This window comes from Liolophura sinensis, chromosome 9, assembly GCF_032854445.1.
Source record: "Liolophura sinensis isolate JHLJ2023 chromosome 9, CUHK_Ljap_v2, whole genome shotgun sequence".
Lineage (NCBI taxonomy): Eukaryota > Metazoa > Mollusca > Polyplacophora > Chitonida > Chitonidae > Liolophura > Liolophura sinensis.
The window spans coordinates 14,320,519-14,464,697 of NC_088303.1; the positions used below are offsets into that span (position 1 = coordinate 14,320,519).

At 38.1% G+C, this 144,179-nt stretch overlaps 10 protein-coding genes across 12 annotated transcripts; 4 read left to right on the top strand and 6 right to left on the bottom strand.

Annotated features, from left to right (window-relative positions):
• Positions 1-3,278: 3,278 nt before the first annotated feature.
• LOC135474724 (coatomer subunit beta'-like) lies at positions 3,279-23,279 on the bottom strand. Its single transcript, XM_064754290.1, has 21 exons — positions 23,160-23,279; positions 20,666-20,803; positions 19,953-20,039; positions 19,079-19,205; positions 18,493-18,641; positions 18,145-18,291; positions 17,642-17,741; positions 16,909-17,051; positions 16,135-16,334; positions 14,926-15,125; positions 14,461-14,570; positions 13,856-13,999; positions 13,054-13,184; positions 12,148-12,355; positions 11,579-11,689; positions 10,701-10,915; positions 10,003-10,095; positions 6,794-6,974; positions 5,992-6,147; positions 5,224-5,388; positions 3,279-4,410 (listed from the first exon to the last, which is right to left on the bottom strand). The coding sequence occupies exons 1-21, from the start codon at positions 23,160-23,162 to the stop codon at positions 4,375-4,377; spliced, it is 2,844 nt and encodes a 947-aa protein (XP_064610360.1). The 5' UTR covers positions 23,163-23,279; the 3' UTR covers positions 3,279-4,374.
• A 192-nt stretch (positions 23,280-23,471) lies between these two features.
• LOC135475382 (transmembrane protein 107-like) lies at positions 23,472-27,717 on the top strand. Its single transcript, XM_064755254.1, has 4 exons — positions 23,472-23,995; positions 24,915-24,982; positions 25,557-25,657; positions 26,548-27,717. The coding sequence occupies exons 1-4, from the start codon at positions 23,906-23,908 to the stop codon at positions 26,709-26,711; spliced, it is 423 nt and encodes a 140-aa protein (XP_064611324.1). The 5' UTR covers positions 23,472-23,905; the 3' UTR covers positions 26,712-27,717.
• A 2,884-nt stretch (positions 27,718-30,601) lies between these two features.
• Positions 30,602-34,023, bottom strand: LOC135475622 (uncharacterized). The gene is made up of 4 exons (XM_064755552.1): positions 33,906-34,023; positions 31,749-32,704; positions 31,181-31,375; positions 30,602-30,799 (listed from the first exon to the last, which is right to left on the bottom strand). The coding sequence occupies exons 2-4, from the start codon at positions 32,694-32,696 to the stop codon at positions 30,602-30,604; spliced, it is 1,341 nt and encodes a 446-aa protein (XP_064611622.1). The 5' UTR covers positions 32,697-32,704; positions 33,906-34,023.
• A 92-nt stretch (positions 34,024-34,115) lies between these two features.
• Positions 34,116-40,169, top strand: LOC135475076 (succinate dehydrogenase [ubiquinone] iron-sulfur subunit, mitochondrial-like). Its single transcript, XM_064754820.1, has 8 exons — positions 34,116-34,240; positions 35,568-35,645; positions 35,989-36,191; positions 36,607-36,682; positions 36,972-37,094; positions 37,309-37,418; positions 38,684-38,798; positions 39,375-40,169. Exons 1-8 carry the CDS (start codon positions 34,172-34,174, stop codon positions 39,450-39,452), a joined length of 852 nt encoding a protein of 283 aa, XP_064610890.1. The 5' UTR covers positions 34,116-34,171; the 3' UTR covers positions 39,453-40,169.
• Positions 40,170-40,537: 368 nt separating this feature from the next.
• LOC135474927 (uncharacterized) lies at positions 40,538-47,795 on the top strand. The gene is made up of 2 exons (XM_064754619.1): positions 40,538-40,917; positions 42,836-47,795. The coding sequence occupies exon 2, from the start codon at positions 42,865-42,867 to the stop codon at positions 45,904-45,906; it is 3,042 nt and encodes a 1,013-aa protein (XP_064610689.1). The 5' UTR covers positions 40,538-40,917; positions 42,836-42,864; the 3' UTR covers positions 45,907-47,795.
• Positions 47,796-48,116: 321 nt separating this feature from the next.
• On the bottom strand, positions 48,117-67,335 carry LOC135474926 (uncharacterized). Of its 3 annotated transcripts, none has more exons than XM_064754615.1 (21): positions 67,240-67,335; positions 64,792-65,676; positions 64,296-64,422; positions 63,686-63,765; positions 63,001-63,226; positions 62,119-62,204; positions 61,759-61,875; positions 60,425-60,511; positions 60,001-60,090; positions 59,119-59,310; positions 58,380-58,598; positions 57,569-57,666; positions 57,144-57,333; positions 56,276-56,380; positions 55,430-55,646; positions 54,721-54,864; positions 54,355-54,554; positions 53,654-53,738; positions 52,674-52,887; positions 50,508-50,652; positions 48,117-49,751 (listed from the first exon to the last, which is right to left on the bottom strand). In XM_064754615.1, the coding sequence occupies exons 2-21, from the start codon at positions 65,637-65,639 to the stop codon at positions 49,427-49,429; spliced, it is 3,795 nt and encodes a 1,264-aa protein (XP_064610685.1). In that variant the 5' UTR covers positions 65,640-65,676; positions 67,240-67,335; the 3' UTR covers positions 48,117-49,426. The 3 variants fall into 3 exon arrangements, with proteins under 3 accessions (XP_064610685.1, XP_064610686.1, XP_064610687.1); XM_064754616.1 differs by having other exon boundaries at positions 67,277-67,331; XM_064754617.1 differs by lacking the exon at positions 67,240-67,335 and adding an exon at positions 66,458-66,578.
• Positions 67,336-69,286: 1,951 nt separating this feature from the next.
• Positions 69,287-86,197, bottom strand: LOC135474716 (peroxisomal targeting signal 1 receptor-like). Its single transcript, XM_064754280.1, has 17 exons — positions 86,091-86,197; positions 83,770-83,917; positions 82,825-82,863; positions 82,440-82,475; positions 81,930-82,053; positions 81,063-81,246; positions 80,633-80,765; positions 79,539-79,646; positions 78,471-78,592; positions 78,199-78,259; positions 77,082-77,225; positions 76,347-76,417; positions 75,127-75,318; positions 73,880-73,958; positions 73,087-73,173; positions 71,296-71,453; positions 69,287-70,930 (listed from the first exon to the last, which is right to left on the bottom strand). Exons 2-17 carry the CDS (start codon positions 83,863-83,865, stop codon positions 70,729-70,731), a joined length of 1,836 nt encoding a protein of 611 aa, XP_064610350.1. The 5' UTR covers positions 83,866-83,917; positions 86,091-86,197; the 3' UTR covers positions 69,287-70,728.
• A 228-nt stretch (positions 86,198-86,425) lies between these two features.
• On the top strand, positions 86,426-97,833 carry LOC135474699 (retinal rod rhodopsin-sensitive cGMP 3',5'-cyclic phosphodiesterase subunit delta-like). The gene is made up of 6 exons (XM_064754259.1): positions 86,426-86,536; positions 87,998-88,060; positions 90,560-90,585; positions 91,807-91,932; positions 92,282-92,387; positions 92,934-97,833. The coding sequence occupies exons 1-6, from the start codon at positions 86,496-86,498 to the stop codon at positions 93,013-93,015; spliced, it is 444 nt and encodes a 147-aa protein (XP_064610329.1). The 5' UTR covers positions 86,426-86,495; the 3' UTR covers positions 93,016-97,833.
• Positions 97,834-114,259: 16,426 nt separating this feature from the next.
• LOC135475623 (sodium-dependent glucose transporter 1A-like) lies at positions 114,260-121,012 on the bottom strand. The gene is made up of 4 exons (XM_064755553.1): positions 120,891-121,012; positions 117,242-117,402; positions 115,594-115,882; positions 114,260-115,335 (listed from the first exon to the last, which is right to left on the bottom strand). Exons 1-4 carry the CDS (start codon positions 120,925-120,927, stop codon positions 114,260-114,262), a joined length of 1,563 nt encoding a protein of 520 aa, XP_064611623.1. The 5' UTR covers positions 120,928-121,012.
• A 14,606-nt stretch (positions 121,013-135,618) lies between these two features.
• On the bottom strand, positions 135,619-140,459 carry LOC135475837 (sarcoplasmic calcium-binding protein-like). Its single transcript, XM_064755777.1, has 2 exons — positions 140,308-140,459; positions 135,619-136,945 (listed from the first exon to the last, which is right to left on the bottom strand). The coding sequence occupies exon 2, from the start codon at positions 136,906-136,908 to the stop codon at positions 136,354-136,356; it is 555 nt and encodes a 184-aa protein (XP_064611847.1). The 5' UTR covers positions 136,909-136,945; positions 140,308-140,459; the 3' UTR covers positions 135,619-136,353.
• Between the last annotated feature and the right edge of the window lie 3,720 nt (positions 140,460-144,179).

Below are 144,179 nucleotides of genomic sequence, written 5' to 3' on the forward strand. Positions count from 1 at the left end.
GTTTAAACGGCAGAAAAATCTGTACAAATTTAATAAACAAATATTGAATGGTATCTAAATGACAAAGGTGACGGAGCGATACCACCGACGCTCCACATTTCCAGCGTAGGGTTTTGTTTATCCAGTCACCCTAATGCTGGCCGCCGTCGGAGAAGTGACACATTCTTGAGTTCGGCGTAAAACACAAAACAAATAATTAAAAGAAATAATATAACGTTTACGTTTTACATATGAAGACAAACATTGAAGGTGAAGAAAGCATAACAGTTACATAAAGTTCAGATGAAAAGTGTGAAAAGTTGTTTGTAAAAGTGAGCTTCAGTACCTTTTTCTGTTTTTCTTTAAAGACAAAAATACACTTCTATAACAATAACAATAAAATAACTCTTGTATGGTTGGAATTTGGGACCACCTCTTGTTATATTTTGTCTTTTGTAAAAATGCTATGAATGTCACAAATGTTAAATAAATATTTTTTTCACTTGAATTTGGTCTTTTCGGTTAACAAATGTGCTCAACCTTGATTTGTTTCACATTTATAGATTTAATATATTCATATTATCATGATTCAGGTTAAATGCCCCTTTTATTTATTTTTTGAAAATATTTTTCTGGTCATCGATCTTCATGTATAGTCACTTAAAAGCATAGCGACTTATTTTCACCAAAAAAAGGGATTTTGAAACATACTCATCCTTATCGTTGGGCCGTGTAGCTGTCGGCAGTATAAAGATATAGATATTAAGTGTCTTTCACAATGAAGGTGGTTATAAATCACTCTCATCACAAACTATTTCTTATACATGTATATTTTTTGAATAGACTACCTACTGTAGTATCGAATAGAACATTATCGTTTATTTTATTAGACCTCACGCTTGATTGAAAAACTGTACAAGTTTCACATGAGACTTCGTGCGTTAATGATGCTTCAGGTAGAAGGTAACCGGCTGTCAGCGACTTAGTCAGCTGTGTTATTTTTATATATAAAGCTGGTCATTTAACGAAAAATGGAATCAAGATTTTTTTCTTGCCAGGTTTAGGCCGTTCACGCCAGGAACTTCAAATGCATGTATCAGGAGGGCATAAAAAATGGGCCGTACTTTAACGCTGCATTGCCCCATTATCCTTTGTTCAAACCTTTCAAACTTTGGACATTCAAATGCCATGATTTTGTTAATATACTGACCAATTTTCAAGGACATAGCTTGAATTGTCTGTACACAGGGTTAAAATGAAAAGATTTTTCAAAAACGCACGTTCCGGTGACTCACATTGCATCACCTGTCAGGTGTCATGAGTAGAGCGCGCGCTGCACCTGTGTGACACGCGTCAATCATGTGTCTGGAAAAATTGCCTGGCTCTAGCGTCAGGAAAACCCTTCTGCCAGATAGGCACAAGTTTTGCTGAATCAAGACGGTTTGTCTGCGCCGGACAAGGAATTTATCGCAACATGTTTCACTGAAAAGGGTTGGAGAGAGGCAAAAATTGAAAGAATTCCCGGTGAAAAACTGGAATAAAAGTTCCATTAACAATGTGATCAGAAAGCTAGAAAGGACAGGTTCTCCAGAAAGGAAGGGCAGTGGACGACCAAAAACTGTTTGCTCGGAAGAAAATCTTCAGTATGTGGAAGAGGCACTTTATTCCCAGGAAGACCATCCCGGCACTCACAAATCGCAGAGACAGATTGCAAGGAACCTCGGAGTGTCTCAGACTTCTGTGAGAAATATGACAAAAGAAGGATTAAAATCGTACAGGAGTGAGTGAGTGAAAGTTTTAACGTCGCTTTCAACAATATTTCAGTTTTATTTTTTTTGATTTTTTTTTTTTTTGATTGGTGTTTTACGCCGTACTCAAGAATATTTCACTTATACGACGGCGGCCAGCACTATGGTGGGTGGAAACCGGGCAGAGCCCGGGGGAAACCCACGACCATCCGCAGGTTGCTGACAGACCTTCTCACGTACGGCCGCCAGCATGAGCTGGACTTGAACTCACAGCGACCGCATTGGTGAGAGACTCCTGGGTCATTACGCTGCGCTAGCGCTTTAACCGACTGAGCCACGGAGGCCCCTATTTCAGTTTTATCGCGACAATAAAATCGTACAAGCGAATACAGACTTTATGAAGGGATGAAACGGTTCGACAGAAAAGAAAATAGCGCTGCAGAAACCTTGATGATAAGTTCTCGACGGAGGTGAAGAAAATTGGCTTCACGGATGAAAAAGACTTTCCATTTGAGATTGCACGCAGTAGACAGAACGATCGCGTTTATGGCAAACGAAAGCAGGGCACTCATGTTAAGAGGATGTACCGTGAATCAAGTAAGTTTACAAAGAAATTGTTGGCACGGGAAAACCAGCATACATTTTACTGATACCGAAAAGGCTGGGGTGAATTCCGAAAATTACATGAAATTTCTCGATCGTGGCCTTCTCCCTGATTTTCGCCCGATGTACCCAGAAAATGACTTTGTCTTCCAGCAAGACAGCGAATCATCCCATGCCAGCCGTGCAACACAGCAGCATCTTGAGGAAGTGACTCCTTCATTCGTAACTAAGGACGAGTGGCCAATGCAGAGCCCCTACTGCAATCTCATGGACTACTCTGAGTGGAATTCTCGGAGCGAGTAGGTTTGAGGGTCGCACGGAAAAATTCACTGAGGATGAACTAAAAGCACGCATCAAGGACTGCCGGAAAAAATTACTCTAAAGGAGATTCGAGACTCAGATCATTTCATGGAAGAAACGTTAAAGGATGAAATTGAAATTTGGTTTGTATACTTAAAACATAATGGCTGTGAGTGTGTAAATTTTTAGAAGCTGACGTAAGAGGGTTTGGGAGATATTGAGTGTCAGAGTACGGCCAATTTTTTTATGCCCACCCGATATATACAGTTTTCGGTGGTTATCGGTACATGTGACCAGAATCTTGTTTTTTTTTTTTTTTTGGTGTTGGATTTGGTTTTGCGCGCGTTCCAAGTACAAGTGGGACGTTGTCCGCTAGGCATGGATGAGATGTGACGGGACGAGATGTGGAATGGCACTTCATAAAATTCTGGAAGTTATGCTTTTGGAAAACGTCTACCACTGATTTGAGTCATCGGAATAATAGCTACGTGTACATAAAAAGTCCATAACAGGAGAAATTAACTCAGAATTTCATTAGAAATGGACTGAACGGCAAGAAAACAAACTTGTCATGGTGAATACTGGCACCAAGATTCAATTAAATACGATGAACGGAACGGGTTGGCTGAGAGACGGGCTGGCTGAGCGACGAGGTGTAAACTTAACCCTCTCACCCACTACCACAACTGGGTATATAAAAGGATTACTACTCAGGAGGATTATCTATCAAGCGGAATAGGATTTTTCTCCTGTTACATGTATATCACTGCAAATTGGTTGGCATGTTAAATTAGTTATTTTGCCATCATAGATGTTGTGAACAGCTTGGAACTAGAGTGTTTCTCAGTATTTTTAAGGGGGAAAAAAGTTTTGCATTGTTCAGATGTTAAGTGTCAATCTACGCACAACGGTTGCAGCTTACGCGAATGGTTGACGCCCCACATTAGTTTTACTGTTCAACATTACAGAAAGTGTATTTAGACAAACACATTTCAACAAACAAAATCATTTGTACAAGGTGATAATTTATTCGCCACGATAGCAGATAACAAATAAATATGTCGGAAGAGGAAACAAAACAAGCACTGCTTTCTGACGAATGGTCCCGTGTAATGAATCATAAAGCATCTTGGTAATACACGTTCAGCGATGATGCTATTGTTTTTGGTGTATATGAACCAGATATCAATGGGGTCTACAACATTAGTTGTCATATAACTACATGTATGAACTTTATATAACTGATGGCTGCTTCACAGGTCTCAGACATGTAAATAACCGATGACGATATTTTCTATTTTCAAGCAGAATACGCAGCCATAAGTATTTTCCACGCCAAAACTAGTCAGGTAATCAAATTCAACTGTGGAATCACATTCAATATATATTTCTCTTGAAATGTCTTTTGCAAAATTGCGTAGAGAATCTTTAATAAATTCTTCTGTACATTTGTTAAAGTGTACATATATATTTAAAATTCATTCAAACATTTTGGTTTTTATCTTAAACCCCCTTTCTAATGCACTATTTATGAAACACATTCTCCGCCAATGAACAGTACACAGAATAATGTTTTCGATCACTGTGTGAAAACATGGATACATATTTACAATGAAAGTCAGTATGTTGACAACACGCGCATAATCTGGAACTACTGAATAAGATACAATTTACAAAATTTCAGGTGTGTTGAAGACTTGAGTCACTTAACTTCTCATCACCAGCATTCCCACCGTTAGGGCAGCTAATCATCCAACAGATCATCATCTAAGTCAACATCCTGTAAAACACAAGATGAAAATATGCGTTGTGCTGAAGAATAAAGTCATTTCGATCTCTAAGATACAGAGGCAGGCATGTTTACAGGTGCTTTATACGCTTTCACAAGTGTTCATTAAAAGCATTCATCCCCCTGACACCAGAGATGCAGTTAGTGACAATTTAACACTCATAAATCATAGCCAGAAAACCAATTCAATTTTTCTTAAATATTACCTGATTTTTTTTTTTTTTTTTTACATTTTGGTGTATACCATTTTCAAAGTTATTTAAGAAAAATATGTCAGGTGTGTATCATTATCAGTTTTCAAGTTACATCATCATCAGTGATATGCTGCGTGAAATGACATTGTTGCTTTGCTTGATATTTTCATGGGCTACTTGCCTATCTCTTAACATGGCAGTATTCATGTTTATATAGTCTTACCAGCAGGTGATCATATATATATACTTTTTGTAATATTCGATACCCACACCTGCCCAAGAATATATTTCAGAAGAGTAATCTAATCCTCTTGAATTAGTTTTCGATATTCCGTACACCACCTGGTGTTAAAATTGGAAAATTCACCATATCAAGCAATAGATGACAGCACATTACTAAGAGATGTCACACTGTGCTTGTAATATGACATCTCGAACATGCATGCTGTATTCACATCAGTGCAGATAGCTACTTGGAATGGTGCATCAGTACCCAGTAATGGAGGACAATGTTTTGAAAAGAAAACTCATCATGATAATTTGTGTCTCCAAAATATCACTTACATATTTTCATGAGTAAATATTTTAAAAAGTAATGTCAGATACTTACAGCTGTGTCAATATTGTCATCAACATTCAAGTTCTCTAAATCCAGTTCCAGTTCTTGTTCTATTTCACTAACAGTTTTGCCACCAGAGGGCACTGGAGTCGGCGTGGCAGCAGGTTGTGGTTCTGATTTTGCAACAGGTTGAGGCTTTATGGGGTCAGGCAAACTCTGGGGATACAACCACAAGACAGCACTGGAGTGATGGTCGCTCAATCATAAATCATTAATTGTGGTTCACACTTGAGTATCCTGCAGCACACCAGTTAACGCCATGATCTCATGATAAGGCACTCATTAATACAAAGAGCAGATGACTGAATTACAGATTTTTGGTCAAAACATAATGCTTACATGTATTATGAAGTTGTATCACTAAGTTGATCTCAGTGGTTGCTTTGCTGTGTTTTTTTTTGGGGGGGGGGGGTGGAGGGCAGGTCTCTCTGTACATATACAGGATCACTGTCAGGCCATCATTAACCATATATTTGTTTGGATTTTGTTTGTTTGATCTTTTAGAAAATGGGCCTACTCTTAACCTTTTATTCGGATTTTGATGAAACTTTTTTTCTCTCTCACAAATGCTAATTTCTCTAAAATCTCATTAGCCAGAACCAATAAAATCTCATTAGCCAGAACCAAAAAAAAAAAAACCTCTACCAACTTATCTTTTTTGTTTCTGATAGAATTGGGATGCATCCAACAAAGGATTTTTTAAGAATGGCCTCATCACTTCCCTACAGCTTTTGGCCCCCAAACAGAAGTGATATGTACCTGTTGTTGCTGCTGCTGTACTGGAGGTGTTACTGGGACAGGTGTGGTAGATGATGGGGGCTCCTGGGTATCATCTTCACCCTCAGGAAGGTAAATGAATGCCCCTGAGGCCTCCGCCTCCTCCATCTCTTCTATAGGATTCCTATCCTGGTTAGCCTGCAGTCGCAAAGATACACAAACTTAAGACATATACAACACAACAAAACGCCATCAGGCAAACTAACAAACTGATGCATGTTTGGAAATTAGTACAGGTATTGTGGGAAATTACAATTTCATTTTAAGACTGTGAAGGAATGGCAACAAATGATTATGATAAAAATTATTTGATTTCGATTTTTGTTTGAAGGTTGTGCATGTAAAGGCAATTGATATTGCTCTTTTATATGTTTTACATACAAGGCAGGGTCACTGCCTGTGGAGTCAATGACCCATGAGCAGTGTGTACATTTGCCACCTCCTGTGGCTTCTGCCTTGATTTTTGTCACTAAGACTCCTAGGTATTTGCTATTTCCTGTTCTGATCCATATTCAAATTCATCAAGATAAAAAAAATCTGTGTCTTCCGCACAAGTATTACCGGTAGTACATGAATGGCATGAAACGAAAGATTCAACCACTACACTGTTTACATATAAAGGACAACATTACCGGTAGTACATGAATGGTATGAGATGAAAGATTCAACCACTACACTGTTTACACATAAAGGACAAACAGCATAAAAAGAACTATTAAAATCAAAAGGAATTCAGTTTTAACTCACATTACATGTTAGTAAAAACAAAAAACAATGGACTTACTGTTACACTGGGGTAGTCACTAGCAGGTATCACACGTTTCCTCTCAGGTTTAAGGAACTGTTCTGTTTTGATGGCTTCCTTGAGTCCTGGGAACAAATTCTCGTATTCTGCAGGATCTGCCAAGGACTGGGCAGCTTTCTGGTTGATCTTCGCCAAACTATCCCGCCACATTTCCACCACTCTGCCACAACACAAGAGGATACACAATACACTTAGTCACAGTCTCAGTTTAACATCACCCACAATACATTCCATATGGATTTCATTTAGATATCTAGCAGTTACTGTCATGATTAACTTTACATAAAAATAGATTAATATGATAAGACTCCTGATAAGACTCCTGATGCCATGCACAAAAAATTTCAGCCAGGGTCATAGGTGGAGAACACCAGAGTGCCGTAACTCTTCCAAAATTTCGGGCAGGGACTGAGGTTTTAGCACAGGGCGGCGTCCACATGAGCATTGGGTGTTTTAAATGGGGGAATGGATAATCCTTTTCAGGACTAACTCAACATCAAAGCCTCACTTCCACATGTGGAAAGCTGACACTTGGCTCGGGCAGAGAGGTGCACATCTGGGGGCGCCCAAATACTTGCCATAGACTTAACAGATCAAATAACTGGAAGCCCTTTACAGTGGAAACATCCAATAAATAGTCAATCTTAAGCGATTTTCAAACGATCGCTGAGGTCTGCATGTTTGTGAATACGCAGCCAAAAACCAATCAAAAAGTTTATATTGTCGGAATCGCACAGGAATAAAAACATTTCCCTCTTGTCTAAAAATCTGCTCATCGTCTGAAAACAGGTCTCATTTGTTTTGGCTCACAAAAAGAAAAACAAAAGAATCATAATCTGAAAGATACCTATTTGGTCTTTACTCACGATTAAACCAGAAATGTCGCCTAAAACACGGCTGGGTACATCTGAGGAGATCCTTATAAGAGGGTGACCGGGCAGGAAGAAAGAGGGGAGGGAGCATCTTAAGGCAATCATGAAATTGTTGTTTTTTACAAAACATTGTCTAACATGAACATTGTACTGCTCTGACTTACCCAGTTTCACCCAGTTTGTTTGCATCAGAACATACCTACATCTTCACACCTCACGAATGTAGGCTCTAATGATCTAACAATAGCATTCATTGTGTGGAAATTTTGGTGAGGAAATGTCAGTCTAGAACTGATTAAGTGTATTCAAATATAAACAGCCAAGTTGTATTGATATCCAAATCGCAACTTCGCACTGCACTGGGTATAGCCTTTGAAGTTCCAACATTGTTTGTGGGACCCGACAATCACAGCAGAGACTCGATCGGACCACGTGTTATTTTGGTAATTGTTTTCAATTGTTACTTGGTAAACAGATTAAATGTGTCGAAAACATTACTGTAATAAATTGGCATGACCATACATATGATGGCTTTACATATGATGATTTTGTAATAAGGTCAAAAGCAAAGTCTCCAGAAAATGCGCAGACTCATCTCTGTGCACATGACAGTGTGTCAAATCAACTCCCGTCGCCTAGTATAGATTTGGCGAGAGATTTCACAACAGTGACGACTCATTATTCCAAGGGACGGGTCAATCAAAATAAGTTCACATTGTTGGTTACTGTTGAATTGTGTACGATGTCAGTCACCTGTAAGACATTTATGCACAAGTGACTGCAAGCTCTCAGAAGATCAAGTGGAATGGAAGTAGCCTTGCACAAATACAATGTTTAAAAAATAGATGTAACATGAAGCTTGTAATGGGCATATTGTGAAGGTATCCAGTTCCACACATGCGAGCACAGTGTTCAACTGATGCACACTGGGTCTAAGATTGCCTTTTTATGAAACAAGAATTGAAACTGTCTGGACTATCTTGTAACGAAACAACTCCTGCGAGAGGCTTGGAAAACATTCCCCTGCATTTTAGGGAGACTGACGACAGATACTTGTCAATCAGATCTTTATCACAGAAAATCATTTAATGATTTAATTGTTACATACATTTCTGGGTCTGTAAACGAACAACACTGTTCCCAATATAACACATTCGCAGGAGCAGTGTAGCCAGTAAACTTAAGACAAATGAGTAAAGCAGTCATTAGCTTGCCTGTTTGACAGGATCATGACTTGAGACAGTTTTGGAATTTACTTTTTGGATTTTAATTCATAAATAAAAATAAAGGTGTGAATGGTCCATGGCCCATTCAGCATTTCAACACGTGCTGGGAACTTATTAAAAAAATGGCAGGATTATAAAGTTGAATTAAAATGCAGACAATTTCAAGCCAAGAGCTTTACAACAATTTCCAACATTGTTTCAATGTATTAAAGCCTCACACCATGGTAGCATACACGTAGGTACAGTGTTGGGGTGTGGAAATTGGACAGTAATTCATTCGCAATTCCAGTAATAGATCAGCAGTTACTCATAAAATATTACGGAGAACTTAGCAGGATTATAACCACCATGGATTTTAATGAAACTGGAATCATGGTCCACTTCCTTTTCTAAGTGTTTTCTGGTACAGTAAGCATTTGTGACAAGGACTGAACAAAAAGGTTCGCACCAGTATGGAATAAGCTTCTTTGTGAAAGCTTTTAGTAGAGTTTAAACTACAGCCATAGTACCTATAGTATACGTATACTAGGCCGATAATGAACGGTGCTGGTCTGCTAAAAGTCAGCTCCTTCGTCCAGTTTTTGTTTTGTTTTTTTGTTGTTGCACTGGTACTTCAGCAAACATTGATTAATGACTGATCACAGAGGAGAAAAGGCTAGCCCTTTGGGCAGTCATGCGTGACGGGTAGCAGGCACAGCTATACAGCCGGTAGGTTGGGTAAGGGAGCTTAGTTTGTGTAAAAACCAATCAGCCTCCCCTTTTGGCGGCATTCTCAGATGTTTAAATACCTTGACATTGGGGGTGGGAAGTGTCCGAATTTCTAGTGTGCCCAAAATTCTAGAGGAATTACAGTAAACCATCAGCTGTCACAAGCAACTGACAAACTTTCCCACATGTGACCCACAGGAATTTTCACTGCAAGAGTGAGCTCAATATGCAAGTGATCTTAACCATTAGTCTTCCCATCAAAAATCAAACCATGGGAAGTCGATATATCACTGACAAGGGTTGAGAAAACAGACTTCTGGCATGTTGTTCCCTGGGCCAGGATTGATTTCTCTGCCCTTGGGAATGATTTCATATAACCTACCTGGTCACCTGACTGGGAAGATATGTCCTAGCAAAGAAAGCAGCCTCTGGTAGTCTGCCTGTGTTAATAAGGACCTCTAAACACTCCTCCAGCCTAAAACAGCAACAACAGATTAGCCCTAATAATCCTTTCTTTCCTCCTGGTCATTGTAATGCAGTTAATTTACATACTTCTGAAGTTGTCAGAAGTTGAACTGAAGACTATTTCACTTACATATATCAGTTTGGTGCTTCATGGAAACCAGGAAAACTGAATCACCTGATAATAAATCCAGTATTAACTTTTGTCTCTAATTTCAGTTTATCTTACAATTTTATTCAATACAGAATTTCCCCTTTAATATGCAATAGAGTGCTAGGGTGGTATAATGCACTTTTTGTCCTTAATGAAACAAGGTCAATAAACTGTTTGAAACTAAAGAGAATATTAATTAAAAAGAGTCATGATATAGGTTTGATAAGTATACAAAAGTGGAATATTAAAGTTTTAGTAGCAGTAAAATTACAAGGGAAAATTGTAAAACAACCTTCCCTGAGAAATGTTAAATTAGCCTATGCAACACAAAAGCTACACTGGTTGCCCAGTGATGCTGATGATGATGTTAACTATTTGAGTTTAAATATGGTGACAGTCTGAAGCTTCATTTCTCATATCACATGTAACATTTATAGCCAGAGCAACTACCACTAACAACTTACCTTCCCAGAGAGAAATACGAGGCAAAAGCTACGTTATTTTGTCCTGCCTTCTCGGCTGTGACTCCCAGCTTGTGGACCATCTCGGCATTAGCAGCTGAGCTGGCAAGTAGTAGGAGACCACCAAAGTCCTGGGCCTGATGTAAACACTCCTGAGCCAGTCCCATCTCACACTTACTTATGGCTAACTCAGCCAGTAACTTCCACTTCTGTTCAGACTGCCACAACAACAACGCATATGTTACGGTTTGCTCATTTAATAGATTTCTGCCTTCACATCTCACACAACTTAAATTACCATGAAAACAATGCAGACTGGGTGTTTTTTTTACACATGTATTTATAAGTTTGTGAAGTCATTTACCAATACATCACCGGTCACCATTACACCGATCAATTAACATAAACGTTTTTTACTATGAATATATACACGAGTCAAGTACAGGTATGTCACAAGCCTTTATGTGATGATAAAAATAATCTTGGAAATAAATTCATTCCCACTACAATGCAAATAATATATTGGGCACAAATGCAGTTGTAGCTGACGTTTGGAAGCAGATTGAAACTCAAATACTGTCAACATCACAGCCTACACAGACTTACCGTAAATCTTCAACTTTTTTAACCACTAAAGCATTTAAGTGGAATTTATGCATACCATTATTACGAAAATGACACTAAAAATAATTTACTAGTGTCACTTAAGATGCAAGCTTCATAAAACTTCGGCAAATTAATGCTCTATATCCCATAATTTTCTCAGAATGTTTCAAAATATTGGTTGCAATGGTGGTTGAAAAGGGTGAAGAATTAGGTAGCCATAAATGGTAATTTTAGAATACTTCCTAAAAGAAAACCTTAACCTTATCTAATCTTACCTCAGCTTCCTGGGCCAGGGTATAGCAAGTCTTCAGATCGCCCAACTGTAAGGACAACTCAAACTTGTGCTCTGGATCACACGTCACTGCCAATGCCTGCGACCTGAAACCCTGCAAAGAACACACATTCAGTTATAGGAAGAGACAATTTTTTTTTCACTGTCAATTTGCACAGCTGTTAGTTGTTGTACTGCAGGGAATAAATCACAATTAAAGCTGGATGGAGTTAGTTGTACAGAAACCAAGCCAAAGGCTTGATTCCCGCCAACAAAAATTTTAATGTCATTTCTGCATCTTAATTATCTGATTTTGGAGATGAACATATAATGGCAAATCAGTAGGAATCAGCCATAATATAATTTTACTACCATGTTTTATGAGTAATCAAGGAGATGTATTAGCCACGAGTTGATATACACAACCAGGAATGGATTTTTTTTCTGTGAAGTGTAGAAATTTGATTTTTAAACTTTCTAATCAGGCCATCAAGAGAAGTAAGCTCTACCATGTATATCAATAGCCAAGGCACTGAGAAATGCTGCATGTCTTAATATGAATACATCACTAACCTGTTTTTCAAGGAAATGAGCAACTCTTGTTCGCTGCTCCCTGGGGATTGTGGGAAGGACTTTGTCTGCTGTTTCAAAGTCTCGCCTCATGACAGCTGTCTGATATTCGAGTACGGAGAGCAGAAGAGAGAAGCTGACCACATTCAACTCTTTATCTCCTAAATACAATCGATTTTCTTTGGGAATATAGCCTAGTAAATACATCACTCTGTAGGAGAGAAGAATGATAATGAATTGTCAGTACATGCATATCACTTGCATATGCATAATACATACAGCATGTAGGCAGGGCCTAATGTCTGGTGTCTTCAGCAGTGCATTTCAATAAGGCAGTATTAGAAATGTCGGTGCTGAGAAAGATCTACAAGGTGTGAAATGTTGAAGGCAATTGTGCAATACTAAAAGCAAAGAAATTAACAAACAAAACCAACCTGGTAAGATTATTAAATTATATCTGTTGGTCCAGATGTGCAGTACTTAAAATTTTATGGGAAATCAAACTGAAATAACATAACTGCAGAAAAATTTACTAGTAACTGATTATCCTACAAATTTTCCTTTTTATTCATTTATTTAACAGGGGCCTCCGTGGCTCAGTCGGTTAGCGCTCTAGCACAGCATAATGACCCAGGAGCCTCTCACCAATGCGGTCGCTGTGAGTTCAAGTCCAGCTCATGTTGGCTTCCTCTCTGGCTGTACATGGGAAGGTCTGTCAGCAACTTGCATATGGTTGTGGGTTTCTCCCGGGCTGTGCCCGGTTTCCTCCCACCATAATGCTGGCCGTCGTCGTATAAGTGAAATATTCTTGAGTACGGCGTAAAACACCAATCAAATAAATAAATAACTTATTTAACAGCTGAGTTTTTTTTTTAATTTAGCCATGGCATAGTAAGAGCAAATTCTGACCTGTCTAAATGAGCTATGGTGACAATCTCCCCACCCACATAGTAATTCAGCCTGTTAACAGAGTTGGTGTAGATGAAGCAATCTCCCACCCAGATCCCGGTCTTCACTGACTCCTCAATTTCACCAACCGCCTAGAAAACAAGAAAAAATTTACCAGATGTTACTTAGATGCATCTCAGGTACAAAATTTGTAACTTTGTCATTTTAAATTATTTATCTGATTGGTGCTAAAAAGCCATGAATAAGAATTTTTCACTTTTATAAAACTAGACTTCCTGGAGTAACCCACCAACCTTTGCCAGGTACCTGATAACTCTCAACTAAAGTGAGAGCTGGTTTTGAACATGTGACCTCACTGGTGTTGATAGTCACAGCATTCCAGTTCTTTAATCATCTAAGCCAACAAAGGCAGCCTTTATTATCTGAGCTACAACATTTAAAACTATAATAAAAAGTACAAATCAAAACTCGAAAACTATATGTGTATAGTCAGAGCAACCTGAGGGATAATGGACTGATCCCACACGCCTGATGTTCCATCACCCCTTCTTTTAACAATGTTAATTTTCATTCCATTCTCAGTGAAAATAACCATCACGCCATAGGATCCAATATTGGTCAAATGTGTGTTCTTGACTGACAGTAAGGAAAGGTCTATGGAATCCTGGAAACAATGAAGACTAACTCAATCAGGCTCAGTCATACATTTCTCCTCTGAATTTCGATAGCCTTTGTGAACTGCAACTGTGAATATGAAAAATGCAAAGGGGAACAATGTGTGAACAAGCTCAACCAATCTTACCTCAAAGGCCTCCTCAATGCCATCTTCCGTCACTTCAGTTCGTGTCTCCTTTGCTCGCTCCACAGCCTCTGCGTTGTATTTCAATATGAAGAATGACTCGTCTGTTGTTATACACACCAGTTCACCACTCTCACTCCAGAATATCTACACAAGGGAGACAACCCATCGTTAGCTTATTCAGTACTAAAATCCCACTGAAAAGTGCAGTGTTAAAAAAAATAATAATTCAAGGTTTCATGGATCTAGACCCTTGCTATAGATCTATCTTCATGCCCAAGTTCTTTGCGTCTTTACATGAACATACCACAAGAGGGTTGATTAAAGTTCATATAATGTCACATAGTGATTTCAACTATGAATGAGATTCGTTTTTAACCAAGGATTTGAGCCAAACTTAAAACATTCATGTTTAGCTCAAAACCTCCTGTTTATATGAAAACTATTAAGGTTTTAGGGGTGTGTTTTCAACAATGTTGAGCAAAACCCCATAAATTTAAAGAGTGATTTTAACGCTAATCAGTGTGTTTTCCATCCAGGAAGTACAGTGACCTTTTCTCAAACCTGATCATTAGCTCACAACCTGAGGCTGGAGTCAAAGCCCTTACGTTTTTGGGTGTGATTTCAATCCGTCTGATAAGATCTGTTGTGTCCCATTCATAGAAGGCCAGGCCACTCACTCCAGACCTCACACCCAACATACAGCCTCCATAGATGCCTGAAAAGAGGAAAAAGCCATCATAGATTTTGAACAACTTAAATGCTCAAGAAACAAGCATATTACCATTTATCTATAGCTGAAAGGGAAAGAAAAAAAAGCATTTCCTTAAGACTGCAATTCAGAGAAAATAATGTATGTACATCTACCCATCTTGATGCGAACACAACCTGCAAAATCAAACGTGAACACCAAAATGAAAACCTTTAAGGCAGTAACACTTACATGTATGTTATATCTTGACATGGTATAGGATTTGCATGTTCAAATATCATGTTCTTCATCTGAACCAAGGTACATGTGTGTGTTTCTACCAGCATTAAATCTGCTAGACACAAAAAGGGTGAATTATTACCTTCAGCTCCAAAATCTGGTTTGAATGATTTCTGCTCTTTAAAGTTTTTGAAGATTTTCACGACACTGCTGCTTTCTCTAATAGCATAGACAGAGGCGTCGGTGCTCCAGACAAACTCCTGAGCAGAGCCGAAGCTCTTGTTCCTGAGGGCCATGGCTGTGTAGATGATGTACTCTCCATCTCCACACACTACTACAAACCTGAAACACAGGGGAGAGAACTCTACAGCACAGACACGTGCAACAGGAACATCAGATATCACTATGGGTTTTACCGTTTTGTAATATTTCAAAGATTTTATTGTGTGCTACAAAGTGAGAAATATGTATACATGTAGCTTAACAGAGGGACAAACTATATGCTGCCACATATGCCTCATATGCTGTTAGGGTTCTCGGCCCAGTTGTTCTGAAGGGCATTAGCAGTTAAAACCAGTACTAACTTTAGTCTGAACTGAAGATCAATTAGTTTTGCATTAGGATGTATGTCGTATTATAATTTAAGTCTCACTCAACTCTAATGCACTTTTGACACAGCCTTGCAGGGTTGTGTATTAGGTCTGATGACAGACCTGAAGATTGTATGCTATGACCCTTGTGCTACCTGCATTGTAACACTTTTATCACAAGGCACCGTACAGTTTTTCAGAAGATGGGGCTTAAAAGCAAAGAAATATTAGAGTAAAGTAAGCATCAGAAAAAAGATCATTAAATGTTTATTTTCAGATATGCTTTTCGCTGAATTAAATTTAGTCAATTGTTAAAGATTGTAAGATGGACTTTCAGTATTGTATAGATAATACATGTACATGTCATCTATTATGTCACACTGAGTTTCTCCATCCCTGAAACAGGAATTTAATGCCAGCTTTATACCAGTCAATTTCACTTTATTTGGACCTGAACAAATAGGTATACTGAAAGTTGTGTGACATCACAGATCAAAATACATTTGCCTGCATGTAAATAAGTTAAAAAAAAAAAAGGAAAAAAAATTTGAGGAGTCTTTTGGTAGATACTTCGTATTTAATGTCTCCTTCCGGCACATCAGTCATGTAAAGCGAAATCATGCTTTACAGCAGGATTTGCAGGTTACCGGACAGACACGTGTTCATGTGCCAGTCCTATCATTTTGAATTAAATTCACGTTGAGAATTACATGAAATATATCCCTGTCTTTCTCTTTACACATCAGCCATAGCTTTCTCACCTGCCATTTGGGTTGTGGGCTATGGTTTGAGGATATATCTCACAACTCCCCATGTCTTTGATGGCCAGAGGTAGACGTTCTCCATCCTTCACCTCTTGATCACCGATAGCTTTGATATTTGCCTGTTGGATTTCAGCGTGCTTTGCCCAGATAATCTTGCCACTCATGTCCATGGACATTGCAGGTTCCTCACGACCAAGCTGGGATGAAGAATGTGGAACATATCATTACTTCAATGTAACTTCCATTTTGGGAACTATAAATTGCATACAGATACACACATACACAAAACCTCCAGGTAAAATTTCACTTCAGCATTTATTCCCCATTACACTGGTACTGGTTAAATAAATTTACAGTATTTAAATTTTTACTTGCTAAATATTCCATATTCCCCTGGCTGTACCATCTATTATTTATTTGTTTATTTGATTGGTGTCCTGCGACACACTCAAGAATATTTCACATATACGGCGACAGACAACTTAATGGTGGGGTTCTAAGTCACATGCACATGTTTTAAACAAGTTCTAACTGGTTCAGCTCTGCAGCTCTTAAACTATAGTGTAAAACACCAATAAAATATTTATTGTTTGATTTATGTCTAACACAGAGCTCAATAATTTTTACTTAAATGATGGCTGCCCAGGTCATAGGTGGATAAAACCAGAGTTCCTGAATTAAGCCACTGACTTTTGCCATCAACAAAATGAATAATCAGGTAAATATTAAATACTCTCATGTAAAGGTCTGCTATCATCGACTTTCCCTTACCTTTACAATAATGCTGCCCTCATCATAGCCCAAGGCCACATTGTTGGAACCTTTCTGACAAGCAATTGCCCAGACTCTCTCCAGCCCGTAGTTCAGAGTACTTTCCAACCTGTATGTGTTGGCATGCCATATCCTCACGGTTCCTGAAAGTGGAAAAGCCACAGCATGGTTTATATATGTACAGTCTTGAAACCGGAGCTGACCAGATACCTTGAAAATTTGGTGTGATAACAAACCCCAGAAAATGTACAACTTAATATTGATTAATGGTGTGGAGGTTAGCAATATGTTAAAACAAATATTCAAATATCAGCTGCAAAAAAGGTAGAATAGGGTACCAGTAGATTTTCCTCTCACAAAAGGTGGCGCTAGTGTCAATTAGAACATGCACGTCACAAGTCTTTTGTTACGCTTTTGTTGTTGCGGTTTTTTCTGTAACTTATTTGGTCTTATCAATATTGCTGCTGTGTATAAAACCACATGGCCTTTGAAATATTTACTTTTCATCACAATGTGATGTACAATATTTATTTAGCTTGAAATCTGTCCAACAAAATGCATTTTTGGATGCAAACAAAGCTCATAAAATATCACTTTTGGCACTGAAGCTTTCATTCTCCCACTAGGATACAACCCGGACTTCTAAACAAACCTCAAAACACTTTATGATATCAACAGATCATTTTGTCATGGATGAAATGTTTGGTCAAATACAATGACCCTACTAACTTACCATCCTCTGATCCAGTCATAATGATGGGCAACTCTGGGTGAAATGACACAGCTGAGACGTTCTGAGCATGACCCTCTAGAGTCTGTACACAAGTTTTATTCTGGGAAGAAAGAACAAGAGATGACAATAAAGCCAATGCTACCGTGTACTGCTGAACTACATACCTGCAAGAAGCAAAGGCCTTATAATCAGACCGAGGCACAGAGAACCTTCTAATACATGTACCATAATATGTAGATACAGATAATATAGATACAGATAACATTTATTTAATTATAAAACAGACAAACTTTCAACTTTCATTTTTAATTTCAAGTGAGTGAAGCTGTAAACCATTTGAATCATGAAAAGGCCTAACGTTTTAACAATCCAAAACAATTAACGAGACACAGAGGAAACATCAATTTCACTAGCTGCTTGGAGATCCAAAATTCTTGTGTGCAGATATCAGGTACTGACATTTGAGCTCATTAGTGTTGACTTGTTTTATCTGCAAGGTTTACCTGATAATCCCATATCTTCACCAATCGGTCATCAGCTCCAGAGATCAGGTACGGCTTATCTCCACCAGTGTAATAATCCACACAGTTCACTCCTTTTTCGTGTCCCTCTAGTGTGAAATTTGGTGTTGGAGAGCCTAGCTGCCAAACCTGTGCATAAAAGTAAAGGTAACACAATTTTAAAGCAGACTGCTCAAACAATATTCAGTTTCAGTAAGACATATTTCATTCGCAAATCTGTTGAGTGTGCACCTCTTATGATATGTTTTCAATGTGATGTGAAATCACTGCAAAGATGGTTTCTATATCACCTACAATTAGAATAGGCATATTGGGATCTAGGGCACTTACTTTGACTGTTCTGTCCAAGGAGGCACTAGCAAATGTATTGTTATCTTTAGGGTTGATGACGATCTGCATAACGTAATGGGCGTGGCCTTCAAACACTTGAGTACACGACCATTTCTTGTCCCAATCCCACAATTTGATTAACATATCATCTGGAAACAGACACGAAAATAAAAGTAAAATAATGTAGACAACCCTAACATAGCCATGTTAGATTAAAATCTCAGCCACAATGTGAAGGCTTAGAAGATTCTCTCTTTCCTTTCTTCATCAAAATCAGTAGAGGGGTAAAACTGGTACAGTTAATTTAACACGAATCTTTTCATAATAAGAGAAAATTATTTTTCTCAAGTTTCTCCTTCCCGTTACACGTATTCACAAAACTTGACATCAGCATGCGCATGGACTGGGCTAATTCTACTCTTCATAGTACAGAACTTAGTATGAACTTGACATAGTGTAACCATTGCAACAACTTTGTAATCTCCCTCATGTCAATGGGCAGGAATTCATCAACAGAACCGGCATGACCGTGGCAGTCTACACATCTCGTAAATCAAGGGCAGGGTGAAGTCAGTATAGTACTCACCACTGCTGGTCAAAATGAAAGGTTGTGTTGGGTGAACAGCAATACATCTCAGGTAGTCTGAGTGAGCCTCGAACTGATGTACCCTCTCCAAGGTATTGTAATTGAAAATCCTAATTTGCATATCATCCTGAAAACATACAGAATATGCTTGTACTTAATCTGTCTTCAGAAATATCTATCTCCGTCTTAACCCCTAATCCTACCAGCCATGATCAGTGTATGCTTTAAGTAAGGTTGCAGAAACAACAAGGGTTATAGAAGACACCATGCAAAGCTTAGTATTTATGTTCATGTAATTATGGTGTCAGCTCAAAGTGGTATAGCTTAATCTTGATATGACACTTATGGTATGGTAGGTTTCTTTTTTTCATTTTAACCCAAGTTTCCAGTCATGTATCCTACATGTATGTAAAAGATTTCAATATTCTTTGGAATTTTCGTTTTTTATCTTTAACTTTAGATGATCACTCAAAAAGATCTAAGATGAATATTTACCCTGTAAGACTTTTTTCTTTAGTTTCAATAGTAAATTATACACCTAGACAATACAACTTTGAAAATGCTCTGATTTTACTTTAGAATTTTAAGACAAAGTTTGACAGTATTTTTGAAAGCAGCAGTTTTTTAGCTTTCAAAAAATATATATATGCACAAGTAACTGTACCATCAATTTGGGTTACACAAGGCAAAATGAAGAATTTTGATCAAGAGGGGTTCTAGCAGCCTGAAACAGAAAACTGGTTCAATGTTCAGTCATATGTGTATAAATATTTCATATTTGGTGTAATCTGTAGGGGATGTTTACACATGTCGATGACACTTACAACGAACAAAAACTCACACAAAAAATGTGTAACCAACATGATTAACTTACTGATCCAGTTATCACCCAGTTTTTGCGGGCCACAAATTTGGCAGCTCTGACAGGCAGATCACACACTTCAAAGGACTTGATGAGTTGCTGTGATAACAAACATGACATTGAATGACATTAGATTCTTAAGAAAAATAGAGCATTCATTTACATTTACAGATTGAATCAAACATTATAGGCCACTAAAAAGGCAGTTTAACACAGTCACAGTTTGAGATCTCTATACCACTATCAGCACTGTGTGACAGTATATACTTCAGTACTGACAATCTCACCCAATCCTCAGCAAATCTGTCTTCTAGTATTGCCGCTCTCTACCTTGTCTGCAATAAAACTTATCTCAGGCACTGCCTATCTCAGTCTAGATGTCCCCAAATGCTCTAGATGCTGGCAAATGTGTTCAACATACTGCGGGTCAAGGCAAAGACATGGTACTGGCAAACATATCCCTAAATACTCAAGAAATTGCTAAATGTGTTCCCAAATGCTGTGAGTTTCAGTTTATGTATAATCAGTCACAACCAATGGGTTCCGAAGCATTACCAGATAAATCCCTTAGAATGACACATATACCAAGGACTGGCACCCCAGTCCCCATGACACATATACCAAGGACTGGCACCCCCAGCCATCCAAATTGTCAATGTACACAACAGACGTCATTAAAAACAATAGCAAATACATCCAGACATTGTACACTATTCAGCCATTACCTGAGACTCATGATTCCATATGTGAACATTTCCATTGTACAAGCTGGCCAGCATCCATTGCTCTGTTGGGTGAAGGTCCACACATTTCACTCTGTCTGAGCGGGCAGACAGCTTTCGTTTTATGTCCAGTCTTAAAGGCTGAAAGGGAAGGCAACATATTCATGATCGAAAGCCACCATTTCAGTAAGCTATAAAGTAACTAAACTAATAATCCATTATTCATAAGAGACAACTTTACCATGTACAGTATGATAGGCTGATTTTGTGTCTAAATGTGACAATTAAGTTGGGTTACAAACACAAAATATCACAAAATATCTCATGGCCTTCACAAGTTTAATGAATGTTACCCAGTGGTACAATACTTGTGAATATAAATATGCCAGCAAAGCCAAAAATATGCTGTCAGCTGAAAAATGTCTGCCTTCAAGAAACCCTGCTTTTTTATTATTATTTTCTTTTTTTGGCAAAGACTTAAACAAGAATAGCAAAGACTACTACTTGAAACAAAAAAAAAACATGGGCTTAATTTGACACTAACAATCATGTTCTGTTTGTCTCGCTGGTTTCATTTGTGCAGAAAGCTACACATCCTATGTGGTGAGTTTGAATGTAACTAAGCTGGGAATTTCACTGTTAATTCAAAAAAGCTATGGCAAGCAGAAGTTAAATCTGTGTTGAATCCCATTTCCTTTACACACTTTCTTGATGGTAAATTATGAAGATATCATCACGTCAGCAATTTCAAAACAATTCAAGAATACTGAAGGTTTGATGAATCCATTGCTATAGAATCGCAATCGTGTGAGATTAACAGGGTTATTATTTTCGGCACTGAAGATTTAATCTGTGTGCACTCAAGTGTGTCCAAAGTTAACTTAGACAACGTAACTCTGGGTCATCCATCTCTACTGTCACCCATAAAACACTGTATCCCTTAAAGAAATAAAGCATAGCTTCCAAAGCATACTCATTGATATTGTAACTCTAATAATTTGCTGAAAAATGCACTCTCGACTAGAGGTGAAAACTGATAACACACGATATGGGACAGAGGTGTTAGGTGGCAGAACACTGCAAGAAATGTACAAAAATGATGGGCAGTTATTAACACACATGTAAGACAACATAGCTGTCACAGGGCAGAGTCAACTCATGGAAGAATCTCCTTTTGGGCGGCCTTAAAGACGGCCCACCTGACAGCCTGACGGCCTGTCAATTTAGGGTATAAGAACGCAGCAAATCGATATAAAACCACTTCCTGCATGCGTAGATTGACTTAGCCTGTCTATACATGCCTTATATGTTAAAATTGGTGGATAATATTAAAAACAGATCGTTCACAGAGGAAAACAGACTTAAATGGCCTAGATATTAAGCAGGAATAATATGGCAATTACATATTTGATTTCAGGTATAATAATAAATATTAAATAATAGGCATGTATATCATGCAATACCCATCAAATAGTAAATTACAGTTATTAAATATATTCATTATGAACGTTTCCTTATTTTCGCAATCAAAATTTTACTGACATATATATATATATATATATATATATATATATATATATATATATATATGTATGTATATGCATCAAATAGTAATTACTGGCACACTATTTCTGATCAGTCATATAATCAAGAAGACATTGAAGACAAAAACAAAAACCATGCATACAGCTTTTAAGATTAATTAATTAATACATTTATTTTAGTTGAAAAGAGAGACTTTGACTTGAGCCTCAAAGTGACACCTTCATTTTGTTAACTCTTTATATATCCATATTTAACATTTTCAAACAGATATTAAATGACCAGTTATATATTTTGTATGCGTTAAAATCAAATGTAACCTTGTAGCCTAGGCCTAATATATAATATTATACCAAAATCAGATACTAGTATGTAAATGCCACATTATCCTGACTTAATATATAGGTTGTTTATGTCCGTTTCTATCTTCGTGAACTATCCGATCCTATTTTTTGTATTCACCAATGGCTGTGGGCCGGCAATAGCGGCCGTCAGATTAAGTCAATCTACGCACCGTCCTTATACCTTAAAATGACAGGCTATGAACAGGCTGTCAGGCCGGACGTTTTTCAGGCAGTCCCTCACCTTTTTCACAATTAATATCTGGGAAGTAGGTCAGTTACCAAGAAATGCATCACCCTTGTCTTTACAACTGCCAAGGATGTGCATGTACGAAATTTATGAGCGAAGGTGGAGTTGCATGGCAGAATAGGCGGCCATTCCAGAAAATGCCAGGAATGGCTTTATGCACATACAATTTAGTATCACGATGAAACAACTGTATATATGACGAAGGTTTAACAGCTCTAGACGATTAACTGTTGGCCCTTCGGCGTGTCGCAAGGATGTTAGCTGTCAGCAGAAGTTGTTGTTGTTGTTGCACGTTAATTGGTTGGGTTAAGACATTGTAGATCTTTAGCTACCAAGATATATAGCAATAATTCTAGTTTCTCACCATTTTGACAGCTCCTCCCCTGTGATCAGTAGCAGGTTTTACCAAATCGGTTGCCTGGAACACCTTTTAAAGACCGTCTGTTATCTCCTCGTCTTACCCAGTGTGTTGGACTAAAATACGTGGCTCAATCCACAGCACATGCGCTGCGCTTATTCCGGAAAATGTGTAATACCTTGTTCTCAGCGGAAGTGCAATTACGGCCTAAGTGATAAAACCGCCATACTAAACCGACTGGGAAGTTCAGTTGTCTTTCCAATGGGAACAGGGTAAACAAGTTCGTACATTTACAAGCAAGTTACGCGTGCAGAGAACTAACATGGCGGCGGAAACAAATATTTCCCGCTACGTTAGTTGAACTTTGGCTTAGTTTATCTATGTCAGGTGGTAAGAGCTGCTTATTGTGCACCAAAGGAAAGGTTAACAACCACCTATTCATTGGAACCGATTTAAGGGTCCGATATTGTGATTGCTTTTTCGGTTTAGCTAAAAATGAAACGGTAGTTAGGGAAGCTCATCTCAACAACATCAACAACGTGTTCCAGCATGAACTGACTGTCCGTTCATCTGATGCAACGGACGAAAACTGTTTGTGGATTTTACTCTCTAACATCAGTTGATAACTCGGCATTGACGATTTTCTCCAAACTTTTAAGCATTCGCCTGTGTGGGAGAAATGTGCTTTCCATTTCGATTGACAGTTTAATGAACAGCTTTTGCGTGTAATTTTGGGAGATCCAACGGCAAACATGACTCGTGGAATCACTGGCCTAGTGCCCGCACGCTTCTTGACAATAATTGCTCACTTAGTTATTGTCATTATGATATTTTGGTCAAGGGTAAGTAAACCGAACTCTCGTCAAGCAAAATGAACAGTTTAGTGAAAATTTAATAATTCTGACACAAAGAGTATAAATGAATGTTTTTTGCTAAGATTAGAACTCGACGTCAGTTATTCTCCAGTCTGTCTCTTTCCCTAGCAAAAAGATACTTTTTTCTGCTTGAATAAGAAATCAAGCAATGTTGAAGTATCTTTCAAAGGTAATCACGTAAATGATTCACAACTGTATGTCTGTGGAATCATGTGCTGTTGACGTGGAACTAAAACCACAAAATGTCATGGTATGCTGATGGCAAATACAAAAATGTCATAGTAAAAAATCATGTGATGTTAAGTCACATATGAACAAGTTGTCATGACTCACATCTTACTGCATGTGTAGTAATTTTCATGATTCAGTTGTTATGTTCATTTATTTATTTGTTTGGTGTTTGACACCTTACTCAAGAATATTTCACTCATGACGGTGGCCATCATGGTGGGAGAAAACGTAATGTCCATCTGCAATATGATCACATATGGTCAGAGAGGAAGCCAGCATGAACTGGACGAACTCTAGTGATCACATTGGAGAGAGGCTCCTGTGTCATTGTGCCAAACTGGCACGCTAACCACTCGTGTTATTGGGGGACAGTTATGTTAACAGGATTGTGTTATTTTGTTATATTTCACTGATACAAATTTCGATGCACACCTAATGGCTCCCCATTGTTAAATTGTTAAGTACGACGTGAAATCCTAAGTATGCATGCATGCATACATACATACATACATACATACATACATACACATTTCAGTGGACTAACCAATTTACGAAACATTTTTTCCAGGAATAATTAAGTTATATTTGATATATTTCTCTTTATTAATTTACTGAAAACTATGGATACTAGTAATTATTCCTCCATTTCTTCCAGGATGAAAACATAAAGATGTGTTTGCCAGAAAGTTACACATCAGAACAGTACAGACTGAAAGATACGCAGTAAGGAAATACATATGCTTTCTTTCTATTCAGTTTTAATTACTTGTCTTAAATGTTGACAGATTCATGATGATATATGTATGTTATTACTATATGGTATTTCATTGTGTCTGTCTATTACCATAATAACTCAAAATGAAATGACGTAGATTGTTTGTTTAGGATTGAAATATGATGTATTAGTGAATTATGGAAAGTATAATGGAATGTAGAATGTAACCTTGAGACTTTCTAATTGTGGTTAACAGTATGACCCTTTTAACCCTGGTTTTACATGCTGGTACTCTTGTTGTAAGGAACTGTGTAAAGTTGGTAAAATGAAATGAGAGGCAAATAAAACACATCAAGGATAGTGTGCATTTTTCAAATGTTTCACATCAATGATATACACCATTTCATTGATGTAAAGCTAAACTGGTGAAGAGAGATTGATACATGTCCATTTTCTCGCTACCATAAAGATCCAGTATATGTGAACACTGTATGATGTACAGGTACCATAAGTTTTGTTTTATTTTTACACTTGCATTTACTTCAGTTTGATTTGGCTGGTATGCTTTGCTTTGTGTTTCAGGTTAATTGTGGGGTTGTCAGTATCACTTGGGTTCTTTGCCCTGGAGTTAATTGGCTTTTTGGGCGGAATCACAATGTTCATGCCTTTCCAGAGCCTACTCTGTATCCTTTGTCAGTGGGGCGTTAAGTTTACCAATTAAGTGTATTGCAAGAGTATATGTCCGTGTTCTTCTGTGTATAGATGTATATCTTAATACATTTCTTCCCACCATAATGCTGGCCGCTACCTTATAAGTGAAATATTCTTGAGTATGGTGCAAACAACAATAAAATAAATATTATATCTTAATACATGTATAATAAAACTGCGCTGTTAGTGTTCGTCTGGAAAATAATGTCCTGCATAGTAGCAATGGTGCTGTTGCATGTTCATAGTACTGTACCAGGAAATTCCCTCACCTCATTACCCCCCCCCCCCCCACTCCTTTTATTTTAAAGGGGTGGGAAGCTTTTATTGTGTATGGCTAGGAAAAATCATTCAAGGTATAAATAGACAACACTGTAATTGATTACATAGAAATGCACTCCATGTAGGAATGACCAGTACAAAGGTAAGAAATAAGTCCAGCTTCAGAGATGATACAATGAAGATCACACGCACAAGTCAACTTGAAAGTGTCAGTTGCAGCATTAGTGAGTTTCAGAGGCTTCATTTGCTTTTTGTAGAAGTTGACCGCACAAAGGCAGCCCATATCAGAATAACATGTTGAAGTAAAGATAAATAAGAAATCATTTGGGATGCAAATCAGACAACTGGAAAGTGTGCACCTGAAGGCTGGTCATGCGTAGATCTATTGCTTGAGATTGTTTTTCTTGTAGTAAAAGTCTTTCCTTGTGTTAAAAGACTTTGCTTGAATATTTTACCATAACCAGTGGGGGATCGCATTATGTATTCATATATTATAATCCTCTATTAAATTTACATTTAATAAGCTGATTCAATCTCATCATATATTTATAATGTCACTGTTGACCTTGACCTTGATGTCCAGCGACCTGCGTGCACTGCGGAGCGGCTGTCGCGCTCTCCTACTACCTATTTGATGCTTGGCCGTGTGACTCCTACTGGTATATCTTTGGATTTTGTAACGCCTTCCCAGCCTTCACAGAGATTATCACCATGGTGGGCGTGTTGTGGTTGAAGAAAGGATTATAAGATTGTATACACATCTACTCAGAAAAGTGAACTGTTGTAAAACATGTAAAATTGAAAGTTGGTTTGAAATTTTAAACCAGCTTTTGTTTAAGCCATCGCAAGTACATGGCTGCTATCAGGAGAAAAAAGTCATCATTCTGCACTTTTCTGTCAGATCAAGGTTCACATAAAATAGATGCACATAGTACGGCCTAAAAGGTGTCTGGGGACATAAGGAACATGACACAGGATGGCTGTAGGTATATCAGTTTAGTTTTGCAGGTAGTGCTCAGCATTTATTATAGCTACGTAGTCATGTTGCAGGTGATACCATTGTCTTTGGCTTGAAGATGTGTTTTATCTTCAACATTGTCATATGCACAAAGATTTACCAGAACCAGCTACAGTCAGAACTTTTGGTCATAAATATTATACTGTGGTCTGTGGCTAATACATTGTAGCATTTATATTAATTGTACGTTCTCAGCTTTTTTGACTCTCAACAGACATCTTTGAAAGCATCTTCATTAATGCTGTATTTGACCTAACATTTCAGCACTAAAAGTAATAGTTTATTACCTAATATCTAAAGGTGCACTTTTTGTGGTCAAGTACAGTAGGCTTTTATAGGCACTTTAAAACCGTGAATGTGTGGCAGAGTTACAGATTTGCAGTATAGGGGTATAAGTGCTTTATTCAGTGTCAGCAATGTGGTCATCACATTAAAAAAACTTGCATGCTTTGCATAATAGTAGAGCCTACATGCATGCATGCATTATGGAAATGACTTAGACTTTTTGGTCTGTTTTGACTCGGTTGGTGTACATGAACCCACCCTCATGCTTGGTTTGCCTGTAACTGTTTCTTGTGAACTCTCCATTAACCCAGTAGTATTGTAGAAATGATTACACAAACATGTACATTTGTTTTGTGGGAGAGAACATAAATATGAAATTTGAAATTTCACTGTCATATAAGATATGTTGTAAATATTATTTGTATAGATTTTTATAATAAAATATTTATACGTGTCACATGAATATCATCTTCATTGTTAAATAGTAACTAGAAGATATATAGTCATTGTTCTTGCTGCATTGATTTACAAGATGAGTACAACTGCAGCTCTGATAAAAAAAAAAAAAAAAATGGCGGATTTAGATGGACATGGTATAACGGGCCATCAGTGGTTTACGTAATGTCACACAGGAACAGCCAGGCCTTAGGCCCATAAGGTTACGCGTTTGAATACAGCTTGGGCTGCTTCATCAGTAGTGATTTTGGCAGTATGTGGAATGTCTCACAGTAACTGCTTCTTCAGTAGTTTTATGTTGGGAGGGGTGAAGGGAAGAGGTTTCCTATTGGCTCTCCTTTTTTCTCCTGCCATAACCCTGATTTTCGTCATCTATGTAAGTGGAAAATTCTTAAATTTGACATTAAACAATCAATCAAAAAAGTGTACATGTAATATACATATCATGCTCTTTTTCAGGAGCGGGATTTGAACAAGTAGTTTAGGCACCCGCTTTTTTAATCTCTAGGTCCCACAAGATGCGTGTTCCATTCCGTTCATGGAAATGGTATTTTCCAAATTCCCACGCTTGTGTTGTTCTAATGGACATTGTTTGATTGCTCTGGAAGATCTTGCTAGTAACATTAATCATTCAAAACATGCTTGTGAATGTAATAAGATGGTGGGGAAGTTGACTGAGTGTAAGCATTGCCCACACTTTTTATTGCATTTTCCTGTGCTCTGACAGTAAGGTCATGTGTCATTTCTAGTCACTTGTGAGGCAGCTACCGCCACCCATAAACGGGAGTAAAATATAAATACAAGCGAAATGTTCCCAAGTATGGTGTTAATCCCTAATTGAATGAAATGAATAAATCCTCTGTCAGTGCAATAATATTCCAGATCAACGAATTCTGATGGTCATCTATCATTAAACAGAGCTTTGACAAAACGTATGTCATGCCTCATTGTCAAGATTAAAACATGTTCTCCTGAGGTACTAACACGGCTGGCCAAAACTTAAATACACTGATCAACAGCACTACAGGTATGTGGGATTCAGGCATAATGCCTAGGATCCACTCTTTAAAATCCACACTTTAGCTTAGGTACATGTAGGCCTATGTCGGGTAGCAGAGTGTTTCGAGATTGGAAATTGTTTCTTACTCTGTCGGGATTGGTGAATTTGATGAAGGGTTACATGTTAAATTCTTCCTAAAAGTGAAATTGTCACGCTTTTCTGACCCAAGCAATATAAATGTGTATCTTTTATTTTGCAACAAAAACACTTGTGTGCACTGGAGAAAACATAAATTGGCCACATGTGCAACTCTTATGGGGACAGTTGTGTGATGTATACATGTATGACAACTTTAAAGTGATTGTGTAAAGATTAACACTAATTTTCACTTGGTTTCTGTCTTTGCACAAAGATAACTAGCCACTCCCTATGCTGACTTGTCGCTTTCTAGATCTAAAGTAAAATCTGCTTCCAGCTTATCTGATGAGAGAAAGGATTGAAATGTAATGATTCAATTCACTAAAAGTAAGAAATATGCTGGCATTGAGTGTTACTTCTGCTGTAGTATTAAGCGACAAGTCTAAAGTGAGCTGCAAGCCTGCGTCTTCTTGTAGATCTGATGCACCAGATGTCTTTACATACCTAAATTTTGGTTAGCTTCATTATCGGAAGACCTGGGATCAAACCCCCGACTTGACTTCAAAAATGGTGCATCTTGTTGCCTTGCTTGGTGCTCAGCACTGAGAGGTTAAAGCAAAGAAACATGACTGGTTGGCCAGGTGTCAGTATAAATGTGAATGGGTGAGGTGTCGTGTCTGGTGTCTTCAGCATGATACTTCACTGGCTGCAGCAGTCACCCTTTCACACACACAAACACCAAATAACTTCTCGTGGTCATATGACTAAAATAACATTTTCTACCATAAGGCAAATGGAAATTTTCATTGACAGCATTGTAGATAGCCAGTACATTCCACACTTCAATGAAATAAGGACAAAACAACATATGGGAGATTCCATTTGTTCAGTTTTCATTACATAATAACTCCCCATATTTTAGCAATGATTCTTCATTTCCTACCATATCCATGTACGATAACAAAGTATGAAGTAACACATGATCTGGGCTTAATATGCAGTTTATACATCAAGAACAACTTGCCGTAAACTATTTGGCAAATGTTCATTAAAAATCAGGATAATGAATATTTCATACGCAAGATTATTACATGAGTATATGAAGTATCAATTTAAATATGCAAACTAAACATGACTGATTGTAAGTGTGTGTACTTACATGTAAAACACAGTATACATGTACTTGTATATGGCTTGGAGTAAAAAAGGCAGGCTACTTTTATTACTGTAATTCTTCAACCTTTGTGCATGTTTGCAATGTGTCTATTCAAGCATATTCTGAAGGCATTTGTCTGTGTACTGATAATATTATACTTTTCGTGAAGCCCTGAAATTGGACCATCCAACCAATGTAGTTTGTCTACAAAATCAAATGAAAAATGTGCATAACTTGTACTGAAAGTTGCTCTTTCATATAAGAAAAGGGTGAGGAATTAGGGCAAACTGTGGAAAAAGGGAGAGCAGGATTTGTCCTCAGACTGCCAGTGACAATGTCAAGCCAAAAATGTGATTTCTACCTGTTTGAAAGTAAGGTACACAGTTGTGACAAAAAGTTCAAAAACCATTAACCTGCTTACTGCACCTGTGATCCATCCAACAAACCATGTTGTCTTCTGAAATTTATTTTGGAAACTAAATTACACGAAAGTCAATACTACTTGCCTTTACACTGATAATTTTTTTAGTAGCAAACCAATGTTTTTTATGCACATGTACATGCATTATAAAACTATAAGTCCTTTAGTCAAACTCTTCCCATGCTAGATTATGTTTGTACATTTCAAAGGCTTTGTCGTGTGGGGCTAATGACAAAGCATCCTTAGGGAAACTAACACCTGTCACACTAAGGTCAACATGTTCTCTCTGGAGATCAAGCGTGAAAAATTCCATCAGATCTGGCTCTTCTAAGTCCTGAAAACAGATAAAACGCAAATGTCTGTAAAACATGTTAAATGTACAAAATCAATTATCCATGCCATTTTACATAGTGCAAGGTATCTAAACCTGTCTTTAATTTCGTATATATGTATCTAGAGTATTGGTAATGTTGGGGCATTGTTTCTACCATTCTATCTGGCATTGCTTCACAGCTATTTGACATAAAGCCTTAAACTTGATATACATATCATCAAATGGCCTGCATGAACTGTTGTACTAGCATCGTCAAATCTCATGAACCTAACACCATCAGGACATACAAGCAAAAATGCAAGTTAAATCTTCTACAAGAAATTGAAGCCAGATAATGAGGTAAGAGTGCACCAGCCATATCTTGATTTATGAAAAAATACGCCAGCTATCAAAACAATTATTACATACATTTTTTTCATCTGATGTGTATTTGCTGACACTTTCTTGTACCTTCGATTTGGTGTCCCTTTTGTTTTTTCCACCACTATGCTTAACCTTTGACCTTTGGTCCCGTTCCACTTGAGATATGATGTCACTAATGGGAACCTCTAAAGGAGCAAGTCCCTGGAAGACATCGCCTTGAGTGTTCACACGCAAAGCTGCCTGTAGAATATAGCACAGCTTTTAATTAATTATAAGTCTCTACAAGAAAACCTTCTGATTAAGAGAAGTGGGGTTGTTTGTTTTCAGATGACAACGTTTACAAATATCTTATTTCAGAAAGCTCCTGTTGGGGGCTATTTCACCAAAAGAAAACCTTCATTTTACTCTGAAAGCTGTGTCTGAACCACTACTTCGGGTTGCTTTTGGTACAAGTCACAGTGCTCATCCAGAAGTGAATGAACTTCAAACAGAAAAAAAATTATCAGTGCATCACAAGATAAATGTAAACGAAAGAGAGTTCATTAACAACAAAATTAACAGAAATGTTGCTCTTGGGCAAATAATTGCAGCACACAGGACATGCAATGGTTACCTTCTCATTAATTCCAGTTCTCAAGGCTTCTGACTTCTCTAAGGTTTCCCTTACAGCTTTGGCTACATCAGGTCTTTGAGATGCTAAATCTTTCATTTCATTTCCAAGCCTCAAGGTACTATTATATTCTGGACGTTCAAAAGCACTAGAAAGTAAAATATCACTGTCCTGTTCCTCATTGTCTTTAAACGGAAAGTTGTACTCTGTAACTACTGGGCTTTCTTCTTGTTCCCTCCTAACAGGGGAATCATCACACAGCTGTTTTTGTATTAAAGTTTCATCTCCCTTGGAAAATTTCAGGGGCTTATCTTTTAACTTTGCCTTTTTCTTTTTGCCATCAGTTGAGCAAGTAGTTTTAATGTCAGTGATTTGTGTATCTTTCAAAGCAGGATAAGAGTTTAGAGAGTATGCGTAGACCTGAGGAATTTCTTTATGCTGTTTACTATTGTGTAAAGGTGGCCCAACAGAGTCTCCGAGGCATTCACAAGAAGTTTTATCAGGTGTATCTGATTTGCCTTTAATACAGGCATCAGGGGACTTTTCAAGTTCAGATTCACTACTTGATGCCACATCAAAACGAACTTTGCGTTCAGTTTTGTCTTTTACATCCGTTTTGAAATTGCTCCTGGCAAAGGGTACTCTTTTCTCTGGGGTGAGGCCAAGGTCCGGATCAGGAGCGCATAGCTCTGGTGTGTGAACTGACTGCCACTGGTGAAATGAAGGGGGCAGCTGAGAACTAGGCGTTGTATCAGTGTCTAAATCCTCATGGAACTCTGAAAACTGAGAAATTTCCAGATCATCTGTTCCAGATGTGTAGTCAGTGTACTTGTTTAACATTGATGGTACTCCGTTAAGGATTCCCTTGTCCCAGAAATGTGTTTGGGTCAATGATGCTGGCAACTGATGAGGTACTGACTCATTGCCATGGAAACCCAAGTAAGAAGCCATCTTACGTTCTGTGGATATAATTAATGAAAGTTATTATTAAATACCTTTTGTTCAAAAAAGTAAATATAACACACCATGAAGATAATTAACAATATAATGAATTTATATATTTATTTCATTGTTGTTAGGTGCTACACCCAAGAAGTTTTAACTTTATATATGAAGATACTTTTCTCAGGCAATTTTATGAGTGGATGAAGCCATAGTGCACACATTAACCCGTTTGGCAAGTTACTGAAAAAAACTTAACATGTATGACATGCAGACTTGCATGTCATCTTTGCACAAGACAACTTATCCCCATGGGTGTAGTTTCCCGCGTATAGTCACCAAGGTCTCACAAACAATGAAAGTGGTTAGAAGTTAACAACTGTCTCTCCAAGGGTGGGATAGAACATACATGTATGTGGTATAGGCCATCAAGTATAAATTAGCACCCAGTTCCTATGTACTGCAAGGTCTAGCAGCATTTCAACTAGTCCAAGTTTGATATGGTGTTTGGCTTCACAAAATTTTGTTCCGCCAAGGAGGCCCTAAACCAACATCAGGGCGCTCCATATAAAAACTTTTAAATGGAGCCTGTTCTGAGGTTGGTTTTGGGTCATCCATGGCCGAACAAAATTTTGTCAAACCAGCTAATGTCAGAGCAATCTCAGACTACATTTCAACTAAACAACATGGAGATTCTTTGATATGTGAATGTGGACGATTGTGTGTTCACTAAAAGGTACTAGTCTGGAGTAAAATGACATTAATAAAAAGGTTTACCAAGCACTTGGACACACACTGACAGATGGAAAGGAAACATGCTATATCTGTCCACCCATTATATTGGAAAGGGAATAATAAAAAACATCCTCTATGAGAGTGAAAATTTATGACTTTTTGACATTAATTTTTGTGATCATGTTACTCAACTGTTTTATGATGTATACAATGTTGCTGTCATTATGTGGGAGACAATTCAGTTTTTGGTTAAAAATCTGAAACAAAACCTGAATCACCGAAAACTGTACATAGTATATTGTATTGTAGTTACTCTGTACACGCAGGCTTACATGTCTGTACCTGCTCACTGAGCCAAGTCGAGTTGTGGAACTTGAGTCTTTGGAGCCAGTTATGGCTTGATTACGAGCACTAAACACCGGTGAAAATAGCATGCACTCCTTGTGTTTCAACATTAATAGTTTTTCCAGTGATGTAACTTACCTTAGCTTAGCATTCTGGAATGCATGTTTGAAATTTAGAGGCGCAGTAAAGCAAAGGCAATTTCATCTACTGTGACACACGCTCAAGAATTCATTTTCACCGCCATATTTGTTTTCAGTTGACAACGGAAATGACCGGCAAGAACCGAAGAATCATGGATAAACTCGTACATTTCTGGATTTATATAATATGTCCTTTTATAAAGCAAGGTGCGCAAGTTCCGGTCAAAGCAACACAGCAGCCGAACTTTTACGTAAATCAACACGATGGCTTCTTCGTTGAGGGGCTTGACGAAAGTTCTACCGGGAAAACAAGCTATAGTATCGCTTGTTCAGGTAATTAATGATTTCTGTCGTCGCCTAATTGTTACTCTGGTGGAAACAGCACGACCTTGGGTTGACTGAAATGGGCAGATGTGATTATTTTGACAGCTCTTGGTCTTCACCATGAAATGACCTTGCTGTGAAAATATCATGTTTGTAGGAAATACTGAGTTGTGGTCGTGTTTTTTTTTTCTACCCACAAAAGTATTTCTCTAGATTAAACAATGATTTTCTCTAGATTTTGCACTGAATACTGTTTAAAAACAGACCGCCCTTACTTCCAGTTATAGGAATACTCGCATGTAAACAACGAGATAAACTGAACAAATACCGAACCAGTCAAATTGTTATTGTCCCTTTGAGTATCTGAAACAACAGTGTTTCTGAATATGCTTGGTGGTTCAGAGCTTGAAGTTCATGTTACATGAATACAGAGGTTATGTAAACTGAGTGTTAGATAATCATAATATTGATCAAAAAATCGCATACATGCATGGGTGAGAGAGTCAATAGGGTATGTTTACATGTATGATAATATTATGCATCTACAATGCTTTTCAACTTATTATATTTGCTGTTTTCAATACTTTGGGGTACGTTTCGTAACACTAATAATGTTAACAGTCCAAAGCACATAATTCTTCCCAAAATGTACCATGGTATGCAGTATGTAATAGGGTGAAAACTTTGATTGTATATACCTTCTTGTTCCTCCTCTTGTTACAAGTTTGCCGGGCCTTGTCTTCCCCAGGTGGGACCTCCGTGGCTCAGTTGGTTAGTGTGCTAGCGCAGCGTAATGACCCAGGAGTCTCTCACCCATGCGGTCGCTGTGAGTTCAAGTCCAGTTCATGCTGGCTTCCTATGCCGTACGTGGGAAGGTCTGCCAGCAACCTGCGGATGGTCGTGGGTTTCCCCCGGGCTGTGCCCGGTTTCCACCCACCAAAATGCTGGCCGCCGTCGTATAAGTGAAATATTCTTGAGTATGGCGTAAAACACCAGTCAAATAAATAAATAAATCTTCCCCAGGTGATCAGCAGTGGGTGATCTGTCCCTCTTGGGAGTCCATGTATTTTATGATTTTGTTGTTTATATCTCTGACTCTGAGTCAAGCTGAATAGACTATAGACTCAATCACCTAAATAATATGACAGATATTTTTGGTTGAAGAAACAGTTTGGATATGGCATGTAGTCAAGTTTTGTGTAATGGCCTAACTGACTCCAATAGCAGACCTATAGCAGTCTGATAATATGAGGTGGGACTTGAATGGATAGAGATGTTTTGTGCTTCAAATATGGATGGCTTCAAATATTTAACAGTGAATTCTCTGATTTTACAGACAAGATGTGCCCAGACTGCAGCCTCTGCAAACCCTGACATCCAGCCCAGGATGAAGCAGTTCTCCATTTACAGATGGGTAAGGATAAATATAAAGAACTATAACCCATAGGTCTATAATGTATAATAGCCACATGTATGTGATTATGAAATTTCGCTTTCTTATTCAAGAAGTGGACTGAAATGTAAAGGTTTTCACAGGCTGTCAACAAGAAGGTTTTTACTTTGTGGGGACAGCTATCAGATATTTCAAACCACTTTTCATAAGTTTTCTGTTCTTTGGTTACAAATTCATCAAATGTCATGGCTTGATGTATCCTTCTATCTGCCTACAACTGCCAGGTGCCAACTAAATAGCATCTATTCCCATCATTTTGTTACTTGTGTAGTGTTCTGTTTTAACTTGGTTTTCTCCTGCACAGGACCCTGACAAGCCTGGTGACAAGCCCCACATGCAGACCTATGATGTGGACCTGAACAGCTGTGGGCCCATGATCCTTGATGCTCTTATCAAAATCAAGAATGAGATTGACCCTACACTGTCCTTCCGCAGATCGTGCCGCGAGGGAATATGTGGATCATGTGCCATGAATATTGGTGGAACCAACACCCTTGCCTGTATTTGGTAGGTGCAATACTCAGGAGTCAACCAGAATTTATATATTTGTTTATTTAACATTTTTTGCGAAATATGATGGACCGGTTGATAGATGGAGAAAATCAAAATACCGCTGCCCTTTGCCAGGTATCTGAGAAACGTCCTGACTTAAAATCCATATCTGAAGTAGAGAGAGATTGAATTAAGTCTGCAATCCCAGTCCTAGACACTTCTGTGGAATGACCAAGTGGGTGCGCCACCCTTCCAAATGTTCACATCGTATATGTATTGCAAATGCCATAGCATGGATAGTAAGTATGCAGTGTAGTTTCCTTTTTGTTGTTCTGAAGAATGGAAGTTTTTCTTTGTCTGAAATACTAATGTTATAGTTCAACAAATGATTTATTCAAATTGTTATCTTATTGACTTTCTATTTTCACAGCAAAATTGATGAAAGCAGTAAAGCTACCAAGGTGTACCCCCTACCCCACATGTATGTGATCAAAGATCTGGTTCCTGTGAGTATTTTTAGCATAGAATTGTAGTCTTCAATCATGTCAATGATCTTCTCAGTTTTGACGTTAAGATCTGGAGATCAAATCTAGATTTCATCACATTATGTTTTGTCTTTTGTCCAGTATATCCTTTGGGCTTCACCCAGTTTACATACATTTTCTTTTGAGAGATACATACCAAATAAGTTCATAACTGTTATAATTGTTAGCAATATTTTATACATATATGTGATGATATATACTTGTCAGTGTTATAAATATGTTTTTCTTTTGTTTTTTCATTTTGTTTCAGGACATGAATAACTTTTATGCTCAGTATGCTTCCATAGAACCCTATTTAAAGAAGAAGGATAGCAATGATGCTGACATTGGGAAGGAGTCTTATCTACAGAGTGTGGAGGACAGAGCCAAGCTGGTTAGTTTTAATGTGCAGATCAACCATCCTGTAACTAGTTTGTTATTTGTATATTGAAATGAATGCATGGTCAGCATGTTTCTAATAGAATCGGATGGTATATCATCGTAATAAGAAAAACATTATATTGTGTTTTAGGGGAAATCTTGTATGAGGGTATTCTGTATGTAGTACTCTCTCCGCCTCACCTGTACATCCTTATCGTGTGTTTTAGGATGGCCTGTATGAGTGTATTCTTTGCGCCTGCTGTAGCACCTCCTGCCCTAGTTACTGGTGGAACAGTGACAAATACCTTGGACCAGCTGTTTTACTTCAGGCCTACAGGTAAACTTGTGTGCCAGTAGCCTGGAATCCATCAGAGGTCATAGGAATGTTGCTGTAGATTTGGTGTATTCTCCAATGACAGCTACTTGTATGAATGTCGATGTCAAAAGGAGCTTTTAGCACTGCAGGTAAAAATATGGGTATTAGGCACATCATCCTTTTCAAGGAATCTGTTTACTGCCTTCCACATTAAGTAGCATGATGACTCTATTCCAGTGAAGGGATTCAACCATAGGAAAAAAAAACACATGCAGGGCCATTGAGGCTGAATTCATCTAAACTTTGTAAATACCTGCCACTTGCTTGTGTTGACCATACCAGAAAAGAGTAGTCACATGGAGTCAGAGGAGAACCAGGTTCAAAGTAACCGCCTCACTAGATTTCCCAGCACTGTTTGTTTAGGAAAGAATCTCGGAATCCTATACATGAATCTCTCCCATGCCATATGTAGTTGACACACTGTACTACTTCTCCACTTTCATGTATTTGTGTGTGTTGTGCATAGAGATACATGTATGCTTGACTGGCAAGAATACTTCTTTGTTGTTCAAATCCTGCTAGATTGGGTGCATCTTTTCATCAAGAGGTTTGATTTGTATTGGGTGAGGTATGATGGATTTTCCTTTGCTATGTCTGTTTTTTCCACCCATTAATATGGCCATGTTTTCTTTCTACACTAAAGTGAAGTATTCTTCAGTTCAGTGTTAAAGCTAATTAAATAAATTGACTGGTCAGTGTGGTGTTCACATGGGTCGGGCATGTTACCTACTGTATTGGGCATGGTACCAGTTAGAGAGGAATGTATTTACCGTGTGAGAATGTCTGCCTTTTACAGAATGTGATATGTGTAATATGGATGAAAAAATGCTGACATTCAGCGACATTAACTGTGAACTGAAACACTTTCAGTTTTCACAATGATCGATGGCAACAGGCTTTTTCTGTTATTCTTTAGATTTTGGAGTATTACTTAAGACATTCTTGGTCAGATGAAGGAACCAAGGCAAATCTGACATCATAACATTCCAAAATCCAAGGGAAGCTAGTCATGTCATTTTGAAGAAATTAAAGACCTTTAAGATTGGTGTGGTTTATTTCTTGCCAGTGTTAGCTGCTAATTGCATGCATGTGTACAAAATAGTAGAAAAGTGTGACGCAATCTTGGCCTTTAACTTTTACAAAGAAAACCTTTCACCTTTAAACACCAAGGAAAGTGCAGTCCATATATTCAGTGCTGTTTGTTGTGGATTTTGTCTTTTCATCAGATGGATGATTGACTCTCGAGATGATTACACGGCTGAGCGTCTGTCCATCATGAATGACAAATTCTCAGTGTTTCGTTGTCACACCATTATGAACTGTACCAAAACTTGCCCCAAGGTAAGATGAATGTTAATTACACATTAGCATAATTCTGATCATAGCTTTACTATTGATATTTGGGTTTTTCAGATGGATTATTATCATACAGTGTATGTGGCTTTTATTTTTAGTCAGTGTTTTGGATAAGATGGCGAGCTTATTACATTTTTGATCTCGAGAGAACTGAAGTGTGCAACTGCCCTGGTCAGGGGTTCAATTTACTGCCTGTCTTGGTATGACTAACATTCCTGAAGTGGTGTTCAGGCATAATCATTCATTCATTCATCCATTCATTTGGCTCCTGGAAGATCAAAGGCATAGCTGAATGAATCTGTGTAGGCCAAGCCGCCGAAGGCGGACATGATGATACATGTATTTCCTCTACAGTTTCTGCAACTTCTGAAAGGCATACGTGGCGTAAGCCCCACTGTGAGGAGTATGGAATTGGTCCAACAATTACTCTGTGCATTGGACTAAAGAAAGTGTATCCAAAACTCAGCAGCTTTGGAAGGTTGAACATGGAAAGGAGAAAAAAAATAATCATCAGAATATTGGCACATTTTGTGTAACTAAATTATGTTTTCTTCATTTCAGGGACTAAACCCTGGGTTGGCTATAGCTGAAGTCAAGAAGCTTTTGGTGTCCTACAATAAGACCGTTGCTCATGCTTAGTAGAAAATGTGAAATAAGACTATGACTTTCGAGAAGAGTTTTTCAAAAGCCTTTGAAAGCCAGTTGATTAATGTTTTTCAAATTATGATGAACCAAAAGAGAAAGATAAAAAGACTGAAATAATGGCTAAATGTTTGTTAAAGGCTAATATATTGTTATAGTAATAACTGTTTACATGTTTATGTATATGTTGCAGCACTCTGTACAAACTTTTAATGTTTTGTTGTGGACTTGTAAGCACATGTATTATTCTCCTTTTAACATTTCTGTTAAGCGAACTCAAACACTTCATATTAGAAACCTATCTCCCCTTAAGCAATTAGCATGCTGGCCTGCCATGTATTTTTGAATTGTCTGAACATGTGGTAAAGTTCTCCAGATCTTTTGAATACATCTTCTTTGTCACACCATTTAAATGTTGAACAAGGAAGAAGATTCATGGGGTTGTAAAGCTATGAAGGGTGATGGATATTTAAAGAAAGGGTGATTGTTCAGAAAAGAAGAGGTGAAAAAGTGAGGGTGTTACAAGAACAGTTCAACATGTTCAAGGTAGAAATTCCATGTACATTGTTCAACCTGAGACAATATCCCTAAAAAAATGTAGATGTGACATTTCGTGTATTTACTGTTGTACAGAAATGACGGTGATGTACATTACAGGAATGCACCATGTCCAGAATTTATTATGCAATGTAGAGACATAATAAAATTTATATGGCATCTATGTTTTGTTTTTTATGTGTACATCTCATTGGCTATTCAGCTCACTTTGTATGTTCCCCATGCACTCTCTGTGATAGAGCCTCGGTGACAATAAGTACCTGTTTAGGCAGTATAATGTTCATTGAAGTCAATTGTTATCCACGAATATGGTGTGCATGAACACCTGTACACCATACATGCAAAAGTTTGTTGATAACTTGCAAAATGTCGGGTTGGGGCACTCTGATTTCCTCCAACTGACTGCCATTCTGTAAGTCCTTAAACAGAGCGCTCTGGTAACTCTGAGATGGTATTTGAGACAGAAGTTCCTTAATTTTATGGATTTACTTTAAGCATCTCCTACAAGCCATCAAACAGAAAATGGGCTAATGCTGTACCATTTGCCATAGAAACATCCTGGAAGAGATCATAAACCTGACCAAAAATATTAAAGAATACGACTATATGGGGTCCAATAGTTGTGGCTAAAATGATCCAACAAGTTCATCTGAGCTAAGATCAAATAACTTGCAATTTGACAGCCACTTGTATATATGATTGCAGACTTCGTGTAGTTTGACTAGTTGACGTCCCCAATCGAGTTATCTCCCCTCTTTTACCAGTCTTTAGCGTCGCGCGTGGGAGACCGACGGTTTTAGCAGACGATTCTGGGGAAGACGCTGTAAGTGTGTCGAACGCTACTCAACTTCTGTCTTTCAGACCGAAATCATATACTTGTGACAGTTGCTGGAAATTAACCAACGTAAGTATACATTCTTTAGAATGTTAAAGACAAGTGCTTACGTAATATTTAGTCATATAAAATAATGATGGCGGCGTTTGTTAGATCACTAAGAATGTGGCGTTGCCGTGTTTATGAAAAGGTAATTTTTTTAAGTATAACCCGCAGAAAAGAAATGTGAGCATATTTTTGTTTGACCCAGTTGAACTTAACCTCTGATTCGGCATCATTTTCTCTTTAGTGAACTATGTTGATGAGACTTTTGACACCTTAACTTACACGTTTTGTCTGGAGTTCCCGAAACTCTGCACAGTGTGCACGGCGCTAACATTTTGTGACAGTTACATACATGGCGTACTTGGCAATGATTGCTAACGCAGCTCTTTGCCTATAAAAGTTTTTGAGTGTAAGAGAGAAAATATATTATCAGAAAGATCAGATTGTTTTAAGGGCAGAAAATGTGATGCTAACTACGCTAGCATGACAAGTTTATGTCATAAAGTGTACGTTATAAAACGTTGGATAGTACTATGTATACTGTTTCTTGTGTTTTAGTATACACCATGTCACCAACTCTGAACTTGAGTATGCTTGAATGCTTTGTGACTTGAACATAGGTTCATTAGTATTTGACTTACAGAAGTTCTCATCTTTATGTAGCACAAATGTTCTAACACTAACTATCTACATAAATCAATATCACAGATAATGTAGGCCTAACCCTAAAATAAGCAAAATGTATTACATGTAAAGTAAGTGTGATAAATTTTATCATCCACCTGAAGTGATGTATGTATTTTGCAATGTCTTTTATGAATGCAATCATATATCCTAATTTCTTAAAAGCTAGACTTTGTCAACAGAAAAAGGTGAGGTTATGACAGCTTTCGTCCAAAATAAGGGAGCCCATAGAAATGCGCACACACACAACCACTAAAGACATTGATAATAATAAAATTGAATGACAAGAATGGGTTGTGGCATAGTTTATTTACCTCAATTTGTAACCTAAAATGCCATAAAGCATTTAGAGTTCTCTTACACTACTTGACTATCTTATTTTCATTAGTGCAAAGTAATTTTTTCAGTTAAACTGAAAAGTAACTTAAAGGTGAGAATTACATTCATGATAACTGATGGTGGATGATACAAGACAACCCTTCAGTGTAAGGAATATTTTTGGCTGATTCAAGACAACCATTCAATGTAATGAATACTTCTATCACAGGTTTTGATATATAATGGTATTACACGTCATTGAGGTGAATTAAAGGTCCTAATAACAGCATGGCATTCCAATTCCATGTATCATTTTACACCAACAGTGCAAGTTTTGTTCAGTCTTTTCAGTCAATTTAAAAAAAGCCAACTGCTTAAAAGTAGTTATTTTATGAAGTATCATGGGGTATTTACACAATAGTTTGCAGAAGTTTTTCTCTTATTCTTGAATGCCTGAGTCTGACAAAAGTTATGGAAAGATATTTGTCAGGGATGACTTGAAAAGTCCTGAGTGTGTCATGTATTACATTCCTACTAAGTTAATCTTTTTTTTTTTTCAAGTGACACATTTTGGTTCATTCTGACTGATTAATCCATCTTATACCACCCCTTAAATGTTGGTATCTGATCAAAAGTATCATTTTAATTTGTCTATTTGCTTCTGAAAGTGCATTTTTACAGGCCAAAATTTAGGTGAAATACAGCACTCATTTGTAAGAAGAAAAACAAATTATATTTTTTACATTATGTATTACAACATATGATGTTTATTTCATTACTAATTTAGTAAGGAATGGAAGGAGTGTATTGAACATTCAGTAACTTAATAAATCAAAAAGTTGAAACTTGACACCACTAGTGTTGTATACAGTTGATGAAAGTCAAGGAAAAATCATTACGATCTGTTGAATGATCGTACAAAGTTTTTCTTTACTCCCAGGTGCCCTGTTGCTGAGGAATTCATACACCATGGCAATGAAAAGAACAGCATCAGACATCCTGGCTGATCAGCACTGGAAGCGGAGAATACTGAGTAATGAAACATCCTACTTGCGTCAAACCGAACCATCTGTTGATGCAAGCGCAAACAGACACAATAGATTGGATAGCGGAAAAATGTCCGTGCCAGAAGGCTCTGACCTATATTCATGCCAAACAGATCAAGTGAGCTCTGCTGAACACAATAGTCAAACTACGAGCAAGTGTCATGAGGTCATTTTTGAAATTCAGGATGTTCCCCTAGCAGAGGTGACAGGCACCAGTGTTGAAAATGGTTCAGGGAAAGACCAGTTACATACTGAGAAATGGGACCAAACCTCCATGGACTTTGAGAACAATCAACAAGCTGTCTCCCCGTCCTTATTAGGACTGTCAGAGAATCCAAAAAGGGTTGTTCCCTTGGAATCTGAGACATTGGACAGCACCACATGTACGTCAGGGAACATCTTGTTTGTGAAAGAAGATCCGGTGTGTGAGACACTGATCATTGTCCCTGCAGGGTCTGAAGACTGCAAGGGAGAGGTGTCACCCCTAGAAAACGAAGACTCAATCACAGAAGATGCTGACCAGGATTGTCTCTCTCTGCAAGCACAAGACAGTCAGGTAATAGGTGAAGTCAGCACCAGTTGTCCAGCGCCGATATCCAATAACATTGAAACGGATGACACTGCCATGAATCAGTCAGAAGATAAGTGTTTAGCAAATTCAGTTCCGCAAGCTGATCGAAACCCAGATTTACAGAATCTCGCTCTAGATTCTGTGAGTGGTTCTGTTAGTGAGCAAAATGCTGAAAACATTCTTGTAACTAATGGTGCTGCTTCTAACCAGCTTATCCATGAAGCCAGCCTTGATGCACAGTCAGCCAACGATTTGCAAGCCAACATCCATAGTGTACAATATATGCATGATGCCCAAAATGCGAGTAAGAATGCACAGGAAAATCCCGTGGTTTCCTGCAAAGCTCCTCCTGAAGAGCCGAGTGTCACAACTTCCAAACTGCAACCAAATGTCACAGTAGAGGCCTTTGTTCCTGTGTCACAGACAACTTTTGTGAATGGTGTAGCAGAATCTGTGAAAAGATTTCAAGACACAGCACAGCCTGCCATGGCGGAGCAATGTTGCCAGGTTTTCCAGACACCAGAAGTGCCCCAAGCTTCCAACTCTGACCAACCTGTAACTTCCGCTGCAGAGTACGCCAACTCAAGCTCAGAAATTAATACTGAAATGCATGAAGTGCCACCAGGAGCAAGAACTGTTCCAGTGATGCCTCCCCAAATTCCCTGGCAAATGAACCCGACCTCCCAGCTTTCAAGTGCATGTAATAGCACAGAAGGAATTCCCGTTCATATTTCAAATACAATGAACTATTGTGCTTCTGAGCAACACCCGATGGCCAAGAGTGGTTTTGTATCTCATGCCAATCACTGTGCAGGTTATCCAGGAACTCCTCGACCTCAGTTTATTGAACAAGGCAATGCAATGAACTACCAGCATTTCATGACTCATGAACAGCAAGTGCACACTCAACTAAACACTAACGGCCAACTGCAAATTAGCCAGCCACAAGTTGGAAGTACTGTGCCTCCAATGCAGAATCCAGCAAGCCAACAGTACACAAGTCAACCTGTCGCTCAACCAAATCCTACAAATGTTCATGCTTACAGAAAAAATGAAGGATCATTCGTCTCACAGCAGAGGTCTCCCCATGCCTCTCACGTATCGGAGGGACTTGATCACTGCGCTACTAGTCTTTTCCATCCTGGAGATTTCATGCAGAACACCAATGGTAACTCTTCCACTGGATTCCACAGGCAGCTGCCAGAGTTAATGCTTCACAACAGTGACCTGGGTGGATATGAGGCAACTAAAGACAACTTTTATGGGATGAATCAAAATATTGCTCCAAATAATGGCAACTTCCACCCTCGACAGGCTTTGACCCAAATGAATGTACCACACCAGTACTGGTCTGCGCAACGCCATGGAACTCCCATATGCTCCACCAAGCCATATGGACCACCACGACACTACAGGCCAGCACCATACACATTCCCTGCTTGCATCTGCACTGGCTCGCCTGTAAATATGCCAGCTTGCAGAAACTGCCGCATGGGACATAGTAATCTACCCTCTGCAACCAGACATCCAAGAAGCTTTAACAGTTCTTACACTGAATATACATGCAGAGGAGATCATAAAGTCTTCCCCCGGAGGAGTGCATCCTGCTTCCACATTGGCCAACAGACACCTGATTGTTCCCTACATGCTGATAATGAGATGTCTCCAATAACCCCATCCTTCACCCCAAAAAGCAGGCAAAGGCAGATGGGTGATTTTAGCGCTGAAGGAGTCAGATTTCATAACAAAGATTTTCAAAGTAACAGCTGGCACTCTGCCTTCTCTCATTCCTCTGATTTCTCCAGCGATTCTGACAGCCCAATGATAATGTCTCGTGCTCAGCCTGGGCTAGGATGCACAGGTGATATGAACTCGCTTGGAGAGAGACAGGTACCAGAGAACTCTTTGTCCAATCCAAATAACCCCGTCTTTAAAAACCTACCTCCCCCTGGACTCCAAAGAACAAAGTTCCTCGTGTCCACCTACATAGATTACCTGGTTGAGGAGAATGAGCGGATCACTGACATGTCCAAAGCGTTCACTCCACCCACCTACCTGTTTCTGGAGGAGGAGCAGTATGTACTGCAGGCTCACAAAGAGGAGGTGCCATTCCCTTCCAATCGCTTCTCCAGGTGGATAAAACAGTACTTCCCTCAGGTTGATGCCATTTCTGTCCCAGAGGGAAAGTCAAAAGAAAACAGCACCAACATTAGCAGGCTTAACCTGTCGGAGAAGAGCTTTGATGAGTTTGCTCACACTGTCTTTTTTGGTTGTCAGGATATGCAGGACAAAGGAAAAGCTGTGCCAGTGCATGCTCCAGTTCAGAAAATTGCAGAAAATCCAGCAATCATGACAGTTGCTCAACCACAACCTCAAGCTGCAACAGGAAATTAGCATTGCATGTATCGTATGATGAACATCTGTTAGTTACATTCTGCTTTGCAATGACTTGAGTAAAAAGGATCAGGGTATGCACACTTCCATATTATCTGTAAATCTCAAGCAACACCAAACACCACCCCTAAAATTAGCATTGGGCCATTTTTGCAGATTTCTGCTTTTGTTGAATAAGCATGGGATGCTTTGTTGTTCTTTTAGACTGCTGGTTGTTATTTGAATTTTCAACTCTTTTTTTCCACTGTTAAAGTTATAATGTTCATGTTTGATACTGGGTTTTCTTTATACTTTCTGGTGTCAAGTGCACTGAATGTGTTGAATTTTAATGTGATGGAAACACATACATACATACATACATAACTACATGTAGAACACGAGGAAAAAAGAAAGCAGGACAAGTGCTCTCACCATATATTCAAGAAAATATATGTGTACGTTTATACAGAGGTAAATGTAATGTTTTCTTCTGAAGCCAAAATAACTTGTTAATGTGAAATTGTGCAGACTGGTGCACACTATCTAGTACAGTTAATATCTACATGCTATCACAGCTGGGCATGATACACAAAGTGTCTGAGAGTTTTTCTTTATATTAATTTGATATAAACTTTGAGAAAAAGCAATGTACATGTATATGAAATTCCAAGATGCATGCCATTCATCTGCGTGTCATTTTTCTTTTTAAATATATTCAGTATGGTATTTCTATTTTCTAAGAGGAATGAGACATTTGTTATTTATATCAAGGTGGTCATAATAAGGTTTTGTTTTGCTACTTTTTTGGAATGATGACTAGCTTCCAATATGCTGTAGCAGTTTAAAATGTGTTGTTTGGTTTTACCAATGGACTGAATATCGTCAAAACTTAGTACTTGTTGACTACAAGTATACCATGTAATGCGAAGCTAGAATGTTGTCTGCCACTGTGCAAGTGAAGGGGAGACTATGGGAATGTTGTACCGAACCGTTATCCGACGTAATATACATATTACATTGTACAGCAAGAGGTAAATTGGCGCGAATTTCACGACAGGTTTAAGACAGTCATGACCAAATGCAAAATCGTTATGATCAATGACGTCATGTTTACGACATTCTTTGAAGTTTTTAAGAACTTTTAAAGAATGATAACGATTTTTCGCACACTGTTTACGACAGACTTATAAATAATTTTGAGTGCCTTATAACACTGTGCGAATCTACATGAACCATTACAATCATTTTTACGAATGAGCATGACATGAATCTTCACTTCACAAAGTTGTTGTGACTTTTGTCTGTAATCTGATTGGCAAGCTTCTGGACATTTCCTTCGCTTTACATCCGAGAAGCTTTGTATCCATTCGTAATGATGTGTTGTTGTCAAGACCATTCTTAATTCTACTGTAAGTATATCATCAATTTATATTCATTCGCAAGTATTTTGTGTCTATTCTGCATTAATCGGCTGATTTTGAGAATCGTTATGACATAGCAATGCTTCCAGAATAATTACGTTACCTTGACGATTGCTGCCGACAGATTCGCAAATATTTACATAGCTGTTAAGAATGTTTATAAAAATACATCCAGTTACAAAATTTTGGAAATTGTAGAAAAATTGTAGAAAAATAGAACATGAATTCATTATAAACACTTGCAAATCAATATGAAAAACCACAAATGCGAAACACGACAACATTGTCAATTCATAACGGTTCGGCAGAACATTTGTCTAGGTGGGAATGGGGCTTAATACATGCTGTAGCCTTCAAGACCTAAAGGTACATACATGTGGGAGAATGGTACACAAGAGTGAAGTGTTTTGCTTTTATTTAGACTATTCATGACCTGTTTGTCATACATTTAGTTAACAAGCATGGCAAGGTTTGAATAAAGTTTGATTTGATACATATAATTGGATATGAAGTACTGGTATTAATTGGTTGAGAAATAGTTCATTGAGCCATTGATTGATCCAGAATTCATGAAATAACAGATCATTGCAGTGATTGTTTAAGGTTCCTACAGTGATGGATACATGTACTTTTACAGATGTCCCTATGAAATAATGCCTGCCGTTTAAAGGTGGTTTCCTTCTGTGATGTGTACTTTGAACGATTGCTTCCTACAATGTACTCATACAGACAACTGCCTCGAATAATGTGAACCTGCACTTGTAATGGCCGTTTACATACATTGATGTTTTTGCTACAATGATTTTACAAATGGCTGGCTGCTTCACATGTAACACTGGTATGTGTTTGGGAGCTTGCCAATAAAATTCAAGTTTGTGATGGTAAAACCAGCAGTAGCTTTACCACTTCTGCATAAACTTGAAGGTTATTCCGTAATTCTGTCATCCTTTCCCCACCCTTCAATGATCCTCCTGCACATATATGGCTTACTTCCAATCATCTTGTGCTCATTATCCTCCAGCAACACCATGTTTTGTGCAGCGTAGGTGTTTTGACAAAGTGAAACCTCAATACGCTGCCATAGAACCAAACTTTCAGACACCTTTATTTCACACATGATACATATATGTTCCAGAACAGAATTTTTGAGAACATTTTGCACAACTTTCTGCTGATGTTGCATTCACTAAGATCTTCGTACATAGTTTTTTTATTCTCCAACACAACCACGCTTAAATATCAGTAACGTGCTGAAATATGTAAATGTATATATTTATAGTTTACCACTACGACATAAATTTTTTGGGCACCAGATAATACTAGTACATGTACTAATTACTAGTTTATAAACAATTATAATTATAAAAAGATGAACAAAAATAACTATAACATTAACACAACAATAATGCAACAAATAACCATTAACATTCATTAACAAATACTACTTTGCAACTTCACACTGAGAAAGCTGGCAAACATATGCAAGATATATCTAATATCATGCCCTTGAAAATCATTAAGTTAGGATATGATGACAACCCATGCTAACCACATCTATCAATCCCCCAACACACGACTGCATCTTGTAAGGAGTCAATACACACCTATCCCTCTGCGCTAGATTCTGCACACATTCAGTTCATTAAGTTCATTAAACAGGTTTCTCGCCAGTACCTGGTTTAAAATGAATTAGTTTAAAACAAAAAGTATAGGGTAGTGCCCACTTTGAAACTTTAATAAATCTGCTTTTCTCAGCATTTTTTTTTCTATATGATTTGTCATTCTTTAGGTGCATTCTACCCTAGACAACACCATATACAGATACAAAACAGAAAAGAGTCAAGTTAACAGTGGAAAGTGGCACCATATGTACTTTCTTACAAATATGAGGCAATTCACTATTTCATCTACAAACTGAAAAATCCAATGACAATAAATTATTTTCAACATAACAATCCTTACAGTTGTACAACATGTGTTTGTTTCCTGACTAAAAAAGAAAATTGAAAGAATAATTATGAAGAGACACAAAAGACAAAGCAGTCTTTACTCCTTGAAATTTAACCCAAGAACCAACTGATGACAAGACATGTATCTGTAGTCTGAATGCATCAAAAGTGTCAATATTTAGACCTTGTAGAGTCCATGTGAGATTTCCATTTGTTAAAATACCTCTTGATCTGTGCAGCATTGTTGTGGTTGCCAGCTATAACTAACAGCCATTTCTGTTTCCACCTGAGGAAGATTGCTCTCTTCATGTGAATCTTTGTCTGGTGTTCCATGAGCCATCTTGACTGGGATAGAATCTGATTCCGGTGCAGGCTGTCCCTCCAGATCATGAGGGTCTTCCAGGTCAGGGTTTTACCCTGTGTGCTCACAAACATGCTTGACAAGCGCTCCAGGAGGTTCAGGTGGGCCACCATGTCATTCCAGGTATTGAACGATCTGCAAAAAAAAAAATATCTCCATGTCTTTATTTCTTATTTCTACACAGTTTGAGATTTTCAATTCATCTAACCACACATACAAGTGGGTTTCCAAAGTACATGCACACCCATTTACCAGTGATCAATAGACAAGGATATTTAAGCAACCCCACATGAAAGGTTTTAATGGTACTATAACCAGGCTAGTATGCCGACAGCAGTTTGCTTTATACATAATGATGAATAGAAAGTCACAACTGACACACAGATGTTTGGTTGTCTGCTCATATTCCAGCACATCATCGATGTACTAAATTACATGGTACACACTGGAAAAGCTCTTCTCAGCTCTTTCAGGATTTTGATGATGAGACTGTGGCATTTATCCTTTACTTTTTCACAACCCCTGCCACATTTTTAATTCCCTGCTGACTTATCATTCAAGAAACTGGCCAGTGGTTATTACATTTGATCCTCAACCTTTCAGAGCTGTGTTATGTGATGTTAAACAGGAAATATGGCAGATTTAGCCAAACTACTTTTATTGTGTTTTCTGACTTGTTAAAGACAGTTTGGAAGCATGGCTCACAATCAGTCAACTACATACATCTCTTACAATAACTGAAAGCCACATTAACACATTTTTTAACTGGAATTTTTTTTTTTTTTTGTGCCTAACAGCACAATTGATGCCATTCTAAAATTTTGTTAAGGAAAAAGGCAAACAGACAAACAAAATAAATGTGAATTTTGGTGGGGGTGAGTCTATTCTTACCGAGTCATCAGTAATCCATCTTCATATGATACCAGAAGACGCTGGGAAAAGTAACGCCTCTTCCAGAACTCAAAAAGATGTTTGGTTCTACGGTCCTGAATGGCCCGCTGTAAAGCTCGGCACCTCATCACTCGATCAGACTTCTCTGTAAAATATCATAGAAATGGAGAATTACATATCCGCATTATGTAAAACTTTCCTTCCAGAACTATCAGTTGAGTTTGAAATTCAAACTCCATTTAGAATATTCATGTACAACCTGACAATACATTACGTGAATATAGGTATGTATACATGAGAATTGCCTCACAAAAATCAGACAGAAGGGCAAACCAATAATGATAGCACCCAACTGCTTTACATGTACATACCCTGACCCTTATAAGGTGTACTGGAGGTAGTCTTGCGGTACATCTGAGGTGTACCATTGGGGTGTAGCACATCTGAACAGGTGTGTGTCTAAGGTATACTTGAGGAGTATGTGAGGTGTATGCAAGGTGTATGTGAGGTATTGCCAATTAGCCAATTTAGTACCTCAAGTGCACCTATAGTACAAATCAGTGGAGGTGTACCCTGTAAATATTAGGTAAAAAATATGGTGCCTGAGGTACAGGTGAGGTACATGATTATATGCAAGGTGGATGTACACTGTTTTCTCTTATTTTGATACATAACATACATTTAACATACTTAAATATTAACTGTATAAATCATAGTGAAATTTAAGTAAGTTTGTAAGTGCATGCTGTTCTGTGTTTACAGAATCTGTAAATCTCAGCTGATTTACAACAGTGATATACATTTCCATGAAGCTTTCTAGCTGCTTGATCAAAATTTAGTGCTACTCCATTTCTATGCCCTCTAGAACTGTTCATGTGCCCAGACTTGTTACAAATTCTGTCCCAGGAAGCATCAATGAGTGCATAATTGGGATGTTTTTCCACAGCCTGGAATATATATGCACCTTGTTCAGGGCAGCCATCTTGGAATAATTAGGGGCAAGTATATCCATGCTCTGTGATTCGTCAATATTTGCACTGAATGGCAACTCAGAATAGGGTGAGACAAAGGCTTAGTGTTGATTTTTTTCAAGCTCCTGAGGTACATCTGAGGTATAGGCATATGACTGGGGTGTACTTGAGGTATAATACACCTTCGATAACATAGATAGGATTACACCTCATCTATATCTCACACTAAGGTGTACATGAGGCGTACACCCCATATACACCTCATCTATACCTTACACTGAGGTATACACCTCATGTCTGTAAGGGTATCAGCAGTCTGAAGCTTATCCAAGTTCTAGATATGTTACATACGGTACTCAAATCAGCGACTAATGCTAATGACATCAATCAATCACAGACATACATGTAACTAAACCACCTAGATCTGAGATCTGTTTCATTCTTCCTAACTTAGCTTTCAGAAATACAGATCTGTACTCTTTCATTAATTAACCTGGAATATAGTCCTTCTACATGTGCTGTCCTCAACATGTCAAAGCTATCCACTATAAAAACATCTTACCCATAATCCTTCAGTAATTCTTACTTCATATCACCTAGATATTTGTGAATAATGAAGACCATAACGTCACAGTTAACACATGTATCTGTTACATTGGTGGCAAACCAAACTCCGTTAACCGCCATTTTCAATTTGAGTCGGCAGCACCGTCCAAAAAAAGATAAACTAGTGGAATGATTTGATTGAAACCAATGAGATGTACACCATCTAAAGGGCGATTGACACATTGCTTAGGAATCTTAACTTTAATTTGTGTGTTAATAATGAACAGAAATGATCTATAATCAATTATATTGTGAAAAAAGATGGTCTTAATTTTGGGAAGAGTCCAGCCAAGTCCACCTTAGCAACCGATCACGTGATTTGAAATTGGCGGCTTGCGAAATTCTGATGCTGTCCGAGTGGGTGCGTCGGTTACATTTGTGTTATTTGCGATGTTATGGCCTTTATTATTCCCACATATTGAGGAGACAGCCTAAGTTAGTGAATGTAATGGTACAGAGCAGTTAATGTGGAAGCCAAGCTGGGAACATGGCTAACCAAACTCAGAGCTATAAACCACCAAGCCTACATCTGAGAATGAAGTGTTTAAGATCTTGGAGTCTATGTTTCTAAACACTATTTATAACCTACCTGATGACCACTTTCTCCATCCATCAAAAGCTTTCATCTGGACAGACAATTCGACTTTCCTCTTATTAATGTTCTGAGACAAAAATTTCTTCCACAGTTCCCAGTAGTGCCTCAGGATGGGTGTAGTCCTGTAGTACAAGTATAGTTTCAGCTTCAAGTGATGATCTTCTAGTCCAATTAAACGTAACTGCCATTTTTCAAATGCATTTCTCATCTGAAGTAAAAACATGAGTGAAGCCAATGGTAAATATAGCATATTAGCAAACATGACAAATAATATGTTAATTAAGGTACAGACCAGTATGGTGTAAGATTTTCAAAGAGCTCACATGACACCTAACCCGATGAAAGGATACAACTCTCACTCATTATAATTAAATTCAAAGGGGGACTCGAGGGTGAGCTACGCAAAAGGTCCATATGACAGTAAAACGCAACATTTTCTTCTGTGACGTTGCAGAGCGCGTGTATTTAATATATTTTTTATGAGCACATGTACACCAATAATTGTGATGTAATAAAGGAAAAAATATGAGTTCACAGCTTTGCACCGTCTTGATACAGGTGGGACGGAATTGTTGTAGGGGAATCAACAATAACCTGTGATATACAGAATATATTTAGAAATAGATACAGTGCAGGGCCCAGTTTCACAAAGATGTCGTACATGTACGATAATGGCACATAAAGGACAATGGTACGGTAATAGTGACATGCAAAATATCATACAACAAATGGGCACGATAAAAAAATGTCATACGTCATTTGTGAAACTGGGCCCAGAACTTACAGTTACACTGTAAGACAAATCATTGAAAACATGGGTTTCAATGAAGAAAGACGTATACATGGTATACCAAACAAGGTAACAAAGTCATGAAAAGAGAGTATGTCAAGCAAACAAAAGGAACAACATGATGGTAATATTTGCTATTTGCAGAGTTTTCACACAGGATGGGGGATTCAGGCAAGAAGCTTACTTGTCGAGTTCTGTAAATTTTCTCTGTCCGCTTACTTTCCACTTCTGCCTGATTCTTCACATTTGTGATCCATGTGTGAAAATATCTGCAAACATACACCTTTTTTAATATCAAAATGGAGAGAATCTTAGGACAGAACATTTTTATCAACTGCCACTCATAAACACACGTATGACCAGTGATAACAAACACTGTTGCATATACATGTAGGTCAACTGCATTTCCCACACAGTCCCATGCACACAATATGTTCAATCTTATCACCACAATTTGCATGTTTTCTCGTCATGTCATGTCAATCGTCTGACGATTGCATGTCAATCGTCAGAAATGATGGCATCAATAAACATACTGGGCACGTGGAACATGCTTGGCACACCATATTCGGGCTCTTTCCGTCACTCCCCAAAGAAGTTGTTTCACCACTGAAGTCAGCACAGCATGCTACTTAATTTTTGGATTGAATGCTGGTGCCTAAAGGAAACTGTAGTTTAAAGTCAATTTAACACCTCAAGAAGAAAGCTGAGAAGCTGTTTTGTGTTTTTTATATGTTAGGCCACATCAATGATCATATACTCCAAATTAAGAAAAAAAAAAACAACAAACATTTCATGTATTCATTAAACCAAAAATTTACAGTCATTCTGTAGTATTGTCTTTTTAACCAATCTATTGATGCTGAAGTAGCCTTGGTAGCAAACCTTTCACACAGTTTGTCAGCAAGGAACAGCCGGCACACTCTGGTTTTGATGAACAGCTGAACCCAAGTATCCCAGGATCTTCTCAGACTGTTCATCAGAACCCTGGTCTGTATTTCCTGTCCAGTGCGTATCAAAGGAAAATCACTGTTGTTCTTGGCTTTGGAGGTTATGTGCTGGAAAATCAGCCGCTTTTCTCCCAGCTGTAATGATAATGGCAAATATACTCTCGACTTTAGTAACAACTGAGTAAACAGAAACCCTGTGGTTTATCCCAATTTCTTGATTTGCAACAAACAAAGCCAAATGGCACAATACTTCACTATCACAGCTGGTACGGATACTGTTCAGTTGTATTGACTTTCTTACACTGTATTTCCATCTGGATAAAGCCTTGCGTTTGAGATAATGGTCATGCCTCTCCCAGCCACTGAATGATAATTCCCTCTTCTTGCGCTGTCCAACCTTGTACATCTGGAGTCTACTGAAACACTTCCTCATCTCAGAGAGCCTCTACACAAAGAATATAGGGAACTAGAAGGCTGTACTAGCCACACGTTTACAAAACATGCATAACCCTTCCCACTCAATTCCTTCAAGTTTGCACCTAAACCCAAGGACAATTAACAGGAACTTTATGAATAACAAGTTAGTAGTAATTTAACATTTAGTAAATGAATAAGAACTTGTCATAACCTCCCACTATCTTCTAATGCTACAAAAAAGCCAAGGTTGTCAAAATCCAAAATTAAAAAAATAAAGCAATGCTCCTCACATTTTTATCAACTCTTGACCAAAGTGGTAGAAAAGTGTATATCACTTTTCAACAGTGGAAGTTTTTGAGATATCTTGGAAACAAGCTAACCCTGCACACAAGATGACCCTATTGCAGTATCAAGGGGAAAGGCAATACCCAATGTTTCTATTTCTTAGATGCAGAGTTTTGGTTAGCACTGTCAGCATTTATGTTTACTAATATATAAAGTAAACCAACTGTTAAAATCTTCTCAAGCACTTTTGACATTCTTTTCAGAAGTTTAATTTACTCAGAAGATACCCAATATCCTCAAAGTTTTACCCTTGATTCATCAATCTCCAACTGGATCTGAAGCCTGTGGTGGAAATCAGCAGTCCAAGTCACAAAAGCCCTTTTTAACAACATCTTCCTTCGAAAAGTTGCTGACAAATTTCTCAAATTGAACTGGGAGACCCAACGATGGAAGAAGGTCTTGAGCAATGTTTTGGACCAGATCTTTTCACACTCTCTTGTTTGAACTCTTGATAAAAACAAAATTCTGAAAAGTAAGAGTATTTACAAACATTACATTTGTGCATCACTCTCATGACAATGAAGAAAATTAATAAGGAATAATTGCCAAAGTTTTTACACACCACTCATTCTTTGACCTGTTCCTTACATTGCTTATTTCTTAAACTTTCAATTCATTTACAGCAGTTCTTCAACCTTTTCTGCATGTTTGCAAGGTGTTTATGCAAGCATATTGTGAAGACATCATTCTGTGTTGACTTATAAAATGATACTTTTTGTGATGCCTTGAAACTGGTCAATCCAACCAATGTAGTTCTTTCTCCAAAAAATGTGCACATATTGCACTGAAAGTTGCTCTTTTATATGAGAAAAGATTGAGGAATTAGGATATATGGAATTTAACACTACCCCTTATAACATCACACTGAACAAATGTGTGACAGATCTTGTGATGTCTGACTCACAACCATATTTAAACATTACATTATTACCATTACATATTACTACTAACTAATCCACAAACTTATTTCAATACCTTTTCAAAATGAAACTGCCAAATGCTATTTACCTTAAGTAGAAGAAAACTGACAAATCTGATATACAAAAATGAGGCAGGAAAAAAATAGATTCTGTTTAATCGCTTAGTGGTCCTACCTCCAAGTGAGGAAGGCTGTTGTTGTTGTTTGGACAGCTTGGTACTTCAGGTGACCCAAGAATTTCTTTTTACGGACAACCACTCGTCTCCATCCAGTGAATGCTCTGTGCAGGAAAAAAGAAACTCAGCAGATGAGAACTGAGAGATGTTTGTGTCAGCTCTAGCTAAATAATGATAATCCATAGGCATGGCAGCGTTTTGTAAGTTTCCTCACGTAAGTTTCTCTTCCCTCATGAGATCAGAACACACCGCACAGGGCTCAGCAATTTGCGATGTTGCACTTCATGACATCTCATGCGTGACAAATTCAATGTAGCACCCTAAGCTGTGCTTCATCACCTTTATTTTTCCATTGGGACTTCTGTTGTGCCCACTTGTAATCAGACTGTGCATTATCTGCCCGAGTTGGTCTGATGTACATTCTGTCTGGTGTATAAAGCACAACACAGAAAATCGTGAAGAGCATGATGTGTCATTTGGTATAACGAAACAACTACATGTATCACAGGACCTGAGCTGACAAATCCCAATGTTCCACTCTGCAACAAGCATTTACTTCTGTTTTTTAGGTTTACTGCAAAGCCTTATCTCATTTGAGGTTTTTCAATGTTAGAATGGGTTAAATTATGTCAATTCTAAAAACATATCTTCAAACTAACATTTATTTGTTTACTAGTTTTGCTGAAATTTTCAAAAAATGTTAAAGATGCAAGATCTTATGCAAGTCACCACCTGTCACTTGAGCAATATTTATGGTATTCAACCTTCACAATGTTGCCTTAAAAATGAAAGGCAAATACTGAACAGTTAAGCTGGTTTTTCTACAGACAAAACCACCATAAACCAAAGTCACAAGGAGATGCTTACTGGTAAAGTTGTCTTCTTTTCACTGATACAATGAAAGACTTTATACCAAGAGACCTCTGAGTTAAGTTAGTCCAGGCTGTCCAGATGCAGCGCTTTTGCCTAGTCTCCAATTCTGTGAAGAAAGCTCTGACCATTGCTTCATCATTTGCTTCCTTTATCTGTTTTCTGTGAAGCCAGTGAATGTAAGCCCCTGAAATGATAAAGATATACATTTAGTTTATGTGTATCCATTTTTTTTTTCAGTTGATTCCAACCTTGTTTTTAATGTCTGATATCACAATGAGTGATTTCAAATGACATGAAACAACGAGAATTACATATACACGTAACTTTCCCATAGTACATGTATATGTAAGTAAGCGTCCAAACATTCCAATCCATACTGGCCCTGAAACCAATAGTCACTGATGCAAACACAATCTTACATTTGAGCTTCAGATAGCTTGATATCATTTTCATCTCTTGCTCCAACCTCTTCAACCCTTCAATTTTCAGGAGCCTTTCTTGTCTCTTCACGGCAAACCTGGAGAGAAAAACAAATTTCTACAATAAAAAATGTGTATTTAATTTTTTTTCTCAGAATACACATGCAGTAAACTGAAAAGCATCCAGTTCTGCATGAAAGTTGCAAACTTACATTCCACATCAGGTATGCTTCAGACATTTCGGTGAAATCATGTCCTGTAGTACTCAGTGGTGCACAGAATGAAGAAATCCCTAAGTGCCATTTTTAAGGGTTTGACAAAACTAGTTCAATCTGGAATACCTTAATTTTGCTAATTTTTGGGACAGATATTAGTAGTGTTGAAAGAAGAATATTACATTTCTTTTCAGCCTTTTGGAAAAGTAAAGATATGAGTATGTTGTTCATTAGATGGTCTAACCATGTAAGAAAAAAGAAACTCAATATTCCTGCTTACAATTACATATATATTGGCTAAACTCTGCAGACCAGGTGTCCTAAATATTACACGAAATAGGGTAGTACTGCCAAGAAGCAAGGCTAACCCCAGCTGTTCTTCTTAGGCATGCATTTTGCTTTGCTTATGGCCCAGTCATGGTAAAATGCTTGCAATTAATAAAGATCAAGAGATCGCAATAAATCACAGCGGTCATAGATACCAATGCTGTGATGGGTCTTCCGCCATGCCCTTTGTTTTGGTTACATTTTGGAGACTTCATACAAAATACAAGACTTAGTACATGGAGAGCTATAACTCTCAAATAGTAACCAACCTTTCTTCCTTTCTACTCTGGCAGTAGCGCCTCCATCTGTGAAAGACTTTCCTTGCCAGAACTGAATCTATGACATGACATACAGCTGTCCTACTCTGCTTCAACAGCTGAGCATTCAACTTAAGCTTCAACAGGACGTTAAGTTTCTGCAATCTTTCACTTTGTGCTCTCCTATAGCTCTTTATCAAGAAGTGCTGTTTCCATAGCAGCCAGCAATTCCTGGAATCATTAGAAATCGTATTTATGAATATTTATCATCAATCTTACATGTTTACATTACATTAATGTTACATTTTTGGATGTTAAGAGTTCTTACAAACTCCTTCATGTTTCTCCACCTGATAACATGAAAGCAACAACATTAGAGAAGTATTGTCCAGTGTGATCAAAAAGCAAAAAACCAGAACATAACAAAACAGTGACACCTTTTACCTTGGCTGTGATATGAGGTAAGGGGCCTCTCACACAAAGTGAACGTATCTTAAGTTGACTGTAACTACCATGGGTATATACTTTTATGTGTCATGTTGTCATGGTACTTACCATCAACTTATCTCATGATCGCTTTGTTCAATTTTAAAATCATTTTCAGGATTAGAGGTATTTACAAAAAAAAAAAAATGAAAAAAACCCAGGTTAAAATGACTTAGTTTTAATACAGCATAGTGCAATATGATAGAAAGTATAGATATAAATATCAGAAAATCTACTGGAGACTAGGATGACTCATAACCTGTACCTCATGGTCTTCAGCTTGTAGATATGCTGAACCTTGACCTCTAGCAGGCGTCTTTTCCAGGTGTTAAGAGTGGTTAGACAGAGAGAGAGACTCCTGAACTGATCAGCAACTGCAACTGACTTTTTCAAATGTGTGACGAAGTCAGAGTAACGAGTCCTCCACAACCTCCATGATTTAGTCAACAACATTCCTCTAGCAAAAAACAAAACATAAACACAGCAAAACAGTGCAATTCATGGTTCAACCTCTGTGTTCAAAAACATAGTTTTATATGTAAATCATTATCATCTTTGTGGATGACATGTACAAACACCACAATAGGGGAGTTTCAAGTTTCAATGTTATAACGTTGTGGTGGCTTCCCTTTGTGCAGTCTTGTTGCCACTTAATTGTGGTTCAAATAATTGTATTTAAGCATTTGCAGGTATATACAAATAAGGAAAATTATCCACAAAAACTTTTATTAATTTCACATTTACCTTGCAAATTCTTGAGAATGTCTTTTCCAAGAAATAAAAGTCATTAATTTATGTATACATGTGATACTGACTATTGTATATAACCATATGCATGCATGTTAACATAAAAAACCTGTGATACAAACATAGAAGGACATCATTTTAATGTTTTAACATCATAACTCGAAAGCTGTGTTTTCTATTAGGTAAAAGTCTTGACTTAAACTAATATGATCATAAGATTGAAATGGCATACTTTGAGAACATGTGGCAAGAGAAATGCATAGTTATTTCTAAATGTTAAAAACGAACGCCAGTTTGATTACATTATAAACTGATACTTCTATATGTACATGTAGAATTAGTAGAGCCAAGTACACATCTGCGAATGATGGTTTCAATGTATTACATTGGACTTACTGACCTGTTGAAGGCTTTAGCATCTTGGCAGTCCATGAACAACATGTGCCACCTGTAAAACACGGGGATCATCACCCTTCTCTCATTCATCTTTCTGTCATATAAAAACATAGGAGATCATTTAATACTCTGCACTATTAAGGAAATAGCAGAAAAAGACTGACAAACTGTTCAGTTAAGCATGAAAGTTATGATTCATCTAAATTATCACTTGAAAAAGCCAAATGAATGAATGAATGATTACAGCTTCTATGCAAATCATCTATGCAATATAGCAGTCATATCATGGGAAAAACAAAAAGCTAAATGAAACTGGCACTAAGGTAAGCTATGTTCAAACTTGGCTGCCCTGTAGGGCATGTATAGGTGTGAATGTATGATGTCATGGAAACCACAAAACCCTTCAAAAAAGCGAAAGTTGCATGTACCTTGTCAGACGCTTCTGAAGTTTCCTCACTCGTCTGTTTGCAGTGATAAGACACCAGTTATGGACCACTTCCCTAAAAACATGACTTCTGAAATTAAAAGAGCAGAATGCAGATGTTCAAAATGGATGTATATGTATGGAAAAAGGTTCATTATACTTTGTCAATTTTCAACTGACTAATATAAAAATCAAAAACTCAATCTGAAGTCACACAGAAGATACATACAAAAATTTCATGGAGATCTGTGCAGTGTGTTTGGAGATGTTATGCAGACGAAATCCCGATGGTAAACCTGTAATTACATCCATGGGGGGTAACTGTAAATATTAATATGAAAATTGCACAAGTTCACTTCATGGGAAATATTTTCCTGGAAATTGGAATTTCTCTTCATCTGTACACACATGAAAAGAAAGACAATGATTCAAGTATAAACCCTTAGATCTTTGTAGGAATTATGAAAACAAATTGTTCTTTTTTACAAACTATCTAGAATGTTGGGATTCTCTTCAATCATATTGAAGATAATCATGTTGATACCACAGGAGAGAATTTATTTAGGAAATTATACAGGGCTGCAGTTCAAAAACTGACAGTAGATCCTTATCACTATGTGTGATGCTATGGTAGTTACTACAAACTCTAATACAACTCTGTGTAAGTAAATGTACCGGTAACCAGGTCTGAATGGGTCTTTGAAGAAGAATGACCCAGGAGAAGTGGTTTCAAACACACAATACCTATGCCTAATAATTATGATTACAAGATTACAAGCAAGAGACACAAACCAGTGTTTGTGTGACTTACAAATGGAAATGTCCCAAAATTGTATACAGGATTAAGCTGCTCATATTGCATGATTCTATTGATTTTACAACAGTGTTTTGAGGTTTGTTCAGAAGTTAGGAATGTATCCAACAGGAAAAATTAATTTTCATTCCCAGAGTAATATTTTGCAACATTTAGGAGGCAAATTTTTAGGCCATTTACTGCACCCTGAAAACCAGGGCACACCATGTGAATCTTACATTTAACATGGCTGGTACATATATGAGATTGATTTATTTATTTATTTGATTGGTGTTTTACGCCGTACTCAAGAATATTTCACTTACACGACTGCAGCCAGCATTATGGTGGGAGGAACCCGAGGGAAACCACGACCATCCGCAGGTTTATTCTGAGTATGAGCTAATCAAAATATTAATAAGCAGACTTCTTTACAGTATTATGTGTTGTGTGAGATGGCCACATCATCCAATTGTTACTGTCACCAGTTGCAGCATATTTAGACTATCTATTACCGACGAGTGATCATGAAGTCATACTATCACCTGTAGTGATTATCAGCCTTACGGCACATCACGGCTTCAATCATAGCAGTCTTCCACACACTGAAGGCCTTACACACCACCACACGTTCTCTATATTCATGTTCAAACTGATGACATCTAAAACATATTAAACATGGAACAAAATGATCAGCACATGATTAGTTGAACATCATGACATTCATTAGTGAAATAAAAAACAAGATTCTCTTACTCCTATTTACACTGTCCTTCACCAAAGGCTACCATTCAACAATGGTCAAAGCTGACAAAACAACTGTACTTTAATACAAAATACCTTCACATTAAATTGATGCCACAAAAGAAAATGTTTCTGTTTTCTGCATTACAGGTGACCTTTACCTTATCCTCAGTTCAGAGTCTCTTTGCCATGAGGAAAACTTCAACTGCCATCTTGCTTCCTTTCTTCTGTCAAACTTCTGCTTCCACTGAAACAAAAAAAAAAAAAAAAAAACGGTTCTGTTTAGAGAAGTGAAATCCGAAACACCAGAACTCTAATGATCATGGAAACTTCAAAACAGTTAAGCTTACTCAGTTTATGATTTTGAGAATACCATATTAAACCAGAGATGGGCCTCTGTGGCCTAGTGGTTAGCGTACTAGCATGCTTGGCTTTCAGCAATAAGGTCACACCAAACATGGGACCAACATCATTCTCGGACAATCTTACATGAAGTTTTCTTGGAACTGGGTTGAGTTCACGAGTGAGTGAGTGCTTGGGGTTTAACGTTGTACTTAACAATTTTTCAGCATATGTAACATGCCTCCTTGTTGCAGGATGGATTTCCACCGCTCTTTTATCTAGTGCTGCTTCACTGAGATGACCTACCGAAGGCAAAGTAAGCCGCCTCGCCCGAGCCATTATACTTATACGGGTCAACCAGTCGTTGCACTATCCCCTTCATCCTGAAAGCCAAGTGAGGAAGCTACGATTTCCTCTTTTAAAATCTTAGGTGTGACCTGACCCAGGATCTACCGCTGACGCTCCCTAAGCGGAAGTTCTACCAATTGTGCTATTGGGGCTGGGAGGAAGTGGGTTGAAGACAGGCGTCTTTCTATCCCAGCTTGGGACCACTTGCCCACCACCAACATGATGTGTCACGCATGGGAAAGTCTCTACATGCAGGTAAAAATTCTGAAGAATGAGATCATAAAACAACCATCAAGCAAAATGTACATGTATATGTCAACAGACATTTTGCTGCCATGAAAGGAGAAACTCACAAGTGAAAAGTGTCGCCTGGTGAGGCCTGTTATCCTGGTGCTGATCGCGGCTTCCTGTTCCCGAATGCCTCTCCACAATGCCCATTTCAAAGCCCTAACAGCTTTCCTCGCCAGGTGGAACTGACATAAGTCTGCAGCTTTGGCCATGTTCAGTTTTGCTTGGTACTGCTCCCTCCAAAGGGCCAAGTACTTCTTAATCATTACAGTGCGCTCAATAGAATGGGCTCTAAAATGAAAATCTCTACATGTAAAATACACTGTACATCATAGAGGCAAGATAATACACAGGAATAAGATCGAATGAGCTTTTCCTTTCCTTTCTTGAGATTATAAAACTGTCCTTTCGAAAGATTATCTTCTCACATGTAATTTAAGCATATACAACAAGTCAAGTCAGAATATTAAATTAAAATGGCAGATACTGATACAATGTGGATTGGTGGCTTGATTGAAAACCATATCCAGTGAAATTATTAAATTTAACACTGCATTAAGTTTTTCCTCACCAATGATCGAAACGAATACCTCTTCTATAAATGGTCAAATTATTTTACACTTGAAGCTTTAATAGCATTAATCCAGGAGTTGAAACTGAACCTCAACACACAAGTATTCTGCGCAAAGATATTTCCACCTCCATTCAAAACACAAAGTAACACAATCTATTTTCAAAATGAAGACTTACTGATACAACTTATGAGAATATGCCTGTCGTTTGGAGACAATCTTCTGGACATTGTTGTGCCACTGCTTAAACCACCTGGCCTGATGTCAACAGTGGAAAAGTTATAAATACTAAAGAAACACAATGCAATAAAAAGCTAATTCTCAGAGCTGCATACAATAAGGTGTGTTCTACTTGTTGATCAGGCCACCACTAGAGGCTGATTTATTGGTATTAAGAGATTTTACGGTGATAGCACAGTTCCCTGAAAGTCAAGTGATCCAAGACACTGCAACATAAGTGACATGCCAAGTCCCCCATCCTCATGTACATGTATGCATGGTGGAGCCACTAGTGACAAACAGAACGATACATCAGTGGCTTCACGCTCCACTCATGCCTTCCATTGGATGAATGGAATGTTATTATAGCGACATGGGAAGAACAGAACTGTCACACCCTATTAAGTACATGTACTTGACTGGTGTATTTTATACATATCTCAGGAATATCTAACCTACATGTTACATACAAGACAGCAATCATTGGTGAAGAGATTCAACAGGATTGGGACTATTGAAAATAAACATAAGTGACATTAGAGTAAAGCTGAGGCTCACTATTAACTTACCAAAATGATATTATTGTAGCAGTTTGTGGGGTCAGTGTGGTAGAGGAGATCTATCAGCCTGATAGCACGCTCAGCTGATGTCTGGGACTTGGGCAGGTTTGTCAGAATATTGGTCTGCTGCTGCTGTCTACAAATATACATGTGTAAACAGAATATGCATGTCAATCCATGTCTGGATTCACAAACCTTCTAGTAATGGATAGATATTTACAAAACCCTAGAAATTTAGCATTCAAATTTTAAGACACCTTTAAAAAGTGGAAAAAAATATACGTATAAAGCTTCAAAAATTCCAACTAGACAAAGCTGAAAGAAACCTTCCCTGACCATATAAATGTTGAATAAAGATGGTATTACAGAATACAAAAGGCTAGCAATGGCTGTTGCACTCAATGGTACCAATACTACAGATTTATTCATTCTGTATGGCTTCCAAATACTGTCCTGTGTACTCAAGATAACTTCAGATATATAGTTTAGTAAGAAACACACTTGCCTGTTTTTGTAATCTTTCTTTTTTTTGACATGTACGGGATATGTAGATTTCTCCTGTTTCTGATGACAAACCTCATAATTTGTCTGTTCTAGTGGACAACCATAAGAACTATCAATGCCAATATGCGAGTGAAGATGAGGCAAAGTGAGATTGGAATGTAAATCAGGGGTTTTGTGTTGATGCTGTTGGTAAGGAAAGGAAATGCTGTGATATCCAGATTCTCTGGAATATAACATATCCTGAAGACTCCTATGACTACTATCTGTACAACTGATATCATCCTCAAAACATCTTTCTGGTCTCGGACAGTTATTCAAGAAGCCAGACCTTGAATGAGTAGACAAGTGATCAGGGCTTGACAAGTCACTGGAGTCAAGCGGACAGTGATCTGAGCTGTCAGTGTAATCACTGTTGACACAACTTAATGAACCAAAATTTGTCAAATGTATTTGACCTAGAAATGGTGGTTGCACTGTTATATTGACAGCTGGGGTGCTTCTGGTAAATTTATGGCCATGCTGCTTTAGCCTCATCTTTGAAATAGTTCCTGTATTCTCTGTATCTTGGCTTCTGTACATATCTTTGTCAGGTTGGCGGATACATCTCTTAGAAGAGATTTCTGTTCTATCTTCGGATATAAAATGTTGCACTTTTCCTGAATGATCCAGATGACTGAGACCAAAACTGTCATCTCCCCTTGGATCATGTCGATTTGTCTCTCTGTCTGTCTGTAGTCTGTTACTGCTGCATAAGTACAGCTCAGGGATAACATTGGTCTGTATTTGTAAGCCTGGTTGTTTCAGAGAGGCGCTCTTCTTTGGGGTACTAGAGAACATGTAATCCATCATTACTTCTTCATATCACACCTAGGATATGTGTGCGGACCTATAATGATAACAAGACATTTAATCAGGTGTGTACCTTGCCAGGACTTGGTGGAAGTTTGAATTCTAAGTTTAAAAAGCTGGATTACTGTTGAAAGATGGCTTACTGATGCTGGCTTTGACATATTTACATTTCGGATAACTTAGGGAATCAGTCCATATCAAATAAAAGAACGGGTTAGAGATTTTTTTTAATGAAACTGTCCTCGTGCACCTAGGTTACATCGAGGCTGGGTCTTATGTAAGTATGTCCAGCTAGCTTTGGGCTATATTATACATGGCCTTCAGATGTGATAGTTTCAAAGCCCTGCTGCAATACAAATACTTTGAACTTATGCAAAAACAATGAGCATTTTGCCCATTTGGCATATATTATTTATCACCTCCTGCTCCCTACAAAGAACCTGGGTCCTCAACAGTATGTATCTGTGGCTATTTACAGAGTCATACTTGCTGAAAACAGATGAATTAAGAACTAAACAATATGGTTTTTGTTTGCTTACAGTGACAAAGGTAGGCATTAGCAGCCAAAAAGGCATGTGCAGATTAGGTTTCAAAGTCGTTACAATGGTACAAAGTCACATTATCCAATAAGAAGGCATATTTGTTTATTTGAAAATATGCCTCCTTGGTAAGTCCTGAAAAGACTCCAACTCCTTTTCTTATACTGTCCTGGCATCGTTGGAATCTTGATGCTAAAGGTGTTAATTTCATACTAAATGATGGTCCAGGCAGATTTTCTCTGTTATCGAATAAGTCTCTTGCAAATAAAAAACACCAACCTAAAGACCTGCTTTCCACTCTCACCGCATGACGGTGATGTCAATGGTTTACCATTGGTTCCCCCCATGGCTACGATACTCTGCCAGCCCAAATGTAGAGAAAGGAGTTGAAATACCCACTTGGGGCTAGGATGTTGCATGTGCAGGCGAGCTGAGAGGTGAGAGCCAAAGCTGACATCAGTCTTGGGCTGCAGCCATCGTTTAGAACAGGGTTATCAGGCATGGCATGAAACAGTGTATGGTTTATCATTGGTTGCACCTGTGGCTGCGATACTCTGCCAGCCAAGCATAAAGAGAAGAGTTGAAATAGCCACCTGGGGATATACCTTGCCATGATATGAGAGAGCAAAGGGCTCCCTTTTGACCTACCTTTAATACCCTTTCTAACTACACGTATGATTAAGTGTTACTGATTGAACAACAAGTTCATCATAAGACCAGGGGCCGGTTTCATGAAGCTCACGTGGCTAAGTAAGCTCTTAACTACCAACGTATGTTGTAGAGATATAAAGTGCACTTAGCTAAGGGCAACTTAACACTAAGTAAGTTTCATGAAACCGGCCTATGACCTGGTTTAAAACTTAAATATCGATATTTGACCTGATATTTGAAACTTAAATGCTGTAAGCTGGTTACTGAGAGTTATTCAACTTTGTGAACATTACAAACTGTCCGGATTTCGTTATTAATATTATCAACAAATATCGTAAAAATGCATGCGTGCATGGCGGATAAGACTGTAATGTTTGGATTGCTTGCACCACACTGGGAATGCCAGTTACCTTTGATTTTAACCACCCAACAAATGACAATATTTACAGTCGCCAAGCATTCTTCTATCTGTCAAGTCATCGATTCGCTTCGTACTTCCCGGGGTTACGCATGCGTACACTGGCAAAATTGGACTAAAGGGGGGTAACTCTAGTTGCCTAGATTTCAGTAACTCCTTTGGCTGTCCATACATTTTCCTAATTTGTGTAAAGTGAGTAGACCTGGGAAATAATTCAGGCATAAAGACATGCATAGCAATGTACACTATTGATGTTTCAGTAAAGCTTCTATGTCCACATTCTTGACAGGGCATGTTTGTTGTTCATCAGATCTGACACAACAACAATGCCATTAGTAAAACAACCAGTTCAGTTATTTTGTTTTGCTGTAACCAACATCTGATATTTTCCATATCTCTACTGCAAGTTTTCACGCCACTGGGATATTAAATTCCATGTGTACAGCAGCAAAGTTTGAAATCTGAAAAGTTTTTCCTCACTGGTAGATTTACGTAACACCAACAACTGCAACTCTTAACTGATACGGGCCAATCTTCTTTATGGTTATCACCATATATGTATCTGTGCTGGGAGTTTTATTTAGTACTTAACAATTTGTCAGTCATATGACGACAAGGAAGGAAGGATGAGTCCATGCCACCAAAACAAGTGCTGCCACCACTGAAGCATGATGCCAAACACACTAGACATGACACCCCACCCAGTCATATTTCCTCGCTCTAACCTCTCGGTGCTGAGTGCCACCCAGTCACAGTACCAACCAGTCCTGTTTCCTTGCTCTAGCCTCTCAGTGCTGAGCACCGACCAGCCACAGGGCCAATCAGTCCCGTTTCCTCGCTTTAACCTCTCAGTGCTCTAGCCTCTCAGTGCTGAGCACCGACCAATCACAGGGCCAATCAGTCCCGTTTCCTCGCTTTAACCTCTCAGTGCTCTAACCTCTCAGTGCTGTGCCACCCAGGCACAGGGCCAATCGGTCCTGTTTCCTTGCTCTAGTCTCTCAATGCTCTAACCTCTCAGTGCTCTAACCTCTCAGTGCTGTGCCACCCAGGCACAGGGCCAATCAGTCCCGTTTCCTTGCTTTAACCTCTCAGTGCTCTAACTTCTCAGTACGGTGCCACCCAGGCACAGGGCCAATCAGTCCCGTTTCCTCGTTTTAACCTCTCAGTGCTCTAACCTCTCAGTACAGTGCCACCCAGGCACAGGGCCAATCAGTCCCGTTTCCTCGCTCTAGTCTCTCAATGCTCTAACCTCTCAATGCTCTAACCTCTCAGTGTTCTTACCTCTCAGTGCTGAGCGCTACCTAGTCAGAGGGACAATCAGTCCTGTTTCCTCGCTCTAACCTTTCAGTGCTGAGCGCCACCCATTTACAGGGCCAATCAGTCATGTTTCCTTGCTCTAACTTCTCCGTGCTGAGCGCCACGCAGTCACAGGGCCAATCAGTCCCGTTTCCTCACTTTAACCTCTCAGTGCTCTAACCTCTCAGTGCTCAGCGCCACCCAGTCACAGGGCCAATCAGTCATGTTTCCTCGCTCTAATCTCTCAGTGCTCTAACCTCTCAGTGCTCTCACCTCTCAGTGCTCTCACCTCTCAGGCAGCAACAAGTTGATTATTAGGATACAGAACTATTAACACACATACAAGTAGGATACAGAACTATTAACACACACAGTTAGGATACAGAACTATTAACACGCACACAAGTAGGATACAGAACTATTAACACGCACACAAGTACGATACAGAACTATTAACACGCACACAAGTAGGATACAGAACTATAAACACACACACAAGTAGGATAAGTACTATTAACACACACACAAGCACTAATTAATGCATAAGTTTAGAGGATGTTTTGGGTAACTCAATACAATAAACTCATCTTTTGAGGATAATTTCAATACCGGTTCACATTAAAATACACTGATTTCCTCTCGTGTGCTGTACAACAACATTACAGCACACAGGGACATCAATGAAACCGGAATTCCTCTATTCACATTGACAGGTAAGCGAACAAAACTCTTTGATCACATATTTCATTGCATTTATTTTATTAAATTTTGCATTTAATGAGCACATAGTTCCATGTACCAGTCTATTTTGGTACATGTAACAATAATTTTCTCCGACTTTGAAAATCTGTCAGTGACTGGCTTAGTAACTTGACACAGTGTGACTTTTTACGCTTCAATTAGCACCCTATTTTTCACCCTATTTTATAAGGCCTTCACGCTTCGAGGCTAATCACACAAATTTATTTAACATTCACTGTGTGAACAGACTATTAGAAGTAGACTCACCCCACTCATTCTAAATGTGAAAACCGTATACAAAAATACTGGTGTTAATGTTTCCTTTAATCATGAAATTTGTGTCCCCTAGATTTTGAACATGTTGAAGGCAGGAACACTGACTAGCCAGTTTACAACTATATATAAAACAATATGTACATGTATACATCAATAAGTAAGAGATATTTAGATCACTTAAGCAATTAACAGAGGTAAAATAGTTACATGTACTTCATTATGTACATTTATATACTTACACTAGGCGACACGTTAGTACATGATTTAGATCGCCACAACTGTCCCATGCATACATGCACACAAATGTACATGTATTTCACATGATTCGTAACCTGTATATACTGATAAATCAATGTGTATCAGAACTGCTTTATTTAGTTCCTTTCACACACTAACGGATAAACAATGAATTTATATCTTCCTATTTGCGTTCAGTAAATCAGACACTTTTAATACACAATTCTCTTTGTAGTGAATTGTGCCACCTGTTCTTACTCAGGTGTCTACTGATTGACATCACTACCGTTTCTTTCACTGGAAACTTTTAGATATTTCTAATAATCACAACCAAATAAGTCATCAGTACATTCTTACAGACACAACTGTTCATAACAACTTACTACAAAAACATCATTCAAAATCATTTTTTTTACGAACCTCCAATAAGAATACTGCAGAGAAGCACAAAAAGTAAATTTCAACAGAGGAGATATGTTTGGTTACAAAGGAAAATATTGCAACAATAATCAAATGAAAACATGTTACAAATGGTTTAGCCTTTCACAAAAATGTGTTTCTCCGTCTTAAAAAAAGTAATTAAATTAAAAATGTGCAAAAAAAAATGTAACTTTATCGTAACTTACTACAGACACATATCCAAGCAAATAATCATGCATACCTAGTTCTTCACATTATAATCAGTTTTAATACACATATTGCCACAAAATGGCTGAAATATTGCCATAATCATACATTCTTTCATTCCTTAATATACACATATATTACAACAAATTATAAAACAGAAATGTCAGGAGAAGATCAACTTTAATACTCCAGGTAATATCGATTGTGGCAGGAGTGACTCAGCAGTTCTCGGACACGTCCTAGAGATGATACATTTCCTGAATAGATAAGGTATCGCTCGACCTTCAGGCACTGCAGGTAAAGGTCATACACTCATTCCAAATTCCTGATTTAATCTATCAAGATCAGCTTTCTCACACACATCATACAAGTCTGATCGGCCTAGTAATGATATCGCCATACGCATTGTGCTCCAGATATTGTTTGACATGGCTGAGCGCTCATCTTTGGGGCCTTTACTCTCGCGCTGCATGTTTAGTGCTGCCAGGAAATGTTCAACAGCCTCCCTGACAAAAAAGCCAAAACAAACAACCAAAATTTAGAAAGGACATTGAAACCTGAAAACAGGATATCTGCACGTTATAAACTAGACAAGCTGTGCATGAAGAAAAAAAACACAGACAAGGAAAGGAAAACAGAAAAATCCTGCAAATATTTCATTCTTGATAATTTCTCATTTGACAGTGTGTTGTTGAACTAATAAATTATGATTCATCGAGAAGAGATTCATATCTTTAGCACTTACAAAGAGGCAGAGAAGAACAATAAAGCCATTAATGCTGCAATCTCCAAACTTCAGAAGATCAACAAATAAAGAGAACTAAAGAGACAACTTTGTTGACATATGTAAAAGACTTTTGTCTTGTCTTACCTGTGGGCACCTAGGTTTATACATGCAATGCCCAGGTTGTACCGAGATCGGATGAAGCCTGGGGAGATTTCCAGAGCATTGTGATAGGCATCCACAGCCTCCTCACTGCGGTTCCCATTGGCTAAGGTCGCACCCAGTCTGTTCCACAATAGAGCATCCTGCAAAGCACAATAATAGTCTGTTGTTATGTGCACAACTGCTGTCAGCTTCTAAATTTAGCTTGCCACTGTTTACATATGCTAGGTTCAGGGCCTGCTGTCTGCCTCTACCTTAGAATGTTCCAGAATACGCTCAGTTCGGTGCCTGTTTGTTTACATCAACTGTTCAGGAATTTTCTTATTCTAGACAATTCCACCAGGCTATATAAGACCTATGAAAGCAGGTCAAAGGAAGAGAACGGAGAATTATTGAGAGTTTTGGATGCTTTCGCTGTGTATTACTTTAGTAGGCCTTTTGTGCTGAATTTTGGTGTCTTTATAGCCTCTGGCTTTGTTATATCCTATCTCCACCGAGCACTTGTTCAGTCTGAACATGTATGTTTAATTTGTGCTCTTGTATACACAGTGCTTATTAGTACACGGACCCTGTCTGTGGAATTTTGTGTATGTCTAGTCATACACTCAGTTATACTGTGGATTTTCCCTCTTGTGAATTTGCCTCTGAGCATTTATGCCTGTGTGGTATATATTGTGGAATATATGCGTCCGTTTGGACTTGACACCGTGGCACATGTAAGTACTTTAGTATTTGTATAGATACTGCTATCCTTTCTTGTTAAATTTAAGTACTTTAGTATTTGTATAAGTCTTATTATCTGTTCTTGTTAAAGCTAATAAATTGTTGTAAAATAAAATCTGCTGGTTTTGGTTACTTTTTTGTGCAGCTAAACTGTTGTGTATTTCGAACAAGCCATCTCTTTATAATACAGACAGTTTGGGTCGTAACACTTTACTTAGTACTGCTTACAAAAACTTACGGTATTAGTTACTCATCTCTGTCTTGTTTTACACATGTTAAATTGCAGGCTGATCTACACTCATCTTCACAAAACATGATAACCATATAGGCTGAATGCCATGTGATGATAATCAATGCATTTATAAATTTATTTGATTGTTGTTTAACGCCGCAATCAAGAATTGTTCAACTATATGATGGCAGAAAATAATTTTGATGGTAAGACCAGATTGCCCAGGGTGAACCACCAACATTTGGCAAATTACTGATAAACTTTCTCACGCAATGTATGTATGCTTGATGTTGAACGTGGTACTAACCAATTTTTCAGTCATATGATGACGAGACGTCATTATATGCATGCACATATAGTATGTCTTCTTGTGGCGAGGAGAGTGCTAACCCCCCAGTGCTAAGCGCCATGCGAGGCAGCAATAAGTACCATTTTTGAAGTCTTTGGTATGGCCCGACCCAGGTTTGAACATGAGCTCTCCCTACTTCGAGACGGATGCTTCAACCATTAGGGCACCAAAACAGTCTTCTTCAGATGTTATGTACAGATATGCACACTATCTTAGGGCAAGACAAGTGGTCTTCAACCAATGCTCGACTATTCACACAAGCATCTTTGACCCCTTATTGTCACAAAGGCCCAACAAACAGTTTTCCTGTCCATGGCCGGGTTTGAACCCACATCCTAATGCGTCCTAGCAAATGAAACACAAGCATCCATAAACACTTAGCTCACTCCCTCAATTCTAATAGGTCTCAAATGATTTTAACACGAGCTTTAAGCAGGAAAAATAACAAACATTGTCCCACCAAGCATCTCACCTTAGGTCTGATCTGAAGGGCAGCTGTGAAACAGTCTACAGCCTTGTCATACTCCCCACTCAGGTTAAACAGCACTCCCAGGCCACTCTGAAACACACAAGTACAGCAATAAGCTACAGTCTCATCTTTTATTACCAGTATCTAACAACACCAGGGGAGTCTCGAACTTGAACTCTTTTCTTGCTTAAGGTACAGAAAGACCTATTGTACCATGTGGCCTGTCAAAAATCTTAAGCAACCAGTTTTGATTACATTTACTGTAAAATGGGTGTCTGAAAAAATTCACAAAAAGTTACACAGAGCAGACAAAAAACGAAGAAAAGCTGAGCCCTTGTGAATTGAAGTACATGGCGATTGGAGCAGTGAGGGTTGTTTGTGCCTCTGGGACACGGTTAGACAGGTAATCGGTAAATTAAGTTACAAATTAAAATTGAAAATGTTTTTGACAAGTGACAATATACAGTTGGACTTTTTGGTATTTAATATCGATTTAAAAAAGATGTTTGATCTCAAAACTCCCCTACTGGTGCTTCCACAGATAATGTTACAAAGATCAGAAAGGTTACTAACATCATTAAAACTCTGAAGTCATCTAAAAAATTCAAACTTACATTGCCCAAGTGGTCTGTTTAGACCACTAGGCTCTGTCCAATGAAATTGAGGTTCAAATCTTGTCCATGCTCGTTCTATTGCATTCTAACATTAGCACATTGTAAAGTTTACTTATTTCTGATTAAATCTGGAAACTGAGAGATAATTCCCTTCCAAAGTTTCTCTTATTCACTGGTCTTACCTGAACATCTGGATCAATATTATCTGGAGATAGCCTGGCCGCTTGTAAATACAATTCCTGGACAGCCATCATCTGAGAGCTAGAACAAAGTATGTCATATTCTGTAATATCTTTACATGTTCATCACTGTTGGTGTCTCTAGTGATGAGAGCATCAAGGTTTATGTGTCTCTTGCTGAACTATTCAGCCAAAGTATTAGTCCTAACATTTTCAATCAAAAGGCTAAGGTTACCCGATCCTAATTGGTGTTTTATGCCATGCTCAAGAACATTTCACATATGACGGAAGCAGGCCTTATGGTGGGAGAAAACTGAGCAGAGCCTGGGGGAAACCTATGACCATCCGCAGGTTCCTGGCAGACCTTTTCACTTATGGCTGAAGAGGAAGCCAGCATAAGCTGGACTTGAACTCACAGTGACCGCCTTGGTGACAGCCTCCTGTGTCATTGTGTATTGCTGGCACGCTAACCACCTGGATCCCCAAGAATTTTGTAATTTACCGTTTTAAATATGCATATAATGATTCAACATCCCCCTCATATAACTGTGCTCTGCATGTATGCAAAATCTGAGTTCAGTACATGCATTAGGTTTTGTGAGACTAACAGTTTGTTTAACATTGTTTTCCCTGTTATTTTGATGCCTATGCCTATGTTCAGGGTACAGGCAAGCTAAAAAGTGAATAATTTTCATAACAACTTTAAAAAATATGAGGAGACAATGGGTTGCTAAGTCATGTCAATCACAAGGTGAGAGTAAGTTGAGCCACATGAGTCACCAGTGGGTGTTCGAGGACACATCAATCACGTCAAAAACCGGGGTGAGGGTAAGGTGGGTTGTGTCACATGAGTCACTAGTGGGTGTATGAGAACACATCAATCACGTCAAAAACCGGGATGAGGGTAAGGTGGGTTGTGTCACATGAGTCACCTGTGGATGTATGAGGAGACAACAGTGATGCCAGTCACCAGGTGAGGGTAAGGTGTGTCGTGTCACATGACTCACCTGTGGATGTACGAGGAGACATGAGTCATGTCCGTCACCAGGTGAGAGTAAGGTGAGTTGTGTCACATGATTCACCTGTGGATGTATGAGGAGACAACAGTGATGCCAGTCACCAGGTGAGGGTAAGGTGTGTCGTGTCACATGACTCACCTGTGCATGTATGAAGACACAACAGGCTAGTTGTTCTCATCTGTCATGTCAGTCAACAGGTGAGGGTAACGTGGGTTGTGTCACATGACTCACCTGTGCATGTATGAAGACACAACAGGCTGCTTGTCTTCATCTGTCATGTCAGTCACCAAGTGAGAGTAAGGTGGGTTGTGCCGAAGCCATGTTTTAAGGGCATGGCAAGCCTGTGGCTGAAGTGACTCATTTGTATAGCTGACAGCTAGTCCCATCCAGGCTGTGAGGTTATCTGGGGAAAGCTTAACACACCTGTAACGATGACGACAACCATGGATATCACCCTAGTGTATATTGGCAAGCTACATGTATATGTATGTACCTAAATAAAAGATAATACATATTGATAAAATGTTACTTACAACAATGGCTTTACATGTAGCAATCAAAGTAGTAGAGGCATCTTAAATGGAAAAGACAGCTCATTCTAGGCATTATTAGGGAAGAGCATATTATTTGCTGTTTGTCTTCATGCGACCAAAACTGAAGTAACATTCTGTTTTTGAAATAATAACCCATGTATACTTGAGCCTGTTATTTTGTGTTTTTGCATCCAACCCATTTAATTAACCTAGAACATTAGAGAGATCACGTCTATCTGTGAAAACTACTGACAATGGCTGCTCTCACAACCTTCCATACACAGAATTTGACACTGATTGTTCGTGATTGTAAACATTGTCCTTATTCTACGTGAGAATATTTTTGACTCAGGCATGGTTGCCTGCATCATTGTCTTTTCCTTTAAAAAACAGGCTTTACAACCAATAAATTGTTGTGTATTTTCAAATCCCATTATCATATAAATGATTCAGTGTGAATAAGAAATATGTGATATTCACTCCTGAGAAAAAACACCTGAGACTGATAAGTACTTATAAGTTATTTAATCTGATGTTGTGGGGATCAGCTAGTGACCATAAATCCTGTTATCTTATAATCTTCTTTCACCAAACAGAAAGTTACAGTACAACTTTAAATCAATTCCAAATGTCCATCAGTTTCATTTGAAATGATCAGTATCCACCTGTTAATTCATAAATGCTTTGCGAGCGGTGTGTCAAAATTCCACTCAGACCTCAGACCTAATTTGAAGGTCTCCTTCACAAAATATTATACACATGTAACAGAAAGACAACAATATAACCATAGTGCACTGTTTGCTCTGGTGTTTAGAAAATGTTTCCTTTCATCTGTAGAATACATTAACTTTGATAACTTTTCATTTTTAGTGTTAAAGTAATACATGAAGGGTTGTCATAATGGAAGACAATTCTTACCGTTTGAGGGCTGCAATAGCCGCTGGTTCTTGTTCATTCTCAGCCTGAGAAGTTCCTAAATACTGCCAGGCCTAAAGAACAAATGATATGGTTCGCTTATTAGTTTTAAGTACATGTAAACTGTGATATTGTCGTAATGGAGTTACCCAAATTAATTAATTCACATAATTTGTCTTTATGTATTTACATGTACATCATTTGGTGCTTAACCCCATACTCAAGAATGTTTCAATTATATGATGGCAATCAAGTTCAGGTTGGAGAAGCCCACCTCTCTTCACCAGGTACCCGATAAATCTTGACTAAAACCACACACTAAGGAAAACTCCTTTTCTATGGCTGATACTCTTGGCATAGATGAAATATACGTAAGTTGCGAGACACATTAGGATGACATGCCCAGATAATGTGAAATCAGGCATGGTCGATTCAAAGGTAACATCAAGTGGCATGTACAATATAGAAACTTAATTTAGTATGATAAGATCAATTTGGAGCTACATTTTGGCATGGGTTTGGGTGTCAGGTATAGAAAAAATAATTACATTCCATTGGTAGTTCAACATGAATACTACCCTGTTAAAATATAGGAAAGCAGCCTTACAGTGGAGTAATGTTACACCATGTTGCACTGATATCTTACTCCATATATAATGACACACCTTGAAATTGCAATTAATTCCTCCTGATATTTAATGAAAATGGAAAAGTATTTATGTCCTCACAGAATCCTACCTCCACATGATTCTCATCTTTCTGTACAGCTGCCTCAAAACAGAGTACAGCATTAGGAATGTCCCCTATTGCCAGTCTGTCCACACCCTCCTGGAATGGATTCTCATGATCTTTTAATGGATTATCTTCCTCAAACTTGTACTCCTACATCAGGAAAAGAAATATGTCAGAAGTCGTACCACTGGTGCATCTTTTTTATACAAACGTGCCAGGAAAACAATGCAAACATATTCAGTAAATGACACAAAACTGCCCAAAAAGTATATTTTTAGAGGCAAATTAATGTCACAAAATATCAATTTTTGTCCTGAAACGTTTATTTTTCTGGCATGACATTATCCAACCTTCAAAAACACTTAGATTAAGAGAGCTCTCAGAATCAGGCAAAATGTACAATTTAGACTGGCCGAATGGGCAAATGTTTATGTCATTTACCATAGATGCATGTAGAACATATTTTTCATCAATTCACATTCACCTCTTCAATACTGTATTGTATTGTATTGTATTGTAACAGTCCTGATACTTGGATATATGTACTGATATAAGTCATCCCATTTGTTACCATGCTATAGACACAAGACAATTAGCAGCCAGCAAGCTAGCCAGAACTTGATTTATCCCTTTACAATTAATACCAAATTCCAATTAGTACCAAGATCTCAAGTCTTAATGTACTAACTTATCGGACTGTTGTTGAATTAACAGGATTACACCTGCACCTCAGTGGTTGTGAGAAACATAATGATCTACTCTAAATGATCTAAAATTTTGCCGACAAAAGTGCATTTTTAGCGGCAAATAAATGTCGCAAAATATTCTTTTTGGTGCTCAAACTTATGATTTTCCAGTAGAATATCATTCAATGTTCCAAGAAAATCTCAATACACCTTTCTAAACTCAACAAAACTCTCACAATCAGGAAAAATGTATAAGTCAGTCATGAACAATATTTATGGTCATTTAGGGTAATTTACGATGTTAGACATGACTATGGACTTTTCGAAACTTCAGGCCACACGACCATCATAAAATGATGAAGAATGTACATGACAATGATCTGTTGATCATCTGCTGAAAGGTCATGGTATAACCTGTGTGTGACAGGAACAGATACCTGATACGGATCCTGAGTCTGCTCAAATTCTGTTAGCCAGGGGTGCCCTGAGTCCTGAGATCTGAAGCAAAAAGTATACTTACTAGTGGTTCAGGATTTACCCATTTGTGTGAGTACATGTAGATCTTCCCACGTTTTCCAGATAATTTATTGTCCTGCTGATGGATGATCAAACATTCCCAAATCTTTATCGAATCAAGTCATACGAGCCAACATTCTTGCAGCTAATAATGACAGGCTCTTAAATCACTAATGACCACTATGTTACATACTGGTCGACCTGTCCCCAGGTATCCTTTAAGCGGCTCCAAAACTCTTCATCTGTGATGGGTTCTCCTACTTTGGCCTGTTGTTTGACAAATTCCTCCTCCCAACGATCAACCAATGTTTTAGACTGATCAAAAAGGGAAAGAATATTACATGTAATAGTATCTTTCATCTGTGAGACGACGACATAATCATTACAGGAACAGCCTAACAAAATTAGGTACTCGGGGGCTCGTTCTACAAAGTTTCCATGACCCATCAATGCGATCGCTGTGTGTCCATCTCATGCTGGCTTCCTCTCCAACCATACGTGGGAAAGTCTGCAGCAAACTGCGGATGGTCGTGGGTTTCCCACGAGCTCTGTTTGGTTTCCTAACACCATAATGCTGCCGCCGTCATATAAGTGAAATATTCTTGAGCACATGTAAAACACCAATGAAATAAATAAATAAACAACAAATAACAAAACTAATAACAAAGAGATAAGTCTACACAACAAATGCACTTGACACAGCATTGTGGCAGCTTTGAACAACAGGCCCCTGGGTTGGTTTCATGAACTTGCATGCCAAATATATCTTGGAGAATGGCGACAACATGGTAAATGTGCTTGATACAGCCTAATTGTGAGAGCTGTGTAGAATGGGCCCCAGAGGAATATACTTCACTTCACCTCAGGCTTGGCATTTTTGAAGAAACGCATTTTCAGATTGATTCAACCACCTTAATACAGGGCTGCTTACGACTTTTTTGTGAAGTTTGATTAATTTTTAATCCGAAAAACTTAATGGTGGGAAAAACTTGAAAACTACAAAAAGTTCAGATGAAAGAGTGCAAAGAGTTAGTTGTACATGTGGTCTCCAATATTTTTACCATTTTATTCTTCAAAGAGAAAAAGATAAACGAAAATAATTTTCATATGGGGGGTATTTGGGACCACCTCTTGGTACATATTTTGTGTAATAATGCTATTACATAATGCTATTTATGATAAGGTTACATGTAATTATGACATTATTATTTTGCTTGTTATTAACATGTGATAAGACAAAAAAAAAAATCTTGGTTGTCACCTCTTTCTCAAACTCCTGCACCCACTGATCAGCAGTTGATTTCTCTATGACTTCATTATCTTTAATAGTCAGCTCTCCATCTCCTATCCTCTTAACAAATTTAAGAAACTGAAAAACAAAAACATCACAACTATTTGATTTTTTTCTGTCTGATGGGCATTCAGCTTCTCATCCCACATTTATTCACATAGCAGGCACGGCAAAGGAACACATTTTATGCAAACCTATTGCTAGTACATCGAAACATATTTGTAACTTATGTACGCTAGTGCATTTAGTTTTCATGCAAAAGGATGTAAAATACCCTCACATTACAAGAAGCCTTGCAAAACAATCTAGCTGCTGCCCTAGGCCAATTTACAGAAAGTTGAAATTTCAACATATTTTGTTTTATGATTGGTCCAAAGTAAGCTCTAAAATAATAGTTTATATTTTGACATACATCTGAAATTGCTTTGTACAATGAGCTTGTGAACATAACATTTAAAAACCACAACACCAGTCATTGATTTATTTATTTACTTGATCAATGTTTTATGCCGTACTCAAGAATGTTTGACTTATCCCATTATGGTGGGGGGAAACCAGGCAGAACCCGGAAGAAACCCACAACCATCTGCAGGTTGCTGGCAGGCCTTCCCACATACAACCGGAGATGAAGCCAGCATGTGCTAGACTTGAACTCACAGTGAGAGCATTAGAAAGAGGCTCCTGTGTCATTGCGCCATGCTGGCATGCTAAACCCTTGGTCACGAAGGCCCATTAGTCATTGAAGTCATAGAAATGTTAATGATGTACATGATTCCACTTCAGGTAAATTGTATCATGCAACAGAGTCCACCCAAAATGTCTGCAATCATTATTCCACTGGGAGTTTCAATCGATTTTTAAATTTCCAATTGACAGTAAACAAATTATACGCATGTAGCTTATGTCCTAAGCTTCCCAAATAGTTTATAAAAATAAAACTGTGTAAAAATTTTTCTCTAAACCAAAGTTTTATTTTCACTGAAGTGGTTTCATGTTTATAAATTGACTCCATGTACTACCATATTACAATCACACTTTTCTCTCTCCTTCTCATAATAACTCACCTCAGAATTATTAAATTTTGGATTATCTATGGTGCCCAGGAGTTCGTTTGCTGTTTTTGCCAACTCATCCTCTTCCCCCTTATATTCCTCCACCCATTTGGGATTGTTGAACTGTGTTTCATATTCATCCGTCCTGGAATAATACAAATCAGTTAGATGTCTTATACACACCCATAGCCTCATTATTCAGAGGCTAAATTCCCATTGGTTTGCAGGGACTAAAATTCAGATTTGCCTTTCAACAATAAACTTACAAGCCAGCTTCTTATACATTCTTCAGATTTACGATGCTTGTTGAACAGTAACAGAGTAGTGTACATCTTACATTTCTATTTTTCTAATGCCCCTGTTTACAAGTACATGTGCAATGTCAAATACTGTAAGCAGATTCCCTGCATTTCATTAATGTCATCATCATCAGGTCAATTACCATGTCTTTGGTTCTGTGATTGCCAAGTAATCTTGTGCCCATCTCACATCATCATTCCGCACTGGTACATTTCCCCTTTCATGGACTAACTCTGATGCCCATTGGTCACTTGATCTGCCTGGCTCCTCTCCAACAAATTCTTCTGCCCAATTAGCTGCCTGCGCCATGTCGGCGATACCTGGGGCTAAAAGTTATAACAAACATACGGATTTATCAACACATTTATGAAGTGTATCCACACTGCGTAGTCACATATGACTGAAAAAACTACATTTATCGACTTGATTGGTGTACAAAGCGGACAAAATATTAGATGATGGCCAGGTTTAAGGGTTGAGGAATCTGTAACAGTGTAAATCACTCACCTTTGTACCTGACAAGCCTCTTGATCTGATTTTAAAGTTGAAACAGTGAGAGCTGGATTCAAACACGTGACCTCCATGGGCAATGGCCTGACAGTCACAGCAAGCCAGACATTTAAACATCTGAGCCAGTGCGGCCAAGCAAGTGCTTTCGTCCTACCTTAAGGCTCACCTTTTTTCAGACAGTTACAACACTGATGAAAACAGCTTCACAGTATGACATCACTATACTCACAATATTACAAAACAGCAAGCCTAAAAATGGGTGTCCAACATTTTTTGAGATTACACCTGTGGTAAGACCCATATTTGTCCATGTTATAGAATATCAGACCAACAATATTCTGGTGGAGTGTTGTATAGCTTTTGTAAATTATGAGGAGTTTTTAAAAATGTCAGGAACCAATTTTCAGGTTTGCCAAAGTCATTCATTCATAATAGTACACCAAAAATGTAATAGTACAAAAGCCTTTAAATGGCAAATGTGCAAGCTACATTAACAGACCTCTCTGAGGTACATATCTCTGCTCTGCTTCCTCTATCTCCCTCATCTCCTGGAGCAAACTGCCCATGTGGAAGGTCTGAGGCGCAGCGTGGATCTGTTGGGTGGACAAAAACTCATCCACCAGCTGCCAGGTAAAATCAAAAGGGAAACTTTTGAATAAGTTGTGATATTCCACAGAAGAAAAAACAACAGCATTCTTCGACATTTGAAAGCTTTCTTTCTTCAGCATTACAATATACATGTTTATACAGTAGTTTAGTCTTTAGTCCTCCCACAAATAAAAGACTTCCTTTAACATCCATTTTCAAACACTATTTTGTTCTATCATAGAAAAGTGAATAGTTGTTTCATTTCAAGCAAGGTACTGTAGCCTCTTTCATCATGGGGGAGTCATTTCCTAAATACGAAGAGCCATTTTTAAGAGACTTGTCAGTTACACATAATTTGTATGAAGCATGTTCTATCCTGGAGGGGCAAATTAATTAGTATAATATATATGGTAAAGCATACCTCAGCTTCTGATGCCTCCCCAAATGGTTTTGCAGTCTGAAACAAAACAATACAGTGACACAGAAATACCTTTAAAAACTATACTAATAGTCATAAACAATTTGAAAAACCTAATCAATTTGATTTTAAGGAAGAGATAATCACCTACAATTTTGCCCCCAAATAGAGCACTGAAATTTATATTTATCCAGTACAATACCATCCTGCCATTGAAAAAAACAGGCAAAATATGCACCTTAGTGAAGGGCAAAATTTTCGTTCATTTACATAAGTCAAAGTTTTCACCAATTTCTTTTCACGCAGATAATATGACAGCTATTTGTTTGTGTCACGGGTGTTTTAAACAATACTCATGATTAGGGTTCAAAGGCAAAAACTGTCTTACTGGGCCATGAGCTCTTGGGGTGGCATACTGAATTCCTTCCTGTAAAATAATGAGACAGAAAATATAAAAGAAACAACAGAGGAACTGAAGCACAAGAGGAAAGCATGTCTGAAATTAATGCTATTTTCCCAACTGTTGAAATAAAAAAGCGAATGTGGTTTGTATGTTTCAGGTTGATAAACATTCACATTTTACCAATTTTAACATCTGAAAAGATGTAATTTAAGTGCTTTAATTTTTTAGACCTTTTATCTTTTTTTTTTTAACAGCACTGTCATGTTCAAACGCTTGAAAATCCAGTTGATTTAACACTGGTAATTACCAAGATATCTCAATACGCCAGTCTAAACATGCAATAAAAATTCTCAACAATTGATGTCTTTATTTCCTTTTGGTGGAAGAATTAATATATGGGAGCATCCTAAGCTTGTGTGTACATCTGGTTTGTGCTTTACATCATACTATTACAGAAGCACAGGTTGAAAAAATGTGAGAGCTTGAACAAAGGCGTGGCACTTTGCCAAGCACATGTGAAAGCTGAATTTGATCACAGTACACTGTTTCTTAGCACAACTCATTAAACTGCTCTGCTAGAGTCTACCAATGGATAAATTTGTAATACTTAAGAATTTTTCACTAATACAATTATGTCTAGAGAATAGGGTGAACAACGTTATAGGTAAACATTCCCACATGTGATATACATCATACTGATGACAAGCAGTTTCCTGTAAACTGTATGTAAGGACACACTAATGATCCTCATAAAACATTTTTTCTTCGACCAAGGCCACCAAGACCAAGGGAAACTTGGGAATCTTTTTAAGTTCTCATTCCAAGAATGGAAATGATTCCACCATTCACTGACTAACTGTTTGAAAAGCTAGCACCTTAACTACAGGAAGGCTGGACAATGAACCCCTCCAAGGTGGTGGATAAACTAACCTGTCTTAATGCTCTGTCGTGGGTGAAATGAGTGGTGAGTTTCATCAGAGCATTTGATCCCCCACAGTCCCGATCCACCAGATCCCGCATGGCCATCTTTAAGACAATACACTGGATGCCACAGTGATGGAAAAGCACAGATGGAACACTGAAAGTAAGAAGTGGAGATGAACTAATTCGTGAATGTATGTTTTTGATCCATATGACAGAGGACAAATAATAAGGAGGATGAAACCAGGCAAAACTGATGAGTAGTCAAGGCATTATCGGACACTGCAATGGTCATCCAACAAAAAGGACCTGGAATTCAATACATAATACAGTGTACACTTGGTAAGTTAAGTCGTTGTTGTTTCACAGATCATTTCTGCATGCCTGTAAACCAGGAGAAAGTCTAACTCCAAAAGCTGAAACCATAGTTGTCAGTCTATAATTTGGTCATTATATTTGTTTTATCATCAGAGAAGTATGTAAAATATGGATGTACTTTTTGTATTACTTATTGTACACACGTATTAATGAAGGTGTGCATTTGCTTCAGGACAGAAATAAACACTAACTCAGAACAGTTCAAGGATTAAATTTAGATTTCGAAGAAAACAGACTTACGAGACATTATTCCAAATAAACCTCACAATTTAAATGTAGTAAAATAAATGTAGGTCTAAGTACTGAAACATAAAGTCAAATATTCCATCACAATTTACTTACACTCTTACAACACTCTTACAACTACATGTAGTCTTACATACTTTCTCCCTCGCCTCGATATTTGGTGTGACATGCACTGCTTGGCAAAAATCTGGTCTACCTGTGTTGTCAACAGACACTAATTCGATTTACAAATTTTATATGAGGCCAAACGCTATGAAAGTACAGACATCATAACACACTATTCAGAAACAGGATGTGGTCACTGTTACGTGTTGGTTTTCGTTTTAACATGCCGCAATAATTTTGGAGGCCAGCTGGAGCCTCTTTCACAAAGCGATAGTACGCCAAGTAGACTGTAATTACCATGTTAAAAAGATATGTTGCCATGGTAGTTAAACACAAATTAGCCAACGATCCCTTTGTGCAAGGGGCCTCTTACTCCTAAGGTGAAATTGTAGTGCCCATATTTACATGTATGCAGGTCTGTACTTTTGCAGGAGATAAATGAATGTAAAGCCAGGAACACACTGGCCTTTTTCCCTAGTGAGGATGAACTTCTTCACTGGTGAAACCTTTACATGTGACCTTGTCAATCATATGACCCAAACAAAGTGTCACAGGACAAAACATTTCCATGTTGTTTGATTGGTCTTGCTACTTTTGCCATTTCTGCATACGGCACTTTGACCAGTGTTTTCAGGTGAGCGAGAGTGGGATAGTTTGGTCCAAGTGACTCACAGCGTTGATGTGGTGAACATAAAATTAGAGAGCGGGTTTCCTAATGAATCTGTTCCACACCGAGTACAGTAGTAGCGACAGCCAAGTTAATTTGTAAGATGGGGTGGCAAACTTCAGCTTTGCACCACATAACGTTTATGGCGGTGGTACCTACATTTCAATACGCAGGTTAGAGACATGACATTACGACAACAGTGTTATAAAACGTCGTCGCTTTACGACACAGTAGGGCCAATCTGGTAATTTAAACATGGGGTGGTATATAGAATATACAGCACTAATTAAAAAGGATTACACTGATCTTCTGAATCATGTTCTTGGATGGATTTGGGTTCCCAATATTGCAAAAATAATGATGTTATCCCGGTACTTTGATCAAAACGCGATCAGTGCCATATTATCAGACAGGCAGGTAGCCCTACCGTGCCGTAAAGTGGCGATGTCATCTTGCAATGGGATGTCACTGTGTTGTCATAATGACATAACTCGAAAACTGCGTATTACATTAGCTCAGTAACCATCGGAGCAGTTGCAGCTAGTGGCATGTATGTATATTTCGCAAAATGCACAATACACAACATTTCTAAATCCCAGCAGGCTAAAAGTACAGAGCCAATTTACGATCATTCATCTCATTTGTTACATAAAATACTGCTGCTTTGACACCAAGTTACATGAACACACAGTTATGTGTTACACTCAACTTAAAAAAAGTTACCCACGATAATGCTGGCCGCCATCGTATAAGTGAAATAATCTTGAGTACGACGTGAAACACCAATCAAATAAATAAATAAATACATAAGTTAAAAAAAGTTGGTGTGAACCTGAGAACAACATACGATATGACTAAATGACAACATTCCACAGTTATGTTTTCTTAGTTTCCTGTACATATTGGGCATTTTGTCCATTTAGAGATTTCTTACCACAGATCAGCTCACGGCTTGCCCAAAAACCACAGAAAACTTTCAATATCCAAGTTTACCATCTTTACCGAACTTCTGACATAGGGCGACCATTCGGAACACTTTCAACTTCCGGTGGCCTTGACCGGCTGAAGACACGCGGATTAATCTGTTGAACTGTAGTCCATCCATAAAAAAAATCTCTCCAAGATCAACACTGTAAAATATTTAGCATATAAATACAATAAATATATATATTATGGCGAAAATAGAAGACATTTGCTGAGTAAGTCATAGTTTACTCACATTTTCATTTGGCCGGCTCCGCCTCCGAACTAGTTCTGAGGCACTGTGATCTTTGTTGACTTGACGCTGTGTAATAATAGCATCCGATATCGGAAAAATATTTAGATCAGGACGATCAAGATGCCGTCAAGAGCAGAAGATATCATGAAAGGCTTCAAGTTGTATCCTTTTTCTGAGTTGAATTTCTTGCAAGACAGCCGCGATGCCGATGGTGTCAAAGTATCCCAATGTTTGAAAATATTTTGACGTAAATTGTAGTGTGACAGGCGATAACAACAACAACATCAATAGTCTTTGTGTACACACTGCAACAAAAAGAGGAAATTTTGTTTAATGTGATGCAGAATCGAGGCTGGTATTTTGTCAGTGCTTTAATATTGTTAACCACTATATACGACGTTATATTTATCATAGTTTATGTGAAATGGTTACCGGTATGCAGTAATATCATACTGCTTGGTGTCAGTTATTGTTTTCAGTTACTACATCAGCTGTTAATAACGCGCTGAATTAAGAATTTAGATACTGTACAGGCACTGTCAGCACTTTCTGCTGGCATGATGTGTTTTACTGTAGTGATATATATATATATATATATAGGCCTGTATCTCCGTGCGAGCGGTGATTATCATCAACTCTTTGAACTGTTAGGTTAAAGAAATCATTGAAAATAGTACCTCAGTGTTTAATTTAATTGAACTAGCTGATAGTTTAGCCAATCATCTCAGAACTACAGATGAAAATCAGTTAAATAAAGTCAATAAATGTATAAATCGTTTCTTTGGTAAAAACTTACCAATTGATATCATTGCCCAGGTCTTTCCCCAGATAGCAGTTGGAGGATGTTATCTTCAAAGAGTATATGTATAAACAATTGTTTTAAAGTCATTAAGAAGATGTAGATTACTGGTGGTGTATTGTTGCAACACAGAAGTGGTACTTTTAGTCTGGACCAAGATAACTAAGCCAGAGGTACACCACTTCTGCATGGTCATTGTGAAGGTGATATAGCAATATGGGTTTTATCTTTTCAAAAGTCATTCACTGATTGTGTCTTTAATGATATCAATGCCATACCAGTATAGAGAGCAGAGGAAAAATGCACACTCACCTACTGTGAATGAGAAACTGAAAGTTAGTTTGATATATGTGAAACAGTTCTGCACTTTGCCTTCAGTGCAGTATATGCTTTTGGAATCTCGTGAAATTGTCTATTGATCACTTGGCACTATTGATGGAAGCATTTGCATTTCTTGTTGAGCATTTTCTGTCTTAGTTATAGAAAGCAGTTCTTGGCGGGTACCACATACGATATTTCACGTGGGAAATTATAATGTGTGTGACCAGTTAAAATGGTTTCCAATAGACCTATACCAGGAAGCTGTCATATGACATATATGACATATCATTTCATTTTGAACTTCTGTCAGTTGAATGAATATCAACCTGTGGGATTTGCGGGATTCACCCAGGCTCTGCCTGGCTTTCTCCCACCATAATAACGGCTGCCGTTGAAGTCTTGAGTACAGCATAAATCTCCAATCAAATAAATAAAATAAATAAAAAGAATGAATATCTTTACCTTAGGACATCATAGTTGGACCATCCTTGACACATGTCAGAAACTGGATGAATCTGCGGGATGCTGACAGTGGAAAAGTGCTCTGGCAGTCCAGTGATGACCTGTGAGTTAACGCTTTTCACATATTTGCCATTTCCGTCACTATAAATGCAGTTAAAGTTCACTACTAAGCTCATTACCTCAGGCCTGGTTCAGTTTTTAGATTCACGTACTGAAAATTTAATGGTCAGTTGTTGACAGTGCTTGATTGTTATTTTCTTAATGATGAAAATTAAAGCAAGGCATCACCACATGAAGATTAAAGGTTTTATAAGCTTTTAACCCTCATGCCGAGATCCTGGTCAAGAGACTAACCACTTTTATTTTAAATGATATAAGTAGTATACATGGAATGTTTATTTTCTTGTTTTTAGGTATAGATATATATACCCGAAATGAACTAATTATTCATCCCTGTAAAGTGTATTAAATTGTGTACAAATATAAGCATCAAAGGCGTATTAATTTGGAAACTGCTCATGAGTGACCAACCTGGGGATGGTCGTTGGTTTGCTGCAGGCAGTGCACTCTTTATGCGGTTTCCATCCATCATAATGCTGGCCACCATCACACAAGCGAAGTATTCTTGACTACAGAGTAAAATACCAATCAGATAAATTTAAGCTGTTATCCAACAGAATTGCCGCAGTCCACACTACTAGTCTTTTACCACGTCTAGTAGCCTGATGTCTATAAAAATGGAAAGGAATGTACTGGATTTGAACAATAGACTGCCAGGCATCATTTACAATTGGCCAAGTACTGAAGACTAGCAGTAGAGAATGCCATCCTTGCACGATTGTGCTGGTACAGCAACATTTCATTTCTGACCAAGATGGCCACACTGAATCAGTGTAAAAAATGGGAGCAGAGGAAAGTACACAGTGATTTCATTGGTTGTGAAGGGCTGTGTCTTGAAGCTTTCATAAGCCTAATTCACATTGGTGTACATGAAAAGTGGTACTGTCAAATGTGCCTTAGAACAGTAAAGATGCACTGTTATGCTACTCATAGCACATCAGAAGAGGCATGACTTGACATCGCTAACGTGTGGAATTTGATTAGAAAATGTTGTAGAGAATAAATTGTGCTAAGCCTTTTTCTTAATTGTGAACCAGCTGTGACCCAACTTCATGTAGATAATGCCTTGGTTGGTACTTTGTATAGATGGACTAGATTGGTACTAAGTATTGGTTCAGCACGGTTTTCATAGAATACATGGCTTATGGCTTAACGCCACATCGGCAATATTTCAGCCATATCGTGGCGACATAGAATACATGGCATTAAACTTCAAAATATTCATCTGACTCTCTGGACAAAAGCAGGGATAGGCATCTAAGATTGTCTGATCAAAATGTTTTTGTACCATTTTCTGGAATGTAATTTTTGGGGCACTCCTTTAAAGGTTCAAGATACAAGACCCTTCAGTACTTTATACAGAAAATGACCCCAAAAAGGACTAAAATGTCAGGAAGAGAGCAAACTTAGATACCTTAAGGCTGCTTTGGTGCAAGTGTATTTAAACAAATATTTTTCAGCATTTTCAAGTCCATATTACAAATTACATTTCTTACAGTTTTTGACTGTCAGCGTACTTAGTGTGTAATATGTGAAACTTATATTCTATAAAAAAGAAAAATTAAAATTATATGGTTTGCGTTTTTTGTAAATGTTGTAGCACTTGATCTAGACGAAACTAGACACGATTTATATGGAATCTCATGATTAAATAAATATTATTACTGTTATTGTGTCAGCCTTCCTTTCAGATGGACGGTAAAATCGTAACTACATTTACATTTACTTTGAGAATTATATGTAGAAACATTTTAATGATAACTGCTACAGATGTGATACATATTTGGCACATGCCAGTACAAGAAGAAATCAAAATGACAAGTGTAAAATGTGGTTTCTTCATTACCACAAACTTTATTGAGCAAAACTTTGCCAGATATAAACTTCAAAACATGTAATATAATTTGTCAAACATTGGGTGGAGATCATAGTGAAATGGTTTCTATTTTATCTGAGTGAGCCATTTTGAGCCATTTTAATCATTATTGTGCTTGACAGGGGTTTAGCCAGAAAAGTGAAAGAGGATATCCAAACAGCCCTTCTTAGGGCCATTTTGTTATGGCAGGGTATCCTGATTTTACTTCTAAAGTTCTGTATCTCTCTCAGTTTATAATTTGTTTATTAATTTGATTGGTGTGTAACGCTGTACTCAAGAATATTTCACTTACACAACGGCGGACAACATTATGATAGGAGGAAACCGGGCAGAGCCCGAGGGAAACCCACAATCATCTACAAGTTGCTGGCAGACCTTCCCATGCACTCTCAATTTATAAGTGCAGGAAAGAAAATAGCTTTATTAAAGTTTCTATCCAAGAGGACTGTTGGTGGCAACATGCTTTTCAATACATGTCATGTAGGTTAAGTAAGCAGTGGATCATGGCTATGAGGTTTTTTTCTCAAGACCCTTTAATTCATGTCCATTACATGTTTTATGCTTTAGTACAAGAATTTTAAGTTTGGTCTGCTTTTATTTGTGTAGGTCAAATCCACAGACAGAACATGAAGGTAAGACACCTTTTTGCATTTTTCGAAGTGTATCATGAATGTGTGGTACATGTGTGAATCAGGGAGAAAAAGTGTATTCATTTACTGTGCCTTCATGGGATTATTTATAAATTTCTTATAATTTAGCATTTGTTATGATTTAGCACATATTGTAAATTTGCAACTGGCCTCAGGATCACAAGTCTTAGATTTAAGTCAAAATTTCAGTAATTAAGCTTGGTGTTTTTATTTCCGTTATTTTAGCTGAAATTTGTTTTACAATAACTTAACCAGAATTTATGGGGTCAAGCAATATTTTGACCTTGTTTGATAAGAAATAACAATATTAAAGTGATTCGAAAATTTCACTTTAAGTCTAAAGATGGGTTTGTGACTTCAAGGTTTGGAAACTAGTATAGTTGAGTCACATTGAAAAGTTGAGTGAAAGACATGACAGGATCAAAATATGAAAAGGTTTTGGTCATCATTTCATTTTCATTTTTTGTCTCTGCACTTTTGAACAATGACTGTATGTTCCATCATGTACATGTAGACTCTAATGGGTATTGTATTTGCTCTAAAATTCACCCCAAAAGATTCTTTTCAGAGACAAATAAAGGTCTTAATATATTATCGCTGTAGATGAAACTGATATTTTTTCAGTAGGATATCGTCCTTCCTTCTGGACAACCTTCAAAACACCATTTCAAGATCTATAGAACTCCCAGAGTGAGGCAAAAAATGAGTAACTTAATCATGGAAATCTTTAGATCAAATAAAGTATTATGAAGTTGGGATAGAAATGCATTAACCAAACAGTTACCCTGTGCAGTGGGTGCATTTTATTGAGCAACAACAGACTGTTATTAACTGCTCCCTCATGGCAATACATTGTATATTTTGATGGGATAAATTTTGTTAGTCCAAGTGAACAGGTGCCTACATTGTATTACCATTTGGTATTGGTATTTATGTTTTATTTTTCTTAACAGAATCACATTGCTGAAAACTGTTTAATAGTTTATGCGTAAATTGTGATGTAACGATATTCAGTTTGCTCAGCTTACCTTTTTGTAAGGAGATTACATTTAAATGGTGCCTTTTTGGGAAAAGTTATGATATATTTGTCTTTCCGATTTTTCTGGGTTACTGTAAACATGATAAACCTGCAAAAGCTGCATATGTGTGTATGGCATTTACCAAAAACTTTAGTGAAAAAATACTGTACTTCATTACTTTTAGCACGAGTCCCCAAGAAGATATTAAAGTGCAGAGCTGTGTCAAGGGAGATCAACTTCTCATCAAAGGAATCAATGGAAAAATTTAGACTGGAACAGAAAGTGTTGTTCAAAGGAAAGTGTTTAGAAGGTAAGTGACATTTTCATTATGGTTGTTGTTGTTGTTTGCTCTTCGATGAGAAAGACTTGATGAGTGAAGTCATTGTATGTTTACTTTAGGAGAAAAAGGGAAGGAAATATTAGTTGCTGTGATCAAGCTGATCATGATGTGCTGGCCTTCCTTTTCTAATACAGTTTGTTTGACTATGTAAAGTTGTGATCAGTTCAAAAAGATAAAGAAGAATAGGTATTACATTTCACTGTTCTGAATGCAGTGTAATTGCATTGGCCAAAGGTATTACTGAAAGCGCCACACTCTGTGTATATTGTATTCAGAAGAGAACTCCAGTGTTGGGGTGACAATTCTTTAACTGTTTCAGAGTGGTATTTTGAGTTCGGCTTCGTTATACCAGGATCCACAAACACATGGCAATCTGTGATTGAGGCTGCACCAGAAAGTCAAATGATGCCAGCAAATGTACTTAAGTAAGTCCATGCTATCAGTTCCTATAAGTAAACAATGCCTGCACGCAGTACTTAACTCTGCCCAGACCTTGCCATATATTTGTTTACTTGATTTGTTTGATTAATGTTTAACGCCACCCTGGAGCATTTTTCACAAAAATGACATTAGTCAGGTGTATGGGTAGAGGAAACCGGAGTACCAGGAGAAAATAAGCAACATTTGCCACTTGCCTGACAAACCTCAAGACTTGCCCAGACATCTTCATAGTTCAGAATGGAAAAGTTTGATTAGAGTGGAATTCCGTGTAGTAATTTGTCTGTGTGTACTTGTATTTTAATCATGAGTTGTTACTTAAGGGTCTCTCGCTGTCAGCTACTCAAGTTTCGTATTGTGTATTAAAGGAGGAAATATGGTGAAAATAAAAAAATATAGATTCATGAGGATGGTTGTCTTTATTTGTTTGTTTTACTTCCCTTTTGCTGAAGGGAATGTTTTTGTCCTATGCCTAGTAGTCTTCCCTTTAATGTTTCCATCTTAATACATAATTTCCTTTTTTTCTTTTTCAGTGGCAATGTTGTGATTGAGACCAGGTTTTATGATGGGGATCTGCTAGTGAGCACGTCCAAAGTGAGGATATTCTATGTCTAACCTAGGACTGGATCTCCTTTCATTTGTCAGACTTTGTTACTGTGCAGGGGGCATGACATTTCATACATTTCAGTTTCATTCTCATTTTTGTTTTTGTGCTCTTGGAGATGTTTTTTTCTTTCATTTGTATTATGATATTTGATTTTGTAGAAATGGCATTATTTCTTCTGAAGTGTAAAAACATTGAAAACAACATTTTTAAATGTGTTGCACAAAAGTAAGCTGTAAGTCTGAAACATCTTCAGAATTGTCTACAGTAAACTTTTAATCTGAGGCCATCATTGGTTAGTTGGTTCTCCATGCAAACTCTCTTCTATAAATGCATGCAGAACACTTAATTATGCTGGCCTGATCAGTTGGGATTAACCTGACAACAGATATACTGCTAATTTCTCAGCTCATAGCTCATAAGAAAGGAGAGAATCATTTTAATTTCACAGTCATTGGTAAAGCCTCTAAACCTGCTTTGTACTTCACCAGAAAACATTCCACCAGAGAAGTATAAATAAAGTATGTCCTTTTTTAATTTGGGAGATGTTCAGCTACCATCTTGGTAAGAAGAAAGAGGTAATTGTTTTGATAGACCTGTGATAGAATGCCAGTAGTGCTGCCAGGTAATCAGGAAACCCGAGTTTAATGCACAGGAGTATCTGTAAATGTTAAAACCTGGTGTCTAGGTTGTGTGGGGTCAAAGCCTACTGATGTGGTCTCCACTTACCAGTCATGTTGAATTGTGCAAGGTGGGTCTGAATGTAGACATAGTTGTGAGGGCTATTTTCTGAAGGTCAACCATGTAAAAATCGTAACATTGTCAAAGATTATAACACATACAAGCACCTTTTGATACAAGCTAAGGCCCAATAGGCTGAATTCTACAATGTTTACAATATTGTTATACTGCTTAGTTTTTTAGAGAGTTTTTAGATGGTGTCCTATGGCCATTCATGTCAATGGGGTTCATATAGGTAGTTACATTAAATATGCTGCCCACAGTATACCTAGTTGACTTACTATTGGTGAGTGGTAAGCAGTAGTCCTTGGTATAAAAATTACACAGAAAAAAACCAATGTCTCACATAGCATACTCACATTATTGTCCATAGATTCAGGTCAGTTGACCCATGTAACATTATTTATCTGTACCATGCTTAAAACACTTATTTTTTTAGTTTTGCAGTAATTCAACAACGATATTAACTTTGCTCTATAGAGGCCTTCAGTAAAGTGTGCTGCTGTCTTATGTCTAAAAAGGTAAAATATTAAGTCAACATTAAACTTAGCTGCTGGCCCCATTTTTGCACAGTTTACTTTCATACCTAATTAAATCAAGAAACTAATTTTTGAGACATTGATGTGAAGGCTGCCTGCATTTCATTGTAATAAGAGTTCATAATGTCTCTGGTGGAAATTGTACTTGCAAATTGTGTACTTTTTGCAGGAACATCACTGTACATGTTTCGTGGGATAGGCTTGAATGTCCATATTGGTTTCTGTGAAGCCCTGTAGTTGGTTTGTATGGATAAATACACCTTGATCTTCATAATAACATAATTGCTTACATGTTTGCAGAATATATCAGAGATTGTCCTTTTGTATTTTAGAGGTTGATGAATTAAAGTAAAGCTATGTATACAAACGTTTTTGATAAGTAAATGAAATAAGTTTGTATGTTAGGACCTCCTATTGATCATGCCAGTGAGTTCATGTGCTGCTATCTTAACACATAGTATAGAGTATAGTATCTATAACCTAACAGTTAAATTCTTACATCAGTGGAGAGCTTTTTATTCATTGGAATTATTCATTAAAGAACGTTTCTCTGGAAAACTCTTTCAAAATATCCATTTAGCGTAAGTGTCTGTATGCCCCAAACTGTCATTGCAAAGAGTTGAGTCTTGCAAGTTTCTGTATATATCAGTGTTTGAAAACACTGTCTGATAGAGAATCACACAGATGCCGTGTTTTCTAGCTGGAATAGTTTGTCTTATGAATATAGTTACTGGGAAGTTTCTTCATTGTAAATATTGTGATAATTTTACTTCACTTGTGGTTTTACAATATTGATCACATAAGGAAAGATTTTTTCATCATTTGTATATTTGGAAACATATTTGTTATATAGAAGCTTGATGAATGGTCATAAATATACATTTATATATGTGCAGTTTATTAGCATCTCCACCCCTAACTGATGTCGAGTTCATTAAACTGCAGTCCTTAGTCCAGGCTCTACCAGGTGAAATGCTTGTAGAAGACAGAAATTGCATTCCATTCCAACCTGGTCTCATCCATGAAATTATTGCTGCAATTTCAGATAAATCAAAGAAAACTATAACAAAGTAATTTTACGTTGTGGTAATTAAGATTTACGCATTGTATTGGGTAATGCTGGTTTATTCTAAGGGGTAGTTGCTTTTGTATCAAAGAAAATGTATGCAAATGTTGCGTTGCTGAAGGTATTTTACCCAGCTTGTTAGAGACGATCTGATATGCCTCTGTGTAGTTTTGTATCAAGAACTATCATGACCTCTGTCTTTTTGGAGAGTTTTATGAAGATCTTAATGTCATCAGGTGTGTAGATAACATTCGCTTTAATACAGGTATTTGTCTGCATTATCCTGTCAAATAAGCTGACAAAAGTTTTGTTAAACCCACGACATCACCAACATCAGTCTTGTGTAATTCCCCACCTTATCAGAACTACGCGATATCTTGTGCAGATCTCACAGTTAGCTGGTAGTTTTCTAAAACTTGTCGACTTGTCAGTTTTACTAGACTAGAATTTTATGAAACCCACCATTTCTTCAAAGTTGCTGACTAGCAACATCTACAGACATGATTTTTGGCTGATGAGTATTGAGCCTTTTTTACATAAAATGTAATTGATTAACATGGCTGAAAAAGTCTGCAAATAACTCACTTTCATGAAATCAGCTGAACGATTTGTTTAAAAACTAGCAATTTCAGCGGAAAAGTTGACACCTCAATTGAAATTCCAAATTCATAAGTTTTGTTTTTAGATGATATAACGTTATGTTGTCAATAGTACATTATATATCTGTTACTACTCTGATTTATTCAACACAACAATCTTCGAAAAAGAAAAGTTTTTAGCGGAGTTGTAGCTGAAAGGTTTTGTAAGATAATTTTGCGCTGTCAGAACTGTCGAAAACGGCTGATGACATATTTGTTCGCCAAGACAGTAATCTGTTCGCATTTGCTAAGTTCTGCCAACCTTGTACTGTATTACCAGTCTTTCCTTCTGCTAACTTTCATAGAAATAATATCTAAAGCTACTCAGCTGGGAATACCTTGGAGCAAAGTTTATTGCACAGAGCCTGTAAGTTTATATTCCTATCACATCAGCACACTGAAGGAATTTGTCAGCATAGTTAGACTCGAGTCTAAGGAGACCACGAAATGTTCAGGTATATTCTTGTGTCGCAAACGTTGTTGTAGTACTGTATTGAGATTGCCACATCTTTGGTGTTCACAAATGCAAACTAATGACACGCATCTCAGGCCACAACACTCTCAATGCATATTTGTTTGAAGGTTTCGTGTTAAGAATGGTACACAATCGATGTTATTGTCTTATCCGAGGTAGCTTTGTAACGAAAGGAAAAGCATCGAGTAGAGGGATAGACCACATTTCAGCGTAACAACCAACGCTTGGTGTTGTAGTAGATGTGCACGATTAAAATAGTTCTATTTTTGTAATAGATGGTTTACGTGGAACCGCTGAGTTTGATATTGTACAACATATCTCTGTGTTAATCTTACAGGTTTAGCAGAATGTCGTATAGTTAAGGATGTTTAAGTATCTGAATGGGCGTTTATTTGTAGACCAACACAATACTCTTCTCTCAGTTTGTTCTTTGACATTCTCTGGTTTTCACATCCGTTGTGAAAACTTTCTCTCGTGTGTTATCTAACCGAGGCTGCTTGAACAAAGGTATCGTAAACATATAAGTTGATTGTAAATCACCAAGATCGGGCTTATAGCCCTAACTAACAATCGCCAATCTATTCCTCAAAGGGATTGTCGTATCTTGTTAAAGTAACAATCACCTTACGGTCGTTTGTAAAGTCAGTTGTAGGATTTACAATCGATTGTGGACACGATCCCTGTGTGTAAATGACCCAAGATTGTGATTAGGCACGCATTGTGTGCTAGAGTGTTGTGAGCGCTGTATTTGTCTTTGGTAAACATGACTTACTTACATTGTGATTGATCTTAGCTAAACTACAAAATCTGTCTGACGTAATGCTTTACCTCTCATGCACTAGGATGACGCAAGTCGTATTGTTTTGTGTTCAGTTTTAGGGAGTGGAAATGGAACTTTTCGTTGTGCAGTATTTCCAGCATACATATATGTTGGGGAATTAGTAATTGGCAGTGATATATTCTAGTTGTTTGCCTGGTTGTATGAACACTTTTTCCATGTTCCAGAGCACATCCACATTTCACCGATTAGCCTTCAAGAGTGTTATAGACAGGTCTGTCCCTCCGTTTAAATTGTCATCTACACTTTGTAAGTAGGCGCCACTAAACACATTTTAATTGGGATGCTATCCTAGATATAAGACTATGGCTGCGAACATCTTGGGAATAACTGGCTTTTTAGCTTAATGTTTGCATCCCAATTTACTATAGCACGCTGTTCCCAGTGCACTCGTTTAATCCGTCCAGATCCTTATTTGTCGCCTGTCAATCTCGTCTGTCTGTGATTGACAGATTTGTAAGTATCTCTTTTTTTCAGCAAGTCATGTGTATTTCTTATTTATTCATCATGTGTAATAAATTATTGTATGACATTTGATCGACCTTTCGTGTTTCTTTTTCTTTCTTTGTATTTACTTTCAAGTACCTAGTTATTTAATCGGCTGTTGTCGTGCTTGTTATGTGTCTACGAAAGATAGTTGCATTATGTTTTACGACAGCGGTCTCATCTGTATGGGTGTAGGAAAGAGCCTATTTTCTCATGGAAGCCATATGTACGCCTAATGCATGGATGCCATAATGATAAGTAATCACCGGACACCGTGCCCTTTACAGCATGTGTGTTGCATTATCGCGTGGTGAGATCACTGATTGCGGGTCTTGGAGCTCGGTTTTTGTTGTGACACGGTTTTGTTTTGAACTAGTCTGTCATGTTCCAGATGAGGTACAGTGAATTAAATGAGTAGGTTATAGACGACGTAAACCATATCGCCATCAAATACTCATTAGCTTGTTTTTATAGGTAGTGGTGGTCAACAGTCAGAACATCTCAGCTGTCAGTTGCAGGAATATGTACGACTGCTTAATAGTACCACCAAAGCTACTTTCCAACATACACATGTATACATTTACGTACAATAAATAATCCCACTAAGAAAGCCATATGCGAGTCCAAGCCATAAATATCCTCAAAGAATTCTTCCCAATGATTATATCATATCTGGCAAACGCACACACATGGATCAACTAGATTTCACCATCAGGATAATTATACATTCTGAATGTTACGCCAGCTGATCTGCGTCTTTGTGTAGGTGGTGTTGCCTATGTGTGTCGGGTTCCTTTCACGTAAAAATATCAATGAAACAGGCACGGAATAAGCCCATTCTTATCTGTATTTAAAAACAACTACATCTGTGATCGATTGCCGATGTCTTGTGTGTTATATGGAAGCCTTATGCGACAATCCTTTTCCAGACTTGGCACACCGTAGCAGGAATACGTTGCTTCATCGACATTGCAAACCTGATTGGATCTCGTAGTCTGGTGAGAGCATTGCACTCTCATCATTTGAATCTGGGTTAATCTAAAACACGAGCGCGGCGTCGATTGGATATCGCCACGCACACTGTGGGGAGAGATGGTGACAGAGCTTGTAGTTTATGTTTGCCTGCAGGCTTTGCCCTTGTGATCTACATCAGCCTTAACACCTCAGCTACAGGTAGATGAGGGGCCATAAATCCAAACTCGCAGACAAATTGCAATGTGAGAGTGCAGCCAAAGAAAGTTTACTTGGAATTTGTTTGTTATGGGGCTTTTGTGAGGCGAATTGCCCAGTCTTGCCTTCACTAAAAACAACTTGTCTTACACTTGCCTTGAGGCAAGTGTACGGATTCTTGAGTATCACGTTTAACAACAATCAGCGATATAACGAATCAATATAAGGCATCGAATCCGGTATGTGTTAATTCGTCCTCAAAGGTAAGGAACAAGTGTCAAGGAAGAATTGCTTTTCGCAGTACATGTCTTCTACCGGGTTGAGCTTTCAGAATGATAGCTATGTCCATGTCCACAGAAAAGCAGCGATGATCTTGTCGAAAATGGATGGAACTCAAACTTGGTCCAACTTTGTGAATCCACGTACCAAGTTTTAAATCAGAATAATGAACCGTTTTGTAAAAAAAGGTCGGCAGTTGCCAATGTATAAACTTGGGGAAAAAAGAGCGGCTATACTCGAAACTTGATGAAATTGTCAGAAAGCCTCTACTGTTTCATCTGTAAAGTAATCATAGGGAAGGCATGTACCAGGTCTCAGTTCGATGCGATGAACCGTTATGAAATGTCTGGAAAACTGTTTCATGACAGACTAACGGACAGACAGACAGATGGACTGATGAGCAGATGGACTGACGGACAGATGGGTCGGATTGGTCTTATCACTGAGTTACGTTGCAGATAAATAGTCTTCACAGTATTATCGTAATGATTTTGGCAAGGTACAAATTGAACTCTGTTTCATCGGATATACATTAACCAAGTGGCTTCCTCTCAGGTCGTAGGTGGGCAGGTCTGCCAGCAACCTGCGGATGGACCCTGTCCGGTGTGCTCATCATAATGCTTCATGGCCGAAGTCGTATAAGTGAAATATCCATGAGTACTGCGTCTTAACCAAGGCGACTTCGTCGCTTCTGTTAATGGTCGGCATAATTTCATAACTTGTTGGTTGGATCCACATGAAGTTTTATAACAGGGTACTATATAGTGGAGAAAGAATAAAAGCATTCAGCCTACAAGGGTGTATCCGATTGCAGAATTATTACAGACCTAATATTGTACATATGAAGTCCATGTATGGTCTTAAAATATAGGTTATTTATATTTGCTTACCTGAACAAGGGTGAACAAATACATGTATACTCCCGATACAAGCTCGATATGCCAAATCATGCTTGAGCGTAATGAGTTTGCAATAATTTCAGTGCATGAAATCAGGTTTGTGGGTTAGTGCATGCTTACTAGCATATAAAAAAGCATCCTCCTCTAGGGACTCAGTATACTTAAATTTCTGTCAGAACTCTTGAATTCAAGGTTAACAACGACTGCTAAACCATAAAATACAAAATGGAAACTCCATCCAGTGATGATCGAGGGAATAAATCCAAGCAGCCACAAAAGACAAACTCAAACAATATCCAAAGCGAGGACGAGCCAGAGAAGTCAAACATGGACATGTCGGCAAACAAATCAAGCGGACTGACATACGGTACGAGCATGATGTTTTCGGGTTAACATCCTTAAGACGCTTTTGTCATTTTGCATGATTGGGAGTATAGTTAATCTCGTATTTTTATAATAAGCAATTTAACTTTTAGTTGAAAACATGGACTCTCTGAAACCGTCCTATTACCCAGCTTTACCTGTACATGAACTTTCAGGTCGAAGAGCCATCGGTGTTTTTCATAAAAATCACATAATTATTTAATATTAATATCATTTAAGCCTCTCGTAAATCTATGTCATGCCACATATTCAGAATTTCAGAACTAAATTCTTTCTTCTTATGATATGCCCCCGTTCACTTTGACACCTTTTATCCAATGATAATGATTTACCTCAAACATAGATGGGGCCACCGTGGCTCAGTTCGTTAGCGCGCTAGCGAAGTGTAATGACCCAGAAGCCTCTCACCAATGCGGTCGCTGCGAGTTCAAGTCCAGCCCATGCTGACTTTCTCTCCGGCCGTATGTGGGAAGTTCCTTCAGCAACCTGCGGATGGTCGTAGGTTTCCCCCGAACTCTGCCCGGCTACCTCCCACCATAATGCCGGCCGCCGTCGTATAAGTGAAATATTCTTGTGTACGACGTAAAGCATCAATCAAATAATAAATAAATAAATCAAACATAGAATTAGGCTCTCTATGAATTTCATTCCTTTGTTTTCTTTTTGGCTTACCAAGAGCCAAAGTCCATTGATGACGATGCCGTGTACCTACGGAAACAAAATGCAGAAGATAGCGCATGCGTTGTGTCTGCATCCGAAACCTCAAGTGTGGCATCCTTGAAATTTAGAGTACTGTGGACTTGCATTGTGTTTTATGCGCATGCTTGCATGGTAAGTCGAGCATCTAGGCCAACGGGTGAGTCTACAAAGGTTGTCATGAAATTGATGATATAGTTAGGACTTTTATTAGACTTACAGGTTGGTGTTTATATACCAGTGCTTCGAACTAACTACATTTGAAGTCGGTGATGTTTCAATCATTATGATTACCTTTTGTACGTATGTGAATGATGATGACAATTGTGAGATTGAAAGAAGTAATGCTATTTTATATGATCTTTGTCGTGGTTATCTCTTATAAAGATGTTGGACTACCAGTGGTTTGACATTTGCTGGCTATTCGAAAAGTATAGCTCATTCATGTATGTTCATTTGTTATTGACCATAATTATTGTTCTCCTCAGTCATGTGGAGATAATGGTTTTGAGGATTGTGATAATAAAGGCAATGGCGGTATTTTTTTCTTATAGTGCACTTCTTGAAATTGAGTATTTCACTGTATTATGGGTCAGAGCGGAATAGTGCACTGTTCCATCGCCTTAGTGTTCAGATCTGAACGAATGGTGAATCTGTAGGTAGTGATAAAATTTGGCAAAATTCTTTGTTTTCATGCATGTTCTGTGCCGTATGATTCAGAGTCATCATATCAACCGTCTTCAATTTAAGTGACACCAATTATCAGAATGAAGATGAAGCGTTTATCTTTGCAAGCCGGATATGGCCATCATTGTACCGTCGTGCCATCGTTCCATCACCCGGTGATGGCACGATGATGCAAAGCGATGGTGCTTGATGCGAAGAGAAGATACGATGGCACGAAGTCATGGCTTCGTTTCATGCCATCGTGTCACTGCTTCGTGACATCGCGCCATCACTTCATGTCATCGTGCACGTTGTGACGCAGCGCATTATGGTACATACATTGTATTACTATAGTCTATTTCTTTTAGCCAGTTATCAGTTATCTGTAAAATCAGTCATACTCGCTACCTAATTTGCCTCTCGTTGGAAACACGCAGCATCACAAGCTCTGTACATTGATATGATGTAGGTTTATAGTATTGCAAGGAAAATGATGTAAGAATACTTTTTCTAACTCATGTTAAACTTTATAAGCCTGGTCTCAACATTCAAGAACAAGTGGCATACTGAACAATGGGCGTGGAAATTTGTTTTACAAAAAGTGCACCAACATGCAGTTACAAAGCCTACACTATTGTCTCAGCAAATTGAATACGTTTTGTTTTTTTTTACAACAAAGTTTCATAACATCCATCTCTAAAACCATACTGCCGTGAGATCATAAACAGTGATTAAAGTCGATTAGTGATAAAGATAAATGGTTTCACCCTCCGTCAAAACATAATGAATTCCGCCCAATATACAGCATTTCACTGTTTTTTTCAATAATTATGTCGTCACCCGAAGCATTTAGCTCTTGCCGTCGACACCGAGTTAATGCAGTTTAACATTATGAATTAAACTTCATTTTTTGTTTCAAGAATATGTACTTCCAAGATATTCATGCATAGAGTTTCTGTTGTAAGGTGTCGCAGATTAAGGCAATTCTGGTAGCTAGTATAGCTGGTTTTACAGTCCTACAGTCCTTCAGTCCTACAAGACATCGTTCCAACAGATAATGAATGCCTCGTGGTACAATGATTGCCTTACCCTGCTTCCATATTTATCGCCTTACATAGTTTGCCTTTCGAGCTTTGGCGAGCCCTTTCCGGACCACCGTGAGTTTGAAAGCTGCATGTTTATAGGTGTAATGGTTACAATTGTGTTTTCTAGTTCATTGTGCCAGGCGCTAATAACAGTTATTCCTGGATCTACAGATTGCTCCATACATACGCCTGTAATATTGGAATAAATGCTAAGAACGAATGGAAATTGAATGATTTTTAATTAGATCGTTTTGTCCATATTCTAGTCCTTTGTGATTTAGCGTATTATTTCACTCCCGTCAACCGTTTTTGATCTAATCCCAAATGTAATATAGTGCAGTGCCTAGCCCAAGGCCTCAAAAGTTGAAATTAATAAAGACCAAACTTATAATTTGGTGGTTCAAATATTGGCATAAATGAATTATGCCCAGGCAATCAGTTCTGATTTTGCTGATAAAACATCAACTGGTGATGTTAACGATTGTGATGAAGGTTATTTTGCTTATTCAGGCCCTGATGATTGGTTCTATTGGTCCGTCCTTTCTGGATCTCCTTAGCATTGTCAACACTACAGTTGAGACTGGCTCATTCTTATTCACGGCTCAGGCGATTGGCGGCATTGTCGGGGGAATAGCCTCTTCTTGGTTTTATACCCGCTTCCGGAAGGAACTGGTGTTGACGGTGAACTTATTTCTCAGTGGAGGACTTAATATACTCTTCCCGTTTTGTCCGGTCTTGTGGTTGATGTGTGTCGTCATATCTGTCAGAGGCGTGGTCGTATTCATGTGCTTCACAGGTTAGGTTTTTTTTTACTGGAAATAAAATTCAAAGCAATTGAAAACCTTTTTAAGTTGTGAACGTAAAAAGTGTTTCATGTTCCCTTAATTGGTTTTAGCCTGTGGTCCTCCTGTATAATCTGTAATCTTCCCGGATAATCTATAGTTCCCTAGATAATGGCATACGATATTTAAATATGATCGCTGCAATGAACAAACGCTGAAACGTTTCCAAAAAAAAAAATTCTGTAATAGATTACCTCATCTTCCTTACAGTTCTATAACGAAAGCTATATATCTAGGGTTGTTGTTTTTCAATTCATGCAGGTTGTGCTTTGATTTGCATAGAGGCTTGGAGAAAACATGAAGGGTCTCCGATTCTACAGGCACTTCACTGCGCTTATTCTGCCGGGGGAGTTATTGCCCCATTCATAATGAGCAGCTTTCTTCACGAGGAAAAATGCACGGGAAATTCGAGGGGAAATCTTACAACTCCTGAGAATATGACGCTTATTAACGAGATGTCTGGGGACCGACATGATCCATCCTGTGGGAAAAGTCAAGTGCACTGGGGATTTCTTATTATCGGGTTTACAACTTTAATAAACTTTGTTCTGAGCCTTGTTTTGATGATCTGTTCAAAATCGACGCCAGCTGTTGAAAATAATATACAAGAAACAAAAGAAACTGAATATGTCGTGGACACAAATGAGAGTAGTCTTGGAGTGGGGAAAAGGGTTATTTTCTTGGCATTTATTGTGGTTTATTTCATGATGATTGTTGCCATGGAAACCCTCATGCAAAACTATTTGGCGACATTTGTTGTTAGGTACTTAGGCTGGACCAAATCGGATGCTGCCAGAGCCACGTCTGTATTTTGGGGAACGTTTGCTTGTGGACGATTCTTAGGAATTTTTACGGCAAAAATTTTGACACCATGGAGAATAATTGCAGTGGATTTCTTTCTGCTGTCAGTGTCCACGATTACTCTAGTGCTGGCAGTTAACACTCATTATGTAGTCCTGTGGGTGTGTGTTTCCGGTTCCGGTCTTTTCATTTCTGGTTTGTACGCTGCCGGATGTTCATATGTTGATGAAAACATTTTACGTATCGATGGGAAGATTTATTCTGTTTTTCTTGCATCTGAATCTTGTGGTCAAATAATATACCCGATGATACTTGGGACTCTCATTGATAATGTCTCGCCAATGTGGTTTCTGTATTTGGCAGTTATCATATCGGTGATCTGTGACCTAGATTTAGTTATTTTAACAATCTTGGAAAAGTTATGGGGGAAAAATCGACCAACGGACGTCATGGAAATGACCATTACTGACTGAGGTATGTGTGCTGCTCACATGAGACGAGTTATGCATGTCTACAGAAGTAAATACAAATTGACCTCCATAGCTTCATCGTGTATGCAATTGCTTGAATTATTGTTAATCTTGTACACATATAATCCTGTCGATAGATATCACCAGAAGTCCATAGGTGAGGACTTTTGATATCACGAAGCCCTGAAAAATATCATGAGGTCATCACACACATATTTAGCCAGTTTGTAATCTCATTTTCTTCATTGCAAAAGATGTGTGGCAAAATGTCAGGTTAATCTCTTGAGAATATTTAACCATACAACATCACCCGAATATTCATCAATCTGGAGTATGTAACTAAATACTTCTACGAAACAAGAGTCATTATGGTACGGTCAACCGGTATTACGAATATATTTATATTTCAACAGAAAGACAGACGATTGGTCAGGCCAACGTGTATGATAAACTGTATGATTTTGTAAGTCCGTTCTGGCACGACTGGATCACGACTGGATCTTCCTGGAAATTCAAACTCCAACAAATCGCACGTAGGACTGCATATATAACAACAAAACACTGCATTCCACACACCAAGTTAACTTGAACCACACAAGAAATTCTTTTCTATATTTCTTCATATATTGTTAAGATATAGATAAGCTGTTGGAAAAGTTAAATGCATTATTCTAAATCTGTGCAGATTGTATACAGTATTCTTCAACGCTATTTACTTCAACTAACAGCATATCGTAGAGCTGCACTGAGAAAGGGGGCGCCTGTAATTTATTTAATTACGAAATATTAATGTGTAATATAATTAGTATTTAATCTTCACCACATTTAAATAATAGAGCGCTTATTACTGTGTTGATTCAGTCTTGAATTTCTTTGCTTTTATAATGGATAAAATATCAGCCAAATTTTCAAGTTTGTGTCTTATACTCACAGGCATAATTTCTCTTGTGTAGATATAAGAACAGTATGACAGTTACTGTATTTAAACCCCTCATAGCAATGATAAAAACTAGTGAGACAGTTCAGTTACCTTCAATAAGTTGTTGCCCGAAACTATTCTCTCTCAGGATTCTCGAGCCTTGTGCTAAGCCTGGCCATTTAGCAACAACATTGGTAATCCTATACCAGGGATCACATACCACCTGGATAATAAAAATTATAAGAGAATACAAATTTTATTGCCGTGATGCGGTAAAGTGAAGCTTTATCTCCCAATTACGGATGGAAGTTAAAATAAACTTACATATACAGATTGTTGATGAATACAATATATATATATTAAATTGTGTATACTATAATTAAATATGTAATCAAATAATTTTCACATTAAGCAAATAAAACACATTACCTTGCAATTTATTTAATGAAACCCTTTCCTGTTTGTGTATTCATTTTCATCCATACCAGGGGCTTGAATAGAAATGTGGGTTTTATCAGTATATCCTATCATAATAGGAAAACCTATTGTATATATAAATACGTGACTGTTTAGACACATATTTATGTTTGCTTTCAAATATATACGTGTAGGCTTATGATAAGTGTATAGGCTTAATGCAATTAATACTTATTTTCAATGCTTTACTTGAACGTTTTGTTCTCTAACTGTAACTTTTTTCTTTTTTCAAATGATTAGTCACATTTTATGGCGTGTTATGATGTCTTATTAAGCTTTCCTTACATGAATATTTCAAATGAAAGTAGCTTTCTAAAGTGATGGAAAATGTTAATAGAAATAGATTACGTAGCTTAGACTGGTGGTACCGTCCCCGTAGAAACATCTTGATGCAAAGGGGATAAAAAAGAGGGCGTTGCTGTAGTGTAGAAAGAAATATGGCAGCTAGTTGGAAACTGTTTTTTGGTTGTGGATTGAAATACAAGGATTGTGTCGCACCTGCAACAGCATAAAATTCTTCTTTTACTCTCTCCACATGTCCACAGGTTGGCATCATAACATACTCATTCAAGTGGCCAAGGAGGGTCTGGAACACTCGCCTAAACACTCAACACACAGTCGCTCGCCCAACTCGCGGTTCCGTGTCCACAACGACTGAGTAAAAAGAGCCTGTTGCTAGAACTCGTAAAGTAAATATTACTTGAAGTAATGGAGGAAGCGCAAAACTTCTCTTGGTACGTAAATTTATAACATTGTTTTACCCAATCAAATAAAAATAAATGACATGCCTCCGAAAGCGGTACCTCTGTTTGATGTGCGTAACCATTAAAATCTCTACAGGGTTGTTTCGGTTATGAAATATTCTCTTGCAAGTTTTTTTTTGTGTGGAGGCACTCTCTTAATAAAGTGAATGGACGGCGGCCATTTTATTCCACTAAGAATATTTGATGATATTTAAGTGTAGTATTAACCACACTTAAATTTAAGCGTGGTTTTCAACCAATCCGATTTTCAATTAAACGCCCAAAGTTCACTTAGAAATTCCCAAAGTGAACTGAGCCCATTTAAGTGCACTTCGTACACTAAGTAAGGTTTAATGAAATCGGCCCCAGGACCTTGAGCCATTGTTTCGTCAGAAGTGAATTGTAGCGCAATGACCACAATGTTACAGTTTGTCAGTTTCTGTTGTAACGTCATACTGCCTTTTATGTGACATCATCATGATGAGTTGTGAAAGGAACATCTGAACATGATTTCATGATTCCAGACACACACGTTTTGTAAAGAACACGGACTTTAAGTTTCCCAGTCGCAAGAATCGTACGCCTCAATTACATTTATACCACACATCTTCATAGTCCCAAATATGCTGTACAGTGGCATGGGATCAGTTTCCTGTACGGATGACACATCCTTGTCTTAATGTTGAAGTATTCTAACCTCTGCTAGGTAAACAAAATTAAGCAAATTTCGTGCACAGGCCCATTTGTGACACCTTCATAAGACTTTCATGGCATGGCGCTCAAAACCACAATTTGGCTTATTGCTTCACCGTTGTTGTTACATGAACGTAACATGTCTGTTATGAAACAAGTCAGCATTTAATCTATAATAAAGAAAGGCCAGCAATCATCATGGTATCACCGATCAACCATACTGTCAACATTAACAGTTCGAAATGAAAGTCAGACAGATTGGGTCGCAAATATTTACTGACTCAAGATCATCTTATTAATGCATATTATATGAAAACAGAAATCGGGAACCTGTCATCCAATTTCGTCCAGAATCTGGCCTGATTAATAACCAGTATGAGACGAAAGGAGGAGGCCTTTCATTATCATGGTTCAAGCACAGTTCTTTAGGTTAATACTGTATAATTTAGGTAAAAGAGACAAACTGCTGTGACTGGCGGCTGTTCATGTCCTAACACAGCCGGTCCTCTACTGGTCTCAGACTGAGCCGTACAGAAGACTTACCCTCGTTGGTACACATGATGCTCCTGTAAGTCAGCTGGTAGCTCCTGTATGAGGACTCGAGTTGGTCCCATTTTCTGAATCAGGAGGTCAATCTCTTCCCCCGGTATCAGGACCGTCTTAGGTTTCGTGGTCCGGGAACTGACCCCTAGAAACAAGGGAGAGCCCGTAAGGTCAATCCTGGACGACCAGCTCAAGGCTGACTCTGGAAAGCCCAGAGCCTTGAACATAGTCGCCAGGAGAATCTGGACGCCGTCAAATATCCCCACCGGCCCAGTGAGGATCTGCCGGTGGGTGGCCCTGTCTATAGGCATCTCCTGCAAAAAATAAATAACGGCTCATCTTGTAAATGTTTAAGACCTCGAAATTGCTGTATTTCTTCCAGAATGCCTTGGATTTATAGTCAATTCTGGTTTATAAAATCACATACAATGAAATCATTTAAATAAAGTGTGATGTATACCATTGTAAACTTAGGCCTTAAGCAGCAGAACTAAAACTCAGTGGTTAACTTTTATCCCGAAACAATGAAGCAATGTTAGAAATCAATGCAGTTGAACGTTATAACAATAACATGATACCCCATGTTCCTCCTCGCCTCACTTTAAAAAACGCACATTAACACAACCAACTCCATTACCTTCTCAACCAAGTTGCAATAAAGATATGTCCTTAAACATTCAACTATTTCACCAGCAAAGAAGGAAAGAAGGCGCATATAGACCACTGTATATACATGCAGTATCTATGACATTATATTTACTCCGCGTGTTTGGGTCCGTCAATCGGCAGATTGGCCTCCACAACGGTGGGTGAGGATCAGGTGAGCCAACCTAATAGGCCTATCCTGCCCACCATAGACTCTTCACATCTGTAGAGAGGAATATATCTGGTGAAGTGAGATAGCTATCAAGGTGGAAGGGTCATACAAGGCACGATCTACACAAGCTTAGAGATAGTCTACCCTGACATGGTTAAAGTGTTTTATTTCTTACAAATAAATGATATGAAATGGTAGAATACTAAAGCAGCGACATGCTCCATGAAGGAATTTATGCATAGGTGGGTGGGTTTCAGAAGACTTACTATGTCTGGAGCTTGTTAAGCGTCAAGTTTGTTGTCCATCTAACTGCTAACATTGCCAGAATAAAGGCGTAGATCGAAAACAGCTTCATTTTCAGAGAGAGGAAGCCAATGTTTCCCAGTGTAAAACTTTGTGACAGTCTGTGACGTCATCAACGATAGCCGTCTTAAAAACTTTAACTCACAAAGCCTTTTTTTAGTTTATTTTTATTTATGTTAAAAAAAATAACAAGAAAAAACCCCAATACATTTACATGTAGTCTGCTTGTTTGCTTGTTTTACCATGTAGTTGAAAGCAACCCGTACTCTACATCCTCATTCATTTCATCCAATAAAACAACATTGTACATATGTTTTATGTCTGATTTATGGATTTCTGTAATGTTGTAATGGTCACCAAAGACTTTGTCGTAATTCTTCAAGCATTTTCAAATGAGGATTTAGGGAAAATAAATAAAATAAAACAGCAGGTCTCATGAAAAAAGTAGCAGGTCATTTCAGATTTGGCCTTCAACTTATTAAATAATGTAAGAAATAGCAGGCCATGGAAAATTTTGGGAAAAAAAGCCCTATTGTCCCACTTCACCTGTTGTATTCCTCCCTACAGATGTAAGCAGTTTACGGTAGACAGGATACTAGGCCTACTCCGGTACTGGGTGGGCTTACCTGATCCTCACCCACCGTGGTGGAGGCCAATCTGCTGGTTGGCGGATCCAAACACGCGTGGTAAATATAATGTCATAGATATTGCATGTATATACAGCGGTCTGTTGTGTTTTCTCCATTTTCTGGTGTAAAAGTTTATCGTTTAATAACACATCTTTATTACAAAGGTAATGGTAGTATGGCGATATTGTGTGTGTTATAAAGTGTGGTGAGGAGGAGTTGTGTGCATCATGTTATTGTTATTATTTCGATAGAAATATATATATAAATATATATCTTCGACGCATAGATTCTATACCGGTACCGGATCAGTGTATATGTTTACACCTCAGTCCGTAAAAATTAGTTTCCCGGAATTGAAACACTGATACATGGCTTTACCATGCCATGGTGCCAGATCAAGTTCGAGTTTCGGGCCGTCTTGTCCATTTCTCGACAAAATTGTGGACGTTTTTTCTCTATGTTTTGACTTTCGGACATTTTTTGTTCAAAATGGTTCATCGAAGTGGATTAGGACCTGGTACATAGCTTTACTATGAAAAGTTACGGATCAAGTTTGATTTTGTTCTGCTTTTAGACTCCTGGGGGCACTTTCATAAAACGTTGTAAGTTATATTTTTCGTAACTTTTTGCGTAAAAGACTTTGTGTAGGTTCTGGTGCCATGATTAAGGCGACGTCATTTACGAGAAAAGTTAGGGAAAATTTATTAACAAAGTTTTCATGACACAACAATTCAGCAAAATGAATCATGAAAGAAACTAAAGATAAAAACATTTTGCACGGCGCGGGCTAACTAATTGGGCTCATTCGTGTGGGTTCGTTTGATGCCTCAAGCGCCCTACATTCAATACCTCCCCATTACTGATGTCTATTTCGACAAACAAATTTTATTGTTTGTGGTACATGTGTTATGTTAATATCAACTGCTGCACACCAAATTGTATTTATCTGGGTACCTGAAATATATCTTAGAATAAATGGTTAGAGCAAACTGGTGTAAAAAAAAAAACCACTCACTTATATAGAGAAACGTTTCCTCATGACCACGGCTGTGACAATTTCAGCATTCAGATCATTGGGCAATTTGTTCAGTGTTTTTCAATGTGCTCATAATTGGCGTACAGTTTTCCCTATCCCAGTATTTACACAAACTTAACAGGGAGATATCGGAAACATCTTCAGACACCGACGTCCCAGAAACCTAAATTTCGAGAAAAATTGATATAATAATGTATGAGATTCGAAAATCGAACCTGATTTGTAACTTGTTACGTTAAATCATGTATACAACGTTTCAGTTCAAAACAATGAACCGTTTTGAAAACCGGGTTTAATATTATCGATTAGATGAATGGTTTATAACCGTCTTTCCTTTGCAATAACATGGATATTCATCAAGTCGTTGTGCTGAACTTGTGGTGATGAATGATGTATAACTGCGTTTCCATTGCAATAATATGGATATTCAACATGTCCTTGTGCTGAACTTGTGGTGATGAATGGTTTATAACTGCGTTTCCGTTGCAATAATATGGATATTCATCAAGTCCTTGTGCTGAACTTGTGGTGATGAATGGTGTATAAGTGCGTTTCCATTGCAGTAATATGGATATTCATCAAGTCCATGTGCTGAACATGTGGTGATGAATGGTTTATAACTGCGTTTCCATTGCAGTGATGTGGATATTCATCATGTCCTTGTGCTGAACTTGTGGTGATGAATGGTGTATAACTGCGTTTCCTTTGCAATAATGTGGATATTCATCATATATTCATATGTGCTGAACCTGTGGAGTTACGTGTCGGTGACGAAAGGCGATTTTGGTGGTTACCACGAGTGATTTTACAGATGTTGACTATGTGCGACAAGTTAAAAGAAACAGACTTTAGCTGCATACGCTCGAACGTTTAACACCGATAGTTTCAATGTCCGTCAAAAGACATTGCTGTTGAAACTTCTAGATCAAGGTTATGCCAAAAGACCATCCAAAAGAACATAATAATCGTTAATTACAATCGTAGCATAGCCAGCCTGGCTATGTAGGAAAATCCCGTTCCACAAGAGAAAATCCTAAATCCCTTTCATTTACCAGACGTGCGGATGATGAGGAGATTTGTATGCCTTCTTCAATATAATCAAAATGACGAGAGGGTGGTCATCTCAATTTCATCATCACCAAACCAAAAAGATTGTCAAGCGGGTTTGTTCATACTTGTTAACGTATTAAGGTTAAAGCAACATGTGCCAATAACTTTATTTTTATAACACGCGGGAGAGCATAATTAACAATGCATAAGCAGCACAAATGGTCTTGTTGGTGTTATTACATTTTAAATGTTCATAGCCCTTAAGTTATAAGTTAGGACAAAATGGGTCAATTGTGTATATTCTGTAATTTCAACATTTACCAATTATTGTCAGACCAGCGCTTTACCCGTGTGACAGGCCCGCGACATTGGTCCTGATGCCTCGCTCACGGACATTATAAATGGCACGGGGTAGTTCATTAACTTGACCTATCGTAAGTTGCTAATCAATAGTACATGTCCGATCTAAAATTAAGTATTAATGCTGTAGGTTTTAAGGATTCTGACAATCCCACTCGAGGTTTAGCTATAATCTCCATGCTCTGTGTACATGACACATAACACAATAGTGAATATGGTAAATTTTACAGCTGTCAATGATATTTTTATGAATATGCTGCATGTCTTGAAAAACATGAAGGCTACTTAACCGACAGCCAGAGATAAAAAAATATCCTGATAAGACTGAAGACGTATAATCCAGAGTAGCGACGACAGTGTGATAGCTGACAAATGGTCATACGCAACCGGTGAAACCGGTGGCTTTTCTTGCGGTCGCTGTGAGTTCAAGTTCAGCGCATGCTAGCTTCCTCGTGGGTTTTTCCTGGGCTCTGCCCGGTTTCCACCCACCATAATGCTGGCCGCCGTCATATGACTGAAATATTCTTGAGTACGGTGTAAATCAAGCAAATAAATAAAATAAAAACGGCCTTTTATCAGTTTACTTCAGTTAGGGTTTTATTCTAAGTATTCACGGAAATGTTTAAATTGTAGCAAATAACACGCCCCCTATCCCCACGGCTTGAGTAGAATGAAACAATATAGTGATGTTAATTCCAACTGGTTAGACGTCGTTGGTCCGGAATAACTCAAAATGCTGAGATAAACGCACATGTGGTGAGGTTTATACAAGAAGTAGACCAAACAAACCAAAGGGCCGCAATTAAGTTATTGGTGTCACATGGCACAATAAAGAACGAAATGTACATATACACTGCATGGAAGAATATAACTTCGCCACGAAAATAAAGAATTATTGACCAACACGTCCAGCAAGAGAGATGAGTACTAAATGAAGACAGGAACAATGACGCGCGGCTATTGGTTCAAGGATGCCGTACAGACTAACCACGGCCTCTACGTATCTGACTACGCATTTATTTCTCTGGGTAATGAAGTTCCTGCCATCTGACACATACATCAGACAAAAAAGATAAAGAGAGGGCAAAAAGACAAGAAGTATACACTTTACCCTGTCTTCCCTTACCAGGCGGAACGAGAGTATTTGAAGGAACCGAAGGCATGGCACTTCCTGCACGCCATAATTTCGATCACGAAATACTATTATTCCTCAAACAATGAACTGCTATTTTGGGGGTGGATTCATCATAATTTATTATGATGTTCAACGTGCTTTCACGGTTTGAATTTTGTAATAGATATAAACCACTGCCAAAATGATCAATTCCGCACACAGTTGTATAGATCAGGCAGTATCTTTACTGATTAAAATATAATGGGCTCATGTGATGCTTGATTGTTTCACTGACGAATCTTACCTCTGAACAGTACAATTATCGCTGACAATGATTATGCTGTCTACCACAGACGTCATATATGTCGCCTACAGTACACGTACAATCGTCGTAACAATCCCGCTTCACTAGTCGTAGCTACTTAACAACCGTAATTACGTTACTGTGGTCGAGGCTGCATAACTCCGCAATTTTATTAATCTGTGATTAGATTCATTACGATCGCCGACAGTCCGCGATGCACTTGCCGACAGCTCGGTCTAACAGCCCCTCGTAATCAGGGTCGGCTTTTTTACCCCACTTGAGCACCATGACAGACAAGATGGCGAATACGATGACGCACAGCGCAGTAATGATCACGGATAGGTAGACAAACCACATGGGAGAAAACTTCTCGATCAGTGTGCCGAGGATAAGCGGGTTGATCATGGCGCCGGAAGTGGCTGACATCATGAAAGTGGCGTAGATCTTGCCGGTAATGGTCATGATCCGTTGTTGCGTGTAGGACACGCCGGTGGCGTACAGACTAGCGATGAACACCCCTGCGACGGAGAGGCAAATCCACACTACCGCGTCACTTTTCTCTGCCCCGATCAACAGCACAATGACGGCGCCGGACAGAAAGACAAAATCGACCACTAGCATTTTCCATGCCGTCAAAAGGTTAGCCGTGAAAATACCCTGAAAACGACCGAAGGAAAATGCTCCCCAAAACACAGACGATATCTGTGTTCCTTTGGTCTTAGTCCATTTGAGGTGTTCTACCACAAAGGTCATACTGTAGTTCTGGAACAGCGTTTCAACCGCCACGATGAGGATGTAGTACAAGACGATGAACACCAAGAACGCTGCTCGCAAAGGAATTGTCAAACGTCGGCCACCGGACGACACTTCCGCCTTTACCTGTTCTGTTTCTGCTGGTGCAGCCAGATCTTGGTCATAATAATGCGGGGTCACGTGGTATCGGCGGAGGATCATGATCAGGAAAGGAAAGGCAGAAGTTAATGTGATTAATCCAATGATTAGAAAGCCGTTTTGAACGTGTGTGTCTCCGAAATAGTTCACCATAGTAACGTTGTTAACGGTCTTACGCTCACCAGAAACGTGTGGCAACACTTTCAACGTCTCGTTGTAGGTCTGATTGTTCAGTGCGACCTCATAACGTGGTGCCAGAAATGGTCGCATTATGAAAGGGGCGATAACTCCTCCGACAGAATAGGCAAAATGGAGAGCCTGCATATAGGGACCACCGTCTTTCTTCCCCCAAACTCGGACAACAATTACGCCGCAACCTGAATAATACAGAATAGTCAACGTGAAATATGAGCAAGAAAATTTCATTAAAAAGCCCATATAAAAAAATGAAACAACAAAATACTAAGATACTTACAGATTTATTTTGCTTCTGACTTTTACTGTTAGAGATGTTGTTCAGGAATATAAGTATACGATGTATATTATATTTTTATCAACTTAGATATAAATCAGCAACAAATACTTTCATAAAAAAATCCAAAAGAATTGCACACAAGTTCAGGAATTTGTCAAACCTGTGAATATAATCCCCATTGTGGCTCCTTTTAGTCCATTGACCACGGCCATCAGCCACATGCTGGAGGAACAATATGGAATCGCTATGTTGATACCGGCAGTCATGCAAATGGAGGCAAACATAAGAGGCTCGGCCTTGAAGCGGTCATAGAGCGTGCCGACCACGGTTCCCATGACGAGGATACCCAGATACTGTGCCGTGAAAAATATGGACCCCTCTTCCACATTAGAGTTGGTGATTTGGATGAGGTCCAGGAAGGCAGGACCCCCGGAACCCAGCAGCAAACCCTAGCAATCATATAACAACCATTACTGATTTGTAACTTGTGTCACTATATATATATATATATATATATATATATATATATATATATATATATATATATATATATATATATATAATATCCCTAATATGTGAGATACACCGTGTCTGCCTAGGTTCCATATCAGGAGACAAAAGACAAATAGAAACAATGTACTACGGGACAGCTGTTGGATTACAAAGCTATGTCAGTTGTGAATTCGCCACATGTCATTCTAGATGGCGGTGTGCATCAATGAGTTGTTTTTTTGGGTTTTTTTTTTTACAGTATATCGCAAAGCTGGTTGTTTTGAACATTGCTGTAAAAGGCTGTTTCAGTTAATTTTCTTTCCAAGTATTTCTATCGCCGATAAAGATCCACAAGGTTTTAGTTGTCTTTTTAAATAATGTGCTTGTTTAGTGTTTCGGTTACATAACAACGCCGCATCATTGGTTTTACTATCGATGTAGTCCTTTGTATCCATGGCAACACATTTGCAGTGCTGTCTCACTAGAGCGTTGGCCGGCATACGAATGTCTGCCCGAAGACTAGTTCGATGTTATTTATAACAAAAGTGTCCTGTTAAAATAGCATTTAAAGCATTTTGTGATCTCAAGATTGCCCTTGTTTACACGAAATTGGAAGCTGACATAGAAAGATAAGCGAATTAACAAGGGGTATCAGATGAGTTAAAAGAAAACATAACCACTATATCATGTCCCAAAATACAGAACACAATTAGATAATATTCGAGGAGGAAATTATGGCTAACCACAGGCATCAAGTAAAGAATTAGAATAAGGGGGAAGTGACCACAGAAAGAACACATGGACCTATCACAACAGCTAAACCCTGTGATGTAATACGTTTTAATCCATTTGTCTTGTTTAACGTAGCGATTCCCACTGACAAAGAATTATAATTCGTGTCTTACACAAAAGATAATATCATGTGCACGAATGCATACTATGGCTCATATGTTTTTTGATTTTTTTTTCTGTTTTGAAAAAGATTTGAAAAGGATCGACAAACAGGCGCCTATAAAAATGTCTGTATTAATTTATTTCAAGAGTTAGTCAAACGAAATTTATTCGAAAGATCAAACGGCCTTTCACATAAAATGCAATATTAAAGTAGTAACAAGTGTAAGCTGAAAGCGCCTTCCGTTAACATTTCACCATTGCTTTTATATATATATATATATATATATATATATATATATATATATATATATATATATATATATATATATATATATATAAAAGCAATCAACCGATTGAGCTATCGTCCACACAAATAAATCTAGCTTTGGAAGTATTACATGGCGACAGACAATTCCACTTACACAACAGCTATGCGGGTAGTAGGAGAATGATGTCATCATTAACTTGAGTAAAAACCTGCGTCTGTCTGCTTTCGGTCCATTCTTCCTTTCGGATTTCGTAGCATTGCCAGTGCCATCTATTGTTGCCAGTTCACACTCCGTCATTTCGGAATCGGATATGTCTGCAAAACGAACAAGAAAGGAATTACGGTTCTTCTCTTATCACCCTACCTGTTCTGTTATCTTGCATAAAGTTAGCTTCCTACTTATCTACGTCACTGGTTACAGATTTTCACGACACACACAACGTGGACACGTTTTTACACAGAAGCCTCTGTTAACAATGCAGGAGGAACACCAAGCTTCAGTTACTGAAGGTCTCGGCGAATTTGGCCTGTAAGAAACTCTTTAAGGTAAAGAAAACAGTAAAATAAAGTATTTATCGGATGAAGGACCATCACACCCTGTCCAGGGAAATAGTTTGATTTAGTTTTTTACATATTTCTAACCGACTAAAAGGCATTTAAAACATAGGATTCTATAGTGGTCTGTTGAGACCCAGGGGATATCAGTGACGTCACAGAAATATTTTTGGCTTAAAATATTTCAAGGTCCGTTAGTTGAATTCATTAATATCTCTAAATGAGGATGCATTTTGAATGAAATATATCAGTCCATGAGTGTCAAGTGGCAAAAAAACTGAAGTGACAACACTGGTCCCAACATGGTCAGAAAATACCACTGTAGACTCCAAAGTTTTAGGGGCCTCCGTGGCTCAGTTGGTTAGCGCGCTAGCACAGCGTAATGACCCAGGAGTCTCTCACCAATGCGGTCGATGTGAGTTCAAGTCCAGCTCATGCTGGATTCCTCTCTGGCCGTATGTGGGAAGGTGTGTCAGCAACCTGCGGATGGTCGTGGGTTTCCCCCGGGCTCTGCCCGGTTTCCGCCCACCATAATGCTGGCCACCGTCGTATAAGTGAAATATTCTTGAGTACGGCGTAAAACACCAATCAAAAAAAAAAAAAAAAAAAAAAAAATCCAAAGTTTTAAATGCATTTCACTAGGTCAAAAAATATTCTCAAACTAAATAAATAAAATCACTTTCCCGGGCAATATTTAATGGTCTTTCATCTGAAAGGTACTTCATGCCAGTGTGTTATTGCCATTAAATACTCATTACTTAAAAAAAAATTTAAAGTTGCAGGTGCATTCTTTTAATATCAGCTGCAGGTTAAAACGTTTAGACGAAAATGCGATTTATTGTGGATTGTTAGTACAAGATACATATTTAATTCCTCACGGGAGTTTTATATTTCCAGTCTGTCCACGAGCACATTGAGTAAGTAGAATGTGTAGTCGGCATGCATATTGTTTTATTGTTTTGGAACACCGGCTTTATATAAAATTTGATTCGATTTAGATCTATTCATATGAGATAAAATGGAATTAATGATCATCGATAATACCATGTAAGGAATAATTATAGATTAAGAAAAAGAATAATTCAATTTATCACAAACTTCTTATATGCAATATGCTTGAAATTATTAAATCTTATTGGTTGGTTCTCATTTATGTTCTGGTGATCGTGTACTTTCCTACTATTTTAAGCATTTAGATGAACTATTATGATATAACTGTTACCTACGTAAATTCACAACAGACCCGATTTTACCGGTTACGTGTGACAATGCATGTTCCGGTGAACACAATACAATGCATCCCTGCTTTGGTTTTACTCTCTATAATGTACGTCTTTAATTAATTATATCCCTCTACTGTAGGTTTTAATAGTAACCATTTTGCTTTTTGTCACATTGAATGAAATAGGTGATGAGTTTAAGCTCTGAATTGTGAGTGATAAAAACTTTACCAAGAACAAGCCCCATTTCCACTTGACTCAAAACCACGACACATCAGGTTTAACAGAAATTGTACAATCTGAATATTCTGAAGACATAACGTCATAATGATAAGGCGCTGCTGGCATTTATGGTCGTCGAACTTTCGTTTAGTGTAACTCAGTTTTAATTAGCTGTCCAGTGGAAAATGAGACGTAGTATATTATGTAATAAAATGTTTTGCGAGGAATTTTTGTGAGGAATGTCAAGAACATTTTACATTTAGTGACAATGTAAGGATTTCAATGCTTTGAGTAGAATACCCGTAGGGTTTATATAGCTTGCTAATATTTACTAGTAACTTGCAAACCGAAAAAGGTTGGCACGCCAAAAAAGGTGTGTACTACCCATAACTGGTGAGGTGAAAAATGATTAACGTTAGATCTAACTCATATTTTTCAGAATGTATCTTTCGAATCAAATTAGGTGTGCGCTATCGATTCTATTTCTGATGAATTAAAAAAGGACTTCAATTGCATTTTCGCTATCAGCTTTTCCATTATCAGCACCAGGCTGACTGTCGGAAAAACACAGCGATTTACCAGAACGTCTATCCTTGGAATGGTCATGATATAATTGGATGGCTGAGCTTAACTTTTAACTTGAAACATTTGGACAGAACGCTTTATATCTGTCTGAATTAGCGACTGCCCAACTGTATGCATAGGCGATGTGGATGATAATATGTTTTCAATGGGGGTCTGGTGTTGTCAGATAAGAAACCATCCTGAAACAGAATTAGCCCTGCGTTTGATCCTAACATTTCATACGGCTATATTATATCCCCGTATAAGGAATGTTGGCAAGAAGTAACACAAGCTTGTTAGTGATCTGACATTCTGCACAGCCATCCCGTATTTGCTTGGTGAGTTTCGGACCACTCATCTCAGACAGTTTACCCAATGAAAAGGGCTAAGTGCACATTTGAAGAAATCACTGTTCTAGGTCTTCAATTATTATGAATATATCCTAGGTGGCAAAGCTATATCATATTTAATGCGAAAATATAAAAGAAAACAGCATAGAAAGTAAAACTAGAGCAGCGATTGTCTTTTCAGGTTTAAAGCAGTCAGTGACGTGACTGCTGAAACTTGTTATCAAAAAAGGTATAAAAAGCCCACCGTAAAACCTCAATATTTGTTACCATTTCAGTCACCTGGTGCAGTTGCATTTACTCGTTTACTCATTTACTCATTCAGAAACTGGTGGCCACCACTCAGTATTTCCTGGGCAGAATGCCGCGAAGGGCTGGTCCATTTGTATTGTTATAAATGTTATTGTATGTTAAATGTGATAGCATGTGATAATAAATTACAACTGACATCACCGCATTTTTTCCCAACTAATTCTGCTTAAGCCCTGGTGCTACCGGTCGTGTAATTTGCTATTATTGAAGCATTTATATAAACAGTTAGAGTACAACCCGGACTGAAGTAAATTGACAAGAGGCCGTACTTCACCGCTCACGGTGACCATTTGTCGGCTATCACACTGTCGTCGCTGCTCTGGTTTTTCTCTCTATGCTGTACGTCTTCGTTATATTGTATTCCTGCGTAAACCAAGATTCTGCTGGTGGACTAAGCATCCCCGAGGTCTGGTCCCTTTTTAGTGTTATTGTACGTTAAATGAGATGACAACACAACACTTTGAGTAATTCTAGACCAGTGACGTGTAATAAATTACATTTAACATCTCCGAATTTTTTTTTACCTAATTCTAAGCCATGGTGCTAGGGAGCGTGTAATTTTCTATTAGTTTGGACTACATACCTTTATCCAGTCTGTACTCTACTTCTGTGACCGCCATAATCGTATTTTAGTTCACACCTGGCTAAGAGTTAAGGAATCATATCGTTATTTTCCTGTCACCACTCGACGTATCCAATTCTTTCTTGGGTCACGCAGCTGGACGCCTCTCAGGAGATTTGTCTCATCGGGATATTTTAACAGTTTTCTTCAACACTGTCTACGTAATTCGAACACACTGTCCTTGTTTCGATAACCTGAAGGCAAATGAGAATGTGACCCTGTATGTATGCTGGAGTATCTTTGATAAGGCACTCATGCTGGATGGGATTAGCGGCTATATTTATAAGCTGCCTGAACCAGATGGGACTGTTTTTCGCATGGCCATGTGTAGGTGAGATATCCCCCGACCTTCGCATCATCTGGGGCAAATAGTCACTGTGTAAATATCAATCTGTATACACAGTGTTCAAGTTAAAGATATGTGAAGCCAAGGGGTGGAGTGGAAAGGGCGCGGGTCACTTGGAGGGATCAAGACCGGTTATGTGCATGTATATCACAGGATTAAGTACAGGCGTTGGAAGGCATAATTGTCAGTGTGGATTACTTACAGCATGTGTGTACCTGAAACTTCCAGCATGAGAATAACATGAGCTTGAGGCATTTGTATGAACTGTTTTAATGAATTGAAACAAAAATGTCATAAATTGCAAGTCCCAGAGAACTAAAACAAACTACTATAGCCAAAACAGAACCAATTAGTTTAACGTTAATTACACATTACAGTTTTTCGAATCTTTTTTATCATGATTTCATTCCACTCATGAATATCAGTCGCGTTTACCCTATAATCATAAACATAGTATGTTTCTTCCAGCAGCAAGTGTCTTGGATCGTTTACATTTAGATCACAATTTCAGAATGGAAATTCTACATCCATGCAGACTTTTCCATCGGGGGGAAAAGGCTAAGTATTTTGTCTCTGGACTGTATCTTATGATAGTGTGGGAAATAATTTCTATTGCCAACGACATGGGGTTTCCTTTGTACCCCTTCGTGTGCCAAAATCTGATGCCGAAATAAAGGTCTGGATCTAGGCGTCGAAACAAGACATTCGTATTCCAGCCGGAGACACGACTAGTAAAATTCATCTTGTTGGCGTGGATAACTGTCTTGTGGACGTGGTTAAATGTCCGCTGTCGGTCGGTTACAGCGTAATATAGTATTTTTCCCTCCGTCATAAAAGTCTGTACAACACTATATGGTGTAAAAGCACTATTTAACTTTTAATAGAATAAATCTAAACCGGATGTACCACCTCTACCACCGCTGCTATGCACCATGAATGAGGTATAGACAGTATTTCCTAATTGCAAAACAACTGTTGTCAACGGAATGAAACAACAATAAACCATTTTTATGAAGTAATCGATAAACATCAAACAAATCCAAGCTTCCACTGTGTTATGAAATTAGGTGTCAGATCGAGTCATTTTTAAAGACTTAAGATTAAAGGCAAAGAAAACACTAACGTGAAGACTAAGTCACATGAAAACCCATTGGAAACTGTCCATAAGTATAGTTTGATTTATTTTTTAGCATGCTTTCAATCTAGAAAAATGCATTTGGAAATTTGGATTCTACGATTATCTTTTCAGACAATTTTCGGACCAGTGACGTCGCATCAAGTTTTTGTTACTTAACACGCATACACCGCTTGTTTCATCGTACTTAATATACACATAGATCTATGAATACATTCGCTGAATGGACCGTGAAAAAAAATATTTAAAAGACAAAACTATGGATCTGACGTCACTGATACCCTCTAAGTCACTACAACCATGGAAGCTGACAGGTTAGAACTATTTTAATCAGTTGGAAGCCTAAAAATATAAATAGAACTATTTAACTGGAAGTATTTAACCGTCTTTTCTGTTATGTATACCTCATTTTAGAGTTTTCTTTGTCTTTAATGGTCTAGAAAAGTAATGTTCTCTTCTTAAGAATTTCTACGGACCCGTGAAAAGAGACATGGAAACAAAGTTTTTTCCACATATTTCAGAAGAACAAAACAAACATGAATTCGGGGTTTATCTAGCACCACGAGACATTTATTAAGTAAAAAGCACATCAAATTTGTGATTTACCTCAATATCGATTGTCTAGAGGCCCGACATACCAGTGAAAAAACGGTCGCGGTAGTGATCTAGCTCCTTCTTTAGGTAAGGTATGGCCTATTCATGGATATTAACGAAACACGTCTAGCCGTAACCCTAAAAACATATTTTCAGTGATGATGTGTTTCAATAATATTAATAAATAGGCCACCCCTACATGAAGAAAGAGTGGGAATCTTACCACTATCTGAATAAACATTTGCTTGTTATTAGATAGGTTTCATCAAACATGAATGGAAAGATGTCATTGATGCGATCAAGTGGTTAAAAGTACCGCCGAATGTTGTTGACCAAGAACCTCTTCTGAAATGTTGATAGAACCTTTCAGTTTTGTTTTTGGAAACGTCTTGTGACCTTGAATGCCTCTTCATGGGTTACGAGTGGTTACTCTCTCCATGCCAGACCATTCGAATTCATCGCCTCTAGAATCAGCAGAAACTGCCTACTTACAGTGAACTACAGGTGTTCAAACACTTGAGTTCATGTGTACAAGCGGGACTTTCATGTGTACAAAATCCTAGTGTTCAGCTATCAGGTATTGAAAATCTTTGAATAGATAAAAACAACAGTGAAACATAACAAAATTCCCCAAAAATAAAGATTGTTGGTAAAGTTTGTTTTGTTATGAAAAGACAAATTCAAGCAATACAAAATCATGAGCATTTTTACACAAATTATAACTATAATACGCAGTTTTTAAAATAAACGTCTTCAATTCTTGGTGTCTATTAAAGACCCTCTGACTGAATATCCTTTGTATATTGTTAGCTGCAAACGATTTTTAGGAAAAAGATTGCAAAAATCAAATACAGGCACTCAATCGCAGAGCGCACAGTACCACGCTTCTGAGCTTTCAAAAAATAAATATTTTTGAGCTTAAAAATGATTTAGCAATAAAAAGGGTAGTCTGAGAATAAGTCTTGAATTTGTAATAACATTGTGTACGTCTTACATTTTCCTGAATATAACATAACACAGCGATTCCAAATTGTGTCTGTGTCAGCGGATCTTTAAAACTCTACTCTGCAAGAGACGCTGTGGTGGAATCTTATAGTGCGCTGACTTCATTTCTGCACTTGCCCATCACCTTAACCTTTGTTGTGATGACTCCAAATTGGGACTTCAACATTATCGATGCATACAAAGTATCACTACTCAAAGATGCTCTTTGATGAGTTTTGTTTTTCGAACCCACAGAAAAATTCTTTGACAAGGGGCACTGCTGTGTGGCATGCTAAAAAACTGAGGAACCTCGAGAATCCCTTCTGTGTCAGTCAACTTTGTTATTTCCACCCAGATATGGTTGGATTGCTGACACTAGTATTCAGCAAACTCAACCATGACACCTTCTTTCGTTGAATCTGTTCTTTGTTCTAATAAAATGTATTCCTTGTAAAATGGGCCAGGCTTAGTAAAATAAAATCATAAGTCAGCACAGTTACAAGATATTGTCAATACATTGTTCAACAACCAAGCAGGATTATGGGAGAGAGTAAATATCTGACCATCTGGAATGACAGCTGAGAATCTGTTGAATCTATGCGTCGAAAGAGACATTCGATAATCGCATGGCCAATGGCCAAAAACGATGTATAAGACACACCACCAAAGAACTGAGTATATAAAGCACGAAAATGCAAAGAGAAGCAGTCAACAGTTTTCAGTGATGTTGAAAAGACGCAAGATACGTTCCAGGCGACTGAGTGAAATCTGTATTCAAATCGTGTACAATGCTAGAATATCAGTTGTCGATAACAGAATGTGTATCTCATTTGCGCTTTGACTGCAACTGTTCATAAATCCAACGTGGCAATTCAACAATCTAATTCAACACGATGAATATACAGCCCCTAGCCCCGGGATCAGCGGAATTAGACGTAATCATGAAGCGGAGTGCCACAGATTCTGGACGCTCTGTCCATATTTTCTCACAAGAGAATTATACTCATTGTAAAACTTGATCTAACAAATGCTACTAGGTGAGATATGCAGGACCCTACGGTATATTGCTGTCCGAGTAAGGATAGTGTACAATGTGAAACTATCCCTCTTGCGAGAGGAACCCACAAGGATTAGAACTATTTCTCAAGAAACCACCTGTTCTTCACAATGACTTCGATAATTCACTGTGCTGTAAGGGAAGGCTTCTCGACTGCGGCAGATATACGCGTTTTAAATTTATGGCGACGAAATTTAATCAAAACGGAACTTTGACATCACATAGAAAAACATAGGTGAAGGTTTCAGTAAAAATATTTGTCTTGTTCATGTCGATTTTCATACTGCAAAATAAAAACACAGCGCTGCATTTCAACCAAAAGTTGGGGTTTTCATCAATATTGCAATTTTCGTTAGCTATTACTAACAACCACCTCTTCGCTATGTCACTTTCTGAGGCACTTCGACCAAGTTTTATACATCTGATGCGGAAATGTACAGAATTGTTCTGGGATTTTGAAATTTGCGTTTTCTTCTCAAACCTCTGTGGGGCCGATTCTCCTCTTTACCGCACCAGGTCCTTTCTGATTTCTTCGACTATCACTACATGCATTTAATGGTAAGTTTTTAAACTCCCATAATGTGAAGAAAAAGATGACTAAATGGCATGAATAATCCAACTTTCTGAGTTTCTCGTCATTAACATGATTTTCACTTTCTTCATTTACAAGATAATCAGGAATTGTATTTTCTGTCTCATTCAATACTGTTGGCTGGGTACTGTAAAGACATGCATCTGTCATAAAATCAACGATGTTTTAGTTTCAGTATGTGTTAGATATGTTTTCACAGTTTTTAATCATTTAGGGCAATTATCAATATTACAATATAGGCGTATGCCATGGTGAAATTTGTGTAAAATCGATGATGCCGAAGTAACAGAGCCACATGTTTGAATTAAATTGTCAGTCTTCTGTGGCTCGTCTAAACATTTCCCTTTTGTGTAGATTAGAACAATGGCAAACATTAACTGAGGCAACATCGTCAAAGGCAACATACAAAGGTTACCTTTCATGGGATGTTTCAATGTTCATTGAGTTGCTTGAGTTTCTCACGAATAACATCTATGTGAAATTCGCGCAAACCGTATATCAACAGTATATAGGTATTTATGAATATGATATGAAAAAAAGAATACATGTGGAAACTGTTAAGAAGTAATCCTCACCAGGCCCGATCTGCCTCATTCACTAAAAGGTATATTGATGATCTACTGGCTTTAAACAATCTATATGCAGCTAAGCCTGTGAAAGATATTTACCCACCTTCGCTGAATTTAAAGGAAACCGCAGGCTCTCCAAATGGTAGGCCTACATCTTATCTGGAACTATATTTGTACAAAGACCAGAGCGCTTTCCTCTCTCGCAGACTTTACATGAGGGATAGTTTCAATTTTGATATAGTAAATTATCCTTACTTGAACAGCAATATACCGAAGCTTTTTGTTAGATCATGCGTGTTGTGTGGACGATTTCAGTCAACATCATAAGTTACTACAGCAAAAATAGTGTGTCAAGGTTATTCCATCAAAATAGGGGGCTTTCGCTTAAGGCTGATTCTGGGATGCTCAGAACTTTTTTTTCCCCACCGGCCCGATGAGGAACTGCCGGTATGTGGCCTTGTCTTTAGGGAACTCCTGTAACAGAAACAATAATAAAAAACTCCTGATTTAGGCTGTAGACAAACCAGGAAGAGCTGAATTCGAAGTTTTGATTTCATATATATACCTACAAGGAGGATAGGCCACACATATATACCCACAAGGAAGATAGACGACACATATATGCCTACAAGGAGGATAGCCACACATATATGCCTACAAGAAGGATATGCCACACATATATACCCACAAGAAGGATAGGCCACACATATATACCCACAAGGAGGAGAGGCCACAAATACTTGCCTACAAGAAGGATAGGACACACATATATACCCATAAGGAGGATAGGCCACACATGCATACCTACAAGGAGGATAGGCCACACATATATACCCACAAGAAGGATAGGCCACACATATATACCCACAAGGAAGATAGGCCACACATGCATACCTACAAGGAGGATAGGTCACACATATATACCCACAAGAAGGATAGGACACACATACTTGCCTACAAGAAGGATAGGACACACATATATACCCACAAGAAGGATAGGCCACACATGCATACACACAAGGAGGATAGGCCACACATATATACCCACAAGAAGGATAGGGCACACATACTTGCCTACAAGAAGGATAGGGCACACATACTTGCCTACAAGAAGGATAGGCCACACATATATACCCACAAGGAAGATAGGCCACACATGCATACCCACAAGGAGGATAGGCCACACATATATACCCACAAGGAGGATAGGCCACACATATATACCCACAAGGAAGATAGGCCACACATGCATACCTACAAGGAGGATAGGTCACACATATATACCCACAAGAAGGATAGGGCACACATACTTGCCTACAAGAAGGATAGGACACACATATATACCCACAAGGAGGATAGGCCACACATGCATACCTACAAGGAGGATAGGCCACACATATATACCCACAAGAAGGATAGGCCACATATATATATACCTACAAGGAGGACAGTCCATAACAGTTTAATGAATCTGAATCAGTATGAAACAATGATATATAATTTGGTAATTGAATATATTATTTCAAAGGAAACTTCTCCGGGACAACGCTTGTTATCAACACTATAATTATTATAGACGTATAACATACCGAATGTCTAAAGTGCGAATTACGTGTTTTGTGTGGACGTTATCATCGAGTCTTGGGTTGTTGTGTGACAGCGGTAGTGTTGTTTCTGAAATGAGTTACACGATGCCAACAGGTAGCTCCTGTACACCATCTCCCTGATGAGTCATCGAGCTGGACTTTTTTCTGGATCAGGAGGTCAACCCCATCCCCGTTAAAATAACTGTATTTCATCTAGAATGGATTTCATTCAAATGAGTGTAAATGCCTCAGTTCACTAAGGTAGCATTCAACTTTCCGTGGTATGGCGTAGATTGTCTACTGCGAAAACAACGCCTAGGGCCAATGAGAATAAAATGGATGCCATTATCGGTCTTATTTTGGTATGCAGTAAACACCTAGCCACTCAGAACGAAGCAAAATTATACATAGTTTAGGAGTATTTTCGTTTAAAGGAAGGTCGTCTGAGCCATATAGGAGCAAACCAACTATCAGTCTTCTCCGTGCACCGGATACGCCCAGATTTTAGTCTGCAGATTCTGCTAAACCCTTCTAGGGGGCCTCCGTGGCTCCGTGGCTTCCTCTCTAGCCATACGTGGGAAGGTCTGGCAGCAACCTGCAGATGGTCGCGGTTTTCCCCCGGGGCTCTGCCCAGTTTCCTCCCACCATAATGTTGGTTGCAGTCGTATAAATAAAATATTCTTAAGTACGGCGAAAACACCAAATCAAATAAATAAATAAACCGTTCTACATTATGATGCCGACCTCTGATTGTTACCATGAAGACAATGGAGCCATAGAAATCTCGATATCTAGTCTGCAGCTTGGATTTAGCTAAAGCCCGGTGTGCACAAGCACCTCAACCATTTAGTGACTCCCATCAGCCTGTAAGACCATTTCAGTCTACGTCACAAGTTATTACAGCAAAAACTAGTGTATCAAGAACATAACAGGAAACGCTTTCACTCTAATTCTCTCAACCTTTATAGTGAGTAAGTATAGACAGTGTCCAGAATATCTGGACGACAGCTTGATACTTGTGCCGAATTCCGCGTAACCTGGAGCTTGGGACTTTGTATTCATCGTGTTGAATTATACCACCACGTTGGATATACGAACAGTTGCAATCAAAATCAAATGCAACTGAGGTACTTGTTTTGAGTATTTACAACTTACATACTTCATTAGGTCACTTTTGATTTGTGTTGAGTGTTGTTTTGGAAATTGGTCTTGCGATTATAGACCCAGGCTGTCCGTTTTACTTGACGGCTGGTATACGAATCTCCCTTGACGCCTAGATTTCGGAATGAAATGTCATTGTACAAAATCGAAAAATACTTTGAGATTTCAGTTTAGGTGACAAAAGTGGTGAAGAAGTGGGCCTCCAACAATCAATTGCAATACACAACGACATATCAGGAATCAGTTTGTCTTTTTGTTATCTGGGATTAACACCGTCTGATAAGGTTTTAAGGATGTCAGGAGTAAGTCTTGTGGATGTCAAGCAGTCCACAAATACAAGGCAAAGGACCGAGACGGTGCCTGCCTTACATCATTGCATTCTTTTTATCCAAGGTGCGAGGTGGTGTGTTGATTTCCTGTTACTGAAGCATTTACCCAAACTGCTAGAACTGAAGTAAACTGACAGACGGTCGCTTTTCACCAGTCACGTTTGATCGTTTACCCATTTTTCCACTCGTCGCTACTCACGTTTTACTCTCTGCTGTATTTTATTTTTATATTATTATTTTATTACTGCATCGCGTTCCATCGTTTCACAGTGGCCAGCTTTATGAAATTGTAAGAATTCACGGCTTTTGGGACCAGACACTTAACAGGTGGAACAATAAACCGTAGTAATAGACTACCTGAATAAATATCTACATTTGTTTGGTAAGCCTCTCCACTACAGATTTCCTTTTAAATCTGAAATTTGGGGGCTGAAACTTCGATATCATAAAATGACAATAATAGCTATCTTTACGATTCATTACAGCGTTTTAGGAATTATGATAAAATAGCTCATGTGAAACATAAATTCTTCTTGTACATGGGGGAAGAAAGAGGGTTTTTGCGTTTGTCTTAATTTCATCTGATTAAAGCAAAGAAAATACAGAAAGGCTTGAACCCTCTTTGTATCATTCACTTAGGACAACGATAGGACAAATCATCAGCAGAAGAATTCCAGTCCCTGTCAGAATCCTCAATTTCACTCACATCTGGTTTATAAACTGACACAGGGGCCTCCGTGGCTCAGTTGGTTTGCGCGCTAGCGCAGCGTAATGACCCAGGAGTCTTTCACCAATGCGGTCCATGTGAGTTCAAGTCCAGCTCATGCTGGCTTCCTCTCCGGCCGTACGTGGGAAGGTCTGCAAGCAACCTGCGGATGGTCGTGGGTTTCCCCCGGGCTCTGCCCGGTTTCCACCCACCATAATGCTGACCGCCATCGTGTAAGTGAAATATTCTTGAGTACGGCGTAAAACACCAATGAAATAAATAAATAAATAAATATATGTATATATAAACTGACACACAGGAAATATCAGTTAAATTAAATGTAGTATAGCAATTTAAGGTGGTGTATAAGATAACAGAACTGAACGTCGTCATCTATAAATAATATTCCTCTAAACAATGACGTAATATTTTCAACAGTGGAAAATTATTGAAGAGAAATAAAATATGATCATAACCTCACATTACCCAACTTCGGTCCCCCCCCCCACCCATGGTGACATCTTGTCCACCATATATTCTTCACATCTGGAGAGAGGCAGATAAGGGATGAAGTGAGATGTGACCATGGTGAAGAGTCAGACACGACCAATATGAGAAATATAATTAGAGACGTACAGCATAGAGAGAGTAAAACCAGAGCAGCGACGACAGTGTGATAGCTGGCAAATGGTCACACGTAACCGGTGAAATACGGTCTCTTGTTAGTTTACCTCAGTTACGGTTTTATTCTAATTGTTCATGTAAATGCAGAAATGGAAGCAAATCACACGCCCCCCTAGACACATCAAAACGTTATCTTTCTGGGGAAGTGAAGGTTTTTTTTTTATCTACGCCTTCATTCTGTAGCGTCCTCACTGTGTTTCTCAAGCTTCAATTGTTAGGTCAATAAACCCGTTTTCAGGGCGTTCTAATTTGAAAATAGTTAAGCATTTATACGAAAAGTTAGAATGATACCCAAACTGAGGTAAACTGACAAGATAATACAATAAAAAACGTATGGCGTAAATAGTAAAACCAGAGAGGGGACGACAGTGTGATAAGGGACAAGTGGTCACAATGTAACCGTGAAATCCCGCCTCTTGTCAATTATCACACTGTCGTCGCTACTCAGGCTTTTCTCTCTGTGCTATGGTCCTATGGTATAGGTTTACTGGTTTATCTCCCCTTCATCAGTCAAGAGAAGTGCAATCAAAGCGCACTATGAAATATATATCTTATTATTGACAACTTCTGCTATTTCCGATTAACCGTCTCCGATTAATAATGCCTATTGATCATGTTGAATTATATCACCCCGTTAGGAATATGAATATTTGCAATCAAAGCATAATTGAAACACATTATTTTATTATCAACAACTTATATACCAGCCTGTTAAGCGATCTGATTACCGATTTCACTCATTCACCTCGACATACCTTATGTCTTTCCAACATCACCTAAAACTGTTGACTACTTTTCTTTGCAAGATTCCGTCAAAATTTCTTTGTTCTTTGGTGGTTGGTGTTCAACATCATTTTAGGAATTGGTCTTGAGAGTACTGACCTGCAACGTCCATTTTCTTTGAGGGTTGTTGTATGAACACCTGTTTCGACACACAGATTCATAAAGAAATGCATTATTCCCGTTTTACTTAGAGGTAAAGAATTTTATCATAAAATTTGCGCTTGTAATTCTAGTTATCCATCAATCAACAAGAACAGTAACTAGGGTAACAATGTTTTTGTAAAAGGCTTTGGTGTTTAGTATTTATAATGTCGTGTTTTACGTGATCAACAAAAAACATCAAGTTACTATTATTAACATGACTAATGATATTAAAAGTAAAACAGTTTAATCAATTTTATATTATGTATGCTGGATTTGAATTAAATGCTATTACGGAATGAAGAATTTTAGTTTTATGGTTATGGATCAAAGCGCCAAATTCGACAATCACATACCACTCGTGGACACAACGTAATGAAAGACTTGCACCGTTGAGACTAAAATCCATTTTCAAAACAACACCAGTTCGCAAAGGAATATATAAGAGAAAACATGTAACTAACATATGTAAGACAAAAACATTCAATGTTCAAGACATGACACCCAATTCAAATTTTTATCTCGTAGTCGATGGATATTTTTTAGGTCTTAAACAAAGACAGGTTCCAGTCGCGCTTTTATGGAAACTTTTTAAAATGCCCATAATGCTGTAATAAACATAGATGTTTAGCCATTCCCTAATTATTGTTTAAGCGGTATTAGAAACATCTATGTCATAGATCCTGTCAATATTTGCCAATAAGAGAAAATTTTGCAGTGAACATTTCTTGACACAGTAGGTGAGTCAAGATCTTCAGGTAAATTGAAATCGTTACATGTTACACAACACTTGGCAAATGCTGCAAGGCGAGATATGTATATGCACGATTCTTTAAGTGTATTACTAGCCAAATATGGATAACATACACTTTTTAAAATTGAAATTATGTCTATTGTCATATGCACGCGTGACGGCATACCTTGATCATTCTTGTGCAGATATAGGTAAAAGTAAAATTTACTGTCAGAATTATCTCTGTTTAAATTATTTTTACTTGGATAGCAATGGAAGTGTCCTGCATGTGGGGTGTGCATATCTCGCCTTTGTCAGAGCCTGTGTGTTGTGTGACGACTTCAGTTAACGTCACAAATTACTACTGCAAAGACTAGTGTGTCAGGTTATTCCATCAAACGCGTTCATCTAAGTTTCTTAAGTTTTACACTGAGTATAATTATCTTGTAAGTAACTATGAATAGATCGTTCAGAATCTCTGGTGCTCCACCACTATACCAAATTCAGCTTAACCCGGGTCCATTTCGGTAATTCAATGAAGAATGAAACACCCCATAAAAATAACCCTTATAAACAGTACAAATTAATAAATTAAGTTGTATGAACAGACATGTGTATACCAGAAGTAAATCAAAGTTGGCTTTTAATACAAATCACCAAAGAATTAGGAAAATCAAAAGGTATAGAAATAATTCATGCAAAGAGATGCAGTCAACACTTTTAAATGATGATGGAAAGATGCAGAAATGTGCTAGGTGAATTAAAGAAATCAGTAATCAAACCGTGTACCATAATAGTATGTAGGTTGTCGATAATCAAAGTATGTATATCAGTTGCGCTTTGATTGCAATTGTCACTACGAATGTCTGTTTCGACGCACAGAACCAATCTATCTATGGAACACTCTAAACTTTTCTTTAATTTCCAAGTGCTATGCCATTTTTGGCGTGTTTACGCGTGGTAAGGAATGTAAGTTTTCGTGTTGTTGTTCAGAGTCCTCCAACAAGAACTACTATACTCGCGTGTCGTCTGACGCCTGAGTGTCTGGGACTTAAAAATAAGAGGCAGAGTGGATTTTTACACATATTTTGACAAAAACCGACTGTTAATGTTTTTTATTCAGGAAAACGTAACAACGGGAAAAGCGAAAGTGAGCGTTCTTCTGGTGATTTAAGGCACAAGTGGCTTCAAAAAGTTTCGAAAATGTGATCCACCTCTAAACGTTTATTAAATACAAGGCACCCTGATTAGAACTACCAGACGCAACGTTAATATGGAAATATCCGATCTATCAGGCTATGTGCAGAACGAGGTGAATCGATGTTTTAGGCAAGCCCGTACAAAAATACATATAACGTATGTGTGTGCAAAAATACATATGACGTTTATAACGTATTTTTACAATGCTTGCTACGTGTTTTTTTTGTCGGAAACAAAGCGGTACTAATTAGTAAAGTGGCAGGTTGAATAATATCGCTTTGTCAGTATTGCTCTTGATATATCATCGTAGAACTCGAACGTTTCATTGCCTTAACTGATTAATTATTTGTGCTAACCATCAAGAATATTCTTTCACGACCTCAAACGGGTGGAGGAAACGAAGTAATCACCAAGATTTGTCAAGCATGGTTGGCCACATTCACCGTCACTTGTGAAACTAATTCATATTTGCCATATGACGAGCCATATTCGTGCTGGATCCGTCAGCACTATTTGACAAACCACCACATACAGGATAATTAGGTATGATAATGTGGTGAGAAATTGTTTGTCCAACCAGGGTCAAGTCATCAATTATTACCAAAAGGTTAGCCGTTTCGGTTGAAGCTCAACAGCTACACTGCCTTGCATTGAGATTGGACGAGGCACCATTCCATGGCATACGCGAATCTTCCCCATGATGCTAAAACTAGATATGTCTGGAGTCGCGACGCTGCCCAATTCGTCGTGCCGACTCGTCAAATGCCATTTCAACTAAAATGGATCAGAGGTTGATTTTGTTGAATGTTGCAACGTTCGAAAAACAAGTTGTACCTTGTAAACACACCTTTGAGATGGCCACATACATCAAAACTGTCTTAAAATCTGACACTGTCGTGGCCTTACTAATAATCGTTGAAACTACATCTGCGAAGATTAAAACATGAAGAGCAAAGCCAGAGCAGCGACGACAGTGTGATAGTAGGCAAATGACGACACCTAAACGATGAAATCCGCCGGCCTGATTTACCTCAGGGTTTTATATCATACAAACTGATCTGTTCAATGGTTAACGAGTACCAACTTACACCCCCTACCATCATGTCTTATGCAGTGGTGTTAATTTCAAATTCTTTGTAACGAACCCCGTCTGCATACGTTGTATTATAGTTTTTGTATTTGTCAGTGTCTGACTTACATTTTCCGATTTGTTTACGTTATAGCCTGCACTGTAATTCAGTCCAACATTTTCGAGGCTTCGGTGTTCATGAGTTTAGTGTCATTGTAAATAGAGTGTACATTCTGGAAATATGTATTGGTGTTGTAAACATGTTCAAGTTCAAATCATCAAAAATTTTCTTTACGTTAGTCTATAAATATGAGCGATGGAGTTGTTGAGCTCGCAATCATTTAATCAAGTCCACTTGAAAGCAGTCATTTATTCAAGTCCATTTGAGAGCAGTCACATTTACTGTCATTCACTGTGAAGGATTTTGCTGGGTTTGGAGATTTCGGCTTCACGCCATTCAACATTCGTCATTTGTAGTCCATTTCCAGTACAGAGCACCTTGTGAGCTTGTGTTTCGACACCTGCTATTTTTGGAGACGTTATTTTGGAGCTTGTATCGCTCATTGTCTCTTGTGCCGTTGCGTACATTTCATCCCAGTTTGCCCTGAAAGTGACTTTGTGCATATTTCCGAGGAAACATACATCGACAGTTTGGCATCATGCCTGTCCGCCCTGAGGAGTTACACATTGACAGGTAGTTGGGGAGTAAACCGCTTATCGGACTGTCATCCGTAGATTGAGGAATTCATCTTAACTGTGGATTCTATATGTACGTGGACTGACTCGCCTTTGGAAGCCGGAATACTCCATCTGGATTTTTACGCTGTAAGAGCCGATAGTGGTACCCTTACATTTTTACACGTCACTAGTTTAGATTTGCTGTTAAAACCCTATATAATGCCCTCGAACATAGGATACATGATGCCCCTGAATAAAAAGTTTAGACGTAAGTCCCACAAATATGCAAATATAGAAACCAAATGGAGTAAAGATGTTTTATTATTTCATCAAATTTCCAGTGCGAGCAAATAAATACAGCAATAGCATGATGTTAAAAAGTCACCAAGCTTATACACATCTAACCAGAGCTACAATCGATTGTAAACATTACAGCTCATATTACAATCGATGGTAAATATAAAATACGCCGCTTGGACAATGGACAACTGAAAGGTGAGTGTAAATTTCGAAGTTACAATCGTGTGCGTACGCCCGAAAGTGTACCAGTGAATGACTTTTCTTGCCTTCAGACGAGTTCTACATCAATAATTCAGCAGCTATCAACCATAACAAAAATATCTCGTAACATCTTTTTGAAACAATCAAATTGCACACCCTTCCAAACGAACCGAAAATTATTAACTGACAGGCTACCCTAGGCAAGTATTTGTACTTAACATGATCGAAATGATCGTGAATGTTCATAATTATGGGGTAAAACTTCAAAGGTGTAAATAAATAGAGTGTAAATAAATTCACATATGTAGAAAGTTCTCGCCTTAAGAATGCAAAGTAATAACCATGCACCTTACAGGATAGTGCAGAGTTTAAACAAAGTCCGCCAATATGACGTCCGGGATGTATGCATGCAAAGGATTACATCAGCTTCGGCTTTACTACGATACACAGGAAAGTTAGCTTTTTGCCAAAAAAAACTGTCTCTAGTGTGAATGTTATAACTGGCTACAATGATAATTTAAGCTAATACGACTTCGTTAAAATAACAGATATCGGGTATGATAACACTAGAGTTCATTAATCCAATCCGTCAACGAGACAAACTATTCGATGGAAAATGTTTTGATCTTGACCAGTGACGAATTCCACCCAGAAATCTACCATGGTTTCCTTCTCAATACCACGGGCGTCCTCCGGTGGGCCGATATACTGGTACAGCTTCTTAGACGACGCTTCGTCGAAACCAAAAGCCTTGTTCATGATGACGAATTCTTGCTCGGTGATGTAGCCGTCTTTGTCCTGATCAGAAATGTCAATGAGTTTCTGATAAATCTCGCCCACGACCTCCTCGGCGTATTTGGGATTCTGCTGGTAGAATTTAGCCAACGTGCGCACGAACAGCTCTTCTGTGACTTCTTCCACACCGTCTAACCCTAGCCCGAACACTAGCGTCCCCCAATCCAACATTGCAGACCGTGCCTTAACAGCAGCCGATCCTTGAAGCTGGTGCCCTTCGATAAATTCATCGGCCACTTTATTCCAGTCGTCCACTGTGAGGAGTAAATCACTGTTCACATCCAGAATCTTAAACCAGTACCTCCATTTTTTCTGCCGAAATATTATCGCTGCCATATTAATCGCTCGGATGTTGAGCTCCTCTGAGACGAACCTATAAATATATTGTAGAAGCTCTTACTGCAAAATGAACATTACTAACAGCCCGTAAGAAAAGATACATGGATCAAATACCGACGAAAACCTATATGTCAATCTATTCAAAGACTCAATTATTGATATCGTTTTAATTTAAAAACATACTCTAGTTCAATATGTTTAGCCCTATATGTTAGTTAAAGTTATAATTTTATTTCCGCAAAAATTTGCATACATAGTCTAACCTTCATTTCTAAATGTTTTCCTTGGAGAATGATTTGATACTTTACGCTAAACAAACTTACATCTGTAATGTACAGGACAATGAATATAACTAAAAACGTACAGCATAGAGAAGACTGTTGAAAACATCTTTCAAAACGTTAAAAATATCCCAAATTTACATGTGTAGAAGGAGTGTCTGTTCTGGTTATCATATTCCCGGGCAAGATTTACCTGTTTGGCACGTGTGTAGTTATAAATACACAGGTGTAAAAAACCATCAGCGATTTGCCAGATATACCTCGCAGAAAAACAGTGAGTTATTTGTAACGATATGTAGGACATAATGTGGCAAGGCAGCGATGTAGCCATGTGACTAGTTTAACACGAGCGTGTAACAAGGCAAATACTTTACAACACTATTATGCCTTCTCATTTCACGACAAAACAGTGGTGTATGAACTAAAGGAACTCACAGTGTGCAGCAGGCACGTCATAATACTTAAGATGTAGAAACACATGCACCAGCCTTCTGTTTGAATTTAGATATTTTAAGGTAAGTTCGGAAATCTTTCTTGAGTAGACAAGATTTTATTCACTTTTTATTAAATATGCAGGGCGCGTTATTGCGAAATTATACAGCTATTTAAAAGGCAAATATGTCCTACGGTATTCACTTCTCTAATTCTGTGATATCCAATAAAATGCAATTAATATAAAATAAGCCACTGAGCTAAGGAGTATAAGTTGCTGCTCTATAAGCATTTATCTGAACAGTTAGAATAAAACACGAACTGACGTACATTAAGAAGAGGCCGGAGTTCGCAGATTACATGTGACCTTTCCCCAAGCAACTATCAAACTGTCATCGCAACTCTCGTTTTACTTTTTATACTGTAGTCTTTTATGGTTGGTATATTGATATGCCATTGTCAATACGCTTTCTTATAATATTGCATAACAATAAGTATTTCTATACACAAGTCAAGACGGCGTCGGTACACGCCATTCATCTGAACAAAGTCATTTGTATCGACGCTTTCCAGGTCACTGTTCACATGATACGGGTCTTTGGCTTAGTTGTTAGATGGACATAAATTTTGTTCAAGTGGCGTTGGAAGTAATAAATAAAACATTAGTTATACCGCGAATAGTCCTGCTTAAATCGAGGTCAATTCAGAAAGGCATGCTAATATTAGTCCTTCATACATGTGATATTAATGTGGTGCGATTTGACTGTTCAGAGCTAAGCTCACCTGTATCGTAGGAGGATGAGACTCGGCGGGAAATGGGATAGGATGGGTGTATGTGAATGGGGAAACCTATCACAAAATTTATGGAGTTGACACATTCAGGCCGCAAAATCCACATATGGTCATATACTGGCTGTCTGCGGAAATGATTGTTGGAATAACAAGGTTGTACAGTACAATATCTGGCCTGATTCATCAGCAAGTTGCTCGATCAGCTGATTGGTCGTTATGAACAACTCAGTATACATTTAAAGAGACAAAAACTAATAGTAAGAAGATACTTTGCAACGGTGGACACCATGATGGTGTGGTCAGACTGTTGTAATGTAAAAGACCGCAGAATGGAGAGTAGAATCGGAGTAGCGACCACAGCATGTTAGTTGGCAAATGGTCACACGACTGGTGACATTCTGCTCCTTATCTATTTACGGTTTACGGTTGTATTCCAACGGTTCTTGTAAATACTTAAATAGTAGCATCTTAGTCGCACCACTGCATCAGGGCTTCAACATAATTATTTTAAAAAACCAGTGATAATTGCAAGGTTTACACGTCAGTGGTCAAGAATTGCTAAAAAATGCGGTGTTGTCATTACAGAATCACGACCATGCATGAGCACCAACACATGCAGTCAGGACTTTCGGCTTGTCGGCTTGAATGATTACATATTTCAGCATGCACAATGGGAAGTAGTCCATTCACTAAAAATGTGCATATTCCTGCGGCTTGGCGTCTAGCTTGCGGCAATACGGTGACGTGTCGTTAAAACGCTCCAGCGGTTAGGGCGCAGTCTTGCCTGACGACTACAAAGTGAGGTAACATGTTACTTGTGTTTGAGTGACACGTAGCTTGGCTGTACGTTGGTAGCGCCAGTTCTGTGATTAAAATTGAGTTAGGTATATCATGGTGGAATCGCCACATAAGACATAAGGCACCGCATAAGGCACCGCGATATGAATTAACAGTTTTACTTCACGATTAAGCTGCAGATGCTCATTTCATGGTGCCCGTTTTGACATATTTAAATGAGATTTAAATGCTTACTGTTAAACTATAGTGGTGATGTTAATCTGTCACATTTTGAACTTGAGCCCATGCAATATGCATTAAAATGAATGTTTTAATAATATCTGTGTAAAATATGCCCAGACTCTCAAATTACCACATTGCACTTGAGGTGTGAGTGTTCGAATCTAACGCTCGCTTTTCGATTACAGAGGAATAATAAAGCGACAGCAGCAATTAAAATCGAATGAAGTAAGTAATAAAAAATGTTAAATTACATTTTTCTGCTAATCACATAGACAGGTATATGTGAATTTGTGTTATTTATATTACACATATCATCAAAACAGGATATATGGCAGTCGCACGTTCGTTAACACCAACAGCTGATGTGTTGTTTTCAGTATTATGTATCACTTTTCTTGTGAAGGTTGTCCGTTTGAAATGAGCACGTCTTAAGTTTCCCTATTTTCAACTTTTAAATTTGTGGGCGACAACAAACAGGTTTGGTTAACAAGTAAATGTCAAGTAGCCAAAGGATGGCTGTTGGTGGGGATAGGTTACTTTACCCTCGTCAGTCATTACGTTACTTTACCCTCGTCAGTCATTATGTTACTTTAGGACATTAGTATCATCAGCATTATATACCCCGTTAGTATAAAAACAATTTTCTTCTGCAGGATGCAGGGACAACCCTGTTAAGCTATTACAATGAACTGCACACTGTTGTCACAAGCTCGACTGGGAAGGGTCGAATAAGATATATGCAGCTTTCTTCTCATCGGCGCAAACACATACCGCCTGCTAAACTCGGCCTTCAAACTGCACTGGCTGTATGCGTGAGAGTCTGACCCAGTTCTCGCTAATACTGAATACCTTTCACGGTTGTTTGATTTACCTGGTTTTGTGAAAATCTCTTCTGGTTGTATCTCCACTCTGGCGTAGTTTAGTGAACACGATATCTTAGTTCTGTGTCACGTTCACCCTTGGTCCTATGTCGGAGACGTCTAACGGGATGAGTGCTTCCCGCTATTCGTTCATACATTTGGGCCTTCTGACATTCCACTCCCACAAAGACCTGCGACAAGCGGAACGACGCTATCGTCACATCTGCAAGTGAGACTGTTCACTCACTTCACTGCACAGGTCAGTCGCTAAACGCCTTTTATTTATGTCCTGTTTTCTTTACAGATACTAAGTTTTCTTTGAGAAAAAAATCATTCTTAGTATTTATGAAGTAAATTAAAATACTTGTAACTCTGTGAAAAATCCTTGTGATCACGATTAAACTGCAAACTATTTTACGAGTAGTAATTCGCCCAAATCATTGTGCCACTTTTTGCGGCAGAGATAGTAAAGATCTTACACGGGTCTGCTATGGAGAACAGCATGAATTTCCGCGACATCCTGAAGTTGAACGGTATTCACATTTGACATTAAAACTCGGCCGTTGTTAACGAACTTGTTTGCCAACTTTTCCTCACAGGCTACAGAAGATTTAAAGGCGCGAGAGAAAAAACAAGCCAAGGGAACAGAGAAAGTTTTTCTTGTGAGAGGCGTAATAAATTTCTTTCCTCACAACTTGATTCTCAGTGAAACGACAAAAACATAGTTTTGGGCAAATTAATTTGTACCAGTCTCTTCACATACTATGAAAACGCAGCTGTACATGTATGTACAATACTATTTTAGACAATAATGCAAGTGCCCATTACTGGTAGATGTATGTTTTGTAATTATTTCCCTGTGATTGCAGTATAGTGTACATGCTGTTAATAAACCGCTTCGGTGGCTTAATGATTAGCGTTAGCCTCGAAGTCGGAAGACCTGAAATTAAGCGCGGGTCGAGTCATACCAAAGACTTTATAAATGATACTTGTTGCTGCCCTGCTTAGCAGCAGGGCAAGACAAGAGCAAGGAAGCAGGACTGGTTTGTGTCAGTGTAGTGTGACGGGGTGGTTGTAGTGTGACTGGGTGGGTGTATTGTGACTGGGTGGGTGTATTGTGACTGGGTGGGTGTAGTGTGACTGGGTGGCTTGTCTTGTCAGGTACGTGTCTGCGGTATGATACTTCAGTGGCAGGAGCACTTTCGCGGCATGGACTGGCCTTGCCCCAAGAAGACACAGTGTACGTACATACAAGTGACTCCTTGTCGTCACATAACTGAACTGGAGTTCAAGTGAACACAACATACGCCCGAACAAATTTGTTTGTTTGAAACAACATTAATCTGTACCTATGTATTCACCAAAAATTAAAACTACACGTGGAAAACAATTGGAGTTCTGCCCCAGACACAAAATCATATCTATTTATGTAGTATATGTAGAGATGATGGCAAGAGGGTTACCATGGCAACGTTGAAAGTGGACAAATATTATTCAAGACACATCGTCACATCTGTATCAAAGTATCCACTAAGAATGAAAATTAAACACAGGAAAGAATAGTGTAGGCAGCACACAAAGTTCATGCCTAACTATAGAGTAGATATCAGCAAGATTTTCCATGACAACCGCGGAAGTGGACAAATGCGACACATCATCCGTGTATGTGTCCACCGAAGATTAAAACTCTACGCAGAAAATAGTTGGAGTGATAGCCAGGACACGAATATGGACGGACGGACAGACAGAAGAATTATGATACGCTCCTTCCAATGGCGGATGTATAAAAGTTGTCAAGTACGCAGCACACAAATATACATATACAGTGATAACAAGGTGCGAAAAGTTTTACAGGATTTTAACCTGTGAACAGGACTGAGTGTTTCCAACTATATGTTTATGGAAATGCATATTGGGGTTTCGGAAACCTGCATGCCTTACACTTGATCAAGAGGTTGCTTATTGGGTTTCTTTAAGAAATACACTCGTTTTCATCAATGAGGTCGGCTGTTCGATTCCAGCTTACGACTCAAGCTGGAAGAATTCGTCAATGCTTTTTCCTTATACACTATACATAGGTCTTAAATGGGCGTTTAAATATGTGGGCGTTTCAATGTGAATATAATTAAAGACATTCAGACAGTAAAACCAGGGAGCGACGACAGTCTGATAAGTGATAAATGGTCACGCCTACCCGGTGAAATACACCCTCTTGTCATTTTACCTGCAGAGGTACGACAAAACCACCAATGGATTTAAAAAAATGAATGTAAAACACAGACAAAAAATTCACGTACTGTGCATGAGCTATGTTGAAGTTACCACAACTGTATACGCAAACAATTTAATTTTTGTCCTTCAATGGATTATGACACCGCACATGTAACAATGAACGAGGAGCGAAATCCTTAGATAAAGCACATTTTATGATTAGACATTTAAATATTTACATGAATAGAATAAACCCTCAGGTAAATTGACAAGGGGCCGTATTTTACCGGTTAACATTTGCCAATAACCATACTCTCGTGGCAACTCTGGTTTTACTCTATCTTCTTTTACTACATCGCATTCATGCATAAACCAAGATTCTGCAGGTGAACTGAGTAACACCGAGGCCTGGTCCCTTTACATTTTTAAAAGTTAGTTTACATTAAATCGCGGCACTTTTTAAACCTAATTCTGCTTAAGTCATGGACGACACATGCGACACAGACGACAATGTAATAGTTGGCAAATGGTCACACGACCTGTGAAATCCGGGCATATGTTAGTTTTACCAGTTAAAGTTTTATTATTAGTCCCCTAGTACCACAACGTAAACAGAATCCAGTTAATACTACAGTGATGTTAGTTGCAAAGTTTTAGACGTCGCTAGTCTAGAATTACTGAAAATGCTGTGTTGTCATCACATTTAAAATGCAATCACATTAAAACCAGTGAAAAATATTTTTCACATAAGAGAATATGCCTGTGAGGGGATTGCAGAAGGCATTTTGTGAAATCAAAATGTATAATAGTGTAAGTTAAACTGAACTCATTTAGACTTACACAGCTACTGATGGGCTTCTTGATGCATAGATATGAGTCAAGTCCTTTATGTGCAGACGAAATTGATCAGAGACTTGCGGATCGAACAATAACTACACCAAATGCCACAAGAATTTGATAGTGTAATAAGGTCATTTTTTTGAAAATGACATATTTATTAAGGATTTAGTTACAGAAAAAGTAAAAATAGAAATGAATTTAGTATTTCAAAATTTGGAAATGAAATGAAGTTAGAATCTGCAAAAGGTGCAAAATGTATAATAGTTTTTGCGAACACGAGTCGTGATAAAGTCCCTTCCAGCCATCAAATATGTCAGACAACGTTTTTTATTTACTGGTTTCTTTGTGAATTTGGAGGAGTGAAAACTCCTCAGTGATACACATTTTATTTTTTCATAATATGGGAGTGCGAGTTTCGAGTTCATTTATCGCTAAAGGTAAAAAAGTTTCACTGTATCATGTGACCTGTCAGAAATGTTGGCAACTATTTTTCATTACATGGCACGAGCATCTTCAAAAAAGGTTCAAAATTAAGTTACAAAAAGAGTAGACAAACGACGGAGACAATTGAGGAGTTGAGTGTTTGTAAACATAACTTTTCTAAGGGAAAAGAGATATCTGTTGTATCTCTGCAATACGCTGAAGACAGGCGATCGATCAGGTAATTTCAACACAAAGTTATTAAACATAACATATTTGACAAGCCACATGAAAGAGAAAACGTTTTAAACCACTAGTGACAAAGTTCGATCTTAAAACTCTCATGTTGAATCCCCGGTTTGCAGTCTTTTCTCAGTGTCGGACGAAAAGTACCAACATTCGGATGATCAGC

Excerpts from the sequence above, each read along its gene's own strand:
- LOC135474716 (XM_064754280.1), bottom strand. The coding sequence starts at position 83,865 with ATGGCCATGCGGGATCTGGTGGATCGGGACTGTGGGGGATCAAATGCT. Across the intron at positions 73,959-75,126 it reads GTGTCTTCATACATGCACAG|CTCTCAGATGATGGCTGTCC; the intron begins GTGAGTCATGTG and ends ACTTTGTTCTAG. Across the intron at positions 71,454-73,086 it reads CCCTTCAGATCAGACCTAAG|GATGCTCTATTGTGGAACAG; the intron begins GTGAGATGCTTG and ends TGTGCTTTGCAG.
- LOC135474926 (XM_064754615.1), bottom strand. The coding sequence starts at position 65,639 with ATGATGGATTACATGTTCTCTAGTACCCCAAAGAAGAGCGCCTCTCTG. Across the intron at positions 57,334-57,568 it reads AAGCTATCTGAAGCTCAAAT|GGGCTTACATTCACTGGCTT; the intron begins GTAAGATTGTGT and ends TTATCATTTCAG. Across the intron at positions 54,865-55,429 it reads TGGAGATTGATGAATCAAGG|AGGCTCTCTGAGATGAGGAA; the intron begins GTAAAACTTTGA and ends TTCTTTGTGTAG.
- LOC135474724 (XM_064754290.1), bottom strand. Across the intron at positions 14,571-14,925 it reads ACCAGATTTTGGAGCTGAAG|GCATCTATGGAGGCTGTATG; the intron begins GTAATAATTCAC and ends TCCTCTTTTCAG. Across the intron at positions 11,690-12,147 it reads CTCATTTCCTTGAAAAACAG|GGTTTCAGGTCGCAGGCATT; the intron begins GTTAGTGATGTA and ends TGTTCTTTGCAG.
- LOC135475837 (XM_064755777.1), bottom strand. The coding sequence starts at position 136,908 with ATGGCAGCGATAATATTTCGGCAGAAAAAATGGAGGTACTGGTTTAAG.
- LOC135475622 (XM_064755552.1), bottom strand. The coding sequence starts at position 32,696 with ATGGCTTCTTACTTGGGTTTCCATGGCAATGAGTCAGTACCTCATCAG. Across the intron at positions 31,376-31,748 it reads GAACTGGAATTAATGAGAAG|GCAGCTTTGCGTGTGAACAC; the intron begins GTAACCATTGCA and ends TATATTCTACAG. Across the intron at positions 30,800-31,180 it reads ACACATCAGATGAAAAAAAT|AGACATTTGCGTTTTATCTG; the intron begins GTATGTAATAAT and ends AACATGTTTTAC.
- LOC135475076 (XM_064754820.1), top strand. The coding sequence starts at position 34,172 with ATGGCTTCTTCGTTGAGGGGCTTGACGAAAGTTCTACCGGGAAAACAA. Across the intron at positions 34,241-35,567 it reads CTATAGTATCGCTTGTTCAG|ACAAGATGTGCCCAGACTGC; the intron begins GTAATTAATGAT and ends CTGATTTTACAG. Across the intron at positions 35,646-35,988 it reads AGTTCTCCATTTACAGATGG|GACCCTGACAAGCCTGGTGA; the intron begins GTAAGGATAAAT and ends TCTCCTGCACAG.
- LOC135474927 (XM_064754619.1), top strand. The coding sequence starts at position 42,865 with ATGGCAATGAAAAGAACAGCATCAGACATCCTGGCTGATCAGCACTGG.
- LOC135475382 (XM_064755254.1), top strand. The coding sequence starts at position 23,906 with ATGACTCGTGGAATCACTGGCCTAGTGCCCGCACGCTTCTTGACAATA. Across the intron at positions 24,983-25,556 it reads TACAGACTGAAAGATACGCA|GTTAATTGTGGGGTTGTCAG; the intron begins GTAAGGAAATAC and ends TTTGTGTTTCAG. Across the intron at positions 25,658-26,547 it reads GCCTTTCCAGAGCCTACTCT|CGACCTGCGTGCACTGCGGA; the intron begins GTATCCTTTGTC and ends CTTGATGTCCAG.
- LOC135474699 (XM_064754259.1), top strand. The coding sequence starts at position 86,496 with ATGCCGTCAAGAGCAGAAGATATCATGAAAGGCTTCAAGTT. Across the intron at positions 86,537-87,997 it reads ATCATGAAAGGCTTCAAGTT|AAACTGGATGAATCTGCGGG; the intron begins GTATCCTTTTTC and ends GACACATGTCAG. Across the intron at positions 88,061-90,559 it reads TGGCAGTCCAGTGATGACCT|GTCAAATCCACAGACAGAAC; the intron begins GTGAGTTAACGC and ends TTATTTGTGTAG.
- LOC135475623 (XM_064755553.1), bottom strand. The coding sequence starts at position 120,927 with ATGGCGGTCACAGAAGTAGAGTACAGACTGGATAAAG. Across the intron at positions 115,883-117,241 it reads ACTACCCGCATAGCTGTTGT|GGTTTGCTGCTGGGTTCCGG; the intron begins GTAAGTGGAATT and ends TATGATTGCTAG. Across the intron at positions 115,336-115,593 it reads AATGGGGATTATATTCACAG|GTTGCGGCGTAATTGTTGTC; the intron begins GTTTGACAAATT and ends TGTATTATTCAG.